This window comes from Tasmannia lanceolata, unplaced genomic scaffold (assembly GCF_043159265.1).
Source record: "Tasmannia lanceolata isolate RefF3 unplaced genomic scaffold, GAP_Taslan_0.1 ptg000008l, whole genome shotgun sequence".
Classification (NCBI taxonomy): domain Eukaryota; kingdom Viridiplantae; phylum Streptophyta; class Magnoliopsida; order Canellales; family Winteraceae; genus Tasmannia; species Tasmannia lanceolata.
In genome coordinates, this window is record NW_027518685.1 from 17676931 (window position 1) to 17806512 (window position 129582).

The 129582-nt window shown below is 38.8% G+C and overlaps 9 protein-coding genes and 1 pseudogene across 18 annotated transcripts; 6 read left to right on the forward strand and 4 right to left on the reverse strand.

Annotated features, from left to right (window-relative positions):
• Positions 1-5195: 5195 nt before the first annotated feature.
• Positions 5196-19610, reverse strand: AAH (allantoate amidohydrolase). 4 transcript variants are annotated; one of them, XM_077388301.1, is made up of 13 exons: positions 19412-19610; positions 13922-14016; positions 11823-11926; positions 11658-11742; positions 11433-11549; positions 11201-11233; positions 10320-10429; positions 10126-10231; positions 9910-9996; positions 6475-6717; positions 5786-5911; positions 5545-5706; positions 5196-5462 (listed from the first exon to the last, which is right to left on the reverse strand). In XM_077388301.1, exons 1-13 carry the CDS (start codon positions 19545-19547, stop codon positions 5340-5342), a joined length of 1527 nt encoding a protein of 508 aa, XP_077244416.1. In that variant the 5' UTR covers positions 19548-19610; the 3' UTR covers positions 5196-5339. The 4 variants fall into 4 exon arrangements, with proteins under 4 accessions (XP_077244416.1, XP_077244419.1, XP_077244418.1 ...); XM_077388303.1 differs by lacking the exon at positions 11201-11233 and having other exon boundaries at positions 5199-5462; positions 19412-19609; XM_077388305.1 differs by lacking the exon at positions 5196-5462 and having other exon boundaries at positions 5567-5706; positions 5791-5911.
• Positions 19611-20711: 1101 nt separating this feature from the next.
• Positions 20712-34722, forward strand: CYCB3;1 (cyclin b3;1). Of its 3 annotated transcripts, none has more exons than XM_077388308.1 (28): positions 20712-21076; positions 22082-22136; positions 22241-22310; positions 22396-22428; positions 22530-22572; positions 22676-22715; positions 22810-22903; positions 23032-23067; positions 23152-23184; positions 23264-23321; positions 25127-25184; positions 25270-25381; positions 25572-25604; positions 25817-25861; positions 25944-25998; positions 26084-26132; positions 26271-26364; positions 26575-26610; positions 26728-26763; positions 26860-26920; positions 31652-31954; positions 32028-32150; positions 32950-33039; positions 33139-33300; positions 33393-33452; positions 33549-33647; positions 33741-33919; positions 34395-34722. In XM_077388308.1, exons 4-28 carry the CDS (start codon positions 22397-22399, stop codon positions 34528-34530), a joined length of 2067 nt encoding a protein of 688 aa, XP_077244423.1. In that variant the 5' UTR covers positions 20712-21076; positions 22082-22136; positions 22241-22310; position 22396; the 3' UTR covers positions 34531-34722. The 3 variants fall into 3 exon arrangements, with proteins under 3 accessions (XP_077244423.1, XP_077244421.1, XP_077244422.1); XM_077388306.1 differs by lacking the exon at positions 20712-21076 and adding an exon at positions 21794-22003; XM_077388307.1 differs by lacking the exon at positions 20712-21076 and adding an exon at positions 21805-22003 and having other exon boundaries at positions 25300-25381.
• Positions 34723-35547: 825 nt separating this feature from the next.
• LOC143884637 (disease resistance protein At4g27190-like) lies at positions 35548-39114 on the forward strand. The gene is made up of 2 exons (XM_077388309.1): positions 35548-38546; positions 38655-39114. The coding sequence occupies exon 1, from the start codon at positions 35789-35791 to the stop codon at positions 38525-38527; it is 2739 nt and encodes a 912-aa protein (XP_077244424.1). The 5' UTR covers positions 35548-35788; the 3' UTR covers positions 38528-38546; positions 38655-39114.
• A 2676-nt stretch (positions 39115-41790) lies between these two features.
• LOC143884638 (disease resistance protein At4g27190-like) lies at positions 41791-45275 on the forward strand. Its single transcript, XM_077388310.1, has 2 exons — positions 41791-44708; positions 44817-45275. The coding sequence occupies exon 1, from the start codon at positions 41945-41947 to the stop codon at positions 44690-44692; it is 2748 nt and encodes a 915-aa protein (XP_077244425.1). The 5' UTR covers positions 41791-41944; the 3' UTR covers positions 44693-44708; positions 44817-45275.
• Positions 45276-49052: 3777 nt separating this feature from the next.
• On the forward strand, positions 49053-52423 carry LOC143884639 (disease resistance protein At4g27190-like). 2 transcript variants are annotated; one of them, XM_077388313.1, is made up of 3 exons: positions 49053-50889; positions 50959-51997; positions 52106-52423. In XM_077388313.1, the coding sequence occupies exons 1-2, from the start codon at positions 49159-49161 to the stop codon at positions 51976-51978; spliced, it is 2751 nt and encodes a 916-aa protein (XP_077244428.1). In that variant the 5' UTR covers positions 49053-49158; the 3' UTR covers positions 51979-51997; positions 52106-52423. The 2 variants fall into 2 exon arrangements, with proteins under 2 accessions (XP_077244428.1, XP_077244427.1); XM_077388312.1 differs by having other exon boundaries at positions 49053-51997.
• A 3128-nt stretch (positions 52424-55551) lies between these two features.
• On the forward strand, positions 55552-82848 carry LOC143884640 (chromatin modification-related protein EAF1 A-like; annotated as a pseudogene). The gene is made up of 21 exons (XR_013253019.1): positions 55552-55678; positions 57209-57428; positions 57546-57600; positions 57701-57798; positions 58199-59327; positions 59424-59543; positions 59930-60214; positions 61551-61742; positions 62213-62293; positions 68290-68347; positions 68432-68976; positions 69049-69102; positions 70630-70687; positions 70856-71052; positions 72146-72199; positions 72290-72370; positions 72501-72638; positions 72789-72905; positions 74026-74114; positions 74297-74897; positions 81485-82848. The product of XR_013253019.1 is annotated as a chromatin modification-related protein EAF1 A-like (transcript).
• A 4552-nt stretch (positions 82849-87400) lies between these two features.
• On the reverse strand, positions 87401-88822 carry LOC143884641 (germin-like protein 8-2). Its single transcript, XM_077388314.1, has 3 exons — positions 88519-88822; positions 88102-88389; positions 87401-87815 (listed from the first exon to the last, which is right to left on the reverse strand). Exons 1-3 carry the CDS (start codon positions 88634-88636, stop codon positions 87553-87555), a joined length of 669 nt encoding a protein of 222 aa, XP_077244429.1. The 5' UTR covers positions 88637-88822; the 3' UTR covers positions 87401-87552.
• An 11570-nt stretch (positions 88823-100392) lies between these two features.
• Positions 100393-104018, forward strand: LOC143882774 (chromatin modification-related protein EAF1 B-like). The gene is made up of 2 exons (XM_077386197.1): positions 100393-100668; positions 102375-104018. Exons 1-2 carry the CDS (start codon positions 100393-100395, stop codon positions 103674-103676), a joined length of 1578 nt encoding a protein of 525 aa, XP_077242312.1. The 3' UTR covers positions 103677-104018.
• Positions 104019-115973: 11955 nt separating this feature from the next.
• On the reverse strand, positions 115974-119454 carry LOC143884642 (polygalacturonase QRT3-like). 2 transcript variants are annotated; one of them, XM_077388315.1, is made up of 3 exons: positions 118812-119454; positions 118047-118283; positions 115974-117252 (listed from the first exon to the last, which is right to left on the reverse strand). In XM_077388315.1, the coding sequence occupies exons 1-3, from the start codon at positions 119046-119048 to the stop codon at positions 116203-116205; spliced, it is 1524 nt and encodes a 507-aa protein (XP_077244430.1). In that variant the 5' UTR covers positions 119049-119454; the 3' UTR covers positions 115974-116202. The 2 variants fall into 2 exon arrangements, with proteins under 2 accessions (XP_077244430.1, XP_077244431.1); XM_077388316.1 differs by having other exon boundaries at positions 118845-119452.
• A 5544-nt stretch (positions 119455-124998) lies between these two features.
• LOC143883335 (germin-like protein 8-2) lies at positions 124999-127953 on the reverse strand. 2 transcript variants are annotated; one of them, XM_077386691.1, is made up of 2 exons: positions 127528-127953; positions 124999-125713 (listed from the first exon to the last, which is right to left on the reverse strand). In XM_077386691.1, the coding sequence occupies exons 1-2, from the start codon at positions 127787-127789 to the stop codon at positions 125154-125156; spliced, it is 822 nt and encodes a 273-aa protein (XP_077242806.1). In that variant the 5' UTR covers positions 127790-127953; the 3' UTR covers positions 124999-125153. The 2 variants fall into 2 exon arrangements, with proteins under 2 accessions (XP_077242806.1, XP_077242807.1); XM_077386692.1 differs by lacking the exon at positions 127528-127953 and adding an exon at positions 125843-126060.
• Positions 127954-129582: the final 1629 nt, after the last annotated feature.

Sequence of the window (129582 nt, forward strand, 5' to 3'; positions counted from 1 at the left end):
ATACCTAATCAAACCCCAACTTAGGACAGTAACATAATTCATTGCACCACGCTTCAACAACCGTCTTCGATGGCCCACTCTGGCAGCTTTCACTCTGGCCTTTTTTTCCCAGTAACCCATTCCACATCTCTCCCCTTCTGTGGTGGCCTACTTTGTAGTAATTTCACTATAATAACTTGCAGTCTAATTTGTTCACTAGATAGCCCTTTCCAGATAGTCTTCTTGACAGGCAGTCCCTTCTGTGACTCGAACACATGACGTGGTTGCTGCTCTGATACAAAATGTTAGGGACCTAACCAATATACCAAAAGCCCTAGAGCTGATCGAACATGTTAGAGTAAGCCCTTCAACCTGCCCCATACCATGTTGGGCCCACCTAGTCCCATACCTAGGAAGGCCCCCACTTAGGACCATAAAATCATTGAGAAATGGATAGCTTTCAGAAAAGGTTACAGTTTTAGTAACGTGGAGACGATCAACTTAGGCAACGTTTTAGTAATGTGGATAAGAACTTGTCCCACTGGAGAGGTGATCACCTGGTAGAAGTGGTACTGTGTGTTGGGTATACATGTGTATGGTATAACCCTAGTATATGTTCTAATATAAGCTCAATAGGTAATAGATCAGGTGTAGTGGGCCCATATGGGCTGGAGCCCATTAACCTCTTATAACCCTGATGTATATATATAGGGGCTGGAGGCAACAAACTTGGTATTCCAAACTAGATACCTTGGGTGAATCAGTTGGATTATTTTAAACTGATTGGTAGTCTCATGTATGCGATGAGTTACACTAGACCAGACATTGCCTTTACAGTTGGCATGCTCAGTCGTTTCACTGGTAATCCTGGCCATGAGCACTGTGATGCCCTTATGAGGCTGATGAGATACCTTAAGGGTACTCAAAATTATGCTCTTTGTTATGGTGGCCATCCTCCTGTATTGGAAGGATATTCTGATGCATCATGGGGCTCAGAATTAAAAGACAGTAAGTCTACCAATGGTTATGTGTTTACCCTGGGTGGAGCTGCTGTTGCGTGGAAGTCAAAGAAACAGCCTTGCATTGCTCTGTCATCTATGAAATCAGAACTTTATGCTTTAGCTTCTGTAGGGATGAAGCGGAGTGGATAAAAAAACCGATTATGGACATTCTACTAACTTGGTTAATGATTAATTCCTTAAGTGTGTTCTGTGATAATCAAGTTACAATTACGATTGTGAAGAACTCACTATTTAATGGTAAGAGAAGACATCTTAGGCTGAAATATGTCATGCTGAATTATCTCATTGAACACGGGATTACCACTTTGATTGATGTGAGATCGAATGATAATATGGCCGATGCTCTCGCAAAGGGACTAAACAAAGATCGAATATTCAAAACTGTGGGGGAGATGGGGTTAAAGTCTGTATAGACAAAACTTAACCTACATTCATGTTATTTTGAATTTTTGAATCTCCCTTTTGGCCAAGATAGGCACTTGATATGTTTTTCTAGATGCTTGTGGTTGTTGTGTGTCATTCCATACATAGATGACATGCCTTTTTTTGGAAAGGTTGTGCATTCCATACATAGATGATACAACTTAACTCAAATTTGGTTATCCTTTTTGGGAAGGGTTGGACATTCCATACATAGATGATTCAGTTTAACTCAAATTTGGATAAGATGACTGTAACATTCCAAATGGAAACATGAAATGATTCTTTGCAAAAGAAACTAGTTTGGTTTTGTTCTTTATTGAAATTTGACAATAATGAATGGTTCTTTGCGAAAGAAGCTGTTTAAGTCTTGTTTTTTATTGAAACTTGACAATGATGCTTATGATGAGAGTGATACTGATACTTTTCTAGCCATTTTGAAATTGTACTAAGTTCTTCTTCAGGTAGAACTAGATACTTTCATGTTTTCACAATTGGTTAAATTCATTTTCATGAAATCCATATTTATTAATTCACAGGGATTGGTGAAAAATGAGGAGCTTGTCTTGATTTGGGCTTTGATGAGGATGACTTACTTAATGAGTAATTATTCTAAAGTCATGGAGACTATGTTTTCATTTCAGTATGTATAGAGTTCACTTGTTTGTGAAACTTTATTTTGGATCTCGATGAGAATCATACCTCATGAATGAATTCCTCTAAGATCAGTGGGGTTCACTTATATGTGAAACTACCTTTGGTTGAGTTTAGATTGTATCTCAAACTCTTGGTTAATCATAAAAGTATTCGTGTTTTCAGTTGGATTACAGATCTTTTATTAAATAGTGATGTGGATGATTCAATATTTTATTTGAACATCACACTATCTATCTATTGGATTGTGCTATATGTAGAAAATAAGGAGGAGATTATTGGGTATACATGTGTATGGTATAACCCTAGTATATGTTCTAATATAAGCCCAATAAGTAATGGATCAGGTGTAGTGGGCCTATATGGGCTGGAGCCCATTAACCTCTTATAACCCTAGTGTATCTATATATATAGGGGCTGGAGGCAACAAACTTGGTATTTCAAACTAGATACCTTTGATGTAATGCTTCAAGCAACCTCTTGCTTGACTTAATTACCTCTAACACTGTGCTGCTCTTTTCTATTTGATGTTGCATGAGCAGGCGTGACAACGTTTTACTCACACCCCTTCATTTGTGGGTTTCAGTGATTCTGAAGGATTGCCTGAGTACTCTTGCAAAAAAGTGGGTCAGTGATGATAGCTCGGTTTCCTAGTTAGCCTCAGAGCAGGGGCCATGACACCCTTTAAGTTATTGCGACTCTCACCGTTGCCTGGTGCAGCTATTCATCTTCATTGAGTTTCTCCTCCATATTCTTAGGCTGCATGCATCACGGATTCATGGAAATAGACCGAGAGAATTAATGCTCTTCAACAGAATCCTACTGGGGATATGGTTCAATTTCCCCTAGAAAGCATGTAGTTGGATGCCTTTAGGTCTACTCAATCAAGATTGAAAGCAGATGATCTTGACTGGTAGCCGCGTGGCGTGGTCGGGCGTACTCAGGAGAATAGCATAGACTACAGGGAGAATTCTAATACAGTAGCTAAGAAGAAAACAAGAGAACCTCAACTGCTTGATAACTCTAGCATCAAATCAATGGGGGAGAGGGCACTTCTTGATGTAGAAGTTTGTATCGCTCCTACATAGAGTTTATTTTTATTCTGCGCGGCTTATTTGTGAGATGATCGATCGAGTAATGTCATGTGGTTAATGTTGGAAGACAATATTCTTATTGGCAATATATAAAACGTGTATTTGGGAGATGGCTGAAAAAGATATGGTTGTTGTTCCATTGGATGTTCTGTGGCTTTTAGGAGGAAAGTCCGGAATATTTATATCTTGATATGGTTGTTGTTCCATTGGATGTTTAATAAATTTTGCTTCCTTCAATGAGTTTTTCAATGTTACGAATTTTCAGAAATAAAAGATTGAATTGCCTTTGTAAGATTCTCATGGTTTTAAATTTCGAGTGGGGACTGAAACCAAAATTCCGGTCGGAAATTTCAGTTCGAAATTTGGAGAAAATGGCATTTAAAAAAAAAAAAATGTTACAAAATTTCGGAATTTCAGTCCCAAATTTCAAAACCTTAATACCAACTTTCGGACCGAAATTTCGGATTTCCGTGGGTCCGAAATAGGTACCGAAACCGAAATTTAAAACCTTGATCTTTCTTCAGATACATACATTGTTTAAAGGTTAAACCATAAAATAGATCACATGGTCTGATACAATATTGTATGAGAAGATATGGCATTAGCTTTTAGGTAGCCCAATATGAATCACGTTACACATTTGATAGAAGAATTCACAAGATATGGGACCAAATATCATGTAAAAGAAAGGATAGCAATAGAGAAGAAAAGTATGCATTAGATAATTGATGAATCTTAGACTAGTACACACTTTGAGAAGGACCAATTTAGGAGAATCATTTGACAAGGAAAACTTAGGTTACATGATCAAATCCATGGGAAAAAGTTAACCAGTTCAATATGACAAGGAAATCAAATAGTGATGGATGCGACTGCAAAATTCAACCCTTATCCACAAATACTGAGGCTACAAGGATATCAAATAGTGGTGGATTTAACAAGTCTGCACAAGGTTATCATGCCTGTACAAAGCAATATGTGAATTCAAATTTACTAGCTAAAAGGAAACCATGCGCTATTAACTGGTACTCATCAATAGCAAAGAAACAGGAAGCAAATTTATAATATATCATGTAAGAATATCTTGCTCCTTACAGAGATTAGATAAGTACTAGACTAACAATCATAGCAGGCTCGGATAAGGTCACCAGCTTCACTAGGGCTATTCGATTGATATGTTATATAACTCAACTCAACTCAACAAAGCCTTTCTCCCGGTCTAGATTGGGGTCGGCTAAATGAATCCTTCAGGAAAAAAATTCATAATCCTTGGTCTGTTTGGTTGCCAGTAAAATTTAATACCTAGGAAGTCTTTAGTAAAATTTTCGTCCCATCCCATGTTTGGTTGCCTTTTAGCACTAGAATTTTTTTAATCCCACTCTTGTAATGATTGCTTATGAGTATGACATGGACTCCTTGTCCCCTATTTTTCTTTCCTAAGGAATTATGCCCTCTCTCTTTCTCTCTCTTTCCTCTCTCTCCTCCCTTCTCATATTTGGTAATGACACCCCTAAATTTTAGCGGGAATTTTAAGAATTGTAGGAAAAAAACCCTAGCAAATCCCGTTGACTTCACTGTTGGGATTAAAAAGCTCCTAGGATAAAAAAGTTACTGTCATTTGGTTGCTCATGGTGGCTCGGAAAGTAGTTGAATATGAAGTCAAACGAGAAGAGACAAGCATTTTGATTTGTCAAGAATTACCTTGGAAAATAGTGAAGCAGTGTTTGGTTGCATGGCATATCCTCGAAAAATAGGAGAATAAGTAAGGGTGTTATTACCAATACAGGGATAGAGGAAAGAGAGAGGGAAGAGCAAAAGAAAGAGCATCATTCCCTAGAAAATTCAACCAAAATTCTTTAGTTTTTAAAGGAGAGGGGACAAGGAATCCATATCATCACACAAGTAATTATTACATGGGAACATCCAAGGGAGTTCAATGCTCTATTTTGGCAACCAAACATAGAATGGCATGCCAAATCCAAGCATTCCAACGGCTACCGAGCTTTTGTGCAACCAAACGAAGCAATAGAGATTATGGTTCAGTTATATGTTATATAACTGAACCATCATTCTACGAAAATTCACTGTAAAGGATATAGACACTTGACAAATCAGATGTTCGAACCTGAAGTCACCACTTACATGTTTTTTTTGAATGATATACATTAAATTACATGTTGGTTTCCATAAATGCCAAAAGTGCCAAACCAGCAGCCCAAACATCATCATCTAAAACATGCTCCGCAGGGGAATGGCTAATGCCTCCACGACAACGGACAAACAACATGCCAACCTGTATCACCACTGGCATTATATTAACAAATATTCAAAGTAAGCTATCAATCATCAAATATAAAGCACAAATAATATATAACCTTGGTTAGATGAGACATGGCCATTGCATCATGTCCTGCTCCACTCATAAGCATGGGAACATCGCCTTGAATCTCACTCTCCATTCTCTTCAGTGCCGAATGAGCTGCAAACTTAAGTTGCAGGCTCAGTCCAGGATCACAATACACTGCTTCTGCATTATGCTGAAATGGGCCCACATAAACTGAGTTACTGACAATGCGAGGGGCAAGAAAATATGAAATGAGGATGGAACTCTCAGACCTTACGTTCGATGATGCAATAAACAGAGCGCCGATCACATATTTGATGCATTCGGCTAGACAATTCAAAAATAATAGCTTCACGTGCCATGTCATCGATCGCACGCAAATCCACAGTGAAGGTTACCTGCAATCAGCAAGGCCATGTACATTGTAGAAATTCTCCAAGCATGTAAGCTATGTCACGAATGTCATTCTCGGGAATTTCTCGGCAAGAAAAAATCTAGGGATATTTTATTTTTATTTTTTCCTGGTTTATATCGGTAAAAAAAAGTTAAAATAAATTAATTCAAAAATATCAAATATATACACTTTTTAACCCGAAATTAGGGTAAATGAGAAGATGAAGATTTTTTTTTTTTTTTTCAAAGTGAATTCCCCAATTTATCGCAATACTTCGCAATTTTGGAATTGATGAGAAATTAAACTCCTCATGAATTTCTCGTATTTTATCGTTAGCTAAAATCTCATGATTATCTCGCGAGAAATTCAATTTCTCAGCGATATCTGTTACATAGCATATAAGCTACTGGATGATATGGCAGAAACACTAGAAAAGAGAATGAGACCAAAAAAAAAAAAAAGCAGTTCTAGAAGATATTATGAAGTAACCAGGCTTGGATCTTGGCAGTAGAAAGATTACCATCAAAGTGCATTAAAAAAGAGAGAAGATAGAGATCAGAGCAATGCCTGTCCTGGAATGACGTTACTTGCACTTGGCCAGCTAGATATTTCTCCAACCGTACAGACAATGGAGCCCGCAAGAGACTCCTCCGTTAAGCCTTTGCATTGCTCGTCGTAAGTTATGAAATTCTCAGGGTGTTTACAAAGATTCTCCAACAATATGATAAGTTCAGCTGCAGCAGGCATAGGATCTCGGCGCATAGACATTGGCACTGTTCCAGCGTGCCCTTGTGAACCTCTCACTGTTACCTGTAAAAGGATAGCAGGGCAAACCACTCATTGACTAATCAAGTATTTTGGACTAAGATATGTCTCTAAGGTTAAGATATGGTAGACTCCCTCCCGTTGAATTCAATATTGATATTTCCATGTCTTCCATGTATCACATAATTGACCATTCCATGAGGCCTAAAACACACCGTTCAATAAATACATCAAAAAATCCCGTAAAAGAACTAATTGTGACTGCTCAAAATTACTTGTAAAAGAATTTCTACAATAAGGACCGAAGTTAAAAAGATACCACAGTCCTATGCAACTATTGAGAAGGAAGTTCATGGAAGTATAGAATCTATAGATCAACATCCGTACGCAAAGTCTGTTACGTGCACTATGAACTAGTTTTTGCTCTTTGCTGTATATAAACACATCAATATCTGTGTGCGATGGTGCAGATTGGAATCCAGTTTTTGCCTGCATGTTTGTTTAAAATTCCGTGGGCGCAGGCATGTCAGTGTGATTACTTTTAAATGGGTTGGGTTAAATTGTCAGGTATCTTTGTCAGATGCAACTTTACCACACTCAAATCTCTCAATTTAATTGTCATTATATATATACACACACTAGTGGGACACCCCGTGCGATGCACGGGCAGTGGGAAAACATTATATTTAGATTCTCATGATAGACAATAGAGAAACTGCATATTACGGAAAAACCTTATAGATCAGAGGGTTGCGATCATCCCATCGAAATGATTTTAGGGGACACAACCTATTTGCGTCGTGGCCCATCAAATGGACGGCTTGGATCATCCTATGGCGTTGACCGCAAACTTCATTTGAAAAATCTGGGTGGGGCCTACAATTTGGCCTTAATGTTAATGCACGACCCACACCATTGGATGATCGAAACCATTCATTTGATGGGCCAGAATGTAAATAGGTCGTGCCCCAAAAATCATTTCCATTGGATGATTACAACTCTCCAATCTATAGAGGTTTCCGTAATATGCAGTTTTTCTTTAGATCAGAGGGCTATGATTATCAAATGGAGGGTTTGGATCATGGGGCGGTGCGTACAATGCACTTTGAAAAATACATGTGGGGCCTACCTCGTTCAAAGATTTGAAGAAATTATTTTTTGGGCCCACCAACTGTGGGGGATAGACCAATGCAAAGATTTGAAGAAATTAATTTCTGGGCCCATCAAAAAGATTTTGAAAAATATGGGAGGGTTTGACCAACCCGTTAGGGTCCGGGTGACACGGGCCAGGTCAAAATGACCCGGGAAAATTTACGGGTCATGAATCTTGGGCCCGTACCCTGCCCAAGAACTGTACGAACCACATCACAGGTTGATCCAAACCATCCATGTGATGGAACACAACATCAACAGGTTGTGCCCCAGAAATCATTTCCATACGTTGATCCTAGCCGTCCAATCTATAGAGGTTTCCATAATATGTTGTTCCTCTTACATCGGATGGTTAAGATCACCCTATATATTTTTTATTACAAAAGCATAAAGGAGGGGGATAAGATTGAAATTATGTGGCTTTCATGGGTGCCTTTGTTAAAAAGCATAAAGGAGGGGGTAGGATTGAAATTATGTGGCTTTAACAGGTGCCTTTGTTAGAAAGCATAAAGGAGGGGGTAGGATTGTAAATATGTGGGTTGAATGGGTGCCTTTGTTAAAAAAAGTCAAAAAAAGTGATGTGTAATTCTCACAGATTTTTGGGAGAAATTGAAATAATTCCCTTAGTTTCCATTCCTATATATATATATATATATATATATATATATATATAGAGAGAGAGAGAGAGAGAGAGAGAGAGGGGGGGGGGGGGGAAGTGTTGGTGAGCTTAAGTGCCCCAATCACATGGGTCCCACATTTTCTGTGGTGATCCAAACCATTCATTTGCGAGGCCCTTACATAGATAGGGTGTGTAGCAAAAATCAGCTCCATAGGATCATCCTAACCCCTCCATTTGTGGAGGACAAAAATGGGCAGATATGTTTCATATATATATATGAAACATATATAATAATGAAAAGTTCATTAGCAGAAAACAACTACAGAAGAGGAATAGCTTGCCCAGTTGCCAACAGGAAACCACGGCCTAAAAGTGGCCTCTTTAGCCATATAGTCGCCCCTGTCATGGGCATCTCAAAATATGAAAATAGCAAACATCAACAATGGGGATTTATTGAGAGAAATCTTCTGCCTGTATCCAAAAAGCAAGGATCCTTTCAAATCACTTAATCACTGCCCCCAAGAAATCCAAAAACCCAAGTGATCAGTTCATGGTCTACCTCACAACCCATGATGCCAGCCAACGCATTCATCCTACTCTCTTCTACATTAATAATCCCCATGACCAAAGTCTTTATTAGATTCACCTAGACTCTGGAGAAACCCTAAACCAACTAAGCAGACAAGAAGATTCCTAGTGGTTTGGTTGCTAAAATTTTCAAAACGATCAAAGTGTCAATAAAAATGTCATTATCAAGCCTATACTAAGACAGGTGGTAGAAGATTCCTAGTTGGTTTGGTTGCTTGTGAATGAAGAATTAAATAAGGTGGTGGTAGAAGGTATCTCTAATAATGTGATCGTGGTTGAGGGGGTCACATTTGGTACCTTGGAGATTTGCCGCTTTCTTTGATGAAATCCAAGACAGGATTGGGGTCGCATCTATTTCCTTCATTCATGCTAGGCGGTCAGCTAATGGTGAGGCAGAAAGATTAGCTAGAGAGGGGTCTCCAAGGAGAGCTTGTAATTATTTGACTATATGTCTCCTTGAGCTTTAGTGACTCTTGTATTTGTGTTTTCTTCATTTTATTCTTTTCCTTTGTACTTTCATGTTTCTGACCTCCTCGGTATTCTTCTTCCATTAGAAATCCTTTCTCCATTCCCCAAAAAAACAAAAAAAACAAGTCTATCCTAAGCAAACATGGAATAATTCACAACCGTACAATGGTTGCTTTTCATATTTCTTTCTTAGAATGTTCCTATTTTCTACTACTAGGCAACATTCATTTTACTTGCTATGATTTAGAAAAAAATGTTTCATTTTTCCTGCAGCTCACTAGACCCTCTTTTGCTTCTATACCTTTTTTTTATAGGTAAGCTGGGATTGAACACTTTTGCTTCTATATTTTGTCATGTTTTAGGTCACAAAAGATGAAAAAATTTTAATGTGAAAGTGGAAGGCTTCATACCCTTAAGCGTGTTTGTCCAGCTATTCCCTCCACCACTCCAAGAGGATGGCCAAGTGATTCCAGCACAGGACCTTGTTCAATGTGAACCTGTGGCACATACAAATCAAAATCATACCAGATTTTGAAATATTTAATTTTAGTAACTCAAATCCAACAGTTATCTCTCAAAATTTTAACTAAAATCAAACAGGAATGACAATCATAGGCTCAATTTACCTCAATATAACCCCAGACTGACCGTGCATCATAGTTGAGCTGAAGAAAGCTCTCCTCTGTAACTTCAAAGGAGTTTATCTTAAGAGCATCTTGCACGCTTACACCACTGTATAAGGTTTCATGCAAACAATATGCTGAGAAAAAGGCAGTGCAAATATGATATATAGCTTATAACTTATATGGGGAAGGAAAACCTCTTATCAGTGATTTGCAATGCAGACACTGGTAGAATGCCAGCGATAGCAGCACTTCCTAAAAAGGTGGATTGAAACCTAACTCCCTCCTCGTCACTAAATGCGATCACCTGGTACTTGCACAAGAAAGCGTCAATAACAAGGCAGACATTGCTTAAATTGTTCAAAGCAAGATAAGTGCACTAAGCATGGTAACTATGAAGTCTGCTACAAATTCATGTTCTTAATTCTAATTTTCTGGAAGGTGTCTTAATTTTAAAAATATAATTTATAAATGTTTTGTATAGTAGTAGATATTGAAATTTTTAAGGTATGCTTCTACTCCATAAACCATATTTTAATCATTATATTTCTTCTAGTTCATTAAGATCATCGTTTCATAACAAATCATCCTAAGTTTTGCACTACCCATAGAAATTTATCTTTGGCCATATGATGGATGGTTGTCCTACCTACAACAACTATATCTACAAAGCTAGTATCTACAAGAACTTTCAGAATGACTTCACTCATGAGATGTATCTGCTACGTGTAGTATGTTTACGCCTTCGGGTAGGAAAAGCTAGAGAGATTTGCGTAGGAAAAGGTAGAGAGATTATGACCAGACCAGACCCTTGCCATGGTTCCCACTAAGGAAAGCGTAGTCAGGGTTGATGTGCAATGTAAATGGGTTATAACATAGAGCTAGAGGGGACTTTACCTATAGGCAGAATATAAAATACTAAGATGTTCTAGGAAGCTATCATACAATATGCATGAACCACGCCAAACATATGCGTTGATATAAATTCTACCTTCCATTTTAATCAAGAGATAGATAGGAGCATCCAGAAGCAGTCATTTTCAGTTAACTCCGTAAAGAAACGTTTTGAGGCACTCACACCTAAAACACGGTAATATTCCTCGCAAAATCCCTACAAAATAATTTTTTTTAATGATTCTGCAAAGTAAAAAACCTATGCAATCTGTTATTGGTTACCCATCCATCCAAGTGTCAGCATTCGTTCTGCTACAGAAACCGATCATCTGACAGAAAACCTTAGAGAGATGCGTCACTCAAGCAGGTCATTCAGTTATCTATAAGATACAACTATCTCGCTAACCCTCACCGACCTCTACTGGTCTTTGTAGTTTTTCTAGCTTCCCACTGATCTTGAGAACCTTTAATGCAGACAATGCACAAATGATGCCCAATGACCCATCATATTTTCCAGCATCAATGACCGTATCCTGTTTGAATCATGGAATAGTTGTTAATCACCAGATCTGGATGGATGGAACCATTCTACCATACTTTCTGTTTATATAGGCTGACAAGTGAAACAACTGCAAGCATACCAAATGAGAGCCAATTAACAGAGCTTCTGCACTTGCATTCGTTGCTTCAATTCGACCACGTAAGTTACCCATTTGGTCCACCCACCTGAAAAGTGACATGAATATCAGTTACATAATTGAAACCCCTTTACAAGAATAAAATGAAGGTAAAAAAAAAAAGCTAACGTTCTCAAACCCGCATCCTGCATCCAGCTAAGAATTAGATTGCTGGCTCTTATAGAAGCTGGACTCATGAATGTCCTCTCGAGATAACCATCAGCATCACTTATCTGCAGAGAAATAGGCGAATATTAGAATCTGAAAATAACCCTAGTTGTTGTATCAATATGATCTACCAAACTTGCCTCAACAGGTTGGTTTTTTCAGACTCCATTTGGTTTCTATATATCAAGTCCTTCAAATATAGTACAAGATTTCACAGGGAAAAATGAGTGCTCTAGTTTGGACTGATTCAAAGTAAGATAGACAGGAATTGAAGCATAAACGTGTATGTTGAACGATGCTGCGACATAAAATGTCCAGATATTTCATTTTTGTGACTATAGTTTCATTAACATGTGACAAAACAATAGGCTTGAAATAAGATTACAATAGTTTGCAAGCTCCCATCCTTTTTCTCTGTGACATTTACTATGTAAGTAATAAAAAGAATGCTGTCATCTATTCCTATAAGCAGCACTAGCAATCCATAGGCATAGCAGCAAGGACACACCATATGAAATTTTGCATTCTAACATAATTTTGGGAATAATTTGTATGGATTAAACAAGTGTAATTGGTTTTCCTTTTGATTCAGTGCACAGAAAGACTAGTTTTGCATCAATCCCGCACATAACTTCACTTGAAACTACAAAACAACTGTAAAGAGTTATGTGAAACTGGTATTCCATGAAAAATCAAGCACTGGTGATGATGTAAAGCTGCAAGGAGCAAACTGAATCCCACTGCAATATTGGGCAAAGGGATGGGAATTTATAATCTTACTGTCAGAAAAATTGGAACATTGTGACATAGTTCACCTTTGGATTTTCTGTTGATGCATATTAACATGTGTTTGTACAACAACTTGATGATAGTTTGCTCGGTTGATGCGATCATAATTCAGAAGAGTCCAAGGAGTTTTTATTGACTCTGTAGGGTAAAACACGGAACGCAGAAGCGGCGCAACGTGGAACGCGGCCAAGGTAAAATGGAGTCAACTCGAGCGAGTTGACGCTGAGGCGGGGGAGTTTTAAAACTATGTTCAAGTCAAATTCTGACAACGCATGAAACTATATTGCTTGTGTTAGCACCTCTCAGAAAAGCAAAGAAGAATGTTTTCCATTAGTGAACTTGCTCGGTCTTCAAGGTGCATTTTTGGCTGTTTCTTCTGCCTACAGAACTCCTGTGCACACAAAGGTACCTTCTCTTGTCAATTTTAAGGGTTAGCACAACTTGATGGTAGCTTACTTCTCAATCACTTAGTCAAACAACCTAGCTATCTGCATATTTTGACACATGCTCGACCATGAGTTTTATTAGGTACCACTCTTTGCTTGAAACAATAAGCAGTTTCTTATGTCCAATTTTGATCAGGCTTCAAGCAATGCTTATTGAAGTGAGCTTGCTAGGTTTTCAAACTACACTCCTCATATTATCACATACGCAAAGGAACCAAACAATCTTCTTTGGTGATCTAATGCACGGAACTTGAAGTTTGTGGTGAGAGATTGGCTTCATAATGTGATGGTTGAGCGTGACTCTCTTAATGTCATTCGGTAGCTCAATGGATCGCAAAAGCCACCGTGGAGATTTGATAGACTATTTGATGAGATGTTTGATTGGGTCAAATCTTTTCATGTTCAGTTCCAGCATGTCCACCGCTCTGCCAACAAGATGGCAGATAGTATAGTTAGAGACAGAGTGTCTAGGGAAGATTTGACGCTTTTTTATTCTCTCCAACCTTGATTTTCTCGTTTTCCGGATATCCATATTGTATTATGTTTGCCATCTTCCTGTACTAACCATCTAGGTCTCATCTTTTTTTCAATAAAATCGGCTACCATTTTCAAAAAAAAAAAAATCTAATGCACAAAAAAACAAATAATATAAGAAAATTTTTGGAACAGGAAGATACTTTCAGCCATGTTCTCAATTTTAGCATATTTTAACAAATCAGAGCGTGGAAAGCTAAAACCCAATAACCTGAAGCAAATTATTTAGTAGAAGGAAGAAAAAGAAAACTCGACCAAAATGCAGTAAAAGAACAAAATTCATTTTTTTACCTTTCCAAGTTGATCAATTCTGTACACCGCCTCATCCCTTAGAATATCCGAAAACAATTCACTTCTTCTAGCATCTGTATCTTCCACTGCCATGCCTGCATAATGCTTACACAACAAAATAATATAAAAGAGAACAAAAGTATCCATCGGTTGGACCCTACCATGGATGATCCATATTACAAAAACACAAATTAGAACATCATAACCAGTCAATGGATTTTTAGCCAATCGAAAATGGACTAGGAAACATTTCTTTTCCCAATTGTCCATTTGATATCTTCAGTTTCAACTGTCTATTAGATTAGTTAGGTTAGAATATCTGACTGTTGGATCATCTAGGTGCTAGATTAGGCAACTATGTTAGATTAAGTAGTTGGGTCAGATTAGGATTATTCTATTCTTATCTTCTCGTGTTTATTTGTGCTCTGTTCTCTTACGCTGGTTTCCGCAGAAACCAGCCTTATTTTCCAGGGAAATTAAAAATTAACGTGTTCTATTGACTTTCCTCGGAAACTTTTTTTCAAACGTGGAAAATAAAAATAATTACGTGGAAAATCGGTTCCCTCGACTTTTCTTCTCCTGAGTTTCCGATATAAACTATCGGAAACCCTAGCTTTCCCTACCCTTTCCGCGAGAAGAAGAAGAAACGGCAGAATCGTCGCCTCCATCGTCTCTCCACATCTTCCATTTTCAGCCATTCCCACCAGGTACTCTCTCTCTCTCTCTCTCTCTCTCTGCAACCACCACAAACCCATGACCATCATGCACCTCAGCCCCTTCTCCACCAAATCGAAAGGCACATAAAAAGGGTTTGATCTGTGAAGCCTATTACTCTGAATCTGTGATTCTCGTTTTGGCCATCCAATTGTCATTCTCCTCATCTTTTTCTTGTTCTTCTTCTTCACAACCCAAAACCCAAATCCAACCAAACCCTACTTTTTCCAAACCCTTAGCCCATCTGGCCATCTCCTTCAATCCAACCCTTCAATTGCTTCAAATGTAAATCTCTTCTTCTTTTCTTTCATTTCTTATCAACAGAGCATAAAACTTGCTTAGATTATGATTCTTTTATCGATTTATTTTGATTATGATCCATTTTTCTTTGTATTTTGCAGTGCGTTGCTCATCCGTAGAAGCTAAATACCTTGTTTTGATTTGCTCTCAGGTTTTTCTCCCCCCTCCTGTATTTGTATGTTATACATTTTTTCTGGTGGATTTAGAGAATGGTTTTTTTTTATTGTTGTGATTTAGGGTTTTTTTTATTTTTATTGTTTTAGGGCTTTGACCTCTCTTCTTTTATTAGTTCTGGCTTTTTTTTTTTTTGGTTCTGGATCTGATGTGTGTGATCACTACATTGATGAGTTTTTTTGGTTTTGATACTGTCATTCTACACTTACTGATGCCCCATTTGCTTTTTATGAATAAACATCAATTCAAAGGATTAAACTGGTTTTGACTTTTGAGAGAGGGTTTGAGCCTCTAGCTCAATGGTCAAGGCTTTGTTCTTCAACCTCCCAGAGTGCCTACCAAAAAGCTAGTTTTGAGATGTTTTGGTAAAAACAAGTGTTTCCTCCTTATCCCTTTGATATCTTTGATTCAAGGTAATAAATCTAAGGTTGTTCTGAATTGTCATGTTATGAAATCAGTTTTAATGGGCTTCACGAGTTGGAGATAGGTGAATGATACAGAAAAAAGACTTAAGTACATAGGGTATTATAGAGTGTTATGGCATTTATTTTCTTTATGTTATAGCACTCTTCTGTCGTGTACTCTGTGTTTTTGCTGTGTTAAACCACATAATTGTTAACTCATGATTCATGTTTTAATTGGGTTTTGACTGTTCACGTTTTAATTGTTATTGTTAACTCATGATTTGTTTTTAAGTACTATCCACTTGTTGTTAGATGGACGATAGGAGACTTAGAACCGAGAATGGTCGCCCCACAAAGAGGGCAAAGTTGATTGTGAGTGCTGTTGCGACAATAGTGAGCGCAGCAACCACTGCACTCGTATTCTTCTAACAGTATTACGACGAATACCTACGAAGAGCTCCATACGAAAACAACTACTTCACAGATCGGGAATTTATTATGCGTGCCGTGACGTCAGACGAACATTGCAAGCACTTACTTAGGATGAACGTCAGGTGCTTTGGACGATTTGTTCGACTGCTTAGAAGCACCGGCGAACTTAAAGATACAATACATTGTAACATTGACGAGCAGGTTGCAATGTTCTTACATATTGTATCTCACAATCAACGGAACCGGTCAATTAGAGCTTTCACACAACGATCAGGTTCCACGGTTTCTCGTTATTTCAACAAGGTCTTGAAAACTATTCTAAGCTTGAAATCCGAGTTTATAAAACCTCCGACGAGTGAGATACCAGAAGTCATTCGCACTAATCCAAGATTCTGGCCTTATTTCAAGAGACCGACTGATATATTTTAACCTTTCTATGCTAGGATTGCATTGGTGCAATAGACGGAACTCATATTCCTGCTAAAGTGAAAGCCGAATATAAGCCTCGGTTTATTAATCGAAAAGGTTATCCTTCTCAAAATGTGTTGGCAGTTTGTGACTTCGATTTAAAGTTCAATTACATTTTGGCTGGGTGGGAAGGATCGGACTCAAGGATATTAGGAAATGCAACATCACGACCTAATGGGCTTCCTTGCCTTTCAGGTATCCTTTACCTTTCGTTCTACTTATTATGTCGGTTATGAATAGACAATGGCGATACTGAGACAATACTTTCTTCGTTGTAGGGAAGTTTTATCTCGGCGATGGTGGCTATCCTTTACTTCGTAGTTTTATAACACCGCACCAAGGCATAGCGTATCATTTAAATGAAATCAGGGGTCGAAGACCACGAACGCCAGAGGAACTCTTTAATCACAGACATTCATCGCTTCAGAATGTAGTGAAACGTGCATTCGGCGTCCTCAAGAAGCGCTTTAGAATATTAAATGAGGAACCGATGTACCCATACGAAAAACAGATTGATATTGTTCTAGCTTGTTGTTGTGTCCACAATTTCATTCGGAGGGAGATGGCAGATGATGATGACGTAGATCTAGAGTTACGAGCAGTGGTCCCGCCTGAGGAAGAAGAGCCTGTCACATATGTTCCACTTAGTAGAGCCGATGATGCACGAGAGGGGACTAGGATTAGAAATGAATTGACCACGAATATGTGGAATGACTTTCAACGTTGATTTATGTATCGCCTTTTTTTTTTTTGGTTATGGCTTGTTTGTAGCTTGTTTTTAAAAAACAATAAACTCGTATTCTATGGTCTCATGAGTTTTATGTATGGTCTCATGAGTTTCTCGTTATTGTATGGTCTCATGAGTTTTATGTATGGTCTCATGAGTTTCTTGTTATTGTATGGAGTTTCTTGTTATTGTATGTTCTCATGAGTTTCTCGTTATTGTATGGTCTCATAGTTTCTCGTTATTGTATGGTCTCATGAGTTTCTCGTTATTGTATGGTCTCATGAGTTTCTTGTTATTGTATGGTCTCATGAGTTTCTCGTTATTGTATGGTCTCATGAGTTTCTCGTTATTGTTTCAATTCATATAGGATGGCTGCAAGTCGCGTGGGTAGGAACCATTACTGGAATACTGAGATGGATAAGGTGTTGGTGGATGCGTTATTGGAACAAGTATCGGAAAGGCACAAGATACCCAATGGCTTTAAAGATGTCGCATACACGGCGGCAAGCAGAGCAATGAATAGTCGATATGGGAAAGATATGACAAAAGAGCATATAAAAAATCGAGTCAAGAGCCTAAAAAAGAAATTCGTGGCTGTCAACACTATAATAAACACAAGCGGATTTGGCTAGGATGACGTCAATAAGAAGATCGAAGTGACGAAAGATGTCTACAATGCTTGGGTCGCTGTGAGTACAAAGTGACATCTTTGTTTCATTTGTTAATTACTCTGGCTCGTAATATTTATAACTATTTTTCTGAATTTCTTGTAGGTTCACCCTGAACATAAGAAATATTTTACAGAGAAACATGTGTTGATAGATGATTTTCGTCACATTTTTGGCGAAGACTATGCCACGGGTGGGTGGAGTAGGGATGACGTTGCCCCTAGTCAGGAGGTGCAGAGTTCAGCTCCGCATATAGATGACTTGGGGATTGGCGATACCCCTGAGACTGAGACAATTCCAGAGTCTCCTATGGTGAGTGAGAGCAGTAGGGGACCTGGGCCTAGAACTTCATCTCCGGTTAGAGATTTTGCAAGAAGCGATGAAGGTCAGAGGGGGACGAAGCGTAGTGCAGCAAAATATATGAATTTGATGAAAGGGTTTACTTCAACTTTGGAGAAGGTTGCAGATGCAATCAAGGATCTATTGAAGGAACCTTTTGACAATGACGAGCTTCATGATGCCGTGTTTGGGTTAGAAGGATTCGAGGAGAACATCTTGGAGAGGGCTTATGAGTACCTCAACCGTAACCCTACGGAGGTTCGTGCTTTTATGAAGTACACAGTAGAAAGGAGGGAGCGCTACATGTGGAGGAAGATGGAAAACCTTGAATTCTGAGTGATTGTGGATGTGGATGTGGATGTGGACGTACATAAACATGTGGTTGTTGGATGGTTCTGGATGTGAACTTCATTTGGACATGATCTTTTTTTTGGTTGGTTTGTCTGTTTTTTTTTTGTGAACATGTTTATGTACTATTTTTGTTAGTTGGCTTGAACTTAAAGATGTAAGGACTTGGCTTGGTCTTTTTGTTATGCGATATTACGGTCTGCTTCTTCTTGGCAACTCTATATTTGTGACAATTTTTTGTCAAGTCTATGTTGGTTGCCTGATTTATATCTTGGCAGCTCTATATTTGTGATAATTTGATTGGCATTGTTATTGTTCAACTTTTGTTTGTCATGGTTTTCTTATTTTGATTGACTTCAGAGGGTTAGACCCACTTATTTTAGACTAGATTCTATGTTGGCATCATTCTGCGTATCAGTGTCACAGTTTCTATTTAACAGGTTTCTATTGAGTTTCCCTGCAACGAAACACATATTTTTGTAGTTTCTGTTAGTTTCTGTGAGGTTTCTGTGCAACGAAACGCTCATCTGACAGGTTTCTGTTAGGTTTCTTTTCCTTCACTTTCCTTTCTGCCACATCAGTTTACTTCCCTTCACTTCCCTTTCCTTTCCTTTCCCGACGAGAGAACTGAGCATTGATCTCACTAGAACTGAAAATTGGATGATCTAGGTGCTAGATTAGGCAACTATGTTAGATTAGGTAGTTAGGTTAGATCAGGATTATTCTTCTCTCTCCCTAAATCTTGTATTTATCTTCACTGCAACAGTGACAAAAATAACAGAATTAAGAATTTTCACTTACTCTCTGTTTGGATTGCAGGAATTTTCAGGAAAAGTTTAGAAAAGAAAAACCTTTCCAAAATTTCATGCTTTTCCATCCTTGATTAAAACGGAAAAAAGAGAAGAGTGAGGTTTACCTGGAATCGAATCTGCAATGGCGAGTGTTGAAACTGAACATAAAAGATAAAAGAGCGAGAACATCGAAGAAAATAAAACTAGGGTTTGCAGGTTCTTAAAGCTCGGAAAGGAAGATTTTCTGTAAAGAGAACTCATGCCTGTAACACGATAGAGAGCGAGAGGATGAAAATGAGAGCTTAGAGCATTCAAGGCGCATAGAGTAATAAAACACGGGACTAAGCACTAAAATGCGCTGGCGTCATGTATCTGGCATTTTTTTAATTATATAAGTGTCCTTTTCTACTTTTCTTTGCTTCGCTTTGAGTTTCGCAGAGCACTAAAATGCGCTGGTGTCATATATATGGCATTTGTTTATTCTACGAGTGTCGCTTTTAAAGTTTTTGTTTAATTGATTTTTTAAGAATGAGAATATCCTGCACATTCTCATTCTCACTGGGGGGGGGGCCCATCATTTTATACCCCATGCATGCATCGAGTAGGGCCAGCATTTTAGACCTCCTGTTTTGATACGGTGTGGCCTACTATCTCTACCCAACACACTGCATATGATGGGGCCCACCAATGAGTGGGCCCACTATGTCCCCCCAAATCTATCATTTTGCACCTTGTTTTGACAAGGTGGGTGCCATCTGTTCAAACCCATGCATATCAGGTGGGGCTCCCCGTGTTTTCATGGAGGTGGGTCCCACTATCTCCACCGAAGCCATGTGTTTGATGTGGTGGGGCCAAATATGCTAGTATACGTGACATGTTAATATGCTCTATTTTCTTGGAGACGGGTTTACAGGAAGAGTGTTGCTTTGGGAACCGATAGCGTAACCGAACAAATCCCTCCATGCCTCATGACATGGGAGGGGTAGTTTTGCTTAAATGAATAAGACAAAATGTGCTAACAAGTCTAACACTTCTAAAGATTCATTTGCTTCCTATAGTTCTGACTGGGGTTCTGAGTATTTTCAATTATGTACAGTAAAAAATGGACCAAATGACCTGGATTTTTCAGTTGAATTGCTTTTCCGGAGATGTTATGGAGAATAACAAATGGATTTGCATAACGAACATTCTAAATGAGATTTAGATTCAGACTCTGATTCTGATGGTTTGTTTTTAGAGTGGTGTGGCCATCTTCCTCTGATATGGGGTGAGCTTGGACGGTGCCTTCATCTGGTATGATCTCCATTTCAGCATCTTCTTGAATACTATCATCGTCTAGGGAATCTATCTCAGGTTGATCATTGTCATCTTCCTCCGGGACATCTCTTGTAGGTTCTTTTAGGATGGAGAAATTGTTTTCCAGAGAAACAATAAATTAGGTCAGAAAATGATAGCCCTCCTTCCACTGAGAACAAACCACTTGAAACAGAGGACAAATCACTGAGAACAGACCGCCATAAGTTGAGGAAGAGCCATATAATTAGGAAGTTGATTTAGAAGATGATAAACCTCCTGGAGCATTAGGGGCATCAAGTCCACTCGAGCTATTTGTTTCTTCATCGTCGGTTTGATCGTAGGGTAGAGGGAAGTATATATGCTAATAAAGTCGATTGAAAGAAATAGGAAAGGCTCAAGTTTGGGCGAAATGAAGCATCTATGGTTATGGTTTGAGTTGTGGGTTCCACTCAGCTTTGATTGGGAACTTCATCCCACCAAAGAACACATCAAAGGTTTTGCTTTTCCTCTCTGTCAATTTTTTCCTTTTAAAAGCATCCCAAAGAACATGAATCCTAGGTTTTCCTTCTTTGGATTAGGAAAGATTTCTGGAATACTGTATTCTATGAACATCATCTGGATGTTACATTTCCCAGAATAAAAAGGTTTAAAAGATTGATCCTGACGGTTGATTATGGAGTAGTGGTTTAGGGTTCATAGGGCTCCTCATATGAGTTGTGGAATTACCCTTTTACCCTCGAGCAAGTGTCAATCTCTGATTGGGTGGCTTTAAACAAGAAGTCACTTTTACACTCTTTCATAAAAGACACACACTAGCCAAACTTCTGCCAAATTTAAAAGCAATCAGATCCGTTGATCTGAATTGAAATCGTAAGGCCACCCAAATGCTGTAAACAACACCTTGATCGGATGATTCTAACCCCTCGATCTATTAAACCTTCATAAAACCTGTTTGGGGTTCCGCCAAGAAAATCTGAATCGTTGATCGTGTTGTCGCCTCATTACATTCTACACGACCAACGGTCTCGATCTCATAGACGTACGCCCCTTTCCCCGGAGTCGTTTTTTCCTAATACTGTACAATAAAGCTGGGGAGATGATAAATTCGCACCCCCTGTAGGATATTCGCACCCTTTAAAGGAGCATAACTGCATAAGTGGCGCTTTTTGACGTCAATTGACTCAATTCACCGTCAGCGGGTGCGAATTATCCCACAGGGGGTGCGAATGTATCAGTTCCTAAAAACTTGGCGCTCATCTCCACACAGGACACATTTGAATTCACTGCAAAAGAGAAAACCGACCCTTTTTGCATCTCTCTCCCTCCCTCTGTCTCTCTCTCTCTCAAAAACCAAACCCTAAATAAAAAAAACTCTAATTTGTTGGATTTGTAACAAAATACAGAAGAAAATGGTGTCGAAGGTAACCAAACTCTCTCTCTTTCTCTCTTTGTTTCTCTATCAAACCAAACCCTAATTTGTTGGATTTGTTGCAAATTAGGGCAAAACGAAGGCCAAAGATCCTCTGCCTGAAGATCGCCGCCCTTTCAAGAACGGTAATCCGTTCTTTTCTCTTTTCCTTTCCATTGTCTCTGTTCAATCTTTTCGTTTATTCTCTGTTTTATTCGCATTTGATTTTACAATTTTCTATGTATCGCAGATTTTAAATTTTATACTGATAACGAGAAGATCAAGATACCGGCTCGCAAATCTTTGGACGTTGACGGCAGGTAATGTGTCCTATTTCTTTTGCTTGAGATTTCTGAAATTTCTTTCCTGTAAGAATTTCTGAAAAAATTTCCATGAATTTTCCAGGATGATTGCAAGGAAGTCTCTGATACCGACGCAGTAATAGCGTTTAAGCGTTTTTGAAATTCTGTTTCATTTTTTTTACGCTTTAAAAATTATTTACGTTATTTTTCTGAAATTATTTTCTTGTTTGGTTGAAGGAAATCGGTACCCTCTAATGTAATCATGAAGACAGAAAATAAGGTTCATATGCTTTTTAATTGTTATTGTTTCTTTTTCGTTTTAATTAGAATGAAAGGGTTTCTTAATTGCATTTTGATTTATTTTTTATTTTTTATTTTTGTAGGAAAATGTGGAGAAAGCTACAGGCAAATGCGACATTTCTGGTGTGATATGTAGATTACATACTGTTTTCTGAGTGGTATAGATTTTTGATGTTTAGGTGGCAAGAATTCCTTTAACATTTTTTGTTGAATTTAGTCAAAACCAAGACTGGGAGAAAAGCGCTGGCCGATGTAAGCAATGTCGGGAGTTATATATTGAGAAGCCGACTTAATGACGGTGCTAAACTGACGTGAGTGATGAGTGGATGTTTTCCCATTTTGGTGAAGAATTTGAAATTGTGTTTTTTATATAAGCGTTTATGTTTTTCTTTGCCATCATAAACAGTGTTGATACGAATTTTGTTTCGTCATGACACAGAAAGTTTAATAGCGAAAAAAGTAATTTGCTGCACGGGTATGTAGGCCGAATTGCTTTTCCTTATCTATATGCATGCTATTTGTCTTTCCTATTAATTTGTGTCTAAATGCTTTCTTGTAGCAAGACACGCAATGGAAATATATATGGGCAGAGGTAGGGATTTCTTGATTAACTATTTCATTATTGAGTTTTTTTCTTTTTTTGAATTTTGTGTCATTCCATATATACATAGGGTCCAGGTGGGCAAGAGTGTTTTGGTTGGCAATGCGTCATCAAGAAAGCCTTTTGAGGTTTGTAGCCACATCCCGAATCCATTTTTTTCGGCAATGCTTGTTTGTTTCCTTTCCAGCATTGGATTCTCCTTCTAGTAACCATGTCTTTTCTTAAACATGGTTCAATAAAACTTAAAGGGTAATGCAGCAATTTGTTTTCTATGCAAATTTCACCGTAGCAAAGACAATGAGCAGCTTGTGTAGCTGAATAGTTGTTCTCTCTCTCTCTCTCTCTCTCTCTCTCCATACTGACACACACAACATGTTTACAAGAACAAAATTTTGTTAGATTGCATATTCTGATACGATTCTTTACCCAAGTTTAGCTTTTGATTGTATGCATGCACAAAACAATATCCTTCGCAGCTGTGGAAACAACTAGTCATGAGTCCTGTCCAATGATCTGTATGAGATTTCTTAACAGATAGAGTGCTAACCAAATAATTTCCCCTAACATTTTTTGGTATATGTGCATTTTGTTACTTTGTATGGTACAAGAAAGTAAAAGGACTACAGAAAAGACACCTATATCAAACCGAACTCGCAAAATTAATTGCTATTGTTACGTGTCACAAATAGTCCATGGATTGCTGTTGTACATGACTAGGCCAGTGCACTCTGGAGTCTTTGGTTTGCTCTCCGCATTTTGAGCATGTTAACATTACCTCCGATATTTGGGTATTTTCGGGACCCGTGCATATTTCATCTACCTCATTCACACATTAACTTTTCCAAAATTATAATGGAGCAAAAATATCGTGAATTTTCATGTCTTCCAAGTTCCAATGCTTATAAATGTTCAATATCCACAACCATCCTTTTATATGACCAAAAAGTTTCTTCTATATTTTTCTGGTCAATATGGTTTCACCATTGCCATGTTGCATTCCTATGTTGTCGCGACTGAAACATGTTATAAATTTCCATTGAAATTGACACAGAACAACTGAAATGTTTCCATACCCATTGAAATGCATACTGAAATTGAAACCGAAATGCATACCAAAACCAAAATTGTTGAATCTTCATGCATTGAAGGCGTGGGCTGACAAAGGTGAAACCCATATCTTAGAGAATGTACATACTTTATGAAATCTGTTCCGTAGAGAGTCTTAAATTCCATTGACCACATCCTTTGTAGGTAACATCAATCATGATTTATGTCAAATGTCATCAGAGAAAACACTGTTCGTGATTACCCTGCTTCTTGTATCTGGAATTCCTAGTGAAGTTTGTTTCTGCACATTGATTTTACTTGTGGACGGGGAACTTTCATCAGCCTAGTAATCAAGTATTATTGAGTATTAACAAAGACTTTCAAATTACAAGTCCATCTGTCTAAACCTGATAAGTGTCCATTGACTGTGAACCATATGGATGATTCCTGTTCAACATCTGTTGTCAGTGAGCTGTCAGAAAAAACCTATTTTCTGTACATGGCAACTCCTGTTGTATTCTTTCCCCACATCGTGAAAGCTCCAATTGAATTCATCCTAAGCCTTTTTTATTCATTTCATTCTAGTTCTATCTGGTTTCCTTGTGGATATTCTGGAAGCAAGTTCTCACTAGATATCCCAGAGGCAAGCAAGTGGCTATGTTCCCCTATTTTTTCTCTCTTTCCTGGTCTTTCAGATAAATGTATGATTGATAGCTTTTTTTGGAAATAAAATGTATGATCGATAGCTGGCCAAGGATTTTTGCACTTGAATGAAGTCTTTCAACGAAAGCAAATGCCCCTGTTTTCTCTCTTTTTTTTAATCTTTTTGGATGTAAGTTCGATTGTAAAACATGGATGATTATGCTGCTGGTTGTATTTGAATTAGATCAAACTTGAGCCTCACGATCAGCAAATGGTAAAAGCTTGCCACACGTCCAACAGTGGTAAACTGCTTCCTTTTTATTTCTTTTAATTGAATCGTGTTGTTTTTCGTCTCCATTCTCTGTTGCCTTTATCAATGTTTTTCAGTTTTGAATCGAGTAAAATTATGCACAACAGTGGGTGCCAGAGAGGTTAAGATTTGCTCTGATGTTGTGAAGATTAATGGCCAGTTTCGTAGATCCATTGGTGCTAATGATGGGTAATTCAACCTGTTCTCTTCTGGCATTTTTTTTTTTCAATTTCTCTGCTTCTTAGATCTGTTGATGATAATGATGGGTACTTCAACCTGTTCTCATCGGTATTTTTACTTGATTTCTCTGCATCTGAATGTTTTTTGTATCGAGCAATTTGATTGAGATTGAGAATTTCTGGTTTGTTTTCTGTGACAGAAAGGTTTCATCTAAGCCTGTAGCATCAACATGGTAAGTTGAACAGGAGATGCTATATACTCATTTTGTATCTGTTATATTTGCTTAGTTCTTAATTGTTTTATGGAATTATTGTTACTCCAATTCTCTGGTTCTTAATTTCTAAGATTATTTGTTATGGAATTGACATTACTTGTCCATTTCTCTTGTTCTTGAATTGACATTACTTGTCCATTTCTCTTGTTCTTCCTTTTCTCGGTTTTAAGGAAGTCCGCTGCTTCTCAAAGAATCTACAGAGGTTTTTCATCAATGTAAATGGATTTGCAAACACCACTTTCTCTAGTTCGAGAGAAGTTCTTGTTCAAGTGTAACTTTTGCTTTTTGTTATTTCAGTGAATCAAGGAATGAAATGACTAAGGGGACTGAGCATAAATTAGGCAGTATCAAGGTTGTCATGCTTACTTTCTGACTTGTTTATGCTATTATTTCAGTTGGAATAAAGTGGTCTCTAATGTGGTGTTTTGACCTTTCAGACAAATGTTAAACATTCAGAAAAGATTACGAACAGAAGTAGTATTTCTGGTGAGCTTTGTTGTCCTATCTCATAGTTTTGTAATATCTATCATAGAAATTGGTTCAGCGGAGCAAATGTATGGTTTATGTTGTAGCATATGTAATGTCAGACATATGAATATCTTTTATGATATTTGTTGGGTTTAGTTGGAATTAGGACCAGAAGAAAAGCGTTGGTGGCAATCAACACTGTTCAAAATTCTCAGCTAAGAAACCGACCTAGTGATGGCTCCAAAATGATGTAAGTAAATGTGATGGATTACTAATCATGTTGATAAAAAAAGTTATTTGTGTTTGTCTTACCAAGATTGTGTAAAACTTTGACACAATTATTGCATTTGGAAATGTGCTACAGCTGTTTTCTTTGTGTGTGTGTGTGTGTGTGTGTGTGTTGGGTATTTGATGACCGGGACATTGACTGATCTTTTTGTGCCTGAATGCTTTTATGCAGAAGAAATAAAATTGAGAAAAGAAATTTGCCACCAGGGTACGGAGAAAAAATTACTTCACATTGTATCCTGTTATATAAATTGGCAAAGAACTTAAATATTTAAGGTGGTGCTTTATTTGTTCTAATATTTTTGTCCAAAACATGTTTTTACAGCAAGACTCAGGGAGGGAGGCTTATTTCACGGCTGAGGTAGAAATGTCTCCAATTGTTTCATTTTCTAAGACACTTATCCACAATTTATCATCACTTGTCTGTTCTAACATTTGGTTCAATGGTTGCTGCTAGGTTATCAATACCAGATCAGAAGGTCACGGATGTGAGTACATCATCAAGAAAACCCGTTGTGGTAAGAAATCTTAATCTTGATGCACTCCTTTTTCACATAACATCTTGTCATTCTTTTCATATTACAATGTACCCCAGTTCCCTTCCGTTACATTTACCCATCCTATTCTCTAGATTTTCTTCACTGACCTCAACGAACCATTTCCAATGTTTCTTTATTCATGCAATCCAGATAGTCTTTTTTAAGGGAAGTTGTGGTTTAACACTTGGTGCCTTTGGCATTTGTTGTCCATTTATGATGCCTGGATACTTGTGTCATGGCGGAGAATTTTTTTGATTATTTAAATAATAATTACAAAATATTAAGAAAGATATGATTCGAAAAAATAGATAACAAAAGGATTGGTACAAATTTTTGAAAAAATGATTTTATTTTTCAAGGAGAAACTTTCATTCAACTACAAAAATAAAGTACAAACACATCTAAAATGATATTACACCAGTATCTTGGAATCGATTAATGGCTCGATGGCTATGAGTTTGCAAATTACTGCCAAAAGGCCCAAAATACAGCTTAGTATGCCCACAATTCCACATCACAAGTAAAAAGCAAAATTATAGGTGTAAATATATACCTCCCATCCTGTAAGCCTTTAACCATAAAATTTATGAAAGTATACCTCCTAGCTTGAGCCCCAATCTCCTCACATGCATATCTGCATTCAAATCCCTCCTTTCCGCCATCTCACAAGTCTACAACTCTTAAATACTTCAAACAACACAAAATGAACAAAATCAAAGAGACGAAGATAGAATGAAAAATTGATAGAAAATATAGATTTCTACTCACCTTTCCAATAGATGCTCATTCACTGCAAAATTCACCACCAAAAGCTTGCTCTTGATGAAAGAGATCCCTTGGAAATGGTGGATTTTGATTGTATTTCTCCAAAAACTTCCCCTATAATTCTCGATTTTCTTTAGATCACGCGAGTGATGTTTTTGATTCATGAAATGCGTATTATAAACCCTCGCCCCACTTCACTTTAGCTTTAGAATAGGTTTAAGTCAAAAAAGGAAAAAAGTCACTTTTAGAACTCACAATTTACGCGTTACCTCATCGAGCCTGTGAGGTGTATGCTCCTAACTTGAGGCATATTGAGAGGTATGCCTTAATGGCCCTCAATACGCCTCATGCTCTAATGCCTTCATCTCAGAAAAGTCAGGCCTTTTCACTTGCACCTTAGTGTGCTTTTGCCACGTCTCTCCTTGAGGAGGCTACCTCGAGGCTTACACCTCAAACGTCTTTCAAAATACTGTGTAGGGTCAACCTCTCATGTCTAACAAGATATTATAATGAGTATCAGACACTTCATAGATACTTCCGTTGGTGAAAATAACTTACATGTTTCAACCATATGTCACTCACTCGGATTAACTATCATGCCTTTTGTAGTTATAATATTGGGGACATGAACCATATAGATGAGTTTTGAATGGAAACGGTTTATTAATAAAAATGGAGTAAAGCCCAAGGATCTAGATGGTAGATGACAAGCCAAACAAAAAAGAGAAGAAGAGAAAAAAAGGGTACAAAAAGGATCAAGGTGGGAGATAATCAAACATCTCCAAAATGGGTCTGTTGACACCAGCTCAAGCTAAATGATCAGCCTCACTATTCACGAGCCTCCATATCTGATGAAAGCTAACCGAATGCCCCGCTACCCAGTCAAGAGTCTCTTTGATTGCGTCTACACACCTCTAGGGGTTGGACGCTCCATTGCTCATCCAATGTATCTTTTTTTTTGTTTGCTTATCTGTTTTTTTTTCCAAACCCTATAGTTTGGATAGGAGAAAATGATCCATGTATACGAACCCAACTAGTGTCAGGATTAGACTTAGTCAATTTGAGCCGGGTAGACTCTTTCACCTTCTCCATGAAAATTTTCTAAAGGATTCATTAGCCGACCCCAACTAGTTTGGGACAAAGGCTTAGTTGAGTTGAGTTGTATAGTTTGTATACTAACATGCCGTTCTGTAGGGTATCATACGAACACTTTCTTTTTTCCTTTCTAATTTCGTCGACTTCCTCTTGTTTTGATGTGATCCTGCTCTGATACCAAGTTCGTTTGCTTATTTAGATTTGATCCGCAGAAGAAATGAAAAAGGAGAGAAAGATAATAGAGAGCTTAGGGTTTCTCTCTCTCTCTCTGTTATTGTATTATATTATATTCACATAAAAAATGAGATTACAAAAATACCCTCACTCACTACATTGACTAGAATGAATACAATCAACACTAGTGGTGCACCCCCATCAAATCTCTTGTATTTGCTTAAGGTGGAATAAGTTGCCTGATATGCTTGCCGAGCTCTGCCACCATCGCCTCTACTTCTCCGGTGAGGTCCTTGCATACCATTTCCACGTGGGTGGGTTACCTTGTCTTGGTTGTTAGCAAAGTTTGAAATTTTTGTTAGAACAAAAATTTTGGTAATTTCGTGGGTGGGTTACCTTGTCTTGGTTGTTAGCAAAGTTTGAAATTTTTGTTAGAAATTTTTGTTAGAACAAAAATTTTGGTAATTTCGTGGGTGGGTTACCTTGTCTTGGTTGTTAGCAAAGTTTGAAATTTTTGTTAAAACAAAAATTTTGGTAATTTCGGCCGAAATTTTAAAATTTATATTGAAAATTTAAAATTTCGTTATAAATTTTGGTTTCAGTCCCGGCCAGCTAAAATTTTGGTAATTTCAGCCGGAATTTTAAAATTTATATCGAAATTTTAAAATTTCGGTTTCAGTCCCAGCCAACCGAACCATGGTTGTCAGCTACATCCATGAGCCTCGGGCCGCCAAAAGCACTCGGAAATTATACTGGAGAAGGTGAGAACCTTGATGCATGAATCCGATAGTGTATAGGCAAAAATATAGAAATAAAAAAATTGAAGGAGAAGATGAACTCTTTCTTGGATCCTTGATGATCTTCTTAAGTTCTTAAGTGCTTGTTCTTCTTTTTGGCTCTGATACCATGACAAAAATCTTACCTCATTTCTTGTTTCTTCTCCCTTTTACAAACATGACTTGAGCAGATTACAAGTATGCCTTTATGTATTGTGCATAAGTCAAAGGGCACAAGTTTTTTCCTATCACGTTGTATACACTTAAACTATTGTATATGTACAAAGTGATTGTAACGTCTCTTCCATAGGATTTATATATGCCTTTGAATGTTGTATATAAGTCTCCTATGTTCCACCAATAATATTTGTAGTTTATTTCTCCACCCACATGCTTTGGCTTTCACACTTCCATCCTTGCATAATATTGTTTTTACTAGGGAGAAATTACCGTATAGAAATGCTGTTGTCATGGAGTTTTTCATGATGTGCAATGGGTAGGAAATTAAATTGTATATTATCTACTTTTATTTCGCCCTATGGGCATTGGGAAGTTTGATAGTTTCTCTCTTGTCCTTGTTTTGTCCTTTGCACGTTCCTACTAGTGAGGTTGATGTGAACTAGGAAAATACAAAGGTGATGATGCTCCATTTCATGCCAAGTTGGTCCCGTCACTCCCACTAATGAAAAAGGTGGTGCCACTCAAAAAAAATGTCAACTACCCCATAGAAAATTAATATTTTCCCCATTTCCTTTCGCATATTTAATGTCTATCTTGATTTATAATTGGCTAATTATTTGTTTATCTTTTTGGAGCATGTCAAATATGTATTTTAGGATCGTGAATTGTTTGTCGTATATCACAAATCTAGAAATTATTTTAGGAGCTTGTGTGGATTCTTGAATGTCTATCTTTTCCTCATTGTTTTAGATGTCTCCGTGTTAAAAATTGTGGGTAGCCTCGTGACCAACCCTTCTTATCTCTTGTATTATTAGTATAGAAAAATCCTCAATTAAACGGGCCCTTGGCAGTATAGGATGTGGATCTGGGATCATTGAACCGCTACATGCTCTGATCTTAACTACAAATGGAAGCTAGACATGCCAAGAGGATTGCCAGATCTTGGTTTGAAGCCTAGCATTATTAGGATGGCCTTTGTTTGCTGTATGCGAAAGTTCCAATACTGCAAGACCTGGAATATGGAATGATAATGTGTAACCTTGAATAGAAACAAATCATGGCCTCTTGTAAGCCCTTCAAGGTAACTATTATATGTTTTACTGTGATCCTATTCACCCTTCTCCTTATTTAATAGTCAAACTAATATTGTTGTGGATAAGTGTAGTATTACCAGAAAAATTAGATCTTTTTCACATCCACTAATATCACTCTTGTTTGGTTTCTTTAACTTTTATCACTCGATTTTTATTTCCCTCTCACTTTTTCACAGTTAAGAGATCCATCACTGTTCTTCCATATATTTCATTGATTTTTGTTTGGTCCGTCCCTTTACATTCTTACTTATGTACCTTCATTCCTCTTTGCAGTATTGCTTTTCATAAGAAATTAGTAAATGTTTACTCTATGACAGTTCCCTGGCTTAGTGTCCTATAAAGCTTAAGATCTAATCTTGAGATGTTTTCTGCAATGATTTTCTGTGACGTCGACTGCTTTATGCTTTATAGTTGTTTTGTGTTTCTTTGTGTAGCAATGAAATGGTTAGTTTCGATGAGCTTTTATATATCCACCATTACTTCTTCAAATTACTTTTCTGGACGAAGATTTGTTTATTAATGTGCTATTGTTGTTCAGCCACAAATTACTGATTCAAATATGATTACTATCCCTTATCCTCCTGAAATTAAGCAGTTTTCATCCCATTGTTTATTTCATGATCCAGACAGCTAGGAGAATTGAACTTACAGGCTCCAAAACCAAAATGACTTCAAAGGCAAAGCCTACTTTAGGTTTGAAGAAGAAATTTGCGTCTACTACACAACATTCATGCATGAACAAAGAGGGGAAAGTAGCAATCAGACCTATACAGAAGGATATTGAACCAAAAGTTTCAAATGATTGTAGTTTAGACAAGGCTTCATCTATTGACCATTGCTGCTCAAGTGGGAGTGTAACTGCAATTATTTCTAGACCTAAAAGTAGCCGCCGTAGATCTTATACATCCTCACTAATGGCAAGATCTAAGGTTGATTTCCACTTAAGTGAACTTGTATTTAGCTTCTACTGTATTTAAATCATAACAGGAATTGTTTTGACAGGTTATAGGTGAGTGTACTGATATTTCTAAGAAGGGTGAGCTGCCGAATATTGATGACGCCTCAAATCCCCTAGAAGTCGCGGAATATGTCGATGACATCTACCAATATTATTGGGTCTTGGAGGTGATGTTCTTAAACTTTGCTATTCTTGTCTTTTATTCTCTTGCCCTATTGTTAATTTTTTGAAATTTCACACCTCAAATGTTTGATGCTAGTCACGAAAGCTTTAGGGGCTTCAACAATAGTAAAGTTTCTTGAACTTTTTTCACTACATCAATGCTGTAGAGAGGTGATTTGACTTCATCAATGCATTAAGCATGATGAGTCATTAGGCTAATCTTATCATAATATATTAAATGTGGTGTGTAGAACATCACCTCATCAGTTAAATATAGGAGTTGTGTTTTCTCTGTAATTAGAAAGTAAGTGTTACTGGGCAGAACACACCATTTGTTCATTGTTGATGAAAAACTCATCTTAAAATATAAATCGAATCCTTTAACATTCCTCTTCAGAAACATGGACTTTCTCTAAAACAATTGAAGTTTTTCCACAAGCCCTTCTCCAAGAATTGCCTCACAAAGCATTCCTTTCACACAATCATCGCTAGAATTGTGATGGATGGAAGTCCACTAATTTCCAGCTTCATGCCCATTTACGCATTGCTATCAATATGTTGAACTCAATGCCTCCAGCTCCATTATTGATATAGGCCAAGTCATGTTTTAATTTATGTGACAATCTGAATTTTGGACATTTATTATTTCTATTGCTGGGGTTGCTGAAAGGAGCATGGGGACTTCTCAGGAATTTATTCGTCGTATGTTGTTTTAACAAGGGTATTAAGTTCAATAGGACATGGGTTATAAATTTTGCTTGGATGCTGCAGTTACACCTTTAATGATGTGGCTTGTAACAACAGGCACAAAATCCTTCGTTAGCGAACTACATGAGTATCCAGACGGAAATAAATCCAAGAATGCGTGGCATACTGATCAACTGGCTAGTTGAGGTGTGCTCTCTACCTTTTTTGATGCATTTACTCAGTGTGATTTTTTTTCCAAGCTATTTACAATCAAATGAAGCGATAATGCTTTTGTTTTGGCTGCAGGTTCACCTCAAATTCGAGTTGATGCAAGAAACACTGTTTCTCATGGTAGAGTTGTTTGACAGATTTATTGCTATGATTACTATAAAAAAGGATGAAATACAGCTGGTTGGTCTCACCACTCTCTTATTAGCCTCTAAATATGAAGATTTTTGGCATCCAAAGGTTGGTACAACATATGAACCACTAATCTCTCTGGAATAGTCGAACTAATACTCTATTCTCATCTCATGCGTTGTGTTTATAATTTATTACAGATTAAAGATTTGCTTAGCATCTCCGTGAACGTGTACACAAGAGACGAAATGCTTGCAATGGTATGCATCTTCTATTTTCCCTTTCTAATATTGTTGCCTCGACCATTAAAAAAAACGTTGCCATGATAGGAATAATAATCTGTCAATCGTTTTTAGGAGAAGCTTATTCTTAAGAAGTTGATGTTTCGGCTAAATGCGCCAACTCCATATGTTTTCATGCTGAGGTTTCTGAAGGCTGCCCAATCAGATACAAAGGTGTGACTTCTTTTCGAATATTCAAAATTGCATGAGCCCCTTTGTTACAAAACTTTCAGACAAGTGTTAATCTTTGTATGTTCTATTACCCAGCTTGAACATCTGGCTTTCTACCTCATTGAATTGTGCTTGGTGGAATATGAAGCTTTGAAGTTCAAACCATCCCTCCTTTGTGCATCGGCAATCTATGTTGCAAGATGCACCCTAAACATGGTCCCACCTTGGACAGAACTGCTTAAAAAGCACACACATTATGAAGCACCACAGCTCAGGCATGTTTCTTTAACTTTTGGACTCATTTCTATCACTGGTTCTCATAGTTTTAAATTTCTAACCAAATCTGGAATTTTGGTTTCGGCTGGCCCAAATATTTCGGTTTCGGCCAAGCCCAAAATGAAATACACCATGAACTGGATTTTTACAAATTTTTTTCTAAATTGCAACCGAAATGATTTCCACCGAAATTGCCAAAATTTTAGGCATTTCGACCGAAATTTTAAAAATACCGAAAATTCTATCCTAGTTCTACGTGATTTCGGTTGAAATTTTCAGCAAAACTGAAATATTTCGATTTCGGGGGTGGGCTGAAACAGACACCGAAACTGAAATTTAAATTCTTGCTGTTTTTTCATATGCTGTGAAATTGCCGAAATTTTAGATATTTCTAAGGAAATTTAAAAATACCGAAAATTTAACCTAATTAATTCCATGAATTTGCTTGAGATGCATATGATTGGTCGTATACAGGGCCTCTGCGGATATGATATTGAGATTCCAGGGAGCTGCTAATCGGGGGCAACTGAAAGTTACTTACGAGAAGTTCTTATCTTCTGAACGAAGTTGTGTTGCAGAAATACAAGCTATTAAGAAGCTTCCTCTATAAAGTGAGTTGTTCTTTGTAAAAATCCCATTGTAAATGTGTTTGACAAGTTTTTTTTTTATTTGGTTTTTGAGTCTTTTGACAAATGTAAGTCTAGACATACTGTGTTTTGTCTTTTGTCTGAATCATGTACTGGTAATGCTTAGAACAGTATCATATACCATACGGGCAACCTGAATTTTTCGTTGTGTGAAATTTTATCTAACCTACTACACAACATCAGTGCCACATCCTACTACTGGCTGAAAGATGTTTGGAACTTAGTTATTTTAAAGAGTTTGAAGAGTATGTCACCAAGATTAATTAACCAAAGCCTAGCTTCTTTTTAGCCTAAACACACCTACTAGTGGCTTCTCAACGTCCACCATGTATGTGGCTCATGTATGGTGGTTGGATTTTTGATCGATTTGTATGGGGCATGGTGCAGAAATCACTCCGGTTAGATGATCCATAACAATCAGACATGTTTCTTGTGGGCATATGATATCAGCACAGCCATGTTTTAATAGTTGCACAGACCCAGCTTGTCTTTTCTTTGCTAATTGGCTTGTGAGAGCTTGACAACTCTTTAAAGACTAAAAGACAAGATGGTTAGTGGAAATATCAAAACATGGTTATCATTTCCCATAGGATGGTTAGTATCACATCTAGATAAATGGTTTGAGTCTTTTACAAATGCACCAGTTGTATTGGATTAATAAATGGTTTGGATCATTGAGCAAGTGGTTTGGATCATTGAGCAAGTGGCCCTCACTCCTCGGGAAAAATACGAGCATCCATCGTACAAGACTTTCAATGACTGATTTAAATGTTCCAGCATCTATATTAAAGAGAAGATGTCATTTGTGTGGTGGGATTTAATCTCTCTCTCACACACACATACACAGAATGGGGCCGAAAGCAATTTGTTGAATTATTGGCGTTGTTGCGCAGAGATTTTGCTTAGATATTCCAACTTCTACAGAATTAAAGAGATGCCCTTTGTGTGGTGCGCTTTAATTCACACAGACATGAGCTCTCTCTAAATGGGGCCAAAAGCTAATTGTTGAATTATTGGCGTTGTTGCAAAGGGATTTGTAATTTTGCTGCTATTCCTTGGAAGAAATTGCATGCACATTTATCATAAATTCACTATAGCAATAGCATCTGATGGGGGGTTGATGCCAGCTGTATTGCCTCTTCTAAATCTCAAAGCCACAAAACAGTTGCTCTTCAAATATCCTTTCTCCCCAACAATTCCTTATCTTTGTCATTGGAAAGAATGGCCTTTCCTGGGGAGACGGCAGTTGTCGAAGTCTGCAAGTGTATATGCAATTGCATCTGCACAAAGATCACCACCTTCTTCAAATTCCAGCCAAATACCGACTCTCTTCAAGAAAAAATGGAGGAACTCTCAGATTCTAAGAAAAAACTAGAAGACGATCTTGAATCAGCTGTTGAACAAGGAAAAGTAGCAATACGTCCAGTGAAAGAGTGGCTACCAAAGGTGAATAAAATGGAAGGCCAATGGAATTCAATGGAGGAAGATATCACAGCCAGCCAGAAACGTTTTTGTGGGTGTTTTCCGAATTGTTATTTACGCTATAAATTAAGCAAAAGTAGCATGGAAAAGATCCAAGAGGTGAAGGACCTTATAGATACCAAGGCCAATTTTCCAGAAGAGTTGGCTGTTCGTAATCCTCGGCCAGAATCTGTCCAGGAGATGCCAGGACCGTCGATTGTGGATCAGAAAACAGCATCAGAGCTATTAGATCGTCTCATGGAGCTGATGTTGAATGATGATATCAGAAAGATAGGGATTTGGGGTATGGGAGGAGTAGGAAAGACTACTCTTGTAAGTAACTTGAACAATATGATGGCGGATGGATCCTTGGCACACCCCTTTGATATTATTATTCTGGTCACTGTGTCAAGAATCATAGACTTGCATGGGATTCAGTTGCAAATTGCTAGCAGATTGAAAATTAAAGAGGAACTCGAGAAGGAGAGAAAGGAAATGCGGGCGGCTCTAGTGTTCCGAGGATTGAAGAAACAAAAGAAATTTCTCTTGATATTGGATGATGTATGGGAGAAAATAGATTTGGACAAAGTGGGCATTCCACAAGGAGATCTGCTGGGCTGTAAGATTATATTAACAACAAGATCTTTTGATGTATGTAGCCAGATGGAGACCGATGAAAACATTAGAGTCGAAACTCTAACCGATGAACACAGTTGGGAGTTGTTTAGCAAACATGTTGGAGGGCTGCCTGATGACGAAGAGATAAAATCTCTAGCAAGGGAGGTTGCCAAAGAGTGTAAGGGCTTGCCACTCGCAATTAAGGTTGTCGGTGGCTCTATGAGAGGAAAAAAAAGGGTCGAGTTGTGGAAGGATGCCTTAGGAGGACTCCGAAAGTCGGCACCAACTATTAAACATGTGGAGAAGGAGGTATTTTTGCCCTTGAAATGGAGTTACGACTCATTAGGTAACAACATTCAACCCTGCTTTTTGTATTGTTCATTATTTCCTGAAGATTTTTCAATTAAAGAAGATTTGCTGATACAATATTGGAGAGCTGAGGGATTAATAGACGAATCAATGAAGATAGAAGAATCCTCAAACAGGGGGGTTGCTTTGATTGAAGAGCTCAAGCATTCTTGCATGTTGGAACCTGGACAAGGTAAAGGAACTGTAAAAATGCACGACATTGTCCGCGATGTTGCTATATGGATCGTGTCCTCTTCGGAAGATGGGAATAAATTCTTTGTCCAATCTAACATGAGCTTGAGCAAGATCACAAAAGAACGGATGCATGAATCAATTAATAGAGCTTCATTTGTTGGTGGGAGATTAAGTGAGATTCCAACATTTTTGGCGACGTGTTCTAGCCTATCAACTTTATTTCTGCAAGATAACCCTCTTAATAAGATTCCTAAGGATATCTTTCTAGGTTTAAAAGCACTTAGGGTCTTGAATTTAAGTGGTACAAAAATCAAATCACTGCCAAAAGAGGTAGGCGAACTTAATAATCTAAGGCTACTGAATCTATCTTGGATGAGGGAGCTAGAAAGAATTGAAGCCCAGACGATATCAAGGTTGTCTAGGTTGGAGGTACTAGACATGTATAGGAGTAGTTATGGGTGGAAGGTGAAATGGGAGGTGGATGAGGAAAGTGTGACGTTGGAGGAGTTACTACATTTAGAGTACTTGTACTATCTTCGAATTAGGGTCTCTAGCACTGGTTATTTTCCTTTGGATTCAACTTGGTTGAAAAGGCTAAAAAGTTTTCATTTTTACGTGTCGCCTAGTGAAAAAGGGACTGTTTGGTTAGAAAGAGATGATGAAAGAGTGGTGGAGCTGACTCATGATGTTGAACACCTGGCCAAATGTGCTGAGGGGATGTTAAATATTGCAACTTGTTTATTTATACATGATTGCTCTGTAAATAGGATAGGGGAAGTAGCTAAAAGTGTACCGAATCTAAAGGAATTATTCCTTCATCAAATTGTGGGGTCAGACAACATTTGGGAGGGAATGGTTAAAAGTGGAGGAAGAAGTAGCTTTCCTAAATTACAAAACATCAGCGTGGTTGATTGTCATGGATTAAAGAGTCTCATCCCCCATGATTTGCTTGAACAACTTCACAACCTTGAAAAAATCTATGTATGGAATTGTTCCAATATGAAGCAGATATTTGGAGCAAAGGTGGTTGATGAGAATACATCGGAGATAGTCGCAACCTGCAGCGTAGTGGACAGTAATGCACTCCCAAATCTACGACTTTTATACCTTACTGGCTTACCGGAATTGAGGTACATTTGCCAAGAGGCATTTTCATGGCCCTCTTTGGAGATTGTTAATGTCTGGCTTTGCCCTAATCTACGGAGGCTTCCTTTTTCTACCGGTAATGCAAAGAAAATACAAGAGATCAAGGGAAAAGAGGAATGGTGGAATGAATTAGAATGGGAAGATGAAGAAACCAGGTTGAATTTTCAAAAACATTTCAAAGCAGGGAAATAATAAGCAGAGACTCTCACAGGTACTCTCGCTCTGCCTCTGTCGCTTTCAATTTGAATATGTTGTAGCTTTTTGTTTATTTCTTTCTTAATTTTTTATTAACCTTTAGTGTTATTGTTTTTCATATTAGTGAAAAGCGGGAGGGGAGAGAAGAGAAGGTGGGCAAAAGGAGAAGCATCTTCTTCATCTGATAGAGTCCGAGAGTTGGTGTACCAAATCAAATGCTACATATATATATATATAAATGCCATGTCCAAGTGGGTTTGTCTCTTTGACTTCATGGAGCAATCAACACGGTTGATCTCATTGTAAATTGATAGATCCCATCTGATAACCATTTGTTTGGATGATGCACAAGTCGATCCTAGTGATGGGTTCTACTTGATTTGAATCAACGGTCAAGATTATCTCATGATCTAAGTGTTGGCTTGATGTAAAAGGGTGTTTGATCTTTATGGTCTTTATTTGATTCTCGATCACGTCTGGAGCTATTGTATGGTTAGATCAAGATGATGGAAACCCCTTCATCTAAAACAATCATGTACTGGTAATGCTTAGAACAGTATCATATACCATACGGGCAACCTGAATTTTTCGTCGTGTGAAATTTTATCTAACCTACTACACAACATCAGTGCCACATCCTACTACTGGCTGAAAGATGTTTGGAACTTAGTTATTTTAAAGAGTTTGAAGAGTATGTCACCAAGATTAATTAACCAAAGCCTAGCTTCTTTTTAGCCTAAACACACCTACTAGTGGCTTCTCAACGTCCACCATGTATGTGGCTCATGTATGATGATTGGATTTTTGATCCATTTGTATGGGGCATGGTGCAGAAATCACTCCGGTTAGATGATCCATAACAATCAGACATGTTTCTTGTGGGCAAATGATATCAGCACAGCCATGTTTTAATAGTTGCACGGACCCAGCTTGTCTTTTCTTTGCTAATTGGCTTGTGAGAGCTTGACAACTCTTTAAAGACTAAAAGACAAGATGGTTAGTGGAAATATCAAAACATGGAATTATCATTTCCCAAAAACAATTCACATTCAATAAGCTAAAAATTGGTGATTTTGATAAATGATGTTGTTTGAATTGTGCACAATCTGCATATTTGGCCTTATGAAGTTGGAGTTTTTACAAAAAGTACTGTACGGACAATATCGTAGGATGATCCAAACCATCCATATGATGGAACACAACGTAAATAGGTTGTTCCCCGAAAATCATTTCCATAGGATGATCCCAACACTCCGATCTAGTCCCGCAACGAAAATAAAAGACTCAGCTTGTCTTTTATTTTTTCTGATTTTCTTGTGATGGCTTTTCCGGAACTGTAATAACGTTTGACAGGTGTTTAAATAACAAAAGACAAGATGAGTCAGAAAACATAAAAGACAAGCTGAGTTGGTGCAATTATTAAAACTGTGCTGATATCAATCTGTCCCATCCTTCTTATTAAGACAAGCTCTCACGAAAGACAAACTTTCTATAACATCTATCTGTCCCCAACCTTAATAAGATGATTTTTTCACCTCCCTGTAGGATTTATACGCCCCCCTCTTTAACGTGATTTTGACATCTAAAAGCATTAAAGTCTGCCGACAATTCAAGTTACAATGATGGCGCATAATCCTACAGGGGGTGAAAAAAAAATCAACTCTCTAAGAAAGAGAGGGAGAGCATAATACCTGAAGCAAAAAAAACGACACTTTTAGCAGACGAGATGGATTTTTCAGGACTCAACCTCTGATCTGAGAAAAAACGAAAGAATCAGAGGAAAAAAAAGGAAAAATTACATATAATTTTTGCTTAAAAATCAAATACAGCTTTCAAATCTTACCAGAGAGTGGCGTTCTGTCAACGATTTCTCTATCGCTCTCTCGTTCACAAACATAAACCCTAGATCTTCAAAAAAATCATACAGAAACTGAGAATCCATCAAACAGAAAAATTCCCTATCCAAAAATTCCGGTATAGAAATCAGTTTCTTTAGGAAGAAGAAGAAGACTTGTGACTATCCCTTGGAAGTTTAGTGTGAAAGGTAGAATTTTGAATTCATCAGTAGTGTTACCTTTTGTGGTGAGGTAAGCTGGGATTGAACCTCCTACCTCAAGGTTGAAGAATATAATCTTTTACCAATTCAGCTAGATGCTCAACCCCTCAGTAGTTTTACCTAATAAACATATATTCTTCTGGATCTTTCTTATGTATTGCTGACAAAAATCAAATTCTAACTTTCAACTTGGCAGACCATAAATGAATTGAATGCCGTGGAACAGGTGAACCATGCAAGCTGGTTAGATGCGTTCAACTTTGAGCTTTGTAGAAAAAGTAATTTAGTGAATAAGTATTGTCGTTCTTGGATAGGGAAAAAAAGGGTGCAATCCTATCCATCCAGGAGACACTTTTTCCAATTGAATGTGAGCCATTGATCAAATTATTTAAAAGTTCATTTGTAGTCCCGAAGAGTCGTACGTCTAATCCAAATGATTAGTATCACATCTAGATAAATGATTTGAGTCTTTTACAAATGCACCAGTTTGTATTGGATTAGTTATTAATACCAAAAAAAGGGTGTGTAATTGACTATTTTTCAATATGACCCATCCGTAGCATATGGCCCATACATAGTAAGGCCAACCAAAATAATAAATGGTTTGGATCATTGAGCAAGTGGCCCTCACTCCTCGGAAAAATACGGGCATCCGAAGGTCGCTCGGATTCAATGAGATTTGGAGAAGATGGAGATGGGTTAATGGTGGAGGTGGAGGTGGAGGTGACTGATAAAGGGAGTTGGGGTTAAGCTGATAGTGGCGGGAGATGGTCGGATCCCTTGCTTCTCCTTCTCTCAAACTAGACCTAGCAAATGGGTTGTTTTTTTGACGGGTATACAGTTTTGTACCCGTACCCGTGAATTTCACTACGGGCCGGGTGTTCCCGCCGCGGGTATGGGCTTGATTTTGCAAGGTCTATCTCAAACCTTGGATGCAATTCTGTTGAAATTTCACCCAAATAACTTTGTTAAAAATTTGTAATGGAGGATGTAATGGAGGTACAAGTCAATGGTTTTGAATAAACCAGCCCATGGTTCTGAAGAAATGGTACTAGTGCTCAAAAGCTGCCAAAAGGTAAAAGCATTTTTAATTTCACTAAAAACAAATGAGCGAAGACCAAATAGACAAACAAAAGAGCAAGCAGCAATAGCATCTACTCTTTTTCCTCCTTTATAGAAAAATCAATTTAATGAATTATTGTCGCTATTGTATAGGGATTGCTTATATCACTTGTTTCGGTGGTTCCCTTCTGTGTCAGTGCTGCTTGTATCCTCCCTCTAAATCTCAAAGCCACAAAACAGTTGCTCTTCAAATATCCTTTCTCCCCAACAATTCCTTATCTTTGTCATTGGAAAGAATGGCCTTTCCTGGGGAGACGGCAGTTGTCGAAGTCTGCAAGTGTATATGCAATTGCATCTGCACAAAGATCACCACCTTCTTCAAATTCCAGGCAAATACCGACTCTCTTCGAGAAAAGATGGAGGAACTCTCAGATTCTAAGAAAAACATAGAAGGATATCTTGAATCAACTGGTAAACAAGGAAAAGTAGCAATACTGCCAGTGAAAGATTGGATACCAAAGGTGAATAACATTGAAGGCCAATGGAACTCAATGGAGGAAGATATCAAAGCCAGCCAGCAACATTTTTGTGGGTGTTTTCCAAATTGTTATTTACGCTATAAATTAAGCAAAAGTAGCATGGAAAAGATCCAAGTGGTGAGGGAGCTTATAGGTACCAGGGCCGAATTTCCAGAAGAGTTGGCGGTTCCTAATCCTCAGCCAGAATCTGCCCAGGGGATGCCAGGACCGTCAATTGTGGATCAGAAAGCAGCATCAGAGCTATTGGATCGTCTCAAAGAGCTGGTGTTGAACGATGAGATCAGAAAGATAGGGATTTGGGGTATGGGAGGAGTGGGAAAGACTACTCTTGTAAGTAACTTGAACAATATGATGGCCGATGGATCCTTGGCACACCCCTTTGATATTATTATTCTTGTCACTGTGTCAAGAATCATAGACTTGCATGGGATTCAGTTGCAAATTGCCGAAAGATTGAAATTCAGGGCCGAATTGGAGAAGGAGAGCTGGGGAAGATGGGCAACTCTATTGTTAGAACGATTGAAGAAACAAAAGAAATGTCTGATGATCTTGGATGATGTATGGGAGAAAATAGATTTGGACAAAGTGGGCATTCCACAAGGAGATATGCTGGGCTGTAAGATTGTATTAACTACAAGATCTTTGGATGTATGTTACCAGATGAAGACGGATAAAAACATTCAAGTCAACAAGCTAAACGAGGAAGCAGGTTGGAAGTTGTTTAGTGAACATGTTGGAGAGCTGCCTGATGTCGAAGAGATAAAATCTCTAGCAAGGGAGGTTGCCAAAGAGTGTAAGGGCTTGCCACTGGCAATTAAGGTTGTCGGTTGCTCTATGAGAGGAAAGGAAAGGGTCGAGCAGTGGAGGAAAGCCTTAAGAGGACTCCGAGCGTCGCAACCAAGGAATATTGAACGTGTGGAGGAGGATGTATTTGGGCCCTTGAAATGGAGTTACGACTCGTTACAAGGTAAGAACATTCAACCCTGCTTTTTGTACTGTTCATTATTTCCTGAAGATTTTTCTATTGAGGAAGATGAGCTCATACGATGCTGGAGAGCTGAGGGATTAATAGACGAATCATTGAATATCGAAGAATCCTTAGAGAGTGGGGTTGATTTGATTGAAAAGCTCAAGCATTCTTGCATGTTGGAACCCGGAGAAATTAAAGGAACTGTAAAAATGCACGACATTGTCCGCGATGTTGCTATATGGATCGCGTCCTCTTCGGAAGATGGGAATAAATTCTTTGTCCAATCTAACATGAGCTTGAGTAAGATCACAGAAGAAGGGATGCATGAATCAATTAATAGAGCTTCATTTGTTGGTGGGGGATTAAGTGAGATTCCAACATTTTTGGCGACATGTTCTAGCCTGTCAACTTTATTTCTGCAAGATAATCCTCTTAATAAGATTCCTAGGGATATCTTTCTAGGTTTGAAAGCACTTAGGGTCTTGAATTTAAGTGGTACAAAAATCAAATCACTGCCAAAAGAGGTGGGCGAACTTAATAATCTAAGGCTACTAAATCTATCAAACACGTATGAGCTAGAAAGAATTGAAGCCCACATGATATCAAGGTTGTCTAGGTTGGAGGTACTAGACATGTTTAAGAGTAGTTATGGGTGGAAGGTGAAATGGGAGGTGGATGAGGAAAGTGTGACGTTGGAGGAGTTACTACATTTAGAGTACTTGTACTATCTTCGAATTAGGGTCTCTAGCACTGATTATTTTCCTTTGGATTCAACTCGGTTGAAAAGGCTAAAAAGTTTTCATTTTGACGTGGGGCCTAGTGAAGAAATGACTTATTGGTTTAAAAGAGATCATGAAAGAGTGGTGGAGCTGACTGGTGACGTTGAACATCTGGCCAAATGTGCTGAGCGGATGTTAAATATTGCAACTTGTTTATGTATACATGAGTGCTCTGTAAATAGGATAGGGGAAGTAGCTAAAAGTGTACCGAATCTAAAGGAATTATTCCTTATTCATATTGAGGGGTTAGACAACATTTGGGAGGGAATGGTTAAAAGTGGAGGAAGAAGTAGCTGTCCTAAATTACAAATCTTCACAGTGATTAACTGTCATGGATTAAAGAGTTTCATCCCCCATGATTTGGTTGAACAATTTCACAACCTTGAAAAAATCTTTGTATGGAATTGTTCCAATATGAAGGAGATATTTGGAGCAAAGGTGGTTGATGAGAAAACATCGGAGATAGTCGCAACCTGCAGCGTAGTGGACAGTAATGCATTCCCAAAGCTGCGAATTTTACAACTATCCGAATTACCGGAATTGAGGTACATTTGCCAAGAGGCATTTTCATGGCCCTCTTTGGAGATTGTTCGTGTCTCAAACTGCCCTAATCTACGGAGGCTTCCTTTTTCTACCGGTAATGCAAAGAAAATTCAAGAGATCAAGGGACGAGAGGAATGGTGGAATGAATTAGAATGGGAAGATGAAGAAACCAGGTTGAATCTTCAAAAACATTTCAAAGATTGGAAATATTAAGCAGAGACTCTCGCAGGTACTCTCGCTCTGCCTCTGTCACTTTCAATTTGAATATGTTGTAGCTTTTTGTATATTTCTTTCTTAATTTTTTATTAACCTTTAGTGTTATTGTTTTTCATATTAGTGAAAAGTGGGAGGGGAGAGAAGAGAGGGTGGGCAAAAGGAGAAGCATCTTCTTCATCTGATAGAGTCCGAGAGTTGGTGTACCAAATCAAATGCTACATATATATATAAATGCCATGTCCAACTGGGTTTGTCTCTTTGACTTCATGGAGCAATCAACACGGTTGATCTCGGGGAACATCATCAGATAAGGCCCTATGATTTTTTTGTTTTTTTGGATGATGCACAAGTCGATCCTAGTGATGGGTTCTACTTGATTTGAATCAACGGTCAAGATTATCTCATGATCTAAGTGTTGGCTTGATGTAAAAGGGTGTGTGATCTTTATGGTCTTTATTTGATTCTCGATCACGTCTGGAGCTATTGTATGGTTCGATCACGTCTGGAGCTATTGTATTTTGTCTGAATCATGTACTGGTAATGCTTAGAACAGTATCATATACCATACGGGCAACCTGAATTTTTCGTTGTGTGAATTTTCATGATTACTGAAATGAGAATTAAATACCCACAAGATCCCATGTCAGTCATTATTTTTTCTTAGTTGATTCTAAGCACATGAAATTTTATCTAACCTACTACACAACATCAGTGCCACATCCTACTACTGGCTGAAAGATGTTTGGAACTTAGTTATTTTAAAGAGTTTGAAGAGTAAGTCACCAAGATTAATTAACCAAAGCCTAGCTTCTTTTTAGCCTAAACACACCCACTAGTGGCTTCTCAACGTCCACCATGTATGTGGCTCATGTATGGTGATTGGATTTGTATGGGGCATGGTGCAGAAATCACTCCGGTTAGATGATCCATAACAATCAGACATGTTTCTTGTGGGCAAATGATATCAGCACAGCCATGTTTTAATAGTTGCACGGACCCAGCTTGTCTTTTCTTTGCTAATTGGCTTGTGAGAGCTTGACAACTCTTTAAAGACTAAAAGACAAGATGGTTAGTGGAAATATGAAAACATGGTTATCATTTCCCAAAAACAATTCACATTCAATAAGTTAAAAATTGGTGATTTTGATAAATGATGTTGTTTGAATTGTGCACAATCTGCATATTTTGCCTTATGAAGTTGAAGTTTTTTTTACGGTGTAAGCCCTTATAGTCCCTTATTTTTCAAAAAGTACTGTACGGACAATATCGTAGTAAATAGGTTGTTCCCCGAAAATCATTTCCATAGGATGATCCCAACACTCCGATCTAGTCCCGCAACGAAAATAAAAGACTCAGCTTGTCTTTTATTTTTTCTGATTTGCTTGTGATGGCTTTTCCGGAACTGTAATAACGTTTGACAGGTGTTTAAATAACAAAAGACAAGATGAGTCAGAAAACATAAAAGACAAGCTGAGTTTGTGCAATTATTAAAACATAGTTGTGCTGATATCAATCTGTCCCGTCCTTCTTATTAAGACAAGCTCTCACGAAAGACAAACTTTCTATAACATCTATCTGTCCCCAACCTTAATAAGATGATTTTTTCACCTCCCTGTAGGATTTATACGCCCCCCTCTTTAACGTGATTTTGACATAAAAAAGCATTAAAGTCTGCCGACAATTCAAGTTACAAGGATGGCGCATAATCCTACAGGGGGTGAAAAAAAATCAACTCCCTAAGAAAGAGAGGGAGAGCATAATACCTGAAGCAAAAAAAAACGACACTTTGCGTGGGATAGAGGGCTAGCATTCAACTTTGAGCTTTGTAGAAAAAGCAATTTAGTGAATAAGTATTGTCGTTCTTGGATAGGGAATTTTGCTTATACCACTCGTTGGCGGTTCCTATTTAGTCTGTGACGGATGCAATCCTATCCATCCAGGAGACACTTTTTCCAATTGAATGTGAGCCATTGATCAAATTATTTAAAATTTCATTTGTAGTCCCGAAGAGTCGTCTAATCCAAATGATTAGTATCTTGAAAGAAATTTGATAAGGCTTTACAAGGAGCTGCAAAGTATTTGTTGAAATCAATAGAAACCTTGCCTTCAACAATTAGGAGATGCAAAGTATTTGTTGAAATCAATTGTTTTGAGGAGCAATTTGGGCTTTTCGAGTTGCGGTTTACACATGAATTTGCAATCTACAAGGCGCAACTTGCACTCAAATTACAATTTGGGTGTACATAATAATACGCCCGAAGTTGTTTTAAGTGGTAATGTACTACATATCAAAGTAAAATAAAGAAGGATTGTTTCCTAATTGCTTAAGAAATGCACTTACAGATATTCAGCCTTAATAGCCTTTACCTTCAAATACTAGACAAGGTTAATTGGCCATTAAGAATAATCACAAGTAAATCAAGGAATACTTCAGGATCATAAGATTGCCAATTTTGCTTAGATCACCTCTCCAACACTCTGATTTTGGAAACTAGTTAGCAAGTTTACGCTATATCTCTTAATTTCAAACATAATTCAGACATCGACAAATGTATTTTGACAAATAAATAACCGGGTATCAAAATTCAAACACATGCGTTCATGAGCATCATAAAATTGAAAAGTGTATGTACTGAAATTATACATGCATAAACAGTTCCAAAAACCCTATAAGTCATAAATCAGCCCTCGCTATCCAAACTAAGCTCTCCGTTGCCTTTAAAGAATATCAAACCAGCCACCTCGTGAATGGAGATATTCAATTAAGTAACTAGAACTTTCTTGATTCTCTACTAACCTATCTTAACACATGTTTCTGGCCATACCCAATTTGAATCACCATAATGGCCTACTTTCATTTGAACAAGCATAACTTAAAATTTCCTCTCGAAGCATTTTATGCCTAATTAATTTCCTCGATTATCAAAAATCCCTCCCCAAAATAATTAACGGTGTAATGAAATTTTATGTTGACAAACCAAATCTTACTATTCTAAAAGAGAGATGATATCAGCTCAACCATGGTTTGTTATTTGCAGTAATGCATCTTGTCTTTTAGTTTTAAAAGGAGGAGATAAGCTAGGACCTTACAATTATTGAAACGTGGTTGTGCTCATATCATTTACCTTCTTCTAAAGGGGTGGTCCACCCATGTTATCCACGAGGTGAAAAAAATTCCATGGAAAATAATCCAAGGTCGAGTAGGTTTGCAATATTTGTTGAAAACAAGGGAAAAAATTTATTTTAGAAAATTGAGTTACCCAATTCGATCGAGTTACACTTGACGACAATAATAGAGTTGTTTTTTCTTTCTAAAGAGGAGGGCTTCGTGGTAATCTTAGGGGGGGGGGGGGGGGGGGCTTTGGATCATTGAGCAAGTGGCCCTCACTCCTCGGGAAAAATACGCGCATCCATCGTACAAGACTTTCAATGACTGATTTAGATGTTTCGATCTTCTCAATTAAAGAGAAGATGTCCTTGGGATTTAATTTCACACAAACAGACATAAGCTCTCTCTCTCTCTCTCCCGCACACATACACACACAATGGGGCGGAAAGCAATTTGTTGAATTATTGGCGCTGTTGCACAGGGATTTTGCTTAGATATTTCCAACATTCATACATTTAAAGAGATGCCCTTTGTGTGGTGGGCATTAATTCACACACAGAGAGAGAGAGAGAGAGAGAGAGAGAGAGAGAGAGAGAGAGAGAGAGAGAGAGAGAGAGAGAGAGAGAGAGAGAGAGAGAGAGAGAGAGAGAGAGAGAGAGAGAGAGAGAGAGAGAGAGAGCAATTTGTTGAATTATTGGAGAGGCTCTGTCTAAATGGGGCCGAAAGCAATTTGTTGAATTATTGGTGTTGTTGCGCAGAGATTTTGATTAGATATTTCCAACTTTTATAGAATTAAAGAGATGCCTTTGTGTGGTGCGCTTTAATTCACACAGACACACAGAGACATGAGCTCCCTCTAAATGGGGCCAAAAGCTAATTCTTGAATTATTGGCGTTGTTGCAAAGGGATTTGTAATTTTGCTGCTATTCCTTGGAAGAAATTGCATGCACATTTATCATAAATTCACTATAGCCCTTACTTTTGGTCATCATAAGCATAATTTAAAAGCCAAAAACTGGGCTAGAGTTGTTTAATTAATTGAGCGAGTTGATTTACCGTGAAGACAATAATAGACTTGTTTTTTCTTTCAAAAGACGAGGGCTTCGTGGTAATCTTATGGGGGGTTTTGCAAACAGTTTAAGAGCAAAAGTCAAAATTCACGTGCTAACGGGACCCTGATGCCAGCTGTATTGTAAGGAATTTTGTCTTTAGCTTTGGAATAGTCAAAAAATGGGGTTTCAACTTTCTTCATCACTGCTGCTTGTATCCTCCCTCTAAATCTCAAAGCCACAAAACCGTTGCTCTTCAAATATCCTTTCTCCCCAACAATTCCTTGTCTTTGTCATTGGAAAGAATGGCCTTTCCTGGGGAGTCGGTAGTTGTCGAAGTTGCCAAGTGTACATGCAATTGCATCTGCACAATGATCACCACCTTCTTCAAATTCCAGGCAAATACCGACTCTCTTCGAGAAAAGATGGAGGAACTCTCAGATTCTAAGAAAAACATAGAAGACGATCTTGAAGAAGCTGGTAAACAAGGAAAAGTAGCAATACGTCCAGTGAAAGAGTGGCTACCAAAGGTGAATAAAATGGAAGGCGAATGGAACTCGATGGATAAAAAAATCGACAAAGCCAGCCAGGAACATTTCTGTGGGTGTTTTCCGAATTGTTATTCACGCTATAAACTAAGCAAAAGCAGCATGGAAAAGTTCCAAAAGGTAAAGGAGCTTATAGATACCAGGGCCAATTTTCCAGAAGAGTTGGCGATTCCTAATCCTCAGCCAGAATCTGTCCAGGAGATGCCAGGACCGTCGATTGTGGATCAGAAAGCAGCATCAGAGCTATTAGATCGTCTCAAAAAGCTGGTGTTGAATGATGATATCAGAAAGATAGGGATTTGGGGTATGGGAGGAGTAGGAAAGACTACTCTTGTAAGTAACTTGAACAATATGATGGCCGATGGATCCTTGGCGAACCCCTTTGATATTATTATTCTGGTCACTGTGTCAAGCATCTTAGACTTGCCTGGGATTCAATTGCAAATTGCCGAAAGATTGAAATTCAAGGAGGAATTGGAGAAGAAGAGCAAGGAAAGCTGGGCGGCTCTACTGTTACAAGGATTGAAGAAAAAGAAATTTCTCTTGATCTTGGATGATGTATGGGAGAAAATAGATTTGGACAAAGTGGGCATTCCACAAGGAGATCTGCTGGGCTGTAAGATTATATTAACAACAAGATCTTTTGATGTATGTAGCCAGATGGAGACCGATGAACCCATTAAAGTCAACACTCTAAGCGATGAAGCAAGTTGGGAGTTGTTTACCAAACATGTTGGAGAGCTGCCTGATGTCGAAGAGATAAAATCTCTAGCAAGGGAGGTTGCCAAAGAGTGTAAGGGCTTGCCACTGGCAATTAAGGTTGTCGGTTGCTCTATGAGAGGAAAGGAAAGGGTCGAGTTGTGGAAGGATGCCTTAGGAGGACTCCGAAAGTCGGCACCAACTATTAAACATGTGGAGAAGGAGGTATTTTTGCCATTGAAATGGAGTTACGACTCATTAGGTAAGAACATTCAACCCTGCTTTTTGTATTGTTCATTATTTCCTGAAGATTTTTCAATTAAAGAAGATTTGCTGATACAATATTGGAGAGCTGAGGGATTAATAGACGAATCAATGAAGATAGAAGAATCCTCAAACAGGGGGGTTGCTTTGATTGAAGAGCTCAAGCATTCTTGCATGTTGGAACCTGGACAAGGTAAAGGAACTGTAAAAATGCACGACATTGTCCGCGATGTTGCTATATGGATCTCGTCCTCTTCGGAAGATGGGAATAAATTCTTTGTCCAATCTAACATGAACTGGAGCAAGATCAGAGAAGAAGGGATGCATAAATCAATTAATAGAGCTTCATTTGTTGGTGGGGAATTAAATGAGATTCCTGAGTTGTTGGAGACGTGTTCTAACCTATCAACTTTATTTCTGCAAAAAAATCCTCTTAATAAGATTCCTAAGGATATCTTTCTAGGTTTGAAAGCACTTAGGGTCTTGAATTTAAGTGATACAAAAATCAAATCACTGCCAAAAGAGGTGGGCGAACTTAGAGCACTTAGGGTCTTGAATTTAAGTGGTACAAAAATCAAATCACTGCCAAAAGAGGTGGGCGAACTTAATAATCTAAGGGTACTGAATCTATCTGAGATGAGGGAGCTAGAAAGAATTGAAGCCCAGACGATATCAAGGTTGTCTAGTTTGGAGGTACTAGACATGTATCGGAGTCTTTATGGGTGGAAGGTGAAAGGGGACGTGGATGAGGATGAGGAAAGTGTGACGTTGGAGGAGTTACTACATTTAGAGTGCTTGTACTATCTTCGAATTAGGGTCTCTAGCACTGATTATTTTCCTTTGGATTCAACTCGGTTGAAAAGGCTAAAAAGTTTTCATTTTCACATGGCGCCTATTCAACCTAAAGAAAGGACTAATTGGTTAAGAAAAGATCATGAAAGAGTGGTGGAGCTGACTGGTGACGTTGAACGCCTGGCCAAATGTGCTGAGGGGATGTTAAATATTGCAACTTGTTTACGTATAAATGATTGCTCTGTAAATAAGATAGGGGAAGTAGCTAAAAGTGTACCGAATCTAAAGGAATTATTCCTTTTTCAAATTAAGGGGTCAGACAACATTTGGGAGGGAATGGTTAAAAGTGGAGGAAGAAGTTGCTTTCCTAAATTACAAGAGATCAGGGTGATTGGTTGTCATGGATTAAAGAGTCTCATCCCCCATGATTTGCTTGAACAACTTCACAACCTTGAAGAAATCTATGTAAGGAATTGTTCCAATATGAAGGAGATATTTGGAGCAAAGGTGGTTGATGAGAATACATCGGAGATAGTCGCAACCTGCAGCGTAGTGGACAGTAATGCATTCCCAAAGCTGCGAAATTTACAACTTCGTGAATTACCGGAATTGAGGTACATTTGCCGAGAGGCATTTTCATGGCCCTCTTTGGAGATTGTTCAGGTCTGGGGTTGCCCTAATCTACAGAGGCTTCCTTTTTCTACCGGTAATGCAAAGAAAATTCAAGAGATCAAGGGACGAGAGGAATGGTGGAATGAATTAGAATGGGAAGATGAAGAAACCAAGTTGAATCTTCAAAAACATTTCAAAGGAAGGAAATAGTAAGCAGAGACTCTCGCAGGTACTCTCGCTCTGCCTCTGTCGCTTTCAATTTGAATATGTTGTAGCTTTTTGTATATTTCTTTCTTAATTTTTTATTAACCTTTTGTGTTATTGTTTTTCATATTAGTGAAAAGCGGGAGGGGAGAGAAGAGAGGGTGGGCAAAAGGAGAAGCATCTTCTTCATCTGATAGAGTCCGAGAGTTGGTGTACCAAAACAAATGCTACATATATATAAATGCCATGTCCGAGTGGGTTTGTCTCTTTGACTTCATGGAGCAATCAACACGGTTGATCTCGGGGAACATCATCAGATAAGGCCCTATGAATTTTTTGTTTAGAGAGATGATGTATTTATAATATCATTGTAAATTGATAGATCCCATCTGACAAGTCGATCCTAGTGATGGGTTCTACTTGATTTGAATCAACGGTCAAGATTATCTCATGATCTAAGTGTTGGCTTGATGTAAAAGGGTGTGTGATCTTTATGGTCTTTATTTGATTCTCGATCACGTCTGGAGCTATTGTATGGTTAGATCAAGATGATGGAAACCCCTTCATCTAAAACAATCATGTACTGGTAATGCTTAGAACAGTATCATATACCATACGGGCAACCTGAATTTTTCGTCGTGTGAAATTTTATCTAACCTACTACACAACATCAGTGCCACATCCTACTACTGGCTGAAAGATGTTTGGAACTTTGTTATTTTAAAGAGTTTGAAGAGTATGTCACCAAGATTAATTAACCAAAGCCTAGCTTCTTTTTAGCCTAAACACACCTACTAGTGGCTTCTCAACGTCCACCATGTATGTGGCTCATGTTTTAATAGTTGCACGGACCCAGCTTGTCTTTTCTTTTCTAATTGGCTTGTGAGAGCTTGACAACTCTTTAAAGACTAAAAGACAAGATGGTTAGTGGAAATATCAAAACATGGTTATCATTTCCCAAAAACAATTCACATTCAATAAGCTAAAAATTGGTGATTTTGATAAATGATGTTTGAATTGTGCACAATCTGCATATTCGGCCTTATGAAGTTGGAGTTTTTATACGGTGTAAGCCCTTATAGTCCCTTATTTTTCAAAAAGTTTTGTACAGACAATATCGTAGGATCATCCAAACCATCCATATGATGGAACACAAGGTAAATAGGTTGTTCCCCGAAAATCATTTCCATAGGATGATCCCAACACTCTGATCTATAGAGGAATTGCATATTAAGGAAACCTAAGTAGATCGGTGGGCTAGGATTATTCTATAGAAATGATTTTTGGGGAACATCCTATTTAAAAAGTAAGTGAATGACATCAACTTTTCACTAGAATATCAGTTAAATATGATCTATAGCTTGTTTGGAAGATCTTTTCAAGTTTTAGAACAAATTTTTCTAGAGTTTCCAGTTTTAGGCTTAAAATTCGGATAAAAGTTTAGTGACAGGATTAGTAACAAAATTAATGTTCTAAATATTTTGGTGCCCTTGCAAAAACAAGCTGAAAGGGTGCCCCCATTGGCTGCACACCACCGAAGTGCATTCATAACGGCTGCAAAGTCAAAGAGTTTGGTGAGGTGCAGCCAATGGAGGGGCCCTTTCACCATGGTTTTAAATTTCGACCGAAATCCGAAATTTATTTCAAATTTCGGTGGAGACCGACACCGAAATCAACATTATCCGAAACGGTATTTTATTTTGGGCGAAAATTCGGAATTTGGAAGGCCCTTCCACGGATAGGGTGTGTACCAACTACCAAGAATCGACCCGAGTTCCAACTTGAACTCAACCCCACCCAAGTTTTTAAGCTTACTAAATACTAGAAAAAATAATAAAAAATGGCGGGTTTTACTCGTCGGATTGCCAAGCCCTCGGTGCGACCCGAACCCAAGCCCGACCTGACATTTTTTTTCGGGTTGAACTCGACCTGAGTTACACACCTAATCTCCAGAAACTCACCGTCCTGTCCTTGCTCCGCTCAATCCTGGGCAAAAAAAACCCACTGCCCAACCCTCTTCCTGAGAATTTAATTGCCGGACAAGGACGAAAACCTAGGACAATCTCGATTTCATTTGCAAAAGGATGTAAACCAAAATTTTATAAAGGGAGCATGGTTCGATTGGCATATTCACTTTTTAAATTTTTTCTGCAAACAAGTTAAATTCCTGTTGATCCCATGTAAATGACAGGAATACCAATTCAAGTCCTCCTACTTGTTGATTGCTTATCCAAGCATCTAAACAGATCCTAAGGCAACGAAAAAATGGGATTTATGTCTTATAGGAAAAGGTAAATAATATGCACATCCAAAGGGATGAATAGAAATCCTTGGATAACATGTTCTTGGGATTGGCTAACCTACTTGGATAAGTTTATCTTGAAATTATCTTGTCCGCTGTCAAAAAGGGTTAATAAGTCTATCCTATGATTAAATAAATCCTAGCTCGCTATCTCTATGATGAACAACCTCAATAGGATATGTTTTTAGATTTTGAACACTTGCAAAACCAACACGACCTCAGGTCCGCACGCTATTCTACAATCTTCATGTAATTAATCAAATTATGAAATATGAATTGTTTCTCATTGGATATTGACTTTTTTCATTTGTGTTATTAAACAATAAAATTTGTGCGGCCCCGTCAATTCCTTTGAGTTTCGTTATTGCGAACGTACTTCCAAGGCGGAATACTTAACGCGTTAGCTACAGCACTGCACGGGTCGATACGTAACATGAGCCGACGAGGTTGCCACCTCAATTTCCTTCTCCCCGGATTTCCGTCTTTTACGTAAAAAGGAATGTTATCCTTTTTCCTTTCCCAAAATCAACTATTGTGATTTTAGGACCACATGACATCAAAAGCAAGGGCTACCGAATGAACTTTGCAGATTAATCAAAGGTAGGCCCGGCAATGTTTGTAATGTTCCTAGCCCTAGGCCTACTGAATGAACATTGCAGATTAATCAAAAGTAGGGCCCACAATATTATAATGCGCCTATCACATCGTATTACAATGAGGTCGCGCTCAATGCTCCCTGGGCACGCTGTTATTGTAGTAATTTGTGACATCCCCACCATGTTGTCCTACTCTGATTGATCCAAACCCTTCATTTCCTACCGATTGCTTTGGATCATAAATTCCCCAAAAATCATTTTCTTCTTCCAATCATAAGAGCTAATAATGAGTATTTTTAACCGTTCATTTGCTGGTTATTATTGCATGATCATGGTCATTTGTGGGCCCTAGCACACCCAAATCAAGATCCATCAAATGAACGGTTCAGATCAATCCAAGGTAGGACCCACTATGCTGTAGTAGGGGCACCACATAGTAGTACCGCTCACCTTCCAAAACGGGACTCCGTCTAGACAAAAAAAAGACGAAAGTGAAATTGACACCGATGATTTGGCCATGTCGTTGATTCTTGGAATACGATTATACGGGATCTATTACTTGTTTCTAACACACGTGTCAGTACAATCAGTACCGTCTTTTTTTACCTAACGGATTTCCGTTTTTCTAACACTCCTTTTTATAATAAAACACGTTTTATGTTATTTTTTTTTAAAGAATTCTTTTCTCATTTGAAAAACCCAAAACAAAAATTGGGTTTCCTCTTCTTGCTCCCGCGCTCGCTCCTTCTCTGTATGCAAGAAGCAAACCCTAGGGTTTCGTTCTCTGTGAAAAATTGGGCATTTTCAGGTCTTTCTTTCTCTATAATCTTCGTTTTCAATCTTTTCGTGCCCTAATTCTGCTCCAAAGAAATACAAGGTCTGAAAAGAAAAAGGAAAAAAAGGGTCCGAAACAATTCAAGGTTCTTGTTTGGTGCTTTTGTTTCGAAAGCAGTATTCATTGCTCTTAAATTGATATGATATGATAGTGTTAATGGGGGTGATCCCTCTTTCATATGATAATTGTCTGTTTTTATGTTGATTGTTAATGTGTCTAAATTTTTTTGATTGTGAGGAGAAATTATAAAGTTTGGCCATCATACCCACTTTTTTCTGCCATTCCTAATAATGAGGCATGGAATCCTAAGTGTCTACAGTCCCGAAGACAAAGCGAGAGACTTGCCTTATTAATCTCTCTATTTATTTATATATATATTAACCTCAAGCTTTGTAAAGAAAGGATTCAGGGAACATGCAGGGAGAGCTTTTCCTGTGGTTTCTTTACATCCCCTAATTGAAAAAAATTACTTACGGAATTCCAATCTTGGAAGAAACAATTGGTTTCAATAGCTGAGTGATTTACTTCAGATTCTAGATCAGTTTTTTGGTGGCCAGCATATTCCTAGTTACATTTTCAGTACGTGTCCCAAAGGTGGTGTCGAAGAATATAGCAATAATCCAAGTTAGCTTCCTATGGGCTAACACGACCTCAAGTTTGCTAAATGGAATTCATGGGATTAGTGACCTGGTAATAATGATGAACTTGGTCCCCATTTTTTCCATTTTCCTTCCATTTTTGGATGGGTTAGGATGATCCTATGGATCTGATTTTTTTGGACACCCTATCTAGGTAAATTATTGATTAAACCGAATAATCTAGTTACTCAATGGATTGGCCTACGCACAAGCCCAATCTGCGAGAGTTGAAGTGCATATGTGTAGGTTTTGGTTCTAAAACTTACGTCATTGCTAGATTAAGCACAAAATAAATAGGATGGTGTCAAAAAATGCTCCATTTTCCTTCTGTGAGCTGTCCATTTGGTTCACTTTTCCTTGTTCACAGCTTCATGGTTGGTGAATTTTTATGTAAGTAGCAAAAGTTTGCTGATAGGTTTTCTTGAGTCATTTCTTGTCTATTGGGTTGGGGGAGGGTGTATGCAGTGTCTGGAATTTGGCATTACGGTCTTACATGCCCTTGAAGGATCAGATGCCCACTTGTTGGAATGGATTTTCGCTTCTTAAATTCATATAAGAGAGCATGATTTACGATTTTCGGTTGTCTATTTGTTAAGTAAAATTTCTCCTGGTTCATTTTATTATCTGAATTTGTTTTTCTGGATGGCCCTTGTACTAGACCATTAATCAGCATACGTCCGTGTATTTCTTTGAGCGATGTTTTCCCGATATTGTAGCAGTTGTGTTCTCATTCCTTTATTCAATACTTACAAAGAACATTTTTTCATTTTATCCTGAACCGTTATGGTAAATGTAATTTCTGAGTTAGTCGCCTTTCTCATTTGCTTTCTTCTTAATTTCATTATTTTTATCTTTTGCCTTGTAGAAATTTGGGGGAACTTTTGAAGTCATGTGATGGATGATTATTGTGGAGATATCTATTGACAAGTTACTATAAAAGGAATGCATGGACATAGCCCCAGTTCTGCTCTATTTGTAAATGTGGAGGTAGATTCAACGGCAGGAGTCGTCGCTGGTGGATTAGGTGTATATAGCAGAACTTCTCCCTACTGTGCAGCCATTGAAAAGGCTCAAGCAGCTCTACGGTAACACCAGTATCTTCTTTTGTGTGCTAACTTTTTTTTTTGAATGGTTCTTTTGTGTGCTAGTTTTGTGTAGTTATTTTATGTAGAAGCATTAAATTATTATTTTGTTGACTTTAGGGAGGAATTTGATGAGCGGGAGGTACGAAGAAGAGAACTGGAATTTCTTGAGAATGTATGATATTATGGTCCTTCTGTTTGTATTTTATGCTTCTTTTTTAAAATGAATGCTAACTGCACATTATCAGGTGGATTAATCTGTTTCTTTTTTGCAGGGTGGGAATCCGTTGGATTTCAAGCTTGGGCTTTCAACCTCAATCAGTTTACAGTCTACTTCACTCTCAGATCAGATTGCAGAGCACCATGTGATTAGGTAACATACTATTATTATCAAGTAGGTTACCTGGACAGATTGGTAGTACTAAACAAGGTTTAACATTTCGCTTTCGGTTTCGGACATAGCTGAAACCAAAATTTATGCTGAAATACTGAAATTTCGGTGAACAAATGAAGCAAATTTCATTATCGTGCCGAAATTTCGGTAATTTCAGCTGAAATTTTGGAATTTTTTTTTAAAAAATTACATTTAATTTCCGAAATTTCTGCAATTTGGGATTCTGGCCGAAATTTCGGATTTAGGTGTTTTCGGTGTCGGTCCCAACGGAAATTTGAAATTTCAACTGAAATTTCGGTATTTCGGCTTAAATTTAAAACCATGGTACTAACTACATTGTTTCTTGTGAGTTGAGAAATGGTTTTGTCTGGTGTTACAGTGAAGTGAAAGGGAGCTTTACACTGATTGCTTCACCTCATGGTGATTCTGTCGACAGCAGTGGGAGACCAGGGCTTTCTCTGGGTAGGGAACCAAATTTTGCCAATAATCTTTTGCTTTTTGATGGTGCAAATAATATGCTTGACGGGGAGAGAAATGCTACACATCCTAGTAGAAAGTCTCTAATTGTTCCATCACAACAGTCTAATCAGCTAGACGGAAGTCATAATGCGAAGGAATCAGAAGATTCAGTATTCTTCCGCCTTGGGGTGAAAAGTCAAGCATATGCTCGAAGGAATAGGTCCCAAGTGGCTGGTCATGAATCCATGGTTTTTGCACCGCCTGGTTTGGGTGGAGAAAAGGAAGACGGAGTTTTGGTTGGTCCCAATGGTGCATCCTTAGCAGTAAAGACTGAAGATTTCACTAGTGTTGGTCAACTTGATGCCATTAGCATTTCAAAAGGAAACGAGAATGACTTGCAATGCGATGGTCAAAATAGTAGAAATTGTGTTTTGGAGACAGTCACTGCCGTTATTGCTAGAAAAGGTTTATATTCAGAGTCCTCTACGCAGGTTGGTCATAGCTTGGGTGGAAATATGGTCACTGACCGATGTCCCATATTACGGAAGGCCAATAGTAGCTCTAATGGATGTTCCAAAGAACTTTCATCGGTATTTGAGGAGACCCATCATATGCCCAATGGTAATGATGCTAAGGAAAATGACAAATCAATGGATGTTGATGTGCACGTTATTGCTAGTAACGATATTAAATCTGTTAACTGGGACTTAAGCAACTATGGTGTTCAGATCAAAATTGAGGAAATGTGTGATAGTACTTCTGATTTGAAAAATGAAGTAAAATCCATCACTACCATCGAGAGCATGAGATCGGACGGGAAATTAGATAATCCAACAGCTGATATTTCCAATTTCAAAATGATAGGTTTATGCCCTCAGTCTGGACTTCAATGCTCTTTGGCGTCCTCCAATTTCGAGTCTTTAGAGGCTACTGTTTCAGGGATGGGTTCTACAGCTGCCATCGAGCTTCAAAACTGTACAGAAGGTCGCTTTAAAATGGCAAACAAGATGCATGAAGACATCATTTTGGAAGAGGCTCGAACAATAGAGGTTAGCATTGATGCTTCTTTATTTAGCTGTCTGATTTGTTGACAGGAATTTGATTCTTTTTAGTTGGAATTATCTGACTAGCTTTTTAATGAACAGGCTAACCATAAAAGGATTGGTGAGGTTTCGCTTAATAATTTCCCTTCAGAGATAAAGCGAAAATCTCATTGGGATTTTGTCCTTGAGGAAATGGCGTGGTTGGCAAACGATTACATGCAGGTCTTCTTTACACGAAAGACCCATTCATTTTTGTTTCCCTTCTCTCTTTTTTTTTTTGAACTTCTCTTCATTTTTAACTTATGTTTTATACCACCCTCATTTAGAAAATTGGTTTTGAATTATCTGTTTCAGTTTTGATATTTAGCTTATGCCATATTATTACCAAGGCTTGAAATTTCGGTTTCGGTATCAGTTTCGGCCAAGCAAATACATTTTCCCGAAATTTTGGCTGAAATCTAGACCGACATCCTAAATTTCAGTGTGTCGGCTGATATTTAAAACCATGATTATTACTCCCACTTGCTTCGGAAGAACATACAGTTCTCAGATTGATTTCTGCAATTTTTTCAAAACTCACTTCCTTTGTCTATTGATTATGTGAATAGGAGCGTGTTTGGAAGATAACTGCCGCAGCCCAAATATCTCATTGCATTGCTTCTACTGGCCGTTTGAAGTTTGGGGAGGCAAATCTGCGTCGGAAGCAGACAAAAGTGTCTCACACATTGGCGAAGGCTATCAAGCAGTTCTGGGCTTTAGCTGAGTTTCATCTAAATAGCGATGATCCTACCACACATTTGCATAAAGAATGGAACTCAGTTTTATTTGGACGGTGGAAGGTTAATGGGGATGAAACTATCAAGGGCATGATTGAAGGACCCATTATCACACAGGTTGTTTACTTTAGCTGACATGGTTATCAACAATTTGTGCTGCACTATGACTTTAGATTGGATTTTTGATATTGAAGTGTCTAATTATGTTAGTGATCATATTATCTGCTTTCATTTTGATTTTTTGACCTATTATGCCATTTTGCCACTTAACTAGGGAAACGGTGTTATGGCATAAGTTAGTACCGATTATTTGACCTATTATGCCAATTTGCCACTTCAAATTGAATCATCCTACTTACAAATTATTTTAGCAAAATATGCATGGAAAAATAGTTTGTTCTGTCATATGTTAGTTGACTATTAGAATTGTTACTTTCTGTTGAGTTTCCTCTTTTGTACCTGAACAATATTTCTTAAATTTACTATTAAAATTCCTTTGGTTTTGTTTCCACAATACTATCAGTATTATTGCTCTAGGACTTAGGGAATGTATTACTCCATTCGCATTGGAGCTGCTTGTGCTCTCTCACTTGGTGGTAGTGAGGCGTTCATTCTCTCAAATTGCGGTTTCCTTTTATCGATTCGAGGTTATGTCTGTCTCGTGTTGACTGTCTGGGGTGTGTCAGTGGTCTAAATAATGTATGGTCTGACTAATGTATAGTTTAATTGTGGATGATTAAAACAGAAAATTACAGTACTTTTAATTTTAGAAAATCCAGCCTTAACATGGATATTGTTGGAAGGGAGCCAGTTTCCATACTTTAGGATTTTAGAAGCTTAGATAGGTTTAGGTTTGCTAGCTTAGCTAGGTTTAGGTGAGTCAAAAGAGCACGGTAAGGCATACTTGGACTTGGATTCGAACTGGACCAAGGTAAAACTGAATCAACTCGGACGAGACAATGATTAACTCAAGTGATTTTATAAACAATCGTTAGATAAGTAGTACTTGCTAATAACTCAAGGACTTGAAGGTTCAGAAGCTATATATTTTAGCCCTCACTCCTTTGACCCGTGAATCCGTGTTTTGGAACCCCAGCACTTGCTTCTATACAAATTCCTTCTCCCATCTCAATAGATTCTCCTTTCTTAACTGATTTTAGGCAAACGTGGACTTGGACTCAAATTCGGCCTAGGTAAAACTGAGTGTATTTGAAGTCACTAATTTTCCAACCAAGTTTTGGGGGAAAGCACAGTTGTGGCAACCTGCTTCTTGATTGCATTATGAGAACTGTTGCAGAGATGGTGGGGAGCATGTGCCTTTCAGATCTTATTTGTTTATGACAGACAATGCCATCCTTTTTGGATATTACATGTTAGAATACTAAGCTGTTTGGTCCTTCCTGAACACACTTTAATCTATGTACTTCTGATGGATATTTTGTGGTTCTTGCAGGAAACAAACAAGTATTTGGAGGAAAAAAATTGTGGGCAAACTCTCTGGCTTCCTATTCTTGGGTATGCAGTGAGATTCTTGAATTATGATAGCTCCTCTGATTATCATGTTCAAGCTGAAGCACCCAAGACACCAGACAGGTTAACTGACACCGGCATTTCGGAGATATCATGGAAAGATCAATTTTCAGAAGTACGAGCTTGGTCCTCCATAGAAGTCCTTAGCACTGGCATAATAGTTGTTTCCATAGTGATTAATATCTTTGATTTTGAAAATCTCGCGGTATTTAAGAAAGATCTCTTTATTTTTTCCCAGGAGCCATGATTTTTTCAAGATTTCCTCATTTCCATGAGATTTCATTTTAATCATATTTTTTTTTGAATGGTCTAATCATATTTTATTGTTTCCACTTTCTTTTGAATTTCCTTATTTGATTATTTTATTTCCCGCCAGAATTTTCCAATTATGTTCTGAAAGATGAAGAAGAAAATAATTGACAATCTCGAGGAACTCCCAAGATGGGAAACTTGTCACTGTGACTATACCTTACGTTCAAAGGCTTTCTAGAATAAGGCTTTCTAGAATCTTCTTATTTTCTTGCACTAAGGATGTTCAAATTGGCCCACAGAACTTGTACTGCACTGACCTTTGGATTTCTCCAGGAAAGCCTCTTCTACATGGTACCCCCCAATGCAATGGAGCAATACCGAAAATCCGTAGAATCTCAATGGGAACAATATGAGGTAAGCACATGCACACATTTGGTCCCTTTATGCATCATTTGCTTCTTGCGCTATGATAAATACACCAGAGTTACAGTATGACAAGTCATTCTTATAGGAATCTTTTTTTTTTCAATATGCTTTGCTTGCTGACAAGGATGCGCTCGTTTCCTAGTTAAATGTTCCAAAAAATCAGGGCCATTATACACTAGGATTGTACTTCTTTATATCTGGTTAAAAATTTAATTTAAATTTTGTGCTTTTCTTAATACTTCTATATGGGCATGTAGTTATGCTTTAAAAAATCTGAAATTTATCTTTCCCTTTCCCTTTGGTTTATTTATGTTTCATTTTTATATTTTTTGCTACTTCAGATATTTCATGTGGTTATGCTATTCTTATCCTTGCCAAATTTATATGGGTTTCACATGTTACACACGAATGTGTGCATCTATAGATTGCAATGGGTATATAAATATCTTAGAGGATATGCATATTCACTTGTAGTCCTTGGATTTAGAATTCTTTCATATATGCTTATTATCAAGAAGAGGCCTGATTTCATAGCCTGCAATGCCATGCCAAGTGGTGATCTGCGTCAATATCTACCATAAACGTATGACATATGTGGTGATTCAAATTTTTCATTCAGTGGGGCCCACTATGGGCTGGGGCACTGCCCAAAGTTCACACTGATGGGTTTGGAAATGGACCATTAAAACAAAAATAGGCAACTTTTACATTAACCATTCAAATAGACTAGTGATCAGATGGTTGGGATCACGCTATTGGTGAATTTTTGGGTTGTGAATTATCTTCAAGGCCCACCCTTAATTTAAAAAGAATGAAGACTTGAAATTATTGGGGCTGAGTTCACTTCAGGGCTCAGTTGAATCTTGTTTTCCAAGACTAAATATATAGTATATGGCGTTTTCTTTAGGGATTGCCACTGTAATCCGTTTTGGAGATCTGCTCGACATTGTCTATATGTCATGTGTATGTGGTGGTAGGGCCATTGATCTGATGGGCTATCACCAAGTCACATATGACTGACAGGCTTCGAATGTGATGCATTTAAAAGCCATGGTCTGCCAAGGATTGACATGCGTTTGGGCCACGTCCATCAAAGGGCCCTCATGACCCTTTGAGTAGCATTAGAATAGAAGAGACTTTTTTTTTATCTGAGTTCAATGAGTCTATGATCTTTTTTTGAGTTTAATTAGTCTACTATCTTATTTAAAGGTTATTCTAGTTGGTGGTTGATGTTAAAGTAGAGGGCTCGTGTGAGGGGTAATTGTGTTATTTCACCTAACTTTATGTTAGGTTTTATAAGGGGGTGAAGACCTACAAGTTTTAGGTTTTCCGGATTCTTTTTTTTTTTTGCTTTTTGAAGAGCTCCTTTGGCTGTCTTCTCCAAAAGCAGATTTGGAGTGGAGCTTGGATGGATTTTGGGTATTTTCCTAATTAGCGATTCTCTTGTTCTTTCTTCCATCTTCTATAGATTAGGGTTTTGTTTTGCTGCTCCAATGAATTTATTCATAATCTCTTATTTTCTGTCCTATATATGGATTTTGGATAGTTTTGTGGATTTTTTCATGCCCTAATTGCCATCATTATTTAAATTCATGATTGTTGGATCGGTTCTAGAATCGTCTTGGACCGAGTTAGCACATGAGTTAGCATGTAAAACTCTTCCTGGGACTGCATCGGAATGGATGCTTATGTCCATTTGATTATTGCTTGGAAGTGGTAATGGATAACAATCAACTCTAAAAACCACCCTAAAAGCCCCTTTTAATTGACGGGGTTGTTGCTGTCATCCATTTTCTATGGGACCTGTTGGTGTCGTAGTCCGGACCGTCCGGTGGTGACCGACCAAATCATTGACCCTTATAACCATACATGTGTGCGGCATGTACAATATCACAAACATGAGAAAGGAAGAAAGATAATAGAAAGAAATCTGTTTTGGAGAGGGGGGAGTCAAATTTTGCTATTCCTTTCCTCGTGTATATATTTGTATACAAGTTATGAATCATATATTGATAAGTCCTAAAATTACATAACTATCCCTATGTATGATACATAATGGCAAAGAATTTAAATAACTAATATGTCATTGTACAAAAGGATGCTCATAGAAGCACGGAGCCGGTGCAAGGTTGGGAGCGGGGAAGCATGAGGGTCTAGAAGAGTCTAAGGTTGGGAGTGCCATGAGAGCGTATAAGTAATAGTATCTTTTTATGTTTTTCAAAATCCAAGTACATTATAAAATAGTAATTTCTAACCATCTTCATATTTATCTTTCAAATTTTAAGTACACCAAAAAGTAGTAATTTCTAACCATCTTCATTTTCATTCCCTCTTTCCTCGTGCCTTTTGAAGATGCCTTTGCGCATGCTCCAGTGAAGTACTTAGAAGTAGGGGTGTTCAATCGGTTATAATCGAACTGAAATAACCGAAATAATTTCGGTTATCAAATTTCGGAAACCGAAACCGAACCAAATTTTACGAAAACCGAAACCGAAACCGAACCGATTAAAAAGTCGGTTATAACCGAATAACCGAATAGTGATAGAAAAAGACAAAAAAAATCTATTTGGACGGTTTGATCGGAGGGCTATGATCAATCCATCGAAACGGTTTTTTAGGCACAACCTATTGAAGTTGTGATCAATCAAATGGACGGTTTGGATCATCCTACGGAGTGCCCATACACCCTTTTTTGAAAAAATAATGTTTATTTTTGGTTATTCGGTTAACCGAATTTTTTTCCCGAGATAACCGAAACCGAATAACCGAATTAACCAAAAATAAAAACCGAACCGAATTAGCAAAAACTTAAGCAGTTGGAGTTGGGGTTATTTAACTATTCTTACTTCCTCCCCCCCCCCCCCCCGCGCACAAACCCCGGGTTGGCCGTACATGTTGATCTTCAATATCATGGAGCTGTTGGGCTTTGAACCTAGGACATGCTCTGATACTAATTGGTTGTTTCACATGGTAGTATTATCAGGGCTATTGCCATAGAGTTTGATACTAGGAAGTTAGTAATGGAGTAATTGGAGCGGGCTGAGAGCATCATGGCGGTTTCCTTCCTAAGGAGCGCTGAATCGCGGTACTAGTGCTAGAGCGGCACCCATGAGGAAGATTCTTGCTTCTAAGAGATCGTTCTATCAACGCTCATCCGAGGCCAAGTTAAACATTGGCCTTTTGTATGCACTTTGCCATTTAGACAACTGTAGCTTAATAATTTAACATAGGGATGTATGGTTTGTATTCTAGAAAACTTTTGTACAAATGCCCATCCCTTAAATCCACATGCCACTTAACCAACATTTTTCTAGCACCCAAGTGAGACATGCCTTCTTTTTATTCCCAACTTCCTAAAATAACAATTTGGGAAATGACTGTTGAGCTGTTGAGCCTTTGAATGCATGTAAATATGTGTAGTTTTGTTTACTCTTGTTGGAATCGGGAATCAAAATCAGCGTATGATTCCGTCTCTGTGGATTCCGACGTTTTGTTCGACATTGTCTGCGTAAATAGAAACCCTAGTCGAAAAAGACGGAATTTCAGGTGGATTTTGTTGCCGCCCGAAGAGGTGGTACTTACTCTCTCTCTCTCTCTCTCTCTCTCTCTCTCTCTCTCTCTCACCGTCTAGGAAGCACGTTGCTTCTTCCTGCTGCTTCTCCTTCCTCTCCTGTACTTCTCTCTACTTTCCTGTACTCGGTATTTACATGTTACATTTACTTAAGATTTACATGTAAATAACGGAATACCCCCCTTTTGGATTTATTAAAAATAGTTTCAACACCCAAATCTAAAAGGAAAAAAAGTCAACTCTCCAGTTCTAGTACAAAATTTAAAGAAAAAGAGTCGGGTCAAAATTTTAACTTTCTTAACTTCCAAACGGTGGGGTATTTTTCAAATTTTAAAAATTCATAAAATCTATTTTGTCCAAACATTATTAAATCCCAAAAGTCTGGTGAAAAAAATCTCATAATTTGGTCTCTAAAAATTATTCATCTTGTCAGGCACTGGTCAACACACTGGTGACATACTTTTTTTTCTAATGAATGATGTATTGATGCCTCATGTTATGAAATATGGAACTTAATCACTTATGATAATATTAGAATTTTCCATTTTGGTGATGTTATTGTTATTTGATTGCTCTACAATTTTTTTTTATAATTTTTATAAATATATAATAAAATATTAAAATATATTATTATATTCGGCGTACCCGAACGTACCCGCATCCGGTTTTTTTGGCAAATCATGTACCCACGTACCCGCACCCCGTACCCGTACCCGTGCTTCATAGCTCACCGTAGTCAATTTCTCTCAGACAATCCTTAACCCTAGCCGATTTCTCTCAGGCAATCACCTTCTGGTCCCTCATCTTCGTCGGCATCATCATCCTCTTCTTCTCTTCGTTCTCCGCCTTCGAGAAACCTTGAGGAACCGTCAGATCTTGACTGATTCCTTTGATGAACTCTAATGCTTATCCAAACATTAGAATGAGAATGAAAATTCTATTTACTGGGGGAGTTGGAATAGGAATGGAATGTGATGTCTATTATGATTCCTGATTCCGGCAATCCAAACACAACCTAAAGTTCTCCATCCTTTTGTTGTCATCATAGTTGTAAATTTCTACTGAGATGATACGACCGTATATTTCCATTTCCATTCCCATTGAAATGCTTTCTGAAACCAACACACACGCCAAAACCAAAGCCGTACGTTTATATGTTACATTATTTCGATCAAAGCTTGGAAACGTGTTAGTTACAATTGGATATTTTTGCGAAAATCATATAAATCATGATGCAGCTTACACCCATGTGTATGGAAATATATGTAAATAATGAAAGTTTAAGATAAAACTTCAAGAAATATTAGAAAAATCTCGAGTTTATTCAATAGGAGTACAATATACAAGATTGACCCCTTGTTTGTTGGTAAAGTCGCAACGAGACAATCCAGTTGATGGTAATCTCATAGCATCATTTTCTAGATCCGATTATTTCATCTCCACTCAAATTTTTTTTTTTTTTCTATTCGTCTCATATCAATAAGAAAAGTTTTTTTTTTTTTGCCATTGTTATCTGATATGGGACCATATAGAAATTTATTTCTGTTATTTAAAAATAGGAAATAATTAATTTTATAAAATATTAAAAAAATTAATATTTGAAAAATATAAAAAAAAACATGCCCTATTATACACAAAATTTATGCTATATTTTCTCACTGATTTTTATTTATGTTATAATTTTTTTTAATAATTATTAAAAATTAGAAAAATAATATATTAATAATTATTAAAAATTATAAAAATAATACATTCACCCGCTTTTCTTCCTGGGGCCAAAGGGGGCAAACCCAAAAAATATTTTAAAAAGAATTTCTTTTACCATTTAGTATATTATACCGGCAGTTGTTACATAATTATATTTATACAAATTGCATGGGAAATGTGGTATATGTATTATGTATAAATATTTATATGAATCACGTGAGAAATGCGTTATGTACTAAATTATTAGACATGCACGACGTCCCATGTCACTTGGTATTTGATGTTAAACCATTATGAGCATGCTTTTTTGCTTTTGTGATGGGTTTTGAGTGTGTATTTGTTTTAATTCTTGTACTTCATAAAATTTATCTTAAATGTCCATTCATTGCACATGTTTCCATACATTTTTGTGAATTTACTAGAATTCTACCAAAATTTCCTTCCGAAACATATATGTTTTCATTTATGTCACGACTAAAATCCATCCCCTAACTGAATCGCTAAACCTGGGTTGTCATGTACCTTATTATTAATGAAATCCATTCTTATTGATCAAAAGTAAGTTGGTTGTATATGCCGTAATCGTATTTCTTGTGCAACCAAGCTTGATACTGTTAACAACATATAGCCTGATTCCTTTTCCCTTTACAGTTATTCATAGTTTTGTTAATATGCCATCTATTCATTGAATTGACATTCTTTTCAGAAAATTGAAAACATGAACCAAGAGGAATTCAAGACATCCTTGTTTGATTCTGGATCAGGTATTGGTTAATTTTGTATTGACTCATTTTTTCCTTTTTTATTTGAGTAATATCATGGTCCTGACACTGTTTTTTTGCTTTCAGATTTTGGAGCTCAAGAAGATGCTTATGAAGTGGATGAAGGAGAAGCAGACATTTATTATTTCCCTGGATCTTTTGAAGATAGAAAGTCATCAAAATTTACTCAAAGAAATAGGAAAAACTTACAGAATTCAAATGGACTCTGTGTGGAAAACAAATTAGGGAACCGACCATCATTTTTAGTAGGGAAAAGGCCTTCCAGTAGTCTAAATGTTGGACGAATTCCAACAAAGCGTGTTCGTACAGCTGCAAGGCAGAGGGTTGTAAGCCCTTTTGGCATTGGAGTTGCTGGGGGTGTGCAAGGGGTAAATAAAACTGATGCTTCAAGTGGAGATACTTGTTCTTTCCAGGATGAGCAAAGTCAATTGGACAGTGGATCCGAACTTAGAAAAACATTGGAATTTGATTCCACGGGAGACTTTGGAAAACAATTACCTTTTGATGGCACCGGAATATCTACAAAATTGAAAAAGAAGAATGCCAAGCATTTGGGTTATAGAAACTCTATGAATTCGACGGACTCTGGGTGTTTTATTAGTTCTGGAAAAGTATGTCTATTTGCTCTCAATTGTTTCTTTTTTCTGTCATTGGTTCAGTTGCCTAAATCCATGCTATTGCAGGGTTCCACATTTGAACAACAATGGAAGATGGACCTCATGGTACAACCTGAACAGGTGAGTCTTGTTCTGTTTACCAAACTAGTTTTTTATATGTGATGCTATGATCTTCAATAGTACAACTCCTTCATCACACTTCCTTACTTGTACAAACCTATATAATATGGCATCTGTGTGTAAACTATCTTGGCTTTTGGTTGTTGGATTCCCTGGTACGACAGCTGTATAGGGTCCCGTCCTCACATTGAACTGTTGATTTTATTCTCTGATATACCACCATTGAAAAAAAAAAAAAAAAACTTTGATTTGCCTAACATGATGAATATTGTAGAAGAAGAGAAGTTGTCTCTTGTACTATGGGAGAAAATGATAGGAATATATTCATTTAATCCATATTCCTGTCAAAAGGCCCATACATATAAGTACAAAGAAATGAATGACTGATGTACTCCTCATCATAAAACATGCAATATTCTAGAACTTCTATCAAAAATGGTTTTTTTTTCCTTTAGCATTAAAAGCTTGTCAACTGGAAAATTGTGTCGATCAAGAGCCAATCCCTTTGCAAACACATCCGCTCCCTATTGGCGATTTGAAACAGATTCATGAGTGATCTGACTGTCTTCCACTTTCTTCTTTATCAATGAAAATAAATTTCCGTGTGCTCCATTCTGTCATTAAAAACTGGGTTTTGGGACAATTTGATGGTATTTTTATTGTCACAATAGAGTTTGCATGAATTAGGCGTTCTATTCAGGTCCTGCATGGAATGTCAAATCCATTCCAAAACATCAATATAGCCATGCGTGGATATTCAGCTTCTACACTTGAATGTGCCGCTGTTCTCTTCTTTTTGTCAACTACAAAACCATTCACAATGATGCACTGGAAGAGGGAGATTAACGGGCTTGATCTTTGCCACGCTGCTCTGATACAGATGTATCTTCATTTTCCAGGGTGTTGTACCTCACGAAGCAGATCCTAAGGCGGATACACTCCCAAAAATTGCAGTTATGTAATTCTTTAAAAAATTGGCTCGCGTGCTTCTTTTTTCTCTTCTGTGCGTTATTTTAACTTAATTTGCTCTCCCTTTGTGAAAAGATAATTTTTTTATATCACGAACAGTCCCTTTTTTTGCACCACTATCATATTTACATGCTTGATTTATGTAGTGAAGTATGTTTTTAACCCCTTTGGTTGGGCTTTTGCTTGTAATAAGATAATAGTGTTGAATCCTCCACTGATTTCTGAAATTGTATCAACATCAAACTATTCTTTCATATATGAGAATTTTATTCTTCTGCCATTTTTGAAGATTTTCCTGGTGATACTCTTTTTATGATGTACCATCATATAGAAGACCGTCGCTTGTCTTGGTGTGCCTTTTGTTATATAAAAGATACTGCGCTGGTTTATTTTTATTTACTCCGTAGTTGTGGCATAGATATTTTCTGTTATTGTGCGTATTTCTTGTTGGATTTCTGGGTTCTACCTTTTCATATTTGTTGAAGAAAGGGTACGCATGTCCTATACTGTTTTCTGTAGTAATAATTACTTTCTTCATGGCTCGCTTTTGAATTGCAGAGGGGCCATTCAAAAAAGAGATTGGAGAGTCACAATTTTGAATCTAAGGGAGACACTGGTGATTCTCTTTCAAAAAAGAGATTGGAGAGTCACAATTTTGAATCTAAGGGAGACACTGGTGATTCTCTTCTCAGCTTGAATTTTATCTCATGAAGCTTGTTTAACTACTGCTTTTAAATGTTAGTCATTCTTTTCTGTGAATAATTTCCAAACATTTGTCCACAAGGTCTGTATGGCCCACATGCTGCAAAGAAGCCTATGCTCTTGAAGCACTTGCCAGATGCTTCCCCCGAAATCTCTACTCCAGTGACTGGGTCAGGTCCTTCTCACTTTGCTTTCCAGATGAGTAATATGTCCACTCCAAATAAACTTATGAAAAATATCGCTAATCAAGATCGGGGAAGGAAAGATAAGGCACAAAAGGTATGCTATTCGCTGGTATGATGAATCCTTTATTGTCGGTCTGTATCCGTTGATGTGGCAGAAACTAGTTGCTTATGAGAACTTTAACTTCCTACTCATTACATGGATATATGTTTGAGCTTGTGAAGTGGATCTCTTTTTCACCACTGTGATTTCATACTATTGGGTCCAATCTTAAACATAATTTTGCATCATTCCCATTTCAGTTTGTTTTAATATGCTTCTAGCTTCCTGAAACATTCTGCAAGTTTTTGTTTCTTGGAAATATGATTCCAATGGAATCTGTGTTACTTTGTTACACAGACACAAGTGTCGACCTCCGTGTCAGACACGGCAAACCCCCAAAATTTAGAAACGGGGACACAAACAAAATCAATAGGGTATAATGAATATAATATTGGAATAAGAGTCTGTTTAGGATTTTAGGTTTAGGAGAGGGGATATAACAACAAATTTAGTTAAAGAGCTAAAAGAAGAGTTTATAATGTAAGAAGAGCTAATGGTAAAAGAGGTAAACACAAAACAAATATGTGTGGACACACCCACATTAAGTCTGGCACTTCTAGCAGTACATTTACAAGTGTCGAAAGGAGTGTCGATGTGTGTGGACACGGGTGTCATGTCGGACACGACACGACATGGGTGGCAGCAATAAATTCAAAGCTTTGTTTACTTTTAACTTTTGCTACTTTACATTGTGCTTTTGATTTTAGGTTAGTTTTATGGAGTGTGTCTTAGTGCTTCTGATTTTTTTATGCTATCCTCTACCTTTATTTAAGCCCAACTTACAGCATTGCTGCAATTTTCTGCCTATTTTTATTTATTCCATCTTGAGATGTGTGATTATTGAGCTTTGCTATCTATCATTCTCTATAATTTGTGTATGTGGACCCGGTAAGTTTGAAAAGTTAATCCAATTGCTTTCATTTTTCAATTCCAAGCCCATAATATGAAAAATGAAAATGAGATCCATTGTTACCATTCTTTGGTAAAATATATGCCATGAACCTAGATAGTGTGTTTTATTCTTAGAAATATTGGAATATTTTGAAAGCCATATATCTTTAATGACTTCACCCTGGCCTCTTTGCAGATTCTTGCTGGACAATCACGGTCTGGAAACACATGGTCAATATTCGAAGATCAGGTCGATGTGCTTCTTTAACTGTATTATCCTTTTGGGTATTTGTGATGATACCAAACAATTCTGTTAATCTTTAAGTTTTGTTATCTCCAGGCACTTGTTGTCTTTGTGCATGATATGGGGCCAAATTGGGGGCTTGTAAGTGACGCTATCAACAGTGCCCTCCGGTTCAAGGTGAAATTTCTTTTTTATTCTGAAGCACCATTATTCTAATGCTGTTTTTAATTTTTTTAAAACTGATTATGTTTTATTTTCTGCTTGGAAGTACAAATATTGATGTAATTTGCCTCTACAACATGTCCAGTGTATCTTTCGTAAACCCAAAGAATGCGAGGAACGCCACAAAATTCTAATGGACAGGAATTCTGCTGATGGGGCTGATGGTGCAGAAGATTCAGGGACCTCTCAAGCTTATCCGACCAATTTACCGGGCATTCCGAAGGCATGGTTCCTTTTGGTTTCTAAGTTTGTTAAATTTTAGATCTTTTCGCTTTCTTTATTGGCTAACACAATTTTTATACTAGTATTTTGAATTTAAAAGATTGAAAGATAAACTCTATCTAATCAAGTTCTCTGTTAGTATCTTCACCAGGGCAGCGCCAGACAGTTGTTTCAGCGTTTGCAGGGCCCAATGGAAGAGGATACTTTGAAGGCTCATTTTGAGAAAATCACTCTGATTGGACATAAGCTGCATTCCTGTAGGAGTCAGGTTTGTTTCTTGGTCGGATATTGACGCCTCTGTCACAAATATCGAATTTCTCGTGAGAAAATCGCGACATTTTGATTAAGGGAAATGTTATCAGCACTATTGTATTTTGATGAGGGCACTCCTCACTTTATTAAAAGTACGGTATGGCCCGCACCATAGGATGATCCAAACCGTCCATTAGATGGGCCACAGCCTAAATAGGTTGTGCCACAAAAATTATTTCCATAGGTTGATCCTAACACTTCGATCTATAGAGGGTTAGGATCAACTCTCTAACATGCAGATCGGAGGGTTAGGATCAACCTATGGAAATGATTTTTGAGGCACAACCTATTTAGGCTGTGGTCCATCTAATGAACGGTTTGGATCATCCTATGATGCGGGCCATACCGTACTTTTAATAAAACGAGGAGTGTCCTCATCAAAATACAGTTGTGCCGATAACATTTCCCTTGATTAAATGATAAAAATACATTTTTATCACGAGAAATTGAATTTCTCACGCTTTCTTGCTTTAAATTGGGAAATTGACTTTTTTAAAAAATATCTTGAACTTCTCATTCACTCTAAAACCTTCGACCTAACCCTAATTCCAAATTTAAAAAGTTTATATATATTTGATATTTATATTTTTACATTAATTTATTTTTACCGTTTTTTCCTGATATTAACCCAAATAAATAAAAAATTAAAAATTCTGAGATTTTCACGAGAAATTCCCGAGAACGATATTTGTGACATAGATTGACGCATACCTTGGTTAACTTTTGCAGTCTCATTGACTTTCCATGTGCTTGCACATCTATTTGTTTGGTACATATCAAAACGGCCTAGGAGCATACATCCCTACATAATATACTTCTGCATGAAGTTGTAAATTTATGTTTAAGGCTTAGGGTTTACCATGAGTTTAAATTTAAGGGCTTCGTATTTCCTTCAAAATTTTAGTACTGTCATTGTAGTTGCATCTTAGGTTAACCAAGGACATTTTTAATATATCTTTTTACGCTTCTATTTTGAATGCCATCTGGTGATTATATTGACAAGTATGCTCTACTTCTATACTGTTCCAAACTTGCTCATGACCATGATTTGGTTTCTTGTAAATAACGATAATCAGGAAGTGAAACAAATTGCTGCAGTCCACCATTCTCACGTTGTTGCTCTTACCCAAGCATGTCCGAATAACTTAAATGGCGGCCTCCTAACGTAAGTTGTGTTCTTCATGTGTTTTTGAAAGATGCCCTTTTAAAAAAAAAATTAAAGGTACCCTTGTTATTCGTTGTCTGACTTTTAGCATCCTCTTGAACTTCCTCATTGAATTGCATATTAACTTTTTCTTTTGCTGCGAAAAAATAACTGATAATTTGGTTTTATTTGTTATAATGAAGGCCACTTGATCTTTGTGATGCACCTACATCAAGCCCAGATCCTCTTTCCCCTGGATATCAGGAGTCTCATACTGGGGGCTTAGCATTTCCAAATCATCCGGGTTCTAGGTATTGTAATTAGATAATTTACACATGTTTGGCTCTTACTCTTTTTCTCACCTTATAACTTATATTCCCACGGCTGAGTTGTTATGATCCTTACAGGGATGTGCAGAGATATGGCGGGCCAAGACCAACCTCTTTACCCATTGATGAACAGAAAAGAATGCAAGAGTATAATCTAATGCTTTATGATAGAAACATTCAACCATCCAGTCCGTCCGTTTCTGGGGCTTTGCGCGCGGGAACAGATCGTGTGGTTCGCATGCTACCTGGGCCAACTGGTATGGACATGATGTATTGGATGAATAGGAGCTTTTCGATGCCTCGGCCAGGGTTTCAGGGAATAGGTTCACCAGCTATGCTTAACATGGTAACTTCTAGAAGTATGCCTTCTTCTAGTGGGTTTGGTATGCCAAGCCCTGTTAATATGCATTCTGGGGTTGTTTCTGGTCAAGGGAAGTCTATGATGAGTCCTCACGACACATTGCAGATGCTGCAGGTGAGCTTATTTTCCAGTCATAAAATTGCTTCCAGTCTTATAAATTGTTTTTGTTTCTCTTTTCTTGATTGGTAAAGAGCAACTATTATCAATGACTAGCAGAAAAGGAACAACTCAGGGTGCTTTAGAGGACACTTCAAGTTGTCAACCCATTTAAGGATGTGAAACCCAATATTAACATGATTTCTTTTCCTATGAATGTTGTAAATTGCACGAGCATCCATTTACATGGTTTTAAATTTCGGCTGAAACCGAAGCATTTCGGCCGGAATTTTGGATTTCGGCCTAGGCCGACACGTTTCACATATAATTCACACACACACACACACAATACATACATCATTTTTAACATGCAAATCATATAAATATAATTATGTAACGCATACCAATATAGTATACCACTAATACATTTATGATTTTGGTTTCGGTATGCGTTTTAGTTTCGGTATACGTTTCAGTGGGGATGGTAACGGAAACATTTCAGTTTTGTGTCACTTTATGTGGAAATTTAAATCCATGGTATCTACTGAAAACATACCACTATTGGATGTGTATCAGCCAAATCTGGCAGATATGATTGTGTCTCACCTTGTATCAACCGATAGAACACAAATACATCGTATTGGTTTCTTGACCACGTTTAGGGTTGTCAACGGTCTGGATTCAAATACAACTTCATGGACCGTTATGACATGGTGGAACTTTTGTTAGCTGGAGCTTAATATGCTTGGTCAAATAAGAGCGGGAATTCGGTTATGGCACGACTCAATAGATTTCTCATGTCTCATGCTTGGGAGAAGCCCTTTGTGGGTGTAAGACAGTGGATTCTCCCTTGATTGTTATTCGCTCATAACCCCATATGTTAGGTGAAGCTTTCATTAGGTAGAGCTTAATACACTTGGCCAAATAAGAGGGAGAATTCGGTTATGTCATGGCTCGGCAAATTTCTCATGTCTCATGCGTGGGGGAAGTACTTTGTTGGGGTAAGACATCTCTGTAGATTGTTATTGGCTCATAATACGATATGTTGGTGCATGGTAGGAATGAGAGGGGACCCTCTCGTTTCGTTCCGAGAATATGTGGCTGCAAGTATTGGATTTCAAGAACAAGCTAAGAGAATGGTGGAACAAGTGTGAGTGAATGGGGTAAGAAGGATTCAAGTTTCATGAGAAGTTTACGGCGATAGAAAAGGATCAAGAAACAGAAGGAAGTCTCTTATGGATCACTAAACTCAAGTAAGCATCCATATTGAGTATGTTGGGTGATACTAATATCGATGAAGCGAAAGAGGAAAGGGGCCTTAGAGGAGGGAAGAAGAATAGTTGTGTTTGTTAGGGAGTATGGGGTCATTCTTCGATTGAAGGATCAATTTTCACCCAAAACCAAGAGAAGAGTAGTTTGTTGAAGAGTAAGAGGGCATTAACACTTTCCTCAATCAAAGTTCCATCCATCTTGGAGTAGAAACTTGCAATTTCCTCCTCCATTCTCTCATTCAAAGTCCAATCCACCTCAATGCCACAACCTACCTTCAGTTCCCAGATGATACATTGGTGTTTATGGAAACTTGGAATAAGTCTTGCTTCCGAGACATACCCTTAAGTTTGTTTTCTGGTTGAAGGTGAATGTGCAAAGAGTTTGATGGCTGGCCTCAATATCCCTGTCATAGTTTCAAAACTCGCTTATGTCATCGTGAACTCCCTGTCAGAGTCCGCGTTCTGCCCCACAAAGTCCATCAATACTCCTTTGACTCTCCTGAGTTATGACTGCATCAACCAACTACTCAGTTTCGTCAACCGAGTAATCGACCGCGTCATGCCGAGTCGACTTGGGATTTGCTTTTGCCATATTTTGACCTGCATCTACGTTTTGAAACACTGATCATTGCTGTGCATCTTCATCTGTTGGCTGAAGTTTTGGTGCAAGACTAGTTGTCTCTCCATAATCCATTATCTATTTAGGGCTGCCTTTGGTAGTTGGTGCTCCCCCATAGTCTTTTTGGGCCCCAATAGTGGAGGAGAAGCTTTCGGGATGGAAAAAGGTCATGTCTATCTTTATGTGGCTTGGTTAAGTTGATTAAAACTGGATTATCTAATCTTTCTATTTACTTCATGTCAATGTTCAAGATTCCAAAGGAGGTGGTCAATTAAGGAAAGTTAGGTAGGAGTTAAGGCTCGGGGGCATGGAGATTGGAGGCCCATTTGTCCAAGTTAGAGAGAATTTTCTTCATTGGAGATTTAGAGTGCGGTTCATGAGGGGGGTCATATTTTGTGATGATAATGTGTTTAATTCAGTCCCCTCTGTGCCATGTCTATCCTGGCCTCTATAGATTTGTCAAAATGAGGGGTGTTAATAGTTAGTGAGGGCAGAGAGAGTGGGGGGAATGGTGGTTTGGGGGTGGGTTTTTTATAAGGAACCTTAAGGACTTGAGTTCCATGCTTACCCTAAATCTAATTTGTTGGCTGGAGGATTTCTATACTTTGTAAGTAGAAGTGCACAAGAATTTAGGCTGGAGACACTTTATGTATCTCTCCTCATTTAGTTTGTTCTCCAAAATACTCCTAGTGAAGACTCGTCTAGCTGGTAGTGGAGACTGTAGGCCCCAAGTCCCTTCTAGGGTCCAATGCTTTCGTGGACAGTGGTATTAGGCAAAATCAACTCACTGATTCCTAAAGAGATCAAAGTTCTAGCTAGCCAATATATATATATATATATATATATATATATATATATATATATATATATATATATATATATATATATATATATAGAGAGAGAGAGAGAGAGAGAGAGAGAGAGAGAGAGAGAGAGAGAGAGGTACTTGCACACGTGTGCTGGTAAGCTTACCTGCACACAAGTGCAGAAACAGGGTGGGGGGCCCACATTTTTGGGGGGTCCAAAACATTCACTTGGAAGGCCCTTCCATGGATAGGGTGTGGCCCAAAAATCAGCCCCATTGGATCATCCTATAACCCTGCCATTTATGGAGAGTAAAAATGGGCAGAAACATGGACACACAGTGCCTGTCCATCCCCCCCCCCCCCACACGTTTGATTGGGTTAGGGCGATCCAATGGGGCTGATTTTTGGGCCACACCCTATCCATGGAAGGGCCTTGCAAATGAATGGTTTTGATCCCCCATGGCCCTCCCACCCTGTTTCTGCACTCGTGTGCAGGTAACTTACCTGCTCACTTGTGCAGTAACAGCTCTCTCTCTCTCTCTCTCTCTCTCTCTCTCTCTCACACACACACACACACACACACACACACACACACACAGGAAAGTGTTTCTGAGCTCAAGCTCAAAAACTCATGTGGGCCCACATTTTTGGGGTGATCCAAGCATTCATTTGAAATACCCTTACATGGATAGGGTGCCTACAAAAAATCAAGTCCATAGGATCATCCTAACCCTTCCATTTGTGGAGGGAAAAAATGGGCAGATATGTGGAGAAACAATATCTGTCCATTTACCCCTCCACTTTTGGATAAGCTATCTGAGCCACTTTACTCTCTCTCTCTCTCTCTCTCTCTCTCTCTCTCTCTCACACACACACACACACACACACACATATATACGCCGCCCAAAAACACAGTGGGCCCACATTGTTTGGATGATCCAAAAAAATGGACAGTTTTGTGGAATTTTATACCCGTCCATTTTAACCTCTATAAATTGTAGGGTTGGGATGATCCTATGGAGCTGAATTTTTGGGCGCACCCTATCCATGTTAGGGCCTATCAAATGACTTCTTAGGATCACCCAAACAATGTGGGCCCCCACTGTTTTTATGGCCGACGGACTAGACAACTTTTCTAGTCGGCCGACTAAAAACACTTTTCTCATATATATATAATATGAGGAAAAAGATTATGCGCTTGTGCGCACCTAAGTTATATGCGCTCGAGTGGAGAAACAGCTTCCTATTCGCTGATATATGTGGGCCCAAGCGTAGCTCTCATAAAAGTTATTGATGTTGCGTCTTCCTTCAAACCTTTTCGAGAAACCCTAACACACCAACGACCTCGACTTTGACTTCTCCTCTCCGACAGAGGCGCATGGCAATCCAACGATCCACTGCTTGTTTTCTTTAACACACCAACGACCTCGACTTCGTTCGTTCTTTAACTCTTTTTTTTTTCTTTGTTGTCAAATATGGTTTCATCTGCTTGTTTTCTTGTGGAAAAGGGTTTGAAATTTTCGATTTTCTCTGTGAAGTCAACTCATGAATCGATTTTCCATTCTTTGTTTTTTTTTAATTCTTCGTCAAATAGAGGAGGGAAATCGAGGACCGTGAGTTGGAATGGAAAAAACTGGTGGAGAAATATCATATTGGTGAAACCGAATGGCTAGCAAAGATGTGGGACTACCGAAAGCATTGGGTGCCAGCGTATTGGAGAAACAAATTCACTGCAGGCATGGCATCTAGTCAGTGCGGTGAAAGCATTAATTCCTTCTTCGATGGTTGTGTTAACCAGAACACCACCTTACTTGAATTCTTGGTTCAATACGATAAGGCACTGGTTGAGCGTCATAAATCAGAAAGCAAAAGAGGATTTTAAATCCAAAAATACGATTGTGAAAATGAAAACAACTAACTCATTGGAAGAGGATGCTGAGAAGTTGATTTCACAGAGAAAATCGAAAATTTCAAGCCCTTTTCCCCCAAGAAAACAAGCAGATGAAACCCTATTTGACAAAAAAGAAAAAGAGAGAGTTAAAGAACGAATGAACGAACCTGGTTGGAGTGAATCGTCGGATTGCCGTGCGCATGGGTAGAGTGGATCGTCGGATTGCCTTGCCCCTCTGTCGGAGAGGAGAAGTCGAAGTCGAGGTCGTTGGTCTGTTAGGGTTTCTCGATATGGGTTGAAGAAAGTCGCTACATCGATAACTTGTTTGAGAGCTGCGCTTGGGCCCACATATATCAGCGAATAGGAAGCCTTTTCTCCACTCGAGTGCATATAACTTAGGTACGCTCGAGCGCATAATTTTTTTCCTCTACACACACACAAACACTCTTTTCACAAATGCGGAAGAAATGGTTGAGCATATCTTCATTCAGTGTTCATTGGATAGAAGGGTTTGGACTGCCCTCCTCAAGTGGTTTGGTGTTCTTTGTGCCTTTCTGTTGTCCCTATGGGATCTTTGTGATGGCTGGAATTGTTGTCATCATGGGGACAAGGGTGATGCTTTTGGCAGATGGCTTGCCTTCGCTGTCAATTGGTCTGTATGACAGAAACCAATGGGGTTTTTATGACACGAGGAATTTTTCATAACCTCATTCTCATGTTCAAGTCCTCTTGGAGGATTGGGCTCTCTCTAGAGATGAGAGACACAAGTACCCAAGACTTTAGTTGATGTTGGATGGCAATCATCGAACCTAGGCATTTGAAATGATGGCACCCCCTAAGGATAGGCTCAATACGGGTATTGGTGGCATCTTTAGGGACGACCATGCTAAGGAACTGCTAGCTTATTCATGGTCAAGGTGCTTCTTATGGGACTTCGTTTGTTCAAGGAGGAGCTTAGGGGGATCTTTGGGTGGAATGGGGCTCTAAGAATGTGTTGAGCTGAAGGGGCAATATTCTTTGGCGGTTTAGATATTAGATCATGGAGATTACCGAGTGTTAGAGGGCTAGGTGTTTCCTTCACGCCCTTCACCCATGTCTCTAGAGTGGCTAATGACTAAGGTTTTAAATTTCGGTTTCGATTGCCAGCGAAACATAAACATTTCGGTTTCAGTACGGAATTTCGGCTGAAATATTGTAAATTCATGGAAATTTTTCGGTTCGCCGAAATCTATGTAAGATTCTTTAATAGTGGTTTTTCTTTTTTCTTTCCTTTTTTGTCATTTTTTTAGAAATATCTTAAAAGAATCTCGTTGTTCTTCTCTTGTCTGCTAGTGGAGTTCACTTTTGTTAGGGTTTCTGTCAAAGTGTTGACATTTCGACAGAAACTTTGTTCTTTTTATCCGAAAAGTTGCATGTTTCGCATATTTCAATGAAAACATTAATGAAATTTCGCAATTGTGGGGGAAATCTGGTAATTTTTTGAATCCAAGTGGATTTCGTTTTGGCAGCAGCTGAAATCGAAATATTTCGGCCGAAACGAAATGTTTCGGCCAAAATTTAAAACCATGCTAATGACTTATGATTAACTGGCAAACAGAGGGGCCGGCTCTGATGTACTATATATAGGCCAAGCTCTCGCTCTGACTTATTTTCATCATTTAATGTTTATAAATCCTTTTCCTGCTCGGAAAAAGTAATCCGATGGCTAGACTGATGGGTCTGGACTGCTCTTTGGCTGAACCCGAGTTTCTGGTTTATCATTTGGGTTGGATAAATGTGGTTCCTCATTATCTCTGCCCTGATTGTCTGCCCAATCACTTCTAATTCTATTTTTTCGAAAACTAGTAAGGTTTGAATAGAAATGGTAATTACGGGTATTGATGCTTTGTTTTTTTCTCATTCTTATTAATTATTGTCTCAATTGATGATTTTTAGCTTTTCATTTTCTGGAGGAGAATGTTAAATTGAATATGTGTTGCCGTTTCAGTTACCCTAATGGTGTTCCTTTCATGTTGTAGCCTAGCCCGAATCCCGAAGATAAGAAGCAAATGATAATGCAAGAGCTTCCGCAGCATCTTACACGAGGGAATGGCCATGGTGTGCCCCCTTTCAGTGGTCCGAGTACAGCATTTGTTTCTCCACTAGTTCAAACATTTCCAATCCAACACCAAAATCAGCATCAAATGCCACCACACTCGCATGTCCTCAACAACCATCATTACCGTCATCTCCAAGGCACTACACATAACCCACAGACACAAGCCCATGTGCTTCATCTGGCTAAAGGGAGGCATCAGAACCAACAATGGCTCTTTCATCAGCATCAACAACAATTTGCCAACTCCAATGCTTCGATGCCCCATACCCATTCACTAGCACAACAGGCTATACCACCTCTACAAAATGGTTCCCAGATTCAACATCAGATGTCTACTCAGCCAGCATTTTTTCCCACTCCAAATTTGCAATATCCCTTGCCACCATCTTCCTCTCCAATGAGTCACAAACCTTCACAATCGAAACAAAAACAGCAGCATGGGCCCAACGTACTCATTCGAAATCCTCAAGCTGGAGGTGGCCTGCCAAATCAGATGCTAAAGCAACAACAGCGGCATCAGCTTCAGCAACAGCGACAACAATCAGAGTCTCAACAGGCTAATTTTACGGAAGGAATAGGCCGGGAGAACATGTTGATGCACCAAAATCCAGTTCCACCAGGGAAACAGTTGGTGCCTCAAACCTCAAGCCAGTGTCAACAACAACAAAAATTATTTTCTTGCCCACCGCATCCCTTACCAAATCAGCCCCCACAAATGCCCTCGAATGTAGATAACAACTACCAAGGTCAGGTCCAGGTCTGTCCTAATCACACCTTATTGGCATCCCAACAAGCTGTTCCTTCTTCTCCATTGGCTATGGCATCTCAGAAACCGCAAAGGCAAACAAGTCGGTCGCAACAAACTGTTGAGAGAATGCTTCATCAGAATCATCAGAGGAGCTCTAATTCTCCTGTGGAATCATCGAGTGACCAAATTCAAGATAATCCAGACTCGATAAGTGACACAAGTTCAACAGTTCCTCAGTGCACACATCCTTCTCAATGGATAGCAGAGCCATTATACGATACAAGTACTGCAACTCCGGCTGCTCCCTCGGCTTCCATGGGAAACTCTCCTCACTCAAATTTGACTGGAGCTGAACCTATGCCTTTACCCAGCCAAAGCTTAGCAGAGAGGCAGTTCTCAGGGAGTATCCCAATCCATGGACACAATGTTGTTCGACAGTGGCAGCAGTTGCCGCCGTCCCTACAACAGCATTGACAAGCAGGGCAATGCAATCATATCCCTGGGACTGGGTTGAGAAGGCGCTTCCATTGTGGTGGGTCCAGGCCAAGCTTGTGGTTTGGTATACCCCATCTTCATTACTTCACAGGTAAGCTAGTTTCAGTTATAGTGTACAAATACCTGAATCTCTTTAGAATACAAATACTTGTATCTCTTCGGGAGGTGGAGACGTGAGACTGCGGCGCAAGTTTCTTCTTTCTGGTTGCCAATGTCAACAGAAGGATGACAATAAGGGGCACTGTTTTTGGGAATCTATTGTTCTTGCTTGTACATAACTAGGGCTCCAAGGTTAGGGGGGGGGGGGGGGGGGGGGGGGGGGAGCTTCTCTGCTTACAATGTATATATATATACATCAATCATGGAGAAATAAAAATCTCTCTTTTGCTCTAATTTTCTCATGGTTGGAGTTATGCACAAGATTGTAATCTGGGAGTTAATTTTCCTAGCAACAAGTTGTGCCCTCAGTTGTCCACTATCTCAAGAGGAATGATTTGTGTATTAATATATATACTGAAATTCCGTGTATAAACTCAGGTCACCCAACTATCCCATCCTTACATCTGATGAGCCATCTTAGATGGGTCATAGCAAAGAAGTGCAATGACATCCTGTTTTCTGACATTTATGTGCAATGGTCTAAAAAAATTCTATCCGTTGGATTATTAGGATCGCTGGATTGGTTCCTGGCCCATCTAAGAATCACTGATCCGATGGCTTGGATCGATTTAGGTATGTTCATTGATTGGTCTGTAAAAATGACCTGCACAATATTCTGCCACAAGTTTTGTTCAGATCATAATTCTTCTTTCGAAAGAGAGAATTATCGGCCTAGGACTTGGTGTTTAGGGTTTGAGCATAATTAACAAATGATAAAAAAAAATTCATCTCTTTTGAGGAAAGGGAGGCGTTTCAGCCATTGGGAATGATTCGGTAAGGGTGTGACTTCATCCGTTCATCATAATACAATAGTAGTGTGAGCACTAAAACAGAGTCAGTCCCACCCTTGATTGATCTGAAACATACATAAGATAGGCCTTGCTTTGGATCTTCATTATGATGGTATTTGACCAATAAAGGGTGCCCTTTGCTCCCTTTTCTGCAAGGGCGCCTGTGAATCTAGCATTCCTCCATCTAAATAATGTGTGTTGTTTGCATTCAAATAACAAAAACATACACATTATTTGATGTTACGATTGCATGATCTACTAACCTTTTTTTTTCATAGGAGATCCAAAGTGGGGGCCTCTGATGAACAGTTTGGATCAATCAAAGGTGGGACCCATTATCTAAACTTTGTGTTGCCTAAAACCACCCACTTTGTTCCTTCTTTTTCATTTTACTGCAAAATGCTATACTACTCGTTACGCCATTGGCCTTGAAAACAACTTTTCATGTGAAAACTTGCCTTTGAGAAATGTGACTGAATTTACAAAGATACCCTTCTTTGGAATCTTTTCCTCCCAATTCTTCCTGTGCCTTTTCTCTCATTATATCGGCATTGAAGAAGAGGGGTTGGAGGGTTTCATTTTAGAGGGGGTTTTGGGGGAGATGGAGCTTAATCTCGTGCAAGATTTTGGAGGGTCATACTGGGGGCTTAATCTTTCAGTTCCCACACAAGTGCCGGTTCAATCCCTTTCTGGGTAATCATTTTTTCTTGATTAATTCAGACTGAATCTAATTTGTGTTATTTGATATGGGGGGGGTCTCTTTACCTTTGACAACCAGAAATTACATTTACTTTGATTTCCCTTGGGAATATGGTATAGTATTTCTTGACCTTAAATTTGTCGATACCACCTGAAGCCATCTCTACCGTACATTTGGCACATTTACTTGATGGTATCATTTGATCAAGTCTCAATGTGGCTCAGTTTTGCACTGACAAATTGTGTTTTGTAAATTATTTTGATTTGACACTTTGATAGCTTAAACCAAACCAAATTTGAAATGTGTCGTGCCTTTTTAAAGAGCTTTTGAAACTACTTTACGGGTTGATATTGACGGCTGGAGAACTCTTAGTATTGTACAGAGGCTCCAGGCGATTGAGTGAGAGGGTCGATATTTCTTTCATCAAAGTCAAAGCGGCTGCACAAGTAGATGCAACCGTATTCAAATGAGGCTGCCATAAAGACACTGGATCCTCATTAACGGAAGTAGCTTCAGACCCATCATACCCAGATTTCTGCCATGCGGATTTGCAAGACTCGATCCTTACGAGAAATCTCCCTCAAGTTTTTTTGAAGATCTACTTCGGATTCGATGATTTAGAAATGATTTTGAGTTATGGTTTGAAATGCATCCTAAGAAGGTCTCTCCGTGTACATTCTAAGGAATAGAAATATTTGATCTTCAACCTTGATAGACATTGTCTTTTCACCATTGTTCAAACTTGAACTTGGTCTCTTCAAGATGTTCTAGACTTTGGTTCGATCAGATTTAGCTTGTGGCTTTAGTCTTGGCTTTGTCTGATTTCATGTGTATTGAACTTCCATTGAACATTGACCTTATAATCTGTATGTTCACTATAGCTTGCTTGACAACACAAATGCCATTTGTACTTGACCACAATGATCAATTTGGGTTTGTGATCATCAAAACTTGCGTTAAGGTTTGATTGTTGAACCCTTGGGCTAACAAATACGAGCGGGATTCTGTGAAGTATGTGACACAATGCCTGGTGTGGTAGTAAGTAAAGATCGAGAACCAAGACAGCCTGGAAACACAAAACCCCTTCCCATTATAGTGGAAGTGGGAGCATACTACTATGGATTTTGTGGCAGGCTTACCACGGACAGCTAAAAAGAATGATGTCGTTTAGGCTTACCACGGACAGCTAAAAAGAATGATGTCGTTTAGGCTTACCACGGAGTTCCTATTTCCATTGTATTTGATAAAGACCCTAGTTCATATCATAGTTTTGGAAGAGGCTACACAAGGCATTGGGCACAGAGTTGGGCTTTAATACGGCATTTCACCTACAGACAGATGGCCAATTTGATAGGACGACTGAGATTCTTGAAGATATGTTGAGAGCCTATATCATTGACTTCTAGTGCTAGTGGGATAAGCAATTACCCCTAGTGGAGTTCACTTATGATCATGGTTTAAAATTTTGGTTTCGGCTAACATTTCAGAGTTATCCGAAACCGAAATTTCTGCCGAAATCTTGAAATTTCGGGGGAAATTTGGTATTGGCCCACGAAATCCGGATTTTTGGGAAGAAATTTCGATCGAAATTAATTAACAGAATAAAAAATTATTATTTAATTATAAATTTCGGTCCAAAATTTCGGATTTCGGTCGAAATTTAAAACCATGCTTATGATTACAGCTTTCAAGAAAGCATTTAGAAGGCCCCATATGAAGCTTGTATGGAAGGAAGTGTGGACCCCCTATTTGCTGGGATAATGTGAGAGAGAGGAAGATGTTGGGGGCAGTTTGGGGCGTGACAATAGATATAAGTGTAATTTTAAACAAGGTTTTAAATTTCGACCAAAATTTTGGGTTTTGGTCGAGACCGACACCGAAATCAATAATAGCCGAAATGGTCATTTATTTCGGCTGAAATTTCTAAATTTCCTCCGAAATTTAAGGGATTCCCCAAAAAATCTCGATTTATATAATTATTTAATATTTTCCAGAAATTTCAGCCAAATTACCGAAATTTCGGTCGAAATTCTGTACGATATGAATTAGGCGTTATTTTGATTTCGACGGATTTTGGCCGACGAAATTTCGGCTAAAATTTCGGTTTCGGTGAGGACCGAAACTCATTTCGAAACCGAAATCTGAAACCATGATCTTAACTACTAAATGCAAAGCGAAAATCGTTAACATTTTCTTCCCCTCTTCTACCTAAATTCCCTCCGTATCCCGCCACGTTCTCTCATCAAAATTATTTCCGCTTCAGCCGGGTCTCGTCATCCCATCGATTATGTCATCACAATTGATTTTTGTAAGGCTATTTTGTGCATTAAGATCGTATTTTGCCCCTGCGTATCCGTTGAGAGACCATGGCGATGGAATTTAATAAATACAAAACACTTGTTATCTTTTCCTGAGTGTAATAAATACAAAAGATAAATGTTATCCACACTACTGTATTTTGATGAGGGCACTCCTCAGTTAATTAAAAGTACATTATGGCCCACACCATAGGATGATCGAAACCGTCCATTAGATGGGCCACAGCCTAAATAGATTGTGTACCAAAAATCATTTCCATAGGTTGATCCTAACCCTCCGATCTATAGAGGGTTACGGTCAACCCTCTAACATTCTGATCGGAGGGTTAGGATTAACCTATGAAAATGCTTTTTGGGGCACAACCTATTTAGGCTGTGGCCCATCTAATGGACGGTTTGGATCATCCTATGGTGCTGGCCATACCGTACTTTTAATAAAGTGAGGAGCGTCCTCATCAAAATACTGTAGTGCGGATAATATTTCCCATACAAAAACACTTGTCATCTTTTTCAAATGATTCCAAGATCCACACTTAGTAATTTTGCTTTAATCAAATGTATCTTTTCCTATTTATAGAGAGAGAGAGAGAGAGAGAGAGAGAGAGAGAGAGAGAGAGAGAGAGAGTGCTCTTAAGGACTCCATGAAAAACAAGGTTGCATAGGTAATCAATCCCTTGATTTCCAGATTATTACTATTATATTAGGAAATGCAAACTAGTGTGCTTATTTAAATAGACATTATGGAAGATAATGCACGGGATCCCTGTAGGTAGTTGTCTAGTGATTGGGCCCGAACTGTGCCTGAAGAAAATCAACTACTTTCTTGTCAAGGTCGAAGGCCTTGGTGAGAACATCGTCGGAGATGGGCGGGTTTGATCCGAAGAGGGCGTTAGCTATGGTGATTATACCTGGGTTCTGACTGTTAAAATGGGCAATGCCGACCGCATCAGTCTTGCCAACGTTTAATTGGAAGTGAATGAGGCCTTTGGGAAACACAAACACGTCACCCTTATTAAGGATTTTTGATATTAAGCGATTTTGTTCATTTGGAAGGGTGGATGATGTGACGAAACCCAGGGGCGGAACTACGTATAGCTTTGGGGGGGCCACGGCCCCCCCAAAGATTTGCAAAATCATTAAAAAAATCAATTGTTTCCCACTTTCCCCATCTCCCTATGTTAAAAAAAATCCCAAGGGGTGAAAATATCAATTCCCCATCTCCCTGTGTTAAAAAAAATCCTGTAGAAAGCTTCCTTTTTGGTTGGACGAAACCCTACCTGCAAAATTTATTTTTTTACAACTAGTCCGGCCCCCCCGGGTGTAAATTCCTGGTTCCGCCCCTGACGAAACCAGCGTAGAGGGAGCCCTCTTGAACTACAAATATCTCAGAGGCCCTCGGGTGTGTGTGGGGAGGGTTTAGTCCATAGGGTGCAAAGTCTATGCGACCGATGGAGACGCCAAGAGTGTTGAGACCTGGTATCCGGAGCACATTGACTAAGGTCACATTGGACCCAACTCGATTATTAGTGTTGGCCGGAATGTCAAGCCCTGGGAAGAAGAAATCGCTGGCTTCAGCGAGATTTGCGTCCTTGCAAACCTCGCCATTGACGAACACTGCGAAGGAAAAACATCAAAAAAAGAACAGCCAAGCAAAGGAATAGAGTTTGCACAAACATATGATTATCATTATACTAATGGAATATAAATTAAGAAATTAAAAAACAAAAAACAAAACAATTGTACCCGGAGACTTATTGTCAGCAACACAAAAGTCTTGTAGAGGACTGGGATCAAAGGCAAAGGTAAGAGAAGATGCCAAGGAAAGGAGTACAAATACAAGGAGGGGAGCAGCCATCTCCATTCTATCAATCTAAAGAAGAGTATTGGGGTGCAAGTGTTTTAATGGTGTGGAAGAAGCTTAGAAAGGGTGCATATTTATAGGCAGAGTGAGAGGGGGAGACACATGAAAATGCTTAGTCAAAGTGAGAGATCAAAGAGAAATATAATTGTGCCTCGTCTAAACCAGACCTCCTTACAGAACATGGAAAACATTTCCATGTTGGCGTCTCCAAGCTAGTCAAACAGAAATTCTGCAAAATACATTGGTATTGAGACCCTTAATGTTAGGCATGATTTTGTCAACACGCAGAAAAAAAAATCAGAGAAAATAAGATGAAACAAATGACATTATTGATAAGAGTGCTTTAGAAATTCTACCTCCATGGGGTGTTTTGTTTTGTTGTGTTGTGATAAATTCTATGATACTGATATTTTTTACATTCCATAATAGATGTAAACAAGTAAAGCCTATATAGTGCTTTCCATTCCTCAATATGCTCTCTATTACCATTTACGCTATAGAGTAGAAACGGAGTTGGTGTGGATTAAGCTAATAACCTCTTAATAGAAAATTACTTGTCTTAATAGGGGTGCAAAAAGGATCGTGACCCAGACTCAGAAAATGGATCCGAAAAGTGCTCAGAATAGGATCTGACTAATAAGGGATCTAAACGGATCGTGACCAACACATAGGTGTAAGGGTGTCAATTTTGGCTCGGGCTCGCTCGAGCTCGGCTCAGAAAAACCTCGGCTCGAATCCTTAACGAGCCGAACCGAGCCGGCTGGCCAGGCTCGTTAAGCTTAACGAGCCGAGTCCGAGCTAGGCCAGGCTCGTCCATGAGTGTTTCATGGAACACCCCATTGAGACTTGATCAAATGCTACCATCAAGTAAATGTGCCAAATGTACGGTAGAGATGGCTTCAGGTGGTATCGACAAATTTAAGGTCAAGAAATACTATACCATATTCCCAAGGGAAATCAAAGTAAAAGGCTAAGTCAAAGTACGAGAAACAAAAGAGAAATGTAATTGTATCTCTTCATAAATCAGAGAAAATAAGATGAAACAAATGACATTATTGATAAGAGAGTGCTTTAGAAATTCTACCTCCATGGGGTGTTTTGTTTTGTTGTGTTGTGAGAAATTCTATGATACTGATATTTTTTACATTCCATAATAGATGTAAACAAGTAAAGCCTATATAGTGCTTTCCATTCCTCAATATGCTCTCTATTACCATTTACGCTATAGAGTAGAAACGGAGTTGGTGTGGATTAAGCTAATAACCTCTTAATAGAAAATTACTTGTCTTAATAGGGGTGCGAAAAGGATCATGACCCAGACTCAGAAAATGGATCCGAAAAGTGCTCAGAATAGGATCGTGACCAAGACATAGGTGTAAGGGATCTAAACGGATTTGCACTTTCTTAAACGAACAAGGCCTAAGCAATTCCCCTTTATTTGCTAGCCTATCAACCTCTGCATCAGCTTTTCTCCATATATTGAAAAAATGAATGTGAAACCCGATAATCTATCTAATACCACTTCTATTTAAATCCTCTAATTTCTAAGGCCCTGTTTGTTTGGGATTATGGACCAATCGATTGCAATTATAGCAACCGATTATTATGACGATCGCTTATGGACTACCAGCCACACCAGATAATCTTTGACCTGTGCACAATATAAACTCAAGTAAGAGAAAGATAACGAAATACAAGACAACCAACTTCCTTAAGATACATAGTAACATATTTTTAATACAGCTTATGGCTGAAATTTTAAGTATTTTTAATCCACCTCATGGCAACAGAGTACTAATTGCGTCAAATCGCTAGAGAATGTAGGAGATTGGTGAAATTTTAATTAGTTTGTTGCATATGTATTTTAAAAAATCAGGAATATTGTTGTGCAAGAATTACAATGTCGCCATTCCAAACATAAAAGCAAAACATATAGTGTCATCAAAATGCCCCTGTGTCTTGACTAATTGGTGCAAATTTTCTCTTCACATGAAAAAATTTGACACCTTCATTGAGCAGCCAGAAGCCTTTAGATGAAAGAGGAACCAAATAGGGTTGTTATTACAGAATATGTTGGGATTATAATTCTTGGAAAGGCCTACGTTAAAGATCTGATCAAAGTAAATTGCAGCCAATTTAAAGGGTAGGAGGGGAGCTGAGTCAACATGGTCAGAGCAAAGGGCCAAATCCATATAAATGGATCTTCTACTAGAAACTTAGACATATATTGTCCCATATAGAAAATAAATTGGCAACATACAATTATGAAACTATCTGAATTGGGAAAGTACAATTACCATATGAAAAACGCACGGCTAAGCCAAAGTCTGCAAGCTTCATCTTGCCCAACGTCGAAAGAACAATGTTTTCTGGCTTTATGTCACGGTGAACGACCCCCATGTCGTGGCAATACTTGATAGCTAAAATCAGTTCCTTGAGTAAATTAGCAGCCCGGTGCTCTGAATATCGCCCCTCTTTGATCATCTCATCACACAATCTCCCCTTAGAGCACAACTCCATGACTAGATTGGAAAGAGTCAGAATGCTCATACACAGCATGTAGAGTCACCACACTGGGATGACCAGAGAGGTGCTTGCATTATCTCTACTTCCTGATGGGGAGTCACGTCTGCCATTTTTGAAAGCGTCTTGCAAGCAAACTCAGCTCAATTGGCCTTACTCCAACACGAGTGGACCGACCCAAATTTTCCCTCCCCTATTCTGTGGCCGAGAAAATTAGTCTGTGACGGTTGCAATCCTATCCATCAGGAAGACACTTTTTCCAATTGAATGTGAGCCATTGATCAAATTATTTAAACGTTCATTTGTAGTCCCGAAGAGTCGTCTAATTCAAATGGTTAGTATCACATCTAGATAAATGGTTTGAGTCTTTTACAAATGCACCAGTTTGTATTGGATTAGTCATTAATACCAAAAAAAAGGTGTGTAATTGACTATTTTTCAATATGACCCATCCGTAGCATATGGCCCATACATAGTAAGGCCAACCAAAATAATAAATGCTTTGGATCATTGAGCAAGCGGCCCTCACTCTTCGGGAAAAATACGCGCATCCATCGTACAAGACTTTCAATGACTGATTTAGATGTTTTGATCTTCTCAATTACTTCTATACCTACTGTTCCAACTAGGGCTGCAAGAGGGTCGGTTGGGTCAGGTTTTTCAAAACCCTAGCCCAACCCTGGACCCCATTATCTCGGCCCTGACCCGCCCTGACCCTGAGTCAGGGCCGAAGAACCTTAACCCATGGCCCGCCCTACAGGGCTTAGTGCTGGCCCTGGCCCGCCCTGATTGAGCAGGGCCGGGCCGGGCCGGCCCTAATTGGCCCTAGTGCAAATACCTGTTAACTTGTTAAGAGTGCCAAAAATAAAGCAACCACTTATCATATAGAACAAAATGATCAATAAATAGAGAAAGGGAACAAAATAAGACGTACAATATGAATTCAACAACATGACGGGCAACAGAGACAATTAATAATAATAATATAAAGAAACATCAATCCATGATAATAGAAAACATTAGCAAAAGAAACATGCATAGATGGTTCAATTCTATAATAGAAAACTTAGTGTCGGATTGGGTCACAGTACCTGAGGCATTAACCCAGAACCCGACCCGACCTGAGTCAGGATCTAAAAAAATGAACCCTGACCCGCCCTCAGGGTTGGAAAATCCAGCCTTGACCCTATTCGGGCTCAGGGCGGGTCAGGGCCAAACTTTCACCCCTAGTTCCAACATCTATATTAAAGAGAAGATGTCCTTTGGGTGGAGAGATTCTCTCTCACACACTGACACACACACACACAATGGGCCGCGAGCAATTTGTTGAAATATTGGCGCTATTGCACAGGGATTTTGTTTAGATATTTCCAACTTCTATGCATAATGCCCTTTGTATGGTGGGCTTTAATTTACAGAGAGAGAGAGAGAGAGAGAGAGAGAGAGAGAGAGAGAGAGAGAGAGAGAGAGAGAGAGTCTAAATGGGGCCGAAAGCAATTTGTTGAATTATTGGCGTTGTGGCGCAGAGACTTTGCTTAGATATTTCCAACTTCTATAGAATTAAAGAGATGCCCTCTGGGTGGTGCTCTTTAATTCAGACAAACACAAAGAGACATGAGCTCCCTCTAAATGGGGCCAAAAGCTAATTCTTGAATTATTGGCGCTGTTGCACAGGGATTTGTAATTTTGCTGCTATTCCTCGGAAGTAATTGCATGCACATTTATCATAAATTCACTATAGCCCTTACTTTTGGTCATCATAAGCATAATTTAAAAGCCAAAAACTGGGCTAGCTTTGGTAAGAGAGTTTGATTAATTGAGCGAGTTGAGTTACCCAATTCCATCGAGTTACACGTGCTAACGGGACCCTGATGCCAGCTGTATTGCCACTCCTTTTGTACGGAATTTTGTCTTTAGCTTTGGAATAGTACTTAAAAAATGGTGTTTCAATCACCTCTACTCTTTTACCTACATTGTAGAAAAAGCAATTTAGTGAATAAGTATTGTCGTTCTTAGATAGGGAATTTGATGCCAACTAAGAACACCCCATTGAGACTAAGAACACCCCATTTGAAGAAGGTGGTGATCAAATGCTACCATCAAGTAAATGTGCATTTGATGCCATGCAGGTCAATATAACTTGGAAAAAAAATTGTATTAGGTAGTAGTTAATGTAGTATCGGAGCCCTCTAGGTACAAATATATAGAGAAGGGCATCTTAGTTGGCCCCAAAATTTTTGGCCCCAAAATTTATGATATTAAGTCGTTGAAATCATCAGAGGGTCAGGACCATCCTATCATAGTTTTAACGTAGATGATGGATGGCCTTTTAGTGTGAGTGGGGGTCCACCAGATCAACAGCTTCAACCATGAAGAAACAGACATCGTATTTTTCTGAAATTGCATATTTGAAGAACAACCAAACTGTCAAAGGCGTTTAGAATACATTTAATTACATTTTGGCAAAGAATCTTTAATTAAAAAAAGTTACTGAAATAACAAGTTTTATAAATGCTCTAACTTTTTGTTTATAATCCTTACTATTCTAAAAGCCTATAGCCATGTATTTTTGTCAACCATCTTTTGCAAAAATTCCTTGCCCCTGCTTTAGAAAATCTCCCCATTGGATCATCCTAACCCTGCCATTTATGGAGAGTAAAAATGGGCAGAAACATGGACACACAGTGTCTGTCCATCCCCCCCCTCCACAAGTTTGATTGGGTTAGGGCGATCCAATGGGGCTGAATTTTGGGCCACACCCTATCCATGGAAGGGCCTTGCAAATGAATGGTTTTGATCCCCCATGGCCCTCCCACCCTGTTTCTGCACTCGTGTGCAGGTAACTTACCTGCTCACTTGTGCAGTAACAGTTCTCTCTCTCTCTCTCTCTCTCTCTCTCTCTCTCTCTCTCTCTCTCTCTCACACACACACACACACACACACACACACACGCAGACAGGAAAGTGTTTCTGAGCTCGAGCTCAAAAACTCATGTGGGCCCACATTTTTGGGGTTATCCAAAGCATTCATTTGAAATGCCCTTACATGGTTAGGGTGCCTATAAAAAATCAAGTCCATAGGATCATCCTAACCCTTCCATTTGTGGAGGGAAAAAATGGGCAGATATGTGGAGAAACAGTATCTGTCCATTTACCCCTCCACTTTTGGATAAGCTATCTGAGCTCGTGCTCATAAACACTTTACTCTCTCTCTCTCTCTCTCTCTCTCTCTCTCTCTCACACACACACACACACACACACACACACACACACACACACACACACATATATATATATATATATATATATATATATATATATATATATATATATATATATATATATATATATATATACGCCGCCCAAAAACACAGTGGGCCCACATTGTTTGGATGATCCAAAAAAATGGACAGTTTTGTGGAATTTAATACCCGTCCATTTTAACCTCTATAAATTGTAGGGTTGGGATGATCCTATGGAGCTAATTTTTTGGGCGCACCCTATCCATGTCAGGGCCTATCAAATGACTTCTTAGGATCACCCAAACAATGTGGGCCCCCACTGTTTTTATGGCCGACGGACTAGAAAACTTTTCTAGTCGGCCATTCATTTAATAGGCCCTGACATGGATAGGGTGTGCCCAAAAAATCAGCTCCATAGGATCATCCCAACCCTACGATTTGTGGAGGTTAAAATGGATGGGTATAAAACTTCACTAATCTGTCCAATTTTTAGCTCCACAAATCGAAGGGTTAAGATGATCCTATGGAACTGATTTTTTGGGCACACCCTATCTATGTGAGGGCCTATCAAATGAATGCTTTGGATCATCCAAACATTGTGGGCCCACTGTGTTTTGGGTCGGCGGACTAGAGAAGGTTCTCTAGTCGGCCGACTAGAGAAGGTTCTCTAGTCGGCCGACTAGAGAAACTTTTCTCATATATATATATATATATATATATATATATATATATATATATATATATATATATATATAGGAATAAGATTGTACGCTCGACCGTACCTAAAGTTAGGTACGGTAGAGTGCCAAATCACATGGGTCCCCCATTTTTGGTGGGCATCTAAACCATTCATTTGCAAGGCCCCATCATAGATAGGGTGCATACAAAAAATCAGCTCCATAGGATCATCCTAACCCATCCATTTGTGGAGGCCAAAATGGACAGACAGTGTTTGTCCACAAATCTGCCCATTTTGGCCTCCAGTTTTGGAGGGGTTAGGATGATTCAATGGTGCTGATTTTTGGTATGCACCCTATCTATGATGGGGCCTTGCAAATGAATGGTTTAGATGCCCACCAAAAATGGGGGACCCATGTGATTTGGCACTCTACCGTACCTAACTTTAGGTACGGTCGAGCGTACAATCATTTTCCTCATATATATATATATATATATATATATATATATATATATATATATATATATATATGAGGAAAATGATTGTGAGCTTGAAGCTCATATAGCTTATATGAGCTTGAGGGCTCAAACACATGGGTCCCACATTTTTTGTGGTGATCCAAACCATTCATTTGCAAGGCCCCATCATAGATAGGGTATGTACCAAAAATCAGCTCCATTGGATCATCCTAACCCCTCCAAAAGCGGAGGGCAAAAATGGGCAAATTTGTGGCTAACGGTGTCTGTACATTTTGCCCTCCACTTTTGGATGGGTTAGGATTATCCTATGGAGCTGATTTTTTGTACACACCCTATCTATGTAAGGGCCTTCCAAATGAATGCTTTGGACCATCCTAACAATATGGGCCCACATGTGTTTGGGCCCTCAAGCTCATATAAGCTATATGAGCTTCAAGCTCACAATCATTTTCCTCTATATATATATATATATATATATGAGAAAAATGATCATACGCTCAACCGTTTGAAATGAGGGTACGCTTGAGTAGTTATAAGCATTTCTATTGGTTGGTTTGAACGGGTCCCACATATATCTGTCGAGGGAAAAAAACCCAAATACGAAGCTTCTCTTGTAAAGAGGAGAAAACGAAGCTTTCTCTCTCTCCGACTCTACCCTCTCTCTCTCCGATGCGTCTCGTCCTTCTCCGGCGGGCGCCACCAGCTTCAACTCACCGGCTTCAACTCACAGGTATACTGTGCGTTCCTCTCTTCTCTCGTCTCCGAAAACCCCAACAGCAAACGAAGCTCTCCCTCTCTCCGACTCTGCTCTCTCCCTCCGGCTAGGGCCCCCGTCGCCGACGTCGCTCCGCCACTCCCTCTTTCGACGGGCCCCACCTTCTTCTCCACAGGTATGTGATTTGCTTCTTCTTGTTTTGAAAAAAACATATCTAGGGTTTGTGTTTCTCTTGGATTCTTATTTTAGGATCTTTTTCTTTTCTTTTTTGTTCTGCTGCAGAGATATGAGGGAATATCTTTTTTTGATTTCTGGTTTTTTCATGTATCTAGGGTTTTTGTTTTCTTTTGGATTCTTATTTTAGGTTTTTTTTTTCTTTCTTGATCTGTAGAGTGTAGATATTAAAATATGAGCCATCTTTCTTTATCTAGTAATGCCTTAGGTCCTACTTCTGTCCAATGTCCATTGCTCATTCTCTGGGCTGAAAATAATTCCTTCCATGGTTGTGTCCTGTTAGTGGTGGTGCAATTTGGGTCGGGGTCAATCCGAACCCAAGGATGCTTGTGGCATTTGTTGGAGTTCTTAGGTGAAAGCATCATTTTTTCCAACGCCACCATTAAAAAAAATAATTTTCTCCTGGTGATGATATTTCTGTCTTTTTTCATCCTTGCAGGCATTTTTGGGTGGAGAAGTTTTTGAAGACTTAAAACATGCTTAAAATCTGCTTCGATTTTTTATCTGTTATAAACCTTTGTACCCTGAATGGAGACTTGTAAATTTTGAGGAATCTAATGGAGGAAGGTCATTACTTTTTTTTGGCTACTGCTGCATTTACACTTATCAGAACGTGTTGCTGCTGCATTTTTGTTTTGGTGCTGATGGCTGCTTCTGCATTAGTAATGAAGAGAAAGCTGCTGCTGCTATTGCTTTTGTTTTGTTGGGACACTTTTGTTCGTTGGCATTGTGTGAATAAAATGACCTTTTGGGTCAGACTTGCCTTGTACCCTTCTCCATGTTAGTGAAATATCTTGGATAATTCATTTATATTGTATAATCTCTCTCATGTCTTGTGTTATATACATTTGTATAACTCATACTCCTTTCAAAATGCCAACATATGTTATGAGAAAAAGAAAGGCTTTCTATTTTCAAAACTAAAGGGAACATGTATCTATAAAACGAGAAGATTCCATAAATGATTTTTGGAAAATCAGTTCCATAGGATGATCCTAACCCTCTGATCTATAGAAGATTCCATAAATGATTTTTGGAAATCTCCATATTCAGATCAGTTCAGATCAGAGGGTTAGGATCAACCTATGGAACTGATTTTTTGGGCACAGCCTATTTAAATTGTGCCCAAACAGATGAACGGTTTGGATCATCAAAAAAAGTGGGCCGTGCCTACTGTTTTAGACTTCACGTGTTTTCACGGCCACCTATCATATAAATTCTCTACTTTTTTAGACTTCACGTGTTTTCACGGCCACCCATCATATAAATCCTCTTATAAAACAGTCTGTATCTTTACTTGTTTGTCAAACATAGATAGCTTTAACTTTCTTCAAAGCACTCCAATTTCTGAAAAAATTGACTCAAACACTAACTTTGTTTTCATCGGAATATGCTTTGTATGGGCAATTAACTGAGAAGAGTGACGTTTACAGCTTTGGGGTTGTGCTTCTCGGGCTTTTAAGTGGGAGGAAGGTTTCGAGTACCGATGGTCAATCGTGGCTAGTGACGGATTGGGCTTGGTCGCTAGTGAAGAACGATAACCGAAGCTCTTATTATAAGGAAGCAGAGTAATCCTCACCACATGTGAAAGTAACTGAGCAGAACTATATGTTCTGATTGAAGGGATCATCTAAGATTCTAAGTCACAAAGTGCAGTTCACCACATGTGAAAGTAACTGAGCAGAACTATATGTTCTGATTGAAGGGATCATCTAAGATTCTAAGTCACAAAGTGCAGTGTTCCCCTCTGGTATGAACCTGTTGTTGGATCCATATTTCCCACTTCCAGAATTTGAATTGTGACCATCTTTGTAAATAATAGATTCCGTTCATTCTGTTAGCCCACGTTTGGATACCCATAGGATTTATATTTGGATTCTCACATTTGCAGTTGAGATTTGGAACTGGATCATCCTTAGATGTAACTAAGCAGATACAACAGTGGGAAAAAGCTATTTCCATCTTAAATAATACTTACTCTACCAGCTTAAGCTTAAGCTTTAGAGTAATTGGTTGTTTCACATGGTACCAAAGCTATTTCCTCATGGCAGATCGTGTGTTCTAAACACAACAACTCCTTCATATTAAAAATCTACTCGTACGGCCAACCCAAAAGAGACGTCACCTGTGCCATATGTAAGGCCAACCAAAGAGAAAAAAGGGAGCCAACACGTGAGAGGGAGTTTTTAAGTATAAATGATTAAATAGCACCGACTCTAACAACTTGAGCTTTAGGGTTTGTATTTCTGACCCTAGATTTTAAGAGAGATACAAACCCTAACTGATTGTTTAGGGATTCGTTTTGCTTAAAATCTAGGGTTTCCTTGAATCTAAACCCCTTTAATCCATAAAAAACAAAAATAGAAACCCTATAATATGATTATACCCAAAAAAATGGAAAACAACATACCTGTGAGTTGAAGCCGGTGGCGCCCGTCGGAGAAGGAGGTGGCACCCGCCGGAGAAGGACGAGACGCGTCGGAGAGAGAGAGAGTAGAGTCGGGGAGAGAGAAAGCTTCGTTTTCTCCTCTTTACAAGAGAAGCTTCTTATTTGGGTTTTTTTCCCTCGACAGATATATGTGGGACCCGTTCAAACCAACCAATAGAAACGCTTATAACTACTCAAGCGTACCCTCATTTCAAACGGTTGAGCGTATGATCATTTCTCTCTCTCTCTCTCTCTCTCTCTATATATATATATATATATATATATATATATATATATATATATATATATAGAACATTTCCTACACACTAGTGTAGGTAAGTTACCTACACACTACCTTAAAACACAATGGGGGCCCACATTGTTTGGGTGATCCAAACAATTCATTTGAATGGTCCTCACATAGATAGGGTGTCCACAAAAAATCAGATCCATAGGATCATCCTAACCCTACGATTTGTGGAGGTAAAATGGACGTGTATAAACCTTCACAAATTAGTCCATTTTTTGCCTCCATAGTTTGAATGGTTAGGATGATCCTATGGATCTGATTTTTTGTGGACACCCTATCTATGTGAGGACCATTCAAATGAATGGTTTGGATCACCTAAACAATGTGGGCCCTCACTGTATTTTAAGGTAGTGTGTAGGTAACTTACCTACACAAGTGTGTAGGAAATGTTCTCTCTCTCTCTCTCTATATATATATATTTGAGGAAAAAGATTATGCCCTTGTGCGCACCTAAGTTATATGCGCTCGAGTGGAGAAACAACTTCCTATTCGCTGATATATGTGGGCCCGAGCGTAGCTCTCATAAAAGTTATTGATGTTGCGTCTTTCTTCAAACCTTATCGAGAAACCCTAACACACCAACGACCTCGACTTTGACTTCTCCTCTTCGACAGAGGCGCACGGCAATCCAACGATCCACTGCTTGTTTTCTTTAACACACCAACGACCTCGATTTCGTTCGTTCTTTAACTCTCTTTTTTTTCTTCGTTGTCAAATAGGGTTTCATCTGCTTGTTTTCTTGTGGAAAAGGGTTTGAAATTTTTGATTTTCTCTGTGAAATCAACTCATGAATCGATTTTCCATTCTTTGTTTTTTTTTTAATTGTTCGTCAAATAGAGGAGGGAAATCGAGGACCGTGAGTTGGAATGGAAAAAACTGGTGGAGAAATATCATATTGGTGAAACCGAATGGCTAGCAAAGATGTGGGACTACCGAAAGCATTGGGTGCCAGCCTATTGGAGAAACAAATTCACTGCAGGCATGACGTCTAGTCAGCGCAGTGAAAGCATTAATTCCTTCTTCGATGGTTATGTTAACTAGAACACCACCTTACTTGAATTCTTGGATCAATACGATAAGGCACTGGTTGAGCGTCATAAATCAGAAAGCAAAAGAGGATTTTAAATCCAAAAATACGATTGTGAAAATGAAGACAACTAGCCCATTGGAAGAGGATGCTGAGAAGTTGATTTCACAGAGAAAATCGAAAATTTCAAGCCCTTTTTCCTCAAGAAAACAAGCAGATGAAACCCTATTTGACAAAAAAGAAAAAGAGAGAGTTAAAGAACGAACGAACCTGGTTGGAGTGAATCGTCGGATTGCCGTGCGCATGGGTAGAGTGGATCGTCGGATTGCCTTGCCCCTCTGTCGGAGAGGAGAAGTCGAAGTTGAGGTCGTTGGTCTGTTAGGGTTTCTCGATATGGTTTGAAGAAAGTCGCAACATCGATAACTTGTTTGAGAGCTGCGCTTGGGCCCACATATATCAGGAATAGGAAGCCTTTTCTCCACTCGAGTGCATATAACTTAGGTACGCTCGAGTGCATAATCTTTTTCCTATACACACACACAAACACTATTTTCACAAATGCGGAAGAAATGGTTGAGCATATCTTCATTCAGTGTTCATTGGATAGAAGGGTTTGGACTGCCCTCCTCAAGTGGTTTGGTGTTCTTTGTGCCTTTCTGTTGTCCCTATGGGATCTTTGTGATGGCTGGAATTGTTGTCATCATGGGGACAAGAGTGATGCTTTTGGCAGATGGCTTGCCTTCGCTGTCAATTGGTCTGTATGACAGAAACCAATGGGGTTTTTATGACACGAGGAATTTTTCATAAGCTCATTCTCATGTTCAAGATTCTCTTGGAGGATTGGGCTCTCTCTAGAGATGAGAGACACAAGTACCCAAGACTTTAGTTGATGTTGGATGGCAATCATCGAACCTAGGCATTTGAAATGATGGCACCCCCTAATGATAGGCTCAATACGGGTATTGGTGGCATCTTTAGGGACGACCATGCTAAGGAACTGCTAGCTTATTCATGGTCAAGGTGCTTCTTATGGGACTTCGTTTGTTCAAGGAGGAGCTTAGGGGGATCTTTGGGTGGAATGGGGCTCTAAGAATGTGTTGAGCTGAAGGGGCAATATTCTTTGGCGGTTTAGATATTAGATCATGGAGATTACCGAGTGTTAGAGGGCTAGGTGTTTCCTTCACGCCCTTCACCCATGTCTCTAGAGTGGCTAATGACCAAGGTTTTAAATTTTGGTTTCGATTGCCAGCGAAACATAAACATTTCGGTTTCAGTACGGAATTTCGGCTGAAATATTGTAACATCATGGAAATTTTTCGGTGCGCCAAAATCTATGTAAGATTCTTTAATAGTTGTTTTTCTTTTTTCTTTCCTTTTTTGTCATTTTTTTAGAAATATCTTAAGAGAATCTCGTTGTTCTTCTCTTGTCTGCTAGTGGAGTTCACTTTTGTTAGGGTTTCTGTCAAAGTGTTGACATTTCGACATAAACTTTGTTTTTTTTATCCGAAAAGTTGCATGTTTCGCATATTTCAATGAAAACATTAATGAAATTTCGCAATTGTGGGGGATATCTGGTAATTTTTTGAATCCAAGTGGATTTCGTTTTGGCAGCAGCTGAAATCGAAATATTTCGGCCGAAATTTAAAACCATGCTAATGACTTATGATTAACTGGCAAACAGAGGGGCCGGTTCTGATGTACTATATATAGGCCAAGCTCTCGCTCTGACTTCTTTTCATCATTTAATGTTTATAAATTTTTTTCCTGCTCGGAAAAAGTAATCCGATGGCTAGACTGATGGGTCTGGACTGCTCTTTGGCTGAACCCGAGTTTTTGGTTTATCATTTGGGTTGGATAAATGTGGTTCCTTATTATCTCTGCCCTGATTATCTGCCCAATCACTTCTAATTCTATTTTTTCGAAAACTAGTAAGGTTTGAATAGAAATGGTAATTACGGGTATTGATGCTTTGTTTTTTTCTCATTCTTATTAATTATTGTCTCAATTGATGATTTTTAGCTTTTCATTTTCTGGAGGAGAATGTTAAATTGAATATGTGTTGCCGTTTCAGTTACCCTAATTGTGTTCCTTTCATGTTGTAGCCTAGCCCGAATTCCGAAGATCAGAAGCAAATGATAATGCAAGAGCTTCCGCAGCATCTTACACGAGGGAATGGCCATGGTACGCCCCCTTTCAGTGGTCCGAGTACAGCATTTGTTTCTCCACTAGTTCAAACATTTCCAATCCAACACCAAAATCAGCATCAAATGCCACCACACTCGCATGTCCTCAACAACCATCATTACCGTCATCTCCAAGGCACTACCCATAACCCACAGACACAAGCCCATGTGCTTCATCTGGCTAAAGGGAGGCATCAGAACCAACAATGGCTCTTTCATCAGCATCAACAACAATTTGCCAACTCCAATGCTCCGATGCCCCATACCCATTCACCAGCACAACAGGCTATACTACCTCTACAAAATGGTTCCCAGATTCAACATCAGATGTCTACTCAGCCAGCATTTTTTCCCACTCCAAATTTGCAATATCCCTTACCACCACCTTCCTCTCCAATGAGTCACAAACCTTCACAATCGCAACAAAAACAGCAGCATGGGCCCAAGGTACTCATTCGAAATCCTCAAGCTGGAAGTGGCCTGCCAAATCAGATGCTAAAGCAACAACAGCGGCATCAGCTTCAGCAACAGCGACAACAATCAGAGTCTCAACAGGCTAATTTTACGGAAGGAATAGGCAGGGAGAACATGTTGATGCACCAAAATCCAGTTCCACTAGGGAAACAGTTGGTGCCTCAAACCTCAAGCCAGTGTCAACAACAACAAAAATTATTTTCTTGCCCACCGCATCCCTTACCAAATCAGCCCCCGCAAATGCCCTCGAATGTAGATAGCAACTACCAAGGTCAGGTCCAGGTCTGTCCTAATCACACCTTATTGGCATCCCAACAAGCTGTTCCTTCTTCTCCATTGGCTATGGCATCTCAGAAACCGCAAAGGCAAACAAATCGGTCGCAACAAACTGTTGAGAGAATGCTTCATCAGAATCATCAAAGGAGCTCTAATTCTCCTGTGGAATCATCGAGTGACCAAATTCAAGATAATCCACACTCGATAAGTGACACAAGTTCAACAGTTCCTCAGTGCACACATCCTTCTCAATGGATAGCAGAGCCATTATATGATACAAGTACTGCAACTCCGGCTGCTCCCTCGGCTTCCATGGGAAACTCTCCTCACTCAAATTTGACTGGAGCTGAACCTATGCCTTTACCCAGCCAAAGCTTAGCAGAGAGGCAGTTCTCAGGGAGTATCCCAATCCATGGACACAATGTTGTTCGACAGTGGCAGCAGTTGCCGCCGTCCCTACAACAGCATTGACAAGCAGGGCAATGCAATCTATATCCCTGGGACTGGGTTGAGAAGGCGCTTCCATTGTGGTGGGTCCAGGCCAAGCTTGTGGTTTGGTATACCCCATCTTCATTACTTCACAGGTAAGCTAGTTTCAGTTATAGTGTACAAATACCTGAATCTCTTTAGAATACAAATACTTGAATCTCTTCTGGAGGTGGAGACGTGAGACTGCGGCGCAAGTTTCTCCTTTCTGGTTGCCAATGTCAACAGAAGGATGACAATAAGAGGCACTGTTTTTTGGGAAGCTATTGTTCTTGCTTGTACATAACTAGGGCTCCAAGGTTAAGGGGGGGAAGCTTCTCTGCTTACAATGTATATATACACATCAATCATGGAGAAATAAAAATCTCTCTTTTGCTCTAAGAATCACTGATCCGATGGCTTGGATCGATTTAGGTATGTTCATTGATTGGTCTGTAAAAATGATCTGCACAATATTTTGCCACAAGTTTTGTTCAGATCATAATTCTTCTTTCGAAAGAGAGAATTATCGGCCTAGGACTTGGTGTTTAGAGTTTGAGCATAATTAACAAATGATTAAAAAAAAATCATCTCTTTTGAGGAAAGAGAGGCGTTTCAGCCATTGGGAATGATTCGGTAAGGGTGTGACTTCATCCGTTCATCATAATACAATAGTAGTGTGAGCACTAAAACAGAGTCGGTTCCACCCTTGATTGATCTGAAACATACATAAGATAGGCCTTGCTTTGGATCTTCATTATGATGGTATTTGACCAATAAAGGGTGCCCTTTGCTCGGAGGAGACTCCAAGAGTGCAGAAAAAAAAACACAAGGAAAAAAAAAGAAGTACCTCAACCCGATCAGGAAGGCCGTCAGGAAGGCCCTCAGGAAGGTATTCTCCAAGATTAGCGGCCTTATATGGAATATCAGGGGGGTTAGAAATAGCCTCACTCGGAGGAGACTGAAAGTGATATCAAAGATGTACAACCTTAGCTATATAGCTTTGATGGAACCATTAGTAAATGATCAGGAAATTCAAAACCTTGCCAAAATTTTGAAATTCGAGCATACTCTGACTAACCTCACTGGTTATTCTAAGATTTGGCTTCTTTGGAACGAATCTCTTAGTATGAGACTAGTATCTACCATGTCTCAAGCCATGTCAGTTGAGCTAACTCACCTCCAATCTGGAAGTGTGGCCTTTCTCTCTCTCGTCTACGCCAGCTGCTCTATGGTAGAGAGGAGAGAGCTCTGGTCCTATCTTAGTGATTGCAGGCAGGTATTTCACTCGGCCTGGTTGGTGGGGGGGGGGGGGGGGGACTTTAATGCCCTTCTTAATGCTAGAGAAAAATTGGGTGGGAGGCCTCCAAACCCTGTTTCTTGCAGGGAATTTCAAGGAGCCATTGATGGTGCGGGTCTGATTGATGCAGGCTTCACAGGATCGAGATTCACCAGGTGTAACAGTCAAAGAAATGGAAGTTGTGTTTGGACTAGGCTTGACAGAGCGCTCCTCAACTCCCAATGGCTGAATGACTTTCAAGCTACCTCCGTTACCCACTTATCTCGTACATGTTCTGACCATTGTCCTCTCCTAATAAGCATCCATGCTCCATCTTCACCAATCATCAGACCATTTAAATTCCAAGCCATGTGGACTAGGCACCCCCAATTCGAGGCAATTGTAGCCGAGGCTTGGTCTATCCAAGTGGATGGAAACCCACTGGAGGCACTCTCCGTAAAACTGAAAAGTACCAAAAGAGTCCTCAAATCCTGGAACAATGAGATATTTGGCAATGTATTTCAAAACATCAAAAGCCAGGAGGATGAGGTCCTGAAAGCAGAAGTTGCTCACCAAGGCAATCCAAACCAAGAAAATATTGAGGCTCTAAGCAGGGCTAGATCAAACTTGAATGAAGCTATACTCCATGAGGAAATCTTCTTGAGACAAAAATCAAAGGAGAAATGGCTCAAAGAGGGTGACCAAAATACCAAATTTTTTCATGCTTCTATGTAACACCAAAGAAGGGGAGTAGGGATCACCAAAATCAGACACTCGGGAGAATGGGTTACAGACAAAGGCAGAATCAAAGAGCTAGCAAGAAAACACTTTGAAAACGCCCTATCAGAAGAAGGTTCAAGGCAGAATCAAGAGCTGCTTAATCACATCCCCATGTTGGTCTCTACCGAGGACAACCAAATGTTAGTGGCCCCTCCCTCAGAGGAGGAAATCAAAGTCGCCACTTTCAGGATGACTCAGGCTAGCTCTCCAGGACCCGATGGGTTCAGTGGGCTCTTTTATTCCACTTGCTGGGACACTATCAAATCTGATCTAGTGGCTGCTTCCAAAGCTTTCCTGGCGGGAGGTAAATTATCTAAACACTACTCATCTACTTTCATTTCATTGATCCCAAAGTTGGAAAACCCAAAAGATTTTTCAGACTTCAGACCCATCAGCCTTTGTAACTTTTGTTATAAGATTTTCTCCAAAGTTACTGTATCAAGACTTGCAAAAGTATTGCCCAATCTAATCTCCCTAGAACAAGGAGCTTTTGTCAAAGGCACGTTCATTTCCGACAACATCGCAATCGCTCAAGAAATGATGACAGGGTTGAAGAAAAAAGTAAGAGGCAGCAATGTGATGCTAAAAATAGATATGGCCAAAGCATTTGACAGACTCAACTGGAAATTCATGCAAGATGTGTTAAAAAGGTTTGGATTCTCTAACCAATGGAGAAAGCTTATCGAGGAGGCTACCCAAAGTTGCTGGTTCTCAGTCATCCTGAATGGTGAGCCCAATGGATTCTTTAGATCTTCACGAGGATTGAGACAAGGAGACCCCCTGTCGCCCTACCTATTTATTCTAGCAGAGGAAGTTCTAAGCAGAGGGCTCTCCTCTGTTTTTAGAGAAGGCCGAGCAACATATTTTCAAAGGAGCAGAGGCAGCATCCCGATCACCCACTGCTTGTTTGCGGACGACACCATAATCTTCTCAAATGGGAGTACAAATAGCCTCAAGCAAGTCATGTCCTTCCTCAGTAGATACGAACAAGCATCAGGCCAACTAGTTAACAAATCAAAGAGTTGCTTTACTGTTTCTGAGAAGACCTCTCCATCTAGAAGAAAAATTATCGCAAGCACAATTGGATTCACTAATAAAATTCCACCAATCACTTACTTGGGAGTACCTCTCTATGTAGGGCGTGTGAAATCCAGCTTCTTCGATGATTTAATTCAGAAGATAAGAAGGAAGATAGAGGGCTGGAAAGGTAAACTACTTTCCCAAGCTGGGAGATTAGTTCTCATCAATCATGTCCTGTCCAGCACTCCAATTCACACATTATCAGCAATGTGTCCTCCCAAAGAGGTCCTAAAGAGAATAGAGAACTTGTTGTCAAGTTTTTGGTGGGGCAGCAGTGATCAAGGAGCCAAAATGCACTGGGTATCATGGAGTCGTATATCAAAGCCTAAAGTTGAGGGCGGCCTGGCTACTAAATCTCTTTCGGAACTAAGCTCAGCATTCAGATTAAAGTCTCTTCACCACCTTCACTCTAACAACTCGTTATGGAGCTCCCTTATCAGATCGATATACTGCAGAAAACATCACTTGAATTAATACAACCAACTCGTGGTTGTTCAAAAATGTGGAAAGAAATCTTATCTGTTCGAGCCACTTGGATTCAAAATTCGAGATGGATTGTTGGAAATGGATCCATCTCTTTTTGGGCTGATCTCTAGATGGGTAGCACCCCATTATTCTTCTTGGCTGAAAATAGAGAAGACATAAACATCACTGCTACTATCAAAGACATGCTTCTTCCATCAGGGGGCTGGAACATGGAGATCATTGAACCACACCTCTCGACAGTCTGGATTGAGGTGTTGTTCAACACTAGGCTCCAATTGAATGAATCTCCAGATATTTTGATTTGGTGTCCCACCCCATCAGGCACCTTTAGTACCAATTCAGCTTGGATCGTCAACATGACTAGAAATAGTAATGTGAACTGGGCCGCACCAACCTGGGGATCTATTCCTCCAAAAATCAGTTGTTTCCTCTGGAAAGTTTTCCAGGATGCCATTGCCACAGATGAAAGAATAAAAAGCAAGCACATTCAGGCGCCATCCAAATGTGTTTGTTGCTCGATCCATAAAGAGGAAACCATGAACCACCTATTCATAGAAGGAGAGTTAGCTCAATCTATTTGGTCAGAGTTTGCCAACATTTGGAACTTCAATCTGATCCAATTTCAGTCTATCAAGACTAGAATTCTTAGTTGGTGGAAAGCAGAAACTAAAAGAAAAACTCAAGCAGCCCATCTATTCAGCCTCACAGCGCCCATCATAGCTTGGGAAATTTGGAAAGAGCGGTGTAGCAGACGAATGAAAGGAAAATCTAATTCCACCAATAGAATCCTCAGCACCATTTCAGAGGGTATCAGAAACCTGGATTGTAGCCATTCTCCTCTCAAGGAACCAAACTTGTTAGAGGTTCTTTCTCTGTCCCTGCTTGGCATTTCTCCTTGCCGTCCAAGGATTCAAAAGGATTGCTGGATTCTATGGAAGAGACCCCCTAAAGGAACTCTTAAGCTCAACATAGATGGAGCTTCGAAGGGGAACCCTGGAGAAGCAGGTGGAGGAGGAGTTATTCGAAATGAAAAATCAACGGTTATCTTAGCTTTCTCTCTTTACTACGAGAAATGCACTAACATGGTTGCGGAAACTCGTGCGCTCTTGGACGGGCTCCGCTGTTGCAAGGCCTTTAATATGAGCAAGATGATCGTGTAATCAGATAGCAAAGTTCTGATCGATCTCATCGACGGGAAAGGGCAAATCCCTTGGGCAATCCAATATCTCTGGAAGGAGATTCAACTACTTCTTTGCATTTTGTCTCCCACTTGCAATCACCAATTCAGAGAGGGAAACTCAGTTGCAGATGCCCTTGCAAACTTCGGCTGCTCATCAAGATCCAATTTGTTCTATCCCTCCTGGGCCTCCATGCCTCGCCTGGCAAGAGGGGCAGCAAGATGTGATGCACTTGGCCTTCCCAACATCAGAAGCAAGATCAACTAAGGGCACTCTCCCTTATAAGCATTGATTGTTGTCTTTTTCCTATGGCTTTAGCTTGCTATTTTGTCGAGTTAGAGGCTTCCCCTCCTCCTTACTCTCTTTTTAGGGCTTCGGCTTCCTGTATTTATGGCTAGGAGGTTTTCCCTCCTCTTGTATGGTCCCATCTTCTTATATATAAATTTGCCGATCCGCCCCGGGGTCGTTATCTTTCCGGGATAAAAAAAAGAAAAAGAAGGGGTGCCCTTTGCTCCCTTTTCTGCAAGGGCGCCTGTGAATCTAGCATTCCTCCATCTAATAATGTGTGTTGTTTGCATTCAAATAACAAAAACATACACATTATTTGATGTTACGATTGCATGATCTACTAACCTTTTTTTTTTCGTAGGAGATCCAAAGTGGGGGCCTCTGATGAACTGTTTGGATCAATCAAAGGTGGGACCTATTATCTAAACTTTGTGTTGCCTAAAACCACCCACTCTGTTCCTTCTTTTTCATTTTACTGCAAAATGCTATACTACTCGTTACGCCATTGGCCTTGAAAACAACTTTTCATGTGAAACTTGCCTTTGAGAAATGTGACTAAATTTACAAAAATACCCTTCTTTGGAATCTGTTCCTCCCAATTCTTCCTGTGCCTTTTCTCTCATTATATCGGCATTGAAGAAGAGGGGTTGGAGGGTTTCATTTTAGAGGGGGTTTTGGGGAGATGGAGCTTAATCTCGTGCAAGATTTTGGACGGTCATACTGGGGGCTTAATCTTACAGTTCCCACACAAGTGCTGGTTCAATCCCTTTCTGGGTAATCATTTTTTCTTGATTAATTCAGACTGAATCTAATTTGTGTTATTTGATATGGGGGGTCTCTTTACCTTTGACAACCAGAAATTACATTGACTTGTGTGTTATTTTGAAGCTTCAACTTACTCTGTTTATGCATATCCTTCAAAATAAGTGTGTTCATGTTACTATTATATTTAATATGAATTTGGGCATGGTCCCTCAGATTGTTAATCTTTTTTCCAATTTTATATGCATTGTTGACCTTTACTTGTTTATTAGAGGGTTAGGATTGTTCATTCAGACCTACACGTGGTAGAGACACGTACCCAAATCATCCTAATGTAGGCTCATTATCAATGAAGTCATTTATTTCTTCTTATTTTCTTTGATTTTTTTTTTCTTGTGAATTGACAGAATCATGCCTAACATCAAGGGTCGCAATACCATTTTTGGGAAAATGCCATTCTATTTTTCAGAATTTCAGTTTGAAAAGCTACGAGTCTCCAACATGGAAAATGTTTTCCTCGTTCTGTAAGGAGGTGTGGTTTTATGAAGAGACACAATTACATTTCTCTTTGTTACTCGTACTTTGACTTAGCCTTTTACTTTGATTCCCCTTGGGAAGAAGAGGGTGAGAAGTGGCATAACAATAAGGAAAAGCAATACTCTACCCAATTGTTAATCTAAATATCTAATATTCCATGAAAAAAAATCCAAGGTTGCCAGACATGGCCTAAAGAGCAAAAGAAACATTCCTATGTCCGAGCGTATTTCTGTTGGCATCAATATATTTAGACTAAGGCAAGTCGGCAATTGTTTATGACTGTCCCAAAAGCCCACTTTTGCACGAGTTGGGACATTTTGATAAGTTTTTTTTGAAGAGATTTCCTAGGCAACTTCTTCCCAAAATGCCATTTGGAGGCTCACTTTTGCTCGAGAGAATAGCCACCTCAGATGAATTAAATCATCTACGGGTGGCTATTCTATATTGAAAAAGTGAGGTGCCAAATGGCTTTTATTCGAAGCTATTCTTGTTTATATACACATGATCAGGAACCAAATGGGTCCTTTTGCCCTTTCAGTCACTCGGAGAGATAAAAAAAGAAAAGAAAAGATGGTGAGATAGATTAATGTAGTAAAACCTGTCTAAGTCAATACCCTATGGATCAGTGGAACTGTATATTAATATAGACACCTTATTAACTTATCTAAGGGTACTGGTTACTCATCATTTAATGATCCTGGGATCATGAATTTACACATTCTTTGATAAAATTAAAAACATCTCAAAACAGGTGTAAAACTATAAAAGTACGTGTAAAATCATGTTCCTAATGGTCATTAAATGATGCTTAACTAATGCCCTGTTGGAATTATTAATTCAAACTGTGTAACCTTGTGGGGCCCATCCAAACCTAACCCAGATTAGTCCTTATTTCTTTGGTGTTCTAGAAGTAGGTGGAAGAGTTGAATTCTTTTGGCAGTAGAAGTCTTTTGAAATTAGATCTTATCTTTAAGCCATTTTATAGGAAATCTGAGTTTGTTCTTTTTGGCGGTCAAGTAGAGTTGGGATGTTATAAGGATGGTTGAAAAACGTGATATAGTGTTGCACCTATACAATGCAATTTTTCTATTTAAAGGGGCTGATGATGTAATCTAATTGGTGAATAAAAAAACAATCTATGAAACAGTAGCAAAAGAGAAACAGTAGCTCTTCTATTCTGTCTTCTTCTTGTGCATTATTTTTCAATCTTATAATCTACATGACCTTAGGGCACTCAACTAGCAAGACAGAATTAAAAATGACCACTCGGAGAAGATTAAAAAAATAGATGGTGAGATAGATTAATGTAGTAAAACCTGTCTAAGTTAATACCCTGTGTATGAATCAGCAACTGTATTAATATAGACACCTTATTCACTTATCTGAGGAACCATATTAACTACCAATGGTGAAGGGCTTCATTGAAAGCACAATAGATGTCTTCTTTAACTTGTAATTCTCCTTTATGTTCCAAGTATTTATTAATTAAAAAAAACTGCCGTGAAAAGGTTTTGAAAGTATTATTAAATAATAAGTTATAAAAGTTACTTATGCTCAAGTCCAAGGTTGGGAGATAGGGGTGTTAACAGATCCACTGATCCACCTATGTAGGGGTGTGAGCTGAGCCGAGTGAGGCTTGTTAAGCTCAAAAGCTCGGTTAGGCTCGCGAGCCTTATCGAGCTCGGGTTATATTAAGCTCACACCCCTCATCTTCCCTGGACAGTCCTATCTAGTGTAATTTGACTACTCCTTTTACACTAGGGGAGGGGTGGTCTAAGTAACAAATGGGGTTCCAAAAAAGAAGTGACATATTTTGCCTCTCCCTTTCACTCCCTGGACAACCCTTTTAGTGTGTGTGTGTGTGTGTGTGTGTGTGTGTATATATATATATATATATATATATAGAGAGAGAGAGAGAGAAAACGGTTCCTACACATATGTGTAGAGAGTTCTCTACACACTAGCTTAAAATACAGTGGGGGCCCACATTATTTGGGTGATCCAAGCCATCCATTTTAAAAGCCCTCACATAGATAGGGTGTCTACAAAAAATCAGATCCATAGGATCATCCCAACCCTATGATTTGTGGAGGTAAAATGGATGTCTTTAAACCTTCACAAATTAGTCTAATTTTTGCCTCCACAGTTCGTATGGTTAGGATGATCCTCTGGATCTGATTTTTTGTGGACACCCTATCTATGTGAGGGCCTTAAAAATGAATGGTTTGGATCACCCAAATAATGTGGCCCCCATTGTATTTTAAGCTAGTGTGTAGATAACTTATCTACACATGTGTGTAGGAACCGTTCTCTCATATATATATATATATATATATATATATATATATATATATATATATATATATATATATATATATAGAGAGAGAGAGAGAGAGAGAGAGAGAGAGAATAGAGTTCCTAAGGTGTCACCTCATATAGCTTATATGAGGTGGCGCTTAAAAACATAAGGGGCCCACTTTGTTTGAGGTAATCCAAACCACTCATTTGAAAGGCCCTTTGATGGATATGGTGCCTACAAAAAATCAGGTCCATAGGATCATCCTAACCCTTCCATTTATGGAGGTAAAAAATGGGCATATTTATGGAGGTTTATACCCATCCATTTCAACCTCCACAAATGGAAGGGTTAGGATGATCCTATGAAGTTGATTTTTCGGGCACACCCTATCTATGTGAGGGCCTATCAAATGAATGCTTTGGATCATCCAAACAAAGTGGGCCCCTTTTGTTTTTAAGCGCCACCTCATATAAGTTATATGAGGTGACACCTTAGGAACTCTATTCTCTCTCTCTCTCTATATATATATATATATATATATATATATATATATATATAGACACACACACACACACAACTTAAAATGCAGTGGGGGCCCACATTGTTTGGGTGATCCAAACCATCAATTTTAAAGGCCCTCACATAGATAGGGTGTCTACAAAAAATCAGATCCATAGGATCATCCCAACCCTACGATTTGTGGAGGTAAAATGGATGTCTTTAAACCTTCACAAATTAGTCCATTTTTTGCCTCCACAATTCGAATGGTTAGGATGATCTTATGGATCTAATTTTTTGTGGACACCAAAACGGTTCCTACACATATGTGTAGATAAGTTATCTACACACTAGCTTAAAATACAATGGGGGCCACATTATTTGGGTGATCCAAACCATTCATTTTTAAGGCCCTCACATAGATAGGGTGTCCATAAAAAATAAGATCCGTAGGATCATCATAACCATTCGAACTGTGGAGGCAAAAAATGGCCTAATTTGTGAAGGTTTAAAGACATCCATTTTACCTCCACAAATCGTAGGGTTGGGATATATATATATATATATATATATATATATATATATATATATATATATATATATATATATATATATATATATATATATATATAGAGAGAGAGAGAGAGAGAGATAGAGATAGAGAGAGAGAAAACATTTTCTCTCTATATGTGTAGGAACCGTTTTCTCTCTCTCTCTCTCTCTCTCTCTCTCTATATATATATATATATATATATATATATATATATATATATCCCAACCCTACGATTTGTGGAGGTAAAATGGATGTCTTTAAACCTTCACAAATTAGTCCATTTTTTGCCTCCACAGTTCGAATGGTTAGGATGATCCTACGGATCAGATTTTTTATGGACACCCTATCTATGTGAGGGCCTTAAAAATGAATGGTTTGGATCACCCAAATAATGTGGCCCCCACTGTATTTTAAGGTAGTGTGTAGATAACTTATCTACACATATGTGTAGGAACCGTTTTCTTATATATATTAAATTCTTAACGAGCAGAGTCTGGCCTAGCTCGGACTCGGCTCGTTAAGCTTAACAAGCCTGGCCAGCTGGCTCGGCTCTGCTCGTTAAGGATTCGAGCCGAGCTCGAGCGAGCTTCCGAGCCCGAGCCAAAATTGACACCCTTACACCTATGTCTTGGTCACGATCCGTTTAGATCCCTTATCAGTCAGATCCTATTCTGAGCACTTTTCAGATCCACTTTCTGAGTCTGGGTCACGATCCTTTTTGCACCCCTATTAAGACAAGTAATTTTCTATTAAGAGGTTATTAGCTTAATCCACACCAACTCCGTTTCTACTCTATAGCGTAAATGGTAATAGAGAGCATATTGAGGGATGGAAAGCACTATATAGGCTTTACTTGTTTACATCTATTATGGAATGTATAAAATATCAGTATCATAGAATTTCTCACAACAAAAGAAAACAAAACACCCCATGGAGGTGGAATTTCTAAACACTCTTATCAATAATGTCATTTGTTTCATCTTATTTTCTCTGATTTTTTTCCTTGCGTGTTGACAAAATCATGCCTAACATTGAGGGTCTCAATACCAATTTGGGAAAATGCCATGTGTTTTGCAGAATTTCTGTTTGACTAGCTTGGAGACTCCAACATGGAAACGTTTTCCATGTTCTGTAAGGAGGTCTGGTTTATGACGAGGCACAATTATATTTCTCTTTGATCTCTCACTTTGACTTAGCATTTTCATTTAATTCCCCCTTGGGAGTATGGTATAGTATTTCTTCACCTGCAATTTGTCATACATTTGGCACATTTACATCATGATTGATTTGGTACGCAAACTTGCGCAAAGGATTTGCTTATCTTCCAAGATTGTGTGAGATCAAGGGCAAAAAGCTAGACCTGCCATTGGAAATGGATCCATGCAGTACATGCTTGTAAACAATGTTAGTCTGATAAGATATTTCCTTTGAAAATGTGAAACAAATTAGGCTGGAAATAGGGGTGGAATTATGAATTCCACTCTAGAAAATAGAATTTCCTAGCTTTAAAGCTGGCAAGGTAGATTAAGTTCATTTCTTTGACTTGTCATACATGCTCCTACCTTTCAACTTCTCTACTGGAATCCTCTTCTTTTTTAGTACGGAGACTTACCTACTTGCATTTCATGCCCAACCACAACACCAATAAAGCCATGTTTGTTGAATTTTGAAATACTTCTCACAAGGCATTGAATTTCAAATGCTTAGTGGCTGCTACCTTTGCTTCCTAATTTTGCTTAGCCGTTTTTAAACACATGAAATCTGTGTCTTATGTTAATAGGGTTAGCGCATACACCCAACTTTCCATGTGCACAGGGGCGGAGCCAGGAATTTACACCTGGGGCGGGGAGACTGATTTACACTTGCTAAGCATTGGTCATTGGGGGGCCATGCCCACTAAACTAGTCAATCATGCATGTACAGCCATGCAAAAAAAAAGGGCCTTTGCTAGTCATTGGGGACCATGGCCCCCCTCATGCTATATCTGCCTCCGCCCCTGCATGTGCATGCGCTACTCGCAGTTGTGATCACGACAACATGATGGTGATTAGTGGATACACCAAACTTTGGTTGTATGTAATCAATCACTCCACTTAAGAAATTCCCAACTCATTTTTCTTCCATCCAATTAATGATTGTCATGTAATTACAACACTTCAGTTAGAACAGATACACCAAATTCTCACTGTATGTACTGGACGTGGGCCTACCACACAGAATGTGTCGTTGAATTACTTGCCGAAACTTTGAGAAGGGAATTGCTAGCATCCACCACAGAAGGCTTTTTTCGGCTGGTCTGTTGCAATTCAGACCAGCCACCTCGTGAATGGAGATTCGTGGCTGGTCTGAATTGCGACAGACTAGCCGCGAAAAGCCTTTTGCGGTGGTGCTTAGCAAATCCCCTTTGAAAAAGCTTTTCTTTTGATTTTTTTTTTAGTGTGACCAACCTTGTTTGAAGATCCAAACCGTTCATTAGTTGGGCCCTAGTGTAAATACGGTCTGATTTTAGATCAAGGAAAAATCATTGTAAGTTATCAAATGTATGATCAAATAACACATGATATCAATATAAATATTCCTTTTGATTGAATATAACAAGAATTTTGTTTCAAATATAATGAAATCATTCCACAAAAAGCTCAGGATAATTTCATGTGCATCTTGTGATGCATTTAGATGTTACAAATAGTAATATAGTATGTATCACAAATCCTTCGCAACTTTTCTTCCCAAGAGATTCCTCTCTTCCACCCCACTTCTCTTTTTCGTTCACTATGGCCCAAAACAATAGCTCATCCAACACTCCCATTATTCTGATCCACAGACACATAAACAGTGGCAGGGACGGCCACATCCGACTCAATCACAACACGGTTCGCCGTCGTGTTCCTCAGGGCATGATTAGGGAACAAAGCGCTCGCTTGAAATGTGTATTGCACATGCCTAATTAGGTTAGGAAATAAAAGAGTCTGTGAGAAATCAACGGTCCATATGCTCCCATTACCCTTTACTGATCCCCTGGCAGCCGTCGCTTTGACTGTCATCCCCAGTACATTGTTCCGATCAATGATGACTTGATCAACGGTCGTGAACGGGCCACTTGATTGATCCAATTGGACAATGTCGGTCCCACCAGAACCCGAAAACATGTTATCCACAATGTTGACCCCACGCATCACGCCATTCACAGACTTAAGCTTAACATAGGCATTGCCAAGGAAAAATGAGCTAGAGATCTCGAGTTGCACTGGGTCCTCCGCGACTATACCGGTAAAATCCATGTAACAATTCACGATCCGGGTTTGAGTCAGACCGGGTAATCGGAGATAAATTCCGGTCCCACCCCAACCGGTGGCCTTGTTATAGCAATGGACCCCGTTAAGAATGTTTGCTTGGCCAGAGACTAGGATTCCGATCGCGGCGGAAAAGATGACGACGTCGGTAACGGCATTATCGTTGCCCATGAGATTTATGGCGATGGCGGAAAAATTCCGCTCGCCTGGGTCGCCCCCGTCGGTGATATGTTGGCCTAGGAAGGAGTTTCTAATGTAGGTTTCATGACCACCTTGGACTAGGATTCCATCCGTAGAGAAATGGGTTATGTAGCAATTATCAATGGTGGTTCTGAGGGAGCTGATAACTGAGATTGCCCCACCATTGAAGTTGGAGTCTAACATGAGGTCTTTTAGTGTTATGTCTTCATAGGAAGAGGAAGAAGAAGAATCAAGATTTTCTCCTTGTTGGGACATAGAGTCTAATTTAGGAACCGAAGATGGCCACAACTCTATTAGATGTCTGTCATTTGGAAAATCATCAGATGCATGTAAAGATCCCCCATGAATCTGCTTCAACAAAACAAAATCAAATTAATGGTTATAATAGGTCAAACATAGTATTCAGTTGGGTTCGGGTTAACCTAGGGCAAAAATAGAGAAGGTGGGGAAAAAACATAACCCTAAGATTTTGAAAATCAATATTAAAGCCAGACCCGAGTTGCACTTGCATCCCTACCCACTTTTGTTTGTCTTCTCAGGAGTGAAATTATGTAACCACCCCTACCCAATTTTCTAATTAGCTTTTAAAATGTTGTGCAATTAATCTAAAAAATAAATTTAAAATTGGGATTTGCTAGGGACCATCGCAGAAGGCTAAGGTTTTGTCTTATTCATTTAATAAATCTGAGGTCGCTGCTCTCACATGGAACAGGCCATCTGCGAAATGCCTTCTCCAATGGTCCCTAGCAAATCCCAATTTTAAATTTTAAATTTTAAATTTAATTGGTTGAGGAAAAATGCCTCTTACCAATTGAGCTAGAGGCCCAACTCTCACATGTATACACTGAGTCAACAAAAGTGCATCCAAAAGAGCTCTCATGTGTCATGTGCTACCTATTGTGTGGTCTTCCACGTATCCCATGGAAACAAAATCTTTGAAAATGTAAACATTTTTTTGATCTTTGAAAATATAAACTCGGACATTTACCCAAAACACTTTTTCTAATTAGTTGTTAAAGGTGGTTACAATTCCAAACAAAACCTCCCAATATGACCCACTAAGAAAATTACTTAAATAAAGTGAGGGGGCCTTTATTAAAAAATAAAAAAGTGCAGATATCATTTATGAGGAGCAAATTTACCATAAGATTTCCTCCTCCGGTAGCCGGTAATCTTAAGGGACGACTAATCTTGTACGTCCCTCCTTCAAGGTGAACCTCTGACCCACCAAGATCCGCGATTCCCGGCATCAAAATCCGGTCGCCGGAAGGCCGGAATGCGTCGGAAATTGCGGCTAGGATCGCATCTGTGCTGTCGTTTGCGCCCGTCGGATCTGCACCGTACATTGTCACGCGGTGAACACGTGAATTTGGTGGGGCCTACAATCATCATTAATATTAACATTAAGAGGGCAATGATAGCAGGTTAATATAAGTTCTTAAGCAAAATAGGCCATCATGAAAATACTGCAAAAAGAAGGGAAGAACACAAAATATGGACTTAATTTCTTAATCACACAACAACAAAAAAGACCCATCATCATAATGATATTCTCAGCCCCTTTTGCAGCATTTCCATCCCCCTTTCTTGGTCTTTTTCCGAAAAAAAATGGGCTCCATTTCAACCTCCTTTCGGTTGCCTTTTCCTAAAAATAACATTTCTATTGACAATGAACAGCAAGATTGAACATAACCCATCATCATAATCACCTTCATGATCAATAATAAAACAATGATTAACAAAACAGATCAACAAAATTCATATTCATTTCTCAATAACACAACAAAAAGAACATAACCCATCATTAATACCACAGAGGATTTCAGTTTATTTGCCATCATTACCAAAATTAACAAAGAAAAACTTAAAAAGATAGACAAGAACAAGAACAAGAAAAATATAATCACCATAGGAGAAAAGCTTGGGGGAGGATGAATTACACTTTGGATGGGTGGAAAGCTTGAGGAAGGAGACATCTGAGAGCGAAGGAGAGAAGCCTTTATCAACTCCATCCGATAAATTCGATCAAGGGAACTGCCACCAAAATGTCCTCTGGCTTTTGGGTTCTCTTCATAGCCATGAATTATAATTAAACTAGACAATCCCATAAACACAGACAACAACATGACATTTCTCCCCATCATCCTTCCTTTTGTCTTTCTAGCTTCCAAAGAGCACGAGGAGAAAATATATAGAGAGACAGAGAAGGGAGGCTAAGTTAGATCTTCCTAAGAAACTGCCTGATTTTTCTTTCAAATTGGGTCATACATATTGCACTCTCTTTTTTCTCTCACCTCTTACAGAAAAGTGGGAACTTCAAGAGACTTTAATGGTTTGAAATTGACTTAAGATGGTTGGACTAAAAGCATGTTGAAATTATAACCGTAGAGTCGGAAAGAAACAGAGAGTTTGTAGCTGCTCCAACCCACCTTGTGATTTTTCTTAAACCATGTCAGAGGGGAAAATCAGCATAAAGACCCTCCTCAATGGACAAAAGATACAAGGTTCTCTACTCCGTGGTGCCCTAGAAAGAGGAGATGGGTATTTTGGTAATTTTGTTCACATGGGTAGGTTACAAAAGTTTCACATGAACACTAGTTTTAAAGATGATGTACTAGTTATAACTGCTCCACGCTGAGGTGGACAATCATCCATTCATAGCCTACGTGGCACAAAGGGTTTGCTTCTCTCACTACAGTTTTCCTTCGTATATAACCCTTCCTTCCAACCGTTGCAACCTTCTCCCCTTCCTGCTTATTCTAAAGCCAATGTCCAAAACATTTCAATTAAACCCATTCCAAACGGTTTGCTTAGTATTTATTTTGAGGGACACCTCCAAACGTTGCAACCCTTTTCCCTTCTTATTTATTATAAAGCCATGTCCCAAACGTTGCAATAAAACCCATTGCAAGACTCTTCAAATGCATCCAGGCTTAGCCTTGAAAAACTGATGCTCTAGGGGATTTCATTTCAGAAAATTTCCTCTCCCTTACCTAGCGTGTTAGCATAAAAAATTTAAGAATCCGAACAAGGTCAGACGGAAAAGCTCAAATCCTTGGTTTTGTTTCTTTCGGGGAATCTATCAGAGATGAAGAACGAAAAGTTCAACAACCATTTGAATGTGAATACAGCCAAAAGCCTGTTCCGGCCGAAGCTCCATTCCATATGGTGTTGCGAATACAAATCAAGATCTGCCCACGATCTATTGCATTTTAGATTAATTTGTCTTATGGTTCTCGATTATTTTGGTGATTTTACTGAAATGTGTGGATTTAATTTGATCTGCTATTAATTTTACTCACTTTCTTAACTCAATGTTGTTTGGTAGAATTTCACATGTTTTCTCTTAATTTTAATGTCCATTATATTTTCATTCATTCTATTTGAATTTACTTTTATCTTGCAACAATATAAACTCTGATAAGATCTTTATGTTACGTGCCTAATCAGCCGTAACGGAAATAAACAAAATAAAAGAGAAATAGAGGGGGAGAATGGTTGATTCGAGGCAACCGGACCTCCAAGCGGCTCGATTCGAGAGGAGCCATGACTCTCCAAAACAAAGTCTCCTTTGCTGTAAATTATCTTCTCTTCTTCTTTTTTCTTTCATTAGATTACTACTACATAAATACAAGCAAGAGAGAGTGCCACATCACAAGCACACTTACCCACTAACAAGACACATTACAAATAACTAACACCCACTACTTAACACATACACCATAACTAACACCCATAACTCTAAAAACACATTCCCACAACTAACACCCACACCATAATTATTATGCACATAACATTCCTTCCCCCTTAGAATCGACCTTGTCCTCAAGGTCGAATTAGAAAATATTGTATGCCGTCGGGGTCCCAAATCTTGTTGGGCACACTTCGATTGAAAACACAATCAACTATAGACCTCCGTATTCTTCAAAAGTAACGAGCGTGATCTTTCGAACCCCGATTTTAAAATTTGTTGCTCTCAAAGTTGGAATGGAATAAAAATTTTCATCCTCATCACCATTGATTTTCACGATTTTCTCTACGTGAGCATCAACTTTCTTAAGATATAACTTTGCTCATTCTTTACGCATTTCTTTGATCTCTTCACTGATTTTGTTTCCAAGCCTTCCGTGATTCGCCAGTACTCCTCCATCATATTAAAAAAATTCACTTTGATTTGTCGAAAATTATCGCGTAGGGATTCCAAAAGCTCTAATGGCACAGCCATGGCGTAGGATCTACCGCTTTGATACCAATTGTTACGTGCCTAATCGGCCGTAACGGAAATAAACAAAATAAAAGAGAAATAGAGGGGGGGAATGGTTGATTCGAGGCAAATGGACCTCCTAGCGGCTCGATTCGAGAGGAGCCATGACTATCCAAAACAAAGTCTCATTTGCTGTAAATTATCTTCTCTTCTTTTTTTTTTCTTTCATTAGATTACTACTACATAAATACAAGCAAGAGAGAGTGCAACATCACCCGCACACTTACCCACTAACAGGACACATCATAAATAACTAACACCCACTACTTAACACATACGCCATAACTAACACCCATAACTCTAAAAACACATTCCCACAACTAACACCCACACCATAATTATTATGCACATAACACTTTATTTCCCTGAACTATAGTAGCATTTCGGATGCAATCTTTCTCACAAGATGCCCAATATTTTTTACATTCGATAGTATGATAATCCCTAGCCTTAAAGCAAAGGGAATCAGATCAGGAAGCTCTAGAGATAAAAAAAAATAAAAAATCAGCATATAAACTTGATATAGAAAGGCAATGGTTTTTTAATACCATGAATAGCATAACATGACCTGAAAGGCAGTGGTTTTTTATACCAAGCATAGCATGGGTGTGGCCCACCATTTTACACCTTATGTTTGATATGATGGCCCCACCATCTCCTCCATACTTTGATAGGATAGGGTCCACCACCTATCTCCCTCCTCCTATTTTTCCAGGGCTTTTTATAAATTCTACTTTCCTTGCCTAAAATTTTGAGTGACTTTTCAGTTGAAAATAGGGCCGGTTTCAAATCATCTTTATGAATGTATATTCAACTTAAAGCATTTTTTGTCCGTCCCGTGCGATGCACGGGGTAGCTCACTAGTACTATTTCATAGAGAATTCGTTGGAGAGTTTTCAGATTTGCTTTCTGAAAATTCTTAAAGACTTTGTTGTATCCTGGAAGCAATTTGTCTACAACCCTTGCTCTGTTTGGTTGCCGGGTTTTTTTTGTTCCTGGGAGTTATGTGGGAGAGTAAGTTAAATTTTGGTCCCATCCCATGTTTGGTTGCCTTTTAGCACTAGGCTTTTTAATCCCACTCTTGTAATGATTACTTGTGGGGTGAATTTTTTAATCCCACTTTTGTAATGATTGCCTTTTCATCCCATCCCAAGATAACCCCAGGAACAAAAATAAACTCAGGAACCAAAAATAAGCTTGAGAATTTTTTTTTTCTACCCAACAGTTCAAGCAACCAAAGAAAGGTTTTTTTTTCCCACCATATCTCCCAGGGTATTTTTTTCTCCCACATAACCAAACATGGGATTTTATTTTACCAGGATACTTCTAGGACTTTTTTTTTCCCACCTATCTCCCAGGGTATTTCTTTCATCAAAGTCAAAGCGGCTGCACAAGTAGATGCAACCGTATTCAAATGAGGCTGCCATAAAGACACTGGATCCTCATTAACGGAAGTAGCTTCAGACCCATCATACCCAGATTTCTGCCATGCGGATTTGCAAGACTCGATCCTTACGAGGAATTCTCCCTCAAGTTTTTTTGAAGATCTACTTCGGATTCGATGATTTAGAAATGATTTTGAGTTATGGTTTGAAATGCATCCTAAGAAGGTCTCTCCGTGTACATTCTAAGGAATAGAAATATTTGATCTTCAACCTTGATAGACATTGTCTTTTCACCATTGTTCAAACTTGAACTTGGTCTCTTCAAGATGTTCTAGACTTTGGTTCGATCAGATTTAGCTTGTGGCTTTAGTCTTGGCTTTGTCTGATTTCATGTGTATTGAACTTCCATTGAACATTGACCTTATAATCTGTATGTTCACTATAGCTTGCTTGACAACACAAATGCCATTTGTACTTGACCACAATGATCAATTTGGGTTTGTGATCATCAAAACTTGCGTTAAGGTTTGATTGTTGAACCCTTGGGCTAACAAATACGAGCGGGATTCTGTGAAGTATGTGACACAATGCCTGGTGTGGTAGTAAGTAAAGATCGAGAACCAAGACAGCCTGGAAACACAAAACCCCTTCCCATTATAGTGGAAGTGGGAGCATACTACTATGGATTTTGTGGCAGGCTTACCACGGACAGCTAAAAAGAATGATGTCGTTTAGGCTTACCACGGAGTTCCTATTTCCATTGTATTTGATAAAGACCCTAGTTCATATCATAGTTTTGGAAGAGGCTACACAAGGCATTGGGCACAGAGTTGGGCTTTAATACGGCATTTCACCTACAGACAGATGGCCAATTTGATAGGACGACTGAGATTCTTGAAGATATGTTGAGAGCCTATATCATTGACTTCTAGTGCTAGTGGGATAAGCAATTACCCCTAGTGGAGTTCACTTATGATCATGGTTTAAAATTTTGGTTTCGGCTAACATTTCAGAGTTATCCGAAACCGAAATTTCTGCCGAAATCTTGAAATTTCGGGGGAAATTTGGTATTGGCCCACGAAATCCGGATTTTTGGGAAGAAATTTCGATCGAAATTAATTAACAGAATAAAAAATTATTATTTAATTATAAATTTCGGTCCAAAATTTCGGATTTCGGTCGAAATTTAAAACCATGCTTATGATTACAGCTTTCAAGAAAGCATTTAGAAGGCCCCATATGAAGCTTGTATGGAAGGAAGTGTGGACCCCCTATTTGCTGGGATAATGTGAGAGAGAGGAAGATGTTGGGGGCAGTTTGGGGCGTGACAATAGATATAAGTGTAATTTTAAACAAGGTTTTAAATTTCGACCAAAATTTTGGGTTTTGGTCGAGACCGACACCGAAATCAATAATAGCCGAAATGGTCATTTATTTCGGCTGAAATTTCTAAATTTCCTCCGAAATTTAAGGGATTCCCCCAAAAATCTCGATTTATATAATTATTTAATATTTTCCAGAAATTTCAGCCAAATTACCGAAATTTCGGTCGAAATTCTGTACGATATGAATTAGGCGTTATTTTGATTTCGACGGATTTCGGCCGACGAAATTTCGGCTAAAATTTCGGTTTCGGTGAGGACCGAAACTCATTTCGAAACCGAAATCTGAAACCATGATCTTAACTACTAAATGCAAAGCGAAAATCGTTAACATTTTCTTCCCCTCTTCTACCTAAATTCCCTCCGTATCCCGCCACGTTCTCTCATCAAAATTATTTCCGCTTCAGCCGGGTCTCGTCATCCCATCGATTATGTCATCACAATTGATTTTTGTAAGGCTATTTTGTGCATTAAGATCGTATTTTGCCCCTGCGTATCCGTTGAGAGACCACGGCGATGGAATTTAATAAATACAAAACACTTGTTATCTTTTCCTGAGTGTAATAAATACAAAAGATAAATGTTATCCACACTACTGTATTTTGATGAGGGCACTCCTCAGTTAATTAAAAGTACATTATGGCCTACACCATAGGATGATCGAAACCGTCCATTAGATGGGCCACAGCCTAAATAGATTGTGCACCAAAAATCATTTCCATAGGTTGATCCTAACCCTCCGATCTATAGAGGGTTACGGTCAACCCTCTAACATTCTGATCGGAGGGTTAGGATTAACCAATGAAAATGCTTTTTGGGGCACAACCTATTTAGGCTGTGGCCCATCTAATGGACGGTTTGGATCATCCTATGGTGCTGGCCATGTACTTTTAATAAAGTGAGGAGCGTCCTCATCAAAATACTGTAGTGCGGATAATATTTCCCATACAAAAACACTTGTCATCTTTTTCAAATGATTCCAAGATCCACACTTAGTAATTTTGCTTTAATCAAATGTATCTTTTCCTATTTAGAGAGAGAGAGAGAGAGAGAGAGAGAGAGAGAGTGCTCTTAAGGACTCCATGAAAAACAAGGTTGCATAGGTAATCAATCCCTTGATTTCCAGATTATTACTATTATATTAGGAAATGCAAACTAGTGTGCTTATTTAAATAGACATTATGGAAGATAATGCACGGGATCCCTGTAGGTAGTTGTCTAGTGATTGGGCCCGAACTGTGCCTGAAGAAAATCAACTACTTTCTTGTCAAGGTCGAAGGCCTTGGTGAGAACATCGTCGGAGATGGGCGGGTTTGATCCGAAGACGGCGTTAGCTATGGTGATTATACCTGGGTTCTGACTGTTAAAATGGGCAATGCCGACCGCATCAGTCTTGCCAACGTTTAATTGGAAGTGAATGAGGCCTTTGGGAAACACAAACACGTCACCCTTATTAAGGATTTTTGATATTAAGCGATTTTGTTCATTTGGAAGGGTGGATGATGTGACGAAACCAGCGTAGAGGGAGCCCTCTTGAACTACAAATATCTCAGAGGCCCTCGGGTGTGTGTGGGGAGGGTTTAGTCCATAGGGTGCAAAGTCTATGCGACCGATGGAGACGCCAAGAGTGTTGAGACCTGGTATCCGGAGCACATTGACTAAGGTCACATTGGACCCAACTCGATTATTAGTGTTGGCCGGAATGTCAAGCCCTGGGAAGAAGAAATCGCTGGCTTCAGCGAGATTTGCGTCCTTGCAAACCTCGCCATTGACGAACACTGCGAAGGAAAAACATCAAAAAAAGATCAGCCAAGCAAAGGAATAGAGTTTGCACAAACATATGATTATCATTATACTAATGGAATATAAATTAAGAAATTAAAAAACAAAAAACAAAACAATTGTACCCGGAGACTTATTGTCAGCAACACAAAAGTCTTGTAGAGGACTGGGATCAAAGGCAAAGGTAAGAGAAGATGCCAAGGAAAGGAGTACAAATACAAGGAGGGGAGCAGCCATCTCCATTCTATCAATCTAAAGAAGAGTATTGGGGTGCAAGTGTTTTAATGGTGTGGAAGAAGCTTAGAAAGGGTGCATATTTATAGGCAGAGTGAGAGGGGGAGACACATGAAAATGCTTAGTCAAAGTGAGAGATCAAAGAGAAATATAATTGTGCCTCGTCTAAACCAGACCTCCTTACAGAACATGGAAAACATTTCCATGTTGGCGTCTCCAAGCTAGTCAAACAGAAATTCTGCAAAATACATTGGTATTGAGACCCTTAATGTTAGGCATGATTTTGTCAACACGCAGAAAAAAAAATCAGAGAAAATAAGATGAAACAAATGACATTATTGATAAGAGTGCTTTAGAAATTCTACCTCCATGGGGTGTTTTGTTTTGTTGTGTTGTGAGAAATTCTATGATACTGATATTTTTTACATTCCATAATAGATGTAAACAAGTAAAGCCTATATAGTGCTTTCCATTCCTCAATATGCTCTCTATTACCATTTACGCTATAGAGTAGAAACGGAGTTGGTGTGGATTAAGCTAATAACCTCTTAATAGAAAATTACTTGTCTTAATAGGGGTGCGAAAAGGATCATGACCCAGACTCAGAAAATGGATCCGAAAAGTTCTCAGAATAGGATCGTGACCAAGACATAGGTGTAAGGGATCTAAACGGATTTGCACTTTCTTAAACGAACAAGGCCTAAGCAATTCCCCTTTATTTGCTAGCCTATCAACCTCTGCATCAGCTTTTCTCCATATATTGAAAAAATGAATGTGAAACCCGATAATCTATCTAATACCACTTCTATTTAATTCCTCTAATTTCTAAGGCCCTGTTTGTTTGGGATTATGGACCAATCGATTGCAATTATAGCAACCGATTATTATGACGATCGCTTATGGACTACCAGCCACACCAGATAATCTTTGACCTGTGCACAATATAAACTCAAGTAAGAGAAAGATAACGAAATACAAGACAACCAACTTCCTTAAGATACATAGTAACATATTTTTAATACAGCTTATGGCTGAAATTTTAAGTATTTTTAATCCACCTCATGGCAACAGAGTACTAATTGCGTCAAATCGCTAGAGACTGTAGGAGATTGGTGAAATTTTAATTAGTTTGTTGCATATGTATTTTAAAAAATCAGGAATATTGTTGTGCAAGAATTACAATGTCGCCATTCCAAACATAAAAGCAAAACATATAGTGTCATCAAAATGCCCGTGTCTTCACTAATTGGTGCAAATTTTCTCTTCACATGAAAAAATTTGACACCTTCATTGAGCAGCAAGAAGCCTTTAGATGAAAGAGGAACCAAATAGGGTTGTTATTACAGAATATGTTGGGATTATAATTCTTGGAAAGGCCTACGTTAAAGATCTGATCAAAGTAAATTGCAGCCAATTTAAAGGGTAGGAGGGGAGCTGAGTCAACATGGTCAGAGCAAAGGGCCAAATCCATATAAATGGATCTTCTACTAGAAACTTAGACATATATTGTCCCATATAGAAAATAAATTGGCAACATACAATTATGAAACTATCTGAATTGGGAAAGTACAATTACCATATGAAAAACGCACGGCTAAGCCAAAGTCTGCAAGCTTCATCTTGCCCAACGTCGAAAGAACAATGTTTTCTGGCTTTATGTCACGGTGAACGACCCCCATGTCGTGGCAATACTTGATAGCTAAAATCAGTTCCTTGAGTAAATTAGCAGCCCGGTGCTCTGAATATCGCCCCTCTTTGATCATCTCATCACACAATCTCCCCTTAGAGCACAACTCCATGACTAGATTGGAAAGAGTCAGAATGCTCATACACAGCATGTAGAGTCACCACACTGGGATGACCAGAGAGGTGCTTGCATTATCTCTACTTCCTGATGGGGAGTCACGTCTGCCATTTTTGAAAGCGTCTTGCAAGCAAACTCAGCTCAATTGGCCTTACTCCAACACGAGTGGACCGACCCAAATTTTCCCTCCCCTATTCTGTGGCCGAGAAAATTAGTCTGTGACGGTTGCAATCCTATCCATCAGGAAGACACTTTTTCCAATTGAATGTGAGCCATTGATCAAATTATTTAAACGTTCATTTGTAGTCCCGAAGAGTCGTCTAATTCAAATGGTTAGTATCACATCTAGATAAATGGTTTGAGTCTTTTACAAATGCACCAGTTTGTATTGGATTAGTCATTAATACCAAAAAAAAGGTGTGTAATTGACTATTTTTCAATATGACCCATCCGTAGCATATGGCCCATACATAGTAAGGCCAACCAAAATAATAAATGCTTTGGATCATTGAGCAAGCGGCCCTCACTCTTCGGGAAAAATACGCGCATCCATCGTACAAGACTTTCAATGACTGATTTAGATGTTTTGATCTTCTCAATTACTTCTATACCTACTGTTCCAACTAGGGCTGCAAGAGGGTCGGTTGGGTCAGGTTTTTCAAAACCCTAGCCCAACCCTGGACCCCATTATCTCGGCCCTGACCCGCCCTGACCCTGAGTCAGGGCCGAAGAACCTTAACCCATGGCCCGCCCTACAGGGCTTAGTGCTGGCCCTGGCCCGCCCTGATTGGGCAGGGCCGGGCCGGGCCGGCCCTAATTGACCCTAGTGCAAATACCTGTTAACTTGTTAAGAGTGCCAAAAATAAAGCAACCACTTATCATATAGAACAAAATGATCAATAAATAGAGAAAAGGAACAAAATAAGACGTACAATATGAATTCAACAACATGATGGGCAACAGAGACAATTAATAATAATAATATAAAGAAACATCAATCCATGATAATAGAAAACATTAGCAAAAGAAACATGCATAGATGGTTCAATTCTATAATAGAAAACTTAGTGTCGGATTGGGTCACAGTACCTGAGGCATTAACCCAGAACCCGACCCGACCTGAGTCAGGATCTAAAAAAATGAACCCTGACCCGCCCTCAGGGTTGGAAAATCCAGCCTTGACCCTATTCGGGCTCAGGGCGGGTCAGGGCCAAACTTTCACCCCTAGTTCCAACATCTATATTAAAGAGAAGATGTCCTTTGGGTGGAGAGATTCTCTCTCACACACTGACACACACACAATGGGCCGCGAGCAATTTGTTGAAATATTGGCGCTATTGCACAGGGATTTTGTTTAGATATTTCCAACTTCTATGCATAATGCCCTTTGTATGGTGGGCTTTAATTTACAGAGAGAGAGAGAGAGAGAGAGAGAGAGAGAGAGAGAGAGAGAGAGAGAGAGAGTCTAAATGGGGCCGAAAGCAATTTGTTGAATTATTGGCGTTGTGGCGCAGAGACTTTGCTTAGATATTTCCAACTTCTATAGAATTAAAGAGATGCCCTCTGGGTGGTGCTCTTTAATTCAGACAAACACAAAGAGACATGAGCTCCCTCTAAATGGGGCCAAAAGCTAATTCTTGAATTATTGGCGCTGTTGCACAGGGATTTGTAATTTTGCTGCTATTCCTCGGAAGTAATTGCATGCACATTTATCATAAATTCACTATAGCCCTTACTTTTGGTCATCATAAGCATAATTTAAAAGCCAAAAACTGGGCTAGCTTTGGTAAGAGAGTTTGATTAATTGAGCGAGTTGAGTTACCCAAT

Excerpts from the sequence above, each read along its gene's own strand:
- AAH (XM_077388301.1), bottom strand. The coding sequence starts at position 19,547 with ATGAGTTCTCTTTACAGAAAATCTTCCTTTCCGAGCTTTAAGAACCTG. Across the intron at positions 6,718-9,909 it reads CTGGACAAACACGCTTAAGG|GTAACAGTGAGAGGTTCACA; the intron begins GTATGAAGCCTT and ends ATCCTTTTACAG. Across the intron at positions 5,912-6,474 it reads GTAACGTCATTCCAGGACAG|GTAACCTTCACTGTGGATTT; the intron begins GCATTGCTCTGA and ends TGCTGATTGCAG.
- LOC143882774 (XM_077386197.1), top strand. The coding sequence starts at position 100,393 with ATGAAGACAACTAGCCCATTGGAAGAGGATGCTGAGAAGTTGATTTCA. Across the intron at positions 100,669-102,374 it reads TGTTAGGGTTTCTCGATATG|CCTAGCCCGAATTCCGAAGA; the intron begins GTTTGAAGAAAG and ends TTCATGTTGTAG.
- LOC143884642 (XM_077388315.1), bottom strand. The coding sequence starts at position 119,048 with ATGATGGGGAGAAATGTCATGTTGTTGTCTGTGTTTATGGGATTGTCT. Across the intron at positions 118,284-118,811 it reads CCCCAAGCTTTTCTCCTATG|GCCCCACCAAATTCACGTGT; the intron begins GTGATTATATTT and ends TGATGATTGTAG. Across the intron at positions 117,253-118,046 it reads CCGGAGGAGGAAATCTTATG|ATTCATGGGGGATCTTTACA; the intron begins GTAAATTTGCTC and ends TTGTTGAAGCAG.
- LOC143883335 (XM_077386691.1), bottom strand. The coding sequence starts at position 127,789 with ATGCTGTGTATGAGCATTCTGACTCTTTCCAATCTAGTCATGGAGTTG. Across the intron at positions 125,714-127,527 it reads AGCCGTGCGTTTTTCATATG|TGTTCGTCAATGGCGAGGTT; the intron begins GTAATTGTACTT and ends TTTCCTTCGCAG.
- LOC143884637 (XM_077388309.1), top strand. The coding sequence starts at position 35,789 with ATGGCCTTTCCTGGGGAGACGGCAGTTGTCGAAGTCTGCAAGTGTATA.
- LOC143884638 (XM_077388310.1), top strand. The coding sequence starts at position 41,945 with ATGGCCTTTCCTGGGGAGACGGCAGTTGTCGAAGTCTGCAAGTGTATA.
- LOC143884639 (XM_077388312.1), top strand. The coding sequence starts at position 49,159 with ATGGCCTTTCCTGGGGAGTCGGTAGTTGTCGAAGTTGCCAAGTGTACA.
- LOC143884641 (XM_077388314.1), bottom strand. The coding sequence starts at position 88,636 with ATGGAGATGGCTGCTCCCCTCCTTGTATTTGTACTCCTTTCCTTGGCA. Across the intron at positions 88,390-88,518 it reads TGCTGACAATAAGTCTCCGG|TGTTCGTCAATGGCGAGGTT; the intron begins GTACAATTGTTT and ends TTTCCTTCGCAG. Across the intron at positions 87,816-88,101 it reads CGTCAGGGGCGGAACCAGGA|AAAATCGCTTAATATCAAAA; the intron begins ATTTACACCCGG and ends TTCCAAATGAAC.